The 135548-nt window shown below is 42.5% G+C and overlaps 1 protein-coding gene across 1 annotated transcript; it reads right to left on the bottom strand.

Annotated features, from left to right (window-relative positions):
* Nucleotides 1-51591: 51591 nt before the first annotated feature.
* On the bottom strand, nt 51592-113742 carry SLC9A4 (solute carrier family 9 member A4). Its single transcript, XM_062208888.1, is given in 14 exon segments — nt 51592-51950; nt 57452-57542; nt 59418-59549; nt 64263-64359; nt 71148-71309; nt 73129-73199; nt 76132-76218; nt 76801-77003; nt 80848-81065; nt 83254-83513; nt 109895-109978; nt 109980-110299; nt 110302-110358; nt 113487-113742. Coding segments are annotated over 14 exon segments (2397 nt in total).
* Nucleotides 113743-135548: the final 21806 nt, after the last annotated feature.

Raw genomic sequence — 135548 nt, 5'->3', positions numbered from 1 at the left:
TTCTTGTGATGTATACATCTGCCTCTGGCCCCAAATTTTCTACCCAACTTCACATTCATATTTACAGCTCTTTGTAATACTATACCTCTTGGATATATCACAGAATTTTAAATATAATATATTTATAGATTATATAAAATTTGAATATAAAAATTTGACTCATATCACAGCACATACACAAATCAACTCAAACTGAATTTAAGATACAAATGTTAAGACCTGAAACTTTAAAAACCCTGGAGAGAATTATAGGAAAACTCTCATAGTAATGAATAGACAGTATTCTGGGGCTGGTGCGCTGTGGTGTAATGAGTAAAGCTGCTGTCTGCAGTGCCGGCATCCCATATGGGCATTGGTTCTGGTCCTGGCTGCTCCACTTCCAGTCCTGCTCTCTGCTATGGCCTGGGAAAGCAGTAGAAGACGGCCCAAGTCCTCGGGCCCCTGCACCCAAGTCAGGGACCCCGAAGAAGATGCTGGCTGCTGGCTTCTAATCAGCGCAGCTCCGGCCATTGCAGCCAGCTGGGAGTGAACAAGTGGATGGAAGACCTCTCTCTCTCTCTGCCTCTCCTTGTCTCTCTGTGTAACTGACTTTCAAATAAATAAATAAACTTTTAAAAAATAGACATTTGTTTCAGCAATGATTTCATGGCTGTTACACCAAAAGAACAGGCAACCAAAAAAAAAAAAAAAAAAAAACCAAAAAAACCGGACAAGTAGGTTTACAGTGGACTAAAAGTCTTCTGTACAGTAACAGCCTCAATCAACAGAGTGCAAAGGCAAGCTTCAAAATGGGAGTAAGTGTTTGCAATCTCTATATCAGATAAGAAATTCTTTTTAATACTATGCAAGAAACCCAAACAACTCAATAGCAAATAAGCAATCTGAGCTAAAAGAGCTAAAACCCGGAAATTTCTCCTAGGAAGGTGCTGATGTTGTGGTGCAGTGAGTTAAGCTGCTGCCTGTGATGCCAGAATCCCATTGGGACACAAGTTCAACTCCAGGCTGCTCAGCTTCCTGCTAATGTGCCTGGAAGCAGTGGAAGATAGCCCAAGTCCTTGGCTCCCTGCCACTCCGCTGGAAGACCAGGATGGAGTTCCAGTCTCCCGGCTTTGGCTTGGCCCGGCTTCAGCCATTGTAGCTGTTTGAGGCGTGAACCAGCAGATGGAAGAATACCTCTCTCTCTCTAAGTCCGCCTTTCAAATAAATAAATAAAAATCTTAAAAATAGAGAAATTTCCCCAAAGCAGACATACACATAGTCAGCAGTTTATGAAAAGATGGTCAAGGACGCAAATCACAAGCAAATGCAAATCAAAATCTCACACCTGGCCGGCGCCGTGGCTCAACAGGCTAATCCTCCGCCTTGAGGCGCCGGCACACCGGGTTCTAGTCCCGGTTGGGGCACCGATCCTGTCCCGGTTGCCCCTCTTCCAGGCCAGCTCTCTGCTGTGGCCAGGGAGTGCAGTGGAGGATGGCCCAAGTCCTTGGGCCCTGCACCCCATGGGAGACCAGGATAAGCACCTGGCTCCTGCCATTGGAACAGCGCGGTGCGCCGGCCGTAGCGCGCTACCGCGGCGGCCATTAGAGGGTGAACCAACGGCAAAGGAAGACCTTTCTCTCTGTCTCTCTCTCTCTCACTGTCCACTCTGCCTGTCAAAAATAAAAAAAAAAAAAAAAAAAAATCTCACACCTGTTTCGATAGACATTATCAAAAAAGAACAAGTATTGGAGAGAATGTAGAAAAATTAAAACCTTTGTACACTGTTGGTGGGAATGAAAAATGGTGTAGTCAGCCGATGCCTGTGGCTCAATAGGCTAATCCTCCGCCTGTGGCGCCGGCACGTAGGGTTCTAGTCCCGGTCGCGGTGCTGGATTCTGTCCCAGTTGCCCCTCTTCCAGGCCAGCTCTCTGCTGTGGCCAGGGAGTGCAGTGGAGGATGGCCCAAGTGCTTGGGCCCTGCACCCCATGGGAGACCAGGAGAACCACCTGGCTCCTGGCTTCAGATCAGCGTGGTGTGCTGGCTGCAGCGCGCCGGCCACAGCAGCCATTGGAAGGTGAACCAACGATAAAGGAAGACCTTTCTCTCTGTCTCTCTCTCTCTCACTGTCCACTCTGCCTGTCAAAAAAAAAATGGTGTAGTCATGTGAAGAATATTATGGAAAATCCTCAGAAAGCTAAAAGTATACCTACCATAAAGTCCAGCAATACCTCTTGTGGGAATTTGTCCAAAAAGAATTGAAATTAGATACCAAAGAGATATTAGCACTCCCATGCTCATTACAGTGCTATTCACAATAGCCAAGACTGTGGAAACAACCTAAATACCCAACTTCATATGAACAGATAGAGAGAATGCATCATCTACCTACAATGGGATGATTTTCTGCCTTAAAAAGGAGGGAACTCTGTTCTATGCAGCAACATAAGTGAACTCCGAGAACATTTTCTGTGTAAGATAAGACAATCCCAGAAGATGAAAACTGCATGATTCCACTTGTAGGAGGCATCTAAAATACTTAATCTCTTAGACTCAGGGAGAAGAATCATTTTTGCGATGAACCAATTGTAGCAGGAGTGGAGAATTGCTGATCAGTGGGGCATAATGTCTCAATTATGCAAGATGGCTTGGTTCTCATGCAACATTGTGCCTATAGTCAACAGGTCTGTACTGTATACTCATGAAACTGTTAAGAGGTAAGATCTCATGTTACTTTCTTGTGACAATAAAATCAAATTTTAAAAAAGAAAGAAATATTATCTACTCCTTCCATAAGTCCAATATGAACCTTTCCTTTAATCCTTACTTCATGAAATGCAAGGCTATCTGTCTGACTGTTCAAGAATCCTTGGCATCACTCCCTTTCACATACAACATGAAGTCAAACTCCAGCTCTTCTCACTGTACTCCCCTACACCACTGAAATCCATTCACCTCTCTCTGTCCGTACACTATCTATCCCTGTCTGCTCCATTAGCACTCTCTCCTAGAATGCTGCAATAGTCTTCATGCCTCCAGCTTCTCCATTTCCATGTTCCCTCTCCCTTCTGTCGTCACAGGAATCTTTCCACTCAAGTGGTGTTCTCCATCTTTACCTGTCATACATGCTAAAGCACTTCTTCCACCTCCGTGCTATAAACTCCCATCTTAGATGTCCTTTTCCTTGTGAAACTTTCCTTTGCATCGTGAGTCTTCCTACTTAGTTGTCTGTGTTCAATTCCAAATCACAGGAATGCTGCCATCCCTGATCATTGCTGGGCAGAGCCTCTCACATATGGGAAATAGTCTAACTGATTAATTAATTAGTGATGTCTTAAGTTGAAGACAACATAGAAATAAGAGATTGGATTGAGGGAGGTAAATCAAACACTCAATAAGGTAGTGAATAAGGGAAAACATATAAATATTCAAATGTCTATTTTCTATGATAAATTCTTAGAATGTATTTATATATATGACTTGTACGTGTCCATGTTAGATTTTGTTAATAATCTTCCCTTTCCCCATTCTTCATTCCTCCAGGTATCTGTAATTTTCAAGTAATTTTGCAAATATTTCTCACTGCAGGCATGGCATGTTCTTCTATCTCTTATTTCTAGTGTCAGCCACCAGGCATCATTTGGTGAAGAAATGGATATGAAAGCGACACTGTATGACTGTAAGTCTAAGACTCAACAGACTATGCAAGTTTCTCTGCTTCTCTTGTGACTCCAGCTGACCTGTACCCTTGGTTGATAAACTGTTTTTTTTTTTTTTTTTTTTTTTTTTTTTTTTTTTTTTAGTGGGAGGTAAAATAGCAAGGTTTATTAGGGTAGGGACATCCGTAAAAACGGATGGGCACCTCTCCAGACAGGACCTGGGGGAGAGCGGGGCTGCATGGGTGAGTGGAGAGTACACCTGGCCAGGCCAGGCGGGCGGCTCAGCAAAGATGCAGAGAGCTGAGCGCACAGTCCAGTTGAGGCTGGGGGTTTTTAAGGAGATGGGTCTTGCTTCCCCACCTCTGCTCCTCTTGGAACAAAGGGCTTTTTGTATGTAAATAGAAAAACTTCTCTTGAAGGTCTGAAACAAAGGACTTTAAGGATGCAAATGTTATCAGACCTGAGGAAGGGAGCAGGGTATTTGAGATGCAGATACTGGACTGCACCTGGGAGATTGTGGAAGATTGTCAGGCAGAAGGGGGCAGGGCAGGGCAGGATGCGAGGGCCAGGCTGCCCCAGAAACATTATCGGGATGACTTTGAGATGCAGATGCAGATGCTGGACGTAGATGTCTTCTCTTTAGGCCTGTTACACACACATAAGCTCATAACTGACTTCCTACCTAACATTCCCCCCTCAAGAGGTAATACCCAAAATTCTTTTTGGGATTATGGATGGAGTTCCGTCTTCTGTAACTTCTTCAAAGCTGGCATGTGGGCGTCGAGGGAGATTTGGGTATTTCCTCTTGCTAACTGTCTTATGGTGTGTGACAGTGGTCTTGGAAAGACTGTGCTGCTCGGTCCAGGGGGCTGCTCAGGTCGTCCAATGGAATGGGCTGGAAGCCTTGTCTGACGACCATTTGGAGTTTGACAGCCTTTAGTCTCCGATGTCTTCTCAAAATCCCTTCGTGGTTGCCAAAAATGTTACTGGAGAAATTGCAGGGTTCTTGTCTTCATGCAAGAAAGAATTCAGGCGTGAGACAGAGAGTAGTGGGAGGTAAAATAGCAAGGTTTATTAGGAAGGGACATCCGTAAAAACGGATGGGCACCTCTCCAGACAGAGCCTGAGAGACTGGGGAGGAGGAAGGAGTGGAGAGATTACACCTGACCAGGCCAGGCAGGCGGCTCAGCAAAGATGCAGAGAGCTGAGTGCCGATAAACTGTTTTAAGTCACTTGATTTTGGGGGTAGTTTGTCACAAAGAAAATTTGTGGCAATAACTGTCTAATACATGAAGGTATTTCAAAAAGTTCGTGGAAATGGAATTCAAAGATAATTCCATACATACGAGGAGTTATTCAAGGAAGTCATGGAAAATGTATGGGTTTCAAAAATTTATTGCATGAAAATAAACATATTTTTCCATGAATATTTTGAAGCATCCTCATATATATCTGAATATTGATTTTCTAGAAAACAGTTATGATGTTTTACTTGCCATTGTTCATTAAGAAATAATGATGTTGGGGTCAGTGTTATGGCATAGCAGGTAAAGCTACCACCTGCAATGTTGGCATCCCCATCGGTACTAGTTTGCATCCCAACTGCTCCACTTCTGATCCAGCTTCCTGCTAATGGCCTGAGAAAAGCAGCGGAAGATGACCCAAGTGTTTGGGCCCTTGCCACCCAGGTGGAAGACCCAGATGAAGCCCCTGGCTGCTGATTTTGGCCTGGTCCAGCCATAATCACTTTGGCCATCTAGCAAGTGAACCAACAAGTGGAAGATCTCTCTCTCTCTCTTTTTAAAAAGATTTTTTTTTTTATTTATTTGTAAGATATAGTTACAGAAAGTGAGAGGGAAAGACAGATTGGGCTAACTTCCGTTGGTTTACTCCCCAGGTGGCCGCAACAGCCGGAGCTATGCCAATCTGAAACCAAGAGCCAGATGCTTCTTTCAGGTCTCCTATGTGGGCACAAGGGTCCAAGCACATGGGCCATCTTCCACTGCTTTCCCAGGCCATAGCAGAGAGATGGATAGGAAGAGGGGCAGCCAGGACTAGAACTGGCACCCATATGGGGTGCCGGCACCGCAGACGGAGGATTAACCTACTGCACCACGGAGCAGGTCCCAATAAATCTTTTTTTTTTTAAAGAAATAATTATGTTTTGAAAAAATATTTGCAATACATATATTTGACAAAAGATTTGAGTCCAGAAACTTAAAATCTCAGAGAGCAATAAAAAGATAAACAACCCAATTATAATCCAATTACAAATAACAAAAACCACACTCACTATACCTGAATAAGCACTTCATAAAAGAAGGTATGCAAATCAGAAGATGGGCAACATCATTAGTCATCATGAAAATAGCAGTTAAAATCACAATGAAGCCTCACCCCCAGCCCCACTGCTGTGTCTTAGTGGGTAAAGCTGCTGCCTGTGGTGCTGGCATCCCATATGTGTGCCAGTTCAAGTCCCAGCTTCTCCACTTCCAATCCAGTCCCCTGCTAATGTGTCTGGGAAAGCAGCAGAAAATGGTCCAAGTGCTTGGACCCCTGCACCATATTGGAGACCCAGATGAAGCTCCTGGCTGCTGGCTCCTGGCTTCAATTTGGTCCAGCTCTAGCAGTTGTGACCATTTAGGAAGTGAACCAGCAGATAGAAAATCTCATTCTCTTTCTCTGTAACTCTGCCTTTCAAATAAATAAACGTTAAAAAAAATTTAGATCATAGAAACTAAAGTAGTGCTTTTCTTTTGGGGGAAGGGGTTCAGAACTAACTAGAAAGTGGTAGAAGAGACAGAGAGATGAGAAAGAGAGAGAGAAACAGAGAGGGATAGAGACAGAGAGTAGAGATGGGGAAAGAAAAGGGGAGACAGAGAAACAGGGAGAAATGATCACAATTCAAAACTGCACTTCACAGAGCAGTCACTGTGTTATGCAACCTCAGGATAAGGGGAGATGCTCTTCCCGTGAACAATTTAATAAGAAATAGAAATATTACCTCTTACAGAGTACACTGAGTACTCACAAAAGGAAGGAAGGAGGGAATGAGTACTACAGAGGGTCCTGTGGTAGTCACAGCAAAATCTGCCAACAGCCCAGTGCTCTGTTAAGAAACACTAAAGTGGATGAAGAGCAGCTGAGCCCACGATGCAGGCACAATAAAATTGCTGTATGTGCTGGAGGGAGTAGGGAGACCCTTGGAGCTAACAGGCTGCTTCCAGGCGAACAGTGCAAACCTGAGACTCTCAGGACTCAGGCTTCCTGGAATTGTGCGGCTTCCTGCCTGGACTCTCACCTAGCACAACACCCAACCCCAGGGGAGCGGCATCTGCTCACTCAGCGCAGGTATTTTTATTTAGTGAAAACGCAAAAAGTTATACAAATAAAAAGATGTTCAACATCCTTAGTCATCAGGAAAATGCCAATTAAATCACAGCAAGATACCTTGTCAAGTACAGCGGCATGGCTATTAGCAAAAAGCCTGACAATACCAGTCAGCATGGGAAGCAATTGTTTTTGCTTTCTTTGCTTGCTAGCTAGTTACTAAATTGAAACGGATTTATTTTGTTAAGGCCGAATTCTTTGTACTAATACTGGAAGTCTGATATCAACAAACTTTAATTATCATTGCTCTAAACCTTGGACATCATTTGTGAGTGTGTGTGTGTGTGTGTCCTTACCAGTTCTTATCATAGAGTAACATTTTTGTTAAAAAAAAAGTCTTCATGGGAATTGATCTTACTGTACTCTAAATGCATTCGCTATAACAATTCTTTAAAAATTGATATTTACTTTGCTTAATTCTATACATGAATTTCTGGAAATGGTGCATAAGCCAATTTTCATGCACTAGAAGGAATCGCTATTTAAAGTCTTCATTTTTAAAAGAATATTGTACTGCACCTTTAAATGATTGTGGTGGCATTCTTGATTACAAGCAGAATGAATATACTGATTTTCTTGAAGAGTAACTGAATGCATCAGAAAGATTTATGGGGCTCAGAGAATCAACAGGTCATGTTCTAAACCAGTGCATGGTTCAGAGCACTAGAGCACCACAGCCATGGGGCAAGTGTTTGACCTGGCAATTAAGACCTTGGTTAGGTTACGTCCCCTGTCAGATTGCCTGGGTTCAATTCCCAGCTCTGGCTCCTGTAGCCAGCTTTCTGCTAACACAGACCCTAAGAAGAAGCAGTGATGGCTTAAGTAATGGGGTTCCTGCCACCCAAGTGGGAAGTGTGGACTCATTTCCCAACTCCCTTCTTGGGCTGTTGCAAGTATCTGGGGACTGTCCCATTCGATGGAAGCCCTCTCTCTTTCTCTTTTTCCTTTTTGTCTCTCTAACAAATAAACAAGTTGTAGCCTAAGCTACATTGCAACCACCACATACCCATGCAGCAGCTGCCACTGCCATGACCGTGCCCCAACCTGTACCCCCATCCCTGGGTCACTCTTTCTGTTCTCAAGAAGGTCTGATGGTCCACAGGTCAGCTCCACTGGATCCCTTGCTTTGCTGAAGTGACACTCGTGGGATACAGACCCTGTAGATTCTGTACAGACTTGGATTCTACCTGCCACCCCAATGGCCCACACTGGAGTAGTTCTTAAAAGGGCAAGCCTGGAGTGATTGGGCAGTGTGAGAAGGAACTGAGCCCAAGGGATGGATGTTGGGCAGCTGAGAATGTACAAATGTCAGTCCCGATTTCACGCCATCCTAACTAGTGAATTTTAAATGATGCAACCATGTAGTTGCATTTACCCATCAGACTGGCAAAGACTAAAATGATCATAGCATGTATTACTGAGGGTGCAGAAAAGTAGGCTTCTATTCTATGGGTTGGCATGTTAGTGACTTAATGCATATAGAGAGAAATTTGGCAATGCCTACAAAACATAAAGCGGAGTCTCTGAACCCATGATTGACCATTTAGGACTCTTCCTATTGTTATACCAACATGTATGTACAGAATGGCTTTGCAAGGATGGTCTGTGCAGCACTGCTTATAAAACAGAAGATGAAGGAAAATATTTGTCAACAGAGACTTTGTCCAGATAAACGGTCAGAATTCATGTACTTCTGGGAATTTAACATTTAAATTTTGAGCTTGTGAATTCTGTAAGTTATTGAATGTCAAATCAGGCATTGGGTTTGAATTAGAATGTATGTAAATAAATGTTATAGTTACAGGTGCAAATTTCGTAAGTCATATTTTAAAGCTGTCTTTAAGAATATCTTTTAAAAGGATCCAACATGGGAAGCAGGATACACAGCAGACTCATAGAATGACAGATGTCCTAAATAGCACTCTGGCCTCAGAATCAGCCCTTAAGGCAATTGGATCTGGCTGAAGAGCCTATGAGAGTATTTTAGGCATGGAAAGCCAAGACACGCTGGGGGAAAAAAAAAAAGATGAAGAAGAAGAAGAAGAAGACCAAAATGAAGGATCTCAGCGAGTGTGATCCCAGTGGAAAGAACGGGGCCATCAAAGTAGGAGGTAACTTTCTCTGAAGGGAGGAGAGAACTTCCACTTTGACTATGGCCTTGTCGGAATAGGATCGAAGTCGGCGAACCCTAAAGGCTTCCATAGCCTCGGCAACTCATGGCTAGAGCCTAGGGAGATAACTGATGCCATAAACAAGAGTGTTAAATTGTTAAATCAACATCAGGAGTCACTGTGTACTTGCGTCCCATGTGGGACCTGTCCTTAATAGGTTGTCAAAGGTGAAGTAATGATATAGCTAGTACTGAAACAGTATTTTTACACTTTGTGTTTTTGTGTGGGTGCAAACTGATGAAATCTTTACTTAGTATATACTGAAGCGATCTTCTGTATATAAAGATAATTGAAAATGAAAAAAAATTCTTGGTTTTAAATTGGAAATTACATAGAAAAATAATCAATCTTTTTTTAAAAAAATATCTTGCAGAATCTCGGTCATTAATGTGATGTACACTGTTATTTAATGCTATAACTAGTACTCCAACAGTATTTTTTCACTTTGTGTTGCTATGGGAGGACAAACTGTTGAAATCTATATATATGCTAAACTGATTTTCTATGTATGGAGAGAGTTGAAAATGAATCTTGATGGGAATGGAAGGGGAGAGCGAGTGGGAGGGGGGAGGGTTGCGGGTGGGGGGGAAGTTGTGAGGGGGGAAGCCTTTGTAATCCATGAGCTGTACTTTGGAAATTTATATTCACTAAATAAAATAAATAAATAAATAAAGAATATCTTTTAAAATTGAAGATGAGGGAAAAGTAAAGTAAGTTCTTCATCTTGATTGTATGTTTAAGTAGCTGCCTTGAGAAAATGCAACATCTAATAATTCCTACTGAAATAATCAAGTGATTGAAGTAGGTATACTTGTTCTTTCTGATATCAGCAATTAACCATAATAGGAGCAATTCCTCTACAAAGAAAAGGGAAAACCAAATGGCCTTGATGATGCACTTGATTCCCAAGCATCTCAGTGTGAGTTGGCCCTCCTTATTTGATGGCTGTACATCAAAGGATTCAACCAATCATGGGTTAAAATATTTTTAAAAAATTACATCCAAGACTGAATCTGTACAGCCTTTTTATTGTTGTTATTATTCCCTACATAATACAGTACAACTATTTACTGCATTATATTAAGCATTATGGGTAATCCAGAGATGAGGTCAGGATATGGGAGGATGTGCATGAGTTCTAGGCAACTGTGATGCCACTTTATATAAGAACTTGAACATTGAGGATTTTGGTATCCATGGAGGGCACTGAAGCCAATCTTCCATGAATACCAAGGAATGATGAGTTTTAAATTGTGGCTTTAAATAGGCTAGTAGTGTTTTGAAATATTTGTGAGCTTTATTTTATGATACTGAGTGTTATGCAGTTAATCTAAGTTATTCAAAATGAAAACACACATGCATGCAATGTCATCTTTGTCAGATTTTGTATCAATAATGAATCTTGTCAAATGCATTTAGAATACCTTACTGGGTTCTGGCAATCCATTTTACTGGTTTCAAACTCTATTTTAAGATATTAAACTATATCAATGTCCAGTCATTTATGAAGCACCAAAAAGAAAAAAATAAATAAACAAAAAAGACCAGTGTTCCAAATATTGTTTTTGGGAGAGCCATAATGGCCTTCCAACATAGTTAATATCCACATATTTTTAAATGAAATTTCCTTCACTTCTCAAGTTTCCCCCAAAATGCTTTTCTATCAAATATTTTAATTTTTGTTCGAGAATGAATTTTTGGTTTACTCTAAGCACTTGATTAAAATCAACCCAATAGCACTGATCTGCTCTGGGCCGTGTATGGTGTCTGATATTTGACCAGTGGTTTAAGCATGTACAGATGCAGGCATTTGCATGGTGATACGGGGCTTTCATCTACAATTACCAGATTTAGCAAATAATGGTACAGGTGCCCAGTTAAATTTGAATCACAGAAAAACAATGAATAATCGTTGAGTGTAAGTATGTCTCAATTTGTTTATCTCAAATTCAGTTTTACATGGGCACTGCTTAGGGAGTAGTAGTTTAAGGAAAAGCCCTGGGAAAATTGCATTAAAATGTTGTTAAGGAGCATGTTTATTTTATCATATAGTATCTTTTTACACACACACACACCATAAAATTTGTTTCTGGTATTAATGCTGGCACGATTTGGCTGTTTTCTGTGAAATTCATTTTTATTTTTAGCCTAGGGCACCTGGGAAGGGTATGTCCAGATTACTCTTTGCATCTTGACTGCTAGAAAGCTAAAAATGTGGTCCCCACATGTCTAAGGGTACACATAGGCACTCAGGTTACACATAACCTTAACCCCTTTGCTGGCTTCATGTTATAGCTCATCTTTCTTTCTTTCTGTTGTTTCTCCTTTATTGCTGTTGTCTACTTGGGTTTTATATCATTTTTAGCGCTTTTCAAAAGTTTTGGGACAGGGTGTGTAAAGGAAAATAAACAGATTCGACCTGCAGTCTTATAAAAATACTTGGATAATTCAATATGGGATTCTTTGTTTTGAATTCCATCTACAATGGTTGTGCAGCTGAAAGTTTATTTCTTGCTATTTGGAAGTCTGCAGCGTCAGCTCACTGGGAATGTGGTCCCATGGCTGAAGCCCTAGTGACAGCAAGACAGAGAGATCAGGTGTTTTCCTTCTTCACTTAGAGTTAACACTTTTTCAAAAAACTTTTTTAAAAAGATTTATTTATTTATTTATTTGAAAGGCAGAGTTACAAAGAGAAAGAGAAAGAGAGGAGGAAGCCAGGAGCTAGGAGCTTCTTCGGGTCTCCTATGTAGTTTCAGGGCTCCCCAAGCAATTGGACATCTTCCACTGCTTTCCCAGACGCATTCTCAGGGAGCTGGGTCAGAAGGAGAGTAGCCAGGACTCGAACCAGAGCCCATATGGGATCCTGGAGCTACATCCCATCTTTTGTTACTACCTCTAAAACCATTGTCATTTTATTCAGATAATATTTGCATTAATATGATTTCTCTAGGTAAATAAATATCTAACATCCTGGTTTTTAAATTTCTTTAAACTCTGAGTTATCAGTCTTTAGATAATCAGTTTCGTATTTCTGTGTTTGGTTATGAAATAGGATCACAGTGCAAATGGGACGTGTTATACGTAGTCCCATCTGAAAGTCAGGTTGATGAGACAGAGGTGAAGTGATTCAGTCAGGGCAAAGTTTGAAGCTGGAACACTTAGTTTAGAGCTATAGTCTCCAAGTTAACTCTCAGCTGGCCTGTCGTCTATACCAGCCTTGCTTATGATTTTTGTAGCAGGGTTCCTACTTTTCCTTTTTTCCCCCAAAGGATAAAATGCTCTTGCACCTGATTTCTTAGCTAGTTATCATCTTAAACCTGTCAGCTAAGGCAGCTTCATTCATTTCCCCGCCCCTGTAAGTTCTGCACCAAGCAGTGGGAGTTATGTGAGACGTCAGGGGGAGTTGGTGAGACAATGGCTCCATGCACCCTTATACAACCTCTGAGAGCAAATCAAAATTAAGAACAGTTTTAAAACCCTACTCTAAAGCATCGTGATTTTTTCCTTCTACGAACATGTTGTGTGGTTTGCTAACCACCTCAGTTAGAACGCCTTAAGTGATACATGCAACTTCAGTATACAGTGTGAAATATTGGAGTCCTTAAATAATAACAAACTAGTAAAATCACTTAAAAAGTGTGTTTAAGCTCTGGCCTGAAATAGGAAAAATAACGCTGAGTCAGGCCGCTCACAAAGCCCAACAGCGCACTCTAAACTCACTCCCATCACAGAGCATTTCCGCTCCTCAGATGGAACATGGCTCATATTTCAACCTCAGCTTGACTTTGGTTAAAATAGCTCCTGTGGTTTTGAAGTTTCTCTCTGCACTTCCTGGTTTCATCGAGAGAGGTCACTGTGGCACTATTACTACTAATGGTCTATCCAGGCAGAAAAATAAAATGCAGCAATCAACAATAAACCATTTATTGGCTGGTATCAGGCATTCCTGCCGGGCAACTGGGGTAAGGAGGTGCATTAAGGAGGCAGCCTGGATGTCACTGCAAAGTGCAGGAGTAGCAAAAGTGAACGGAGTGAAACCTGCTACAACAGGGTGCTGATGACGACATCCATGTCCTTTTAATTCTGATATACAGAAATCGAATTTAACAGCATTTCTGTAAAGCAACAAATATGAGCTTTTTAAAAAATCTGATTAATTTATACTAATTGCATCCTTCCTATATTTTAGAATGCATTGTAGGTGCTTTTTAAACAAACAAACAACAACAAAAAAAAAACAGACAAAAATATCATCATGTATCTTTGCCTTTGAGTGATAAATGAATACGTGTTATTATCCATCTTTTATAAGCAGAAACTCTGAAAGCAGTCCATGGCCAAACCTTACCCAGTATCTTCTCTTTGAGCAGTGAGTGGTTCTCCATCTTGGTTAGAAGGTCTCCTAGAAATTCCCACATCAGGGGTGGGAGGCACACAGCTGTTAAGCTGCTGTTTGGGACATTGCCCACATCTCCTATCAGAGGTCTTGGGTTCGAGTCCTATCTCTGCTACCAACTCATCTTATTGCTAATGTCCACCCTGGGAGGCAGCCGGTGATGGCGCAAGTAGCTGCGTCCCTGCCACCCACCTGAAGGACCTGGATTGAGTTCCCAGCTCCTGGCTTTCACCTGGTTCACCCCCTGCTGTCCCCGGGGAGTGAATCAGCAGATGTAAGATCTCTGTGTCTCTGTCTTTCCAAATAAAATAAAATACTTTTTAGAAAGGGGCTCGAAATTATTTTTAAAATGCCCATTTGTGGTCCACATCCTACATCATTTATATCAGAACCTAAAAATTGGCGTCTGAGCTGCTACCAGCTTCCTCTAATGCTCCTAAGAGTCCACTATGCATGAAAGACTGAGAACGACTGCCTGTGGATGCCTTCAGCTGTGGCCATCAGCTTGGGTTCCAGTATGGAAAATAAGATTCAACGACTGATTATTTTTTTAAGATTTATTTATTTATTTGAAAGTCAGAGTTATACAGAGAGAGAAGCAGAGGCAAAGAGGGAGAGGTCTTCCCTCCGCTGGTTCACTCTCCAATTGGCTGCAATGGCTGGAGCTGCGCCAGGAGCCAGGAACTTCTTCCAGGTCTCCCACGCAGGTGCAGGGGCCCAAGGACTTGGGCCATCTTCTACTGTTCTCCCAGGTCATAGCAGAGAGCCGATCGGAAGTGGAGCAGCTGGGACTCTAACCGGCGTCTATACGGGGTGTTGGCACTGCAGGCAGTGGCTTTACCTGCTAGGCCACAACACCACCGGCCCCTGATTATTTATTTAAATGTGTATATTTTTCATAGAAACTACCTGACAAATAGAGGGTCATTTGGTTCTTTAAAAAAAAAAAAAAAAAAAAAAAAAAAGACTTGGGATGCTGCTGCTGCTGCAGTGGCTGCAGACTTAGAGGAAGTGGTGTGGTTCTGAAGCTGCACCCTCTTGAAGGCTGCCAGCACTGCCCCAGGGGTCATGTGAAATGGGCTTTGTGTCAATATCATTGAAGCTGTTTTCTTCTGAGTGGTTAGCTACTTTTGCCTGGTTAAATAAGCAAAGGTGGACCAGAGAACGGAGCAGAGTCTGATTAGCCTTGTGTTCCCCTGAGATAAGGCTTCCCTTTCTCTTAGTTTGATCTAGAACAGAAACTCACTCCGACCAGCCCGTTCCCGTTGCAATTAATTCATAACAGGTGCCAGTGGTTACTGGGAAGCCAGCGCCCTGCGTATCCACTGGTTCTCATCTCCTCAAGAATAGGTACAGCAAACGCTTTTTACAACTTCCCTCTCAAGTTCCATGGCTGCTCTTTGCATCCCTGTGAGCTGTGAACTGTGTGCATCATACCAGCAGGGTAAAAAACGGGATTATTAAAAACATTGTTTTAAAAGTTTCATTTATGGAACTGTGGTGATTATTTTTAACGTAAAAATAGCTAAAATATTTCCCACTATATTATGGACAAAGTATGAGAAAAGATAATTTAATCCCCACAACCCCCCAAAGGACTTCATTTAAAAGGAGAGATTGCAAACAAAATAATGAATTTCACTTCCTCTGTTAAATTATTTTAAAAATTATAATGTCTAGTGACAGCGAAGATATAAATAGAACTAGACTATCTTTCCTTTGCTGAGGATCATAAAAAATGGTAGCAAATATTTGAAAAATAAGTTGACATAGTAAAAAACCTTTCAAAAACTCAAACCCTAGGGACCAATATTGTGGTGTAGTGGGTAAAGCCACTGCCTGCAGCACTGGCATCCCATATGGGTACCAGTTCATGTCTGGCTGCTCCACTTCCGATCCAGCTCCCTGCTAATGTGCCTGGGAAAGCAGTAGAAGATGGCCCAAGTGCTTGGACCCTGCTTCCCATATGCGAGACCCAGATGAAGCTCCTGGCTATGGCCTGGCTTAGTCCTGGCCTTTGAGGCCATCTGGGGAGTGAACCAACAGATCGAAGATCTCTCTGTGTGCATCCCTCCCTGTCTCTGTAACTCTGACTTTCAAATAAACAAATCTTAAAAAAATTCAAACCCTAAGCATTTGCAACCTATAAATCTTAATATAATATAAATGCTTGTAATATTATAGCTGAATACTAGAAGAGAAGAATCAATTTTAAAAGTTATGGAACTACTTGTGAGTACAAGGATACTTCAAAATATGGATGAAAAATAGAATGACAAGATGATTTTACTCTGGTGCCAAAAAATTGAAATCCATGCATAGTTGTTTTATGCTATGTTTGTTCCTTGAAACTTTTGTGCACTCCTCATATTGAGGAAATCAACAAAAAGTAATATCTTTTCTTAAAATGAAAATTTAAAAATAGAACAAGTCCATATAATTAAATATCTACAAATAAAATTATTTGGAAAACAACTGAATCTAAGCATCTCACAGTATGCTATGTAACTATATCTAAATATGAGGTATTAGTGAGTTATGTTGAATATACTGGAACCCTTAGTTTAATTGTTTAAAAAATTCTCTGTGAAGCAACATAGAAAAAGTCCACGGTGTACTTGTGATTAAGAATGGTCAACTGACAGTTTGGGAATACAGCAATGAGTTACTTAAGATCTGGGTAAGAAGGAGAAAAATCAACCTTTGTCATAATTAGAGGTGATGTCTTTAAAAATTATTCATTCTTTCATGCATTTGCTCATTTGAGAAGCAGAGAGATAGAGCCCCCCCATCTGCTAGTTTATTCTCCAAATGCCTACAATGTACACAGCTGGGCCAGGCCAAAGCCAGGAACACAGAACTCACTCCAGTTCTCCCACATGGGTGACAGGAACGCAGTCACCTGAGCCATCACCTGCTGCTTCCCAGCATCTTCAATAACAGGAATCTGGGATCAGGGGTGAAGCCAGATCTTGAACATAGGCACCCCAACATGGGACTCTTAGCTGTTCATCTTGCCCACTGGGCTGAATGCCTGCCCCAAGGTGATAGCTATTGTAGCACTTTTTTTTTTTTTTTTGACAGGCAGAGTGGACAATGAGAGAGACAGAGAAAGGTCTTCCTTTGCCGTTGGTTCACCCTCCAATGGCTGCCGCGGCCGGCGCGCTGTGGCCGGCACACCACACTGATCCGATGGCAGGAGCCAGGTGGTTCTCCTGGTCTCCCATGGGGTGCAGGGCCCAAGCACTTGGGCCATCCTCCACTGCACTTCCGGGCCACAGCAGAGAGCTGGCCTGGAAGAGGGGCAACCGGGACAGAATCCGGCGCCCCGACCGGGACTAGAACCCGGTGTGCCGGCGCTGCAAGGCAGAGGATTAGCCTGTGAGCCGCGGCACTGGCCTATTGTAGCACTTAGGGTGGAAGAACAACACTGGGGGATTTAGCAAACCTTCAAAATGCAGCATTCTTATCAAAAGTTGAGAAGACAGACCATATCAACAGGCAGATATGTGTGTAAATGGGTTAACTGGCTGTTGAAGGCAGATTAATCAGAGAGAGAAAGAGAACTTCATATGTGCAGAACTTCATATGCGCAGAAGTTAAAACAAATAATTTTGTTAAGAAAATTCTTACCTTCTTACTTCCCTTTCTTTTCTTTCTTTCTTTCTTTCTTTCTTTCTTTCTTTCTTTCTTTCTTTCTTTCTTTCTTTCTTTTTCTTTTCTTTCTTTCTTTCTTTTTTTCCTTCTTTCCTTTCTTCCTTTCTTCCCTTTCTTTTCTTTCTTTCTTTCTTTCTTTCTTTCTTTTTTCCTTCTTTCCTTTCTTCCTTTCTTCCCTTTCTTTTCTTTCTTTCCTTCTTTCCTTTCTTCCTTCCTTTCCTTCTTTCTTTTCTTTCTTTCTGAGATAACATTTTCAGTTATCATTAAAGTCAAGAGCTTAATGTTCCACAAAAGTAAGAGTTCAGCAAGTACAAAGACCCTAGATAAGTGGGAATATAACCAAGAACTACAGAGTAAGACACAGTGTCTGTGTTCATGGGGCTCCTATTCCCAGCATGGGACAGAAAAGAAATGTTAAACTGACATGGACTGTGCAAAAAAGTAATATGGGGAAGCAATGCTCCTAAACATTTATTATTAGATTTAATGACAATATTTACCTTAAAAAGTAGAAAGTTTGTGTCCGACCCCTTTAAATTACTTTAGTGAAGCAGTGCCGATCATAACAGCAACACACAAACTAAAACTGCACTGCTGAAAGGAACATTCCGAGGATAAGGACGAGCAGAGGAGGGAATCACAACTTCACTAAGAACACATGGAAACCATTGTTTTTCTTTTTTTTTTTTTTTTTTTTTATTTTTGACAGGCAGAGTGGACAGTGAGAGAGAGAGAGACAGAGAGAAAGGTCTTCCTTTTGCCGTTGGTTCACCCTCTAATGGCCGCCGCGGTTGGCGCGCTGCGGCCGGCGCACCACGCTGATCTGATGGCAGGAGCCAGGTGCTTCTCCTGGTCTCCCATGGGGTGCAGGGCCCAAGCACTTGGGCCATCCTCCACTGCACTCCCTGGCCACAGCAGAGAGCTGGCCTGGAAGAGGGGCAACCGGGACAGAATCCGGCACCCCGACCGGGACTAGAACCCGGTGTGCCGGCACCGCAAGGCGGAGGATTAGCCTAGTGAGCCGCGGCGCCGGCTGAAACCATTGTTTTTCATTCGACCAACATTGCTCCCCTCTCACTGTTCTTTAGGATTCTATCTGGACCTTGAGCCTTATGGAAGCCCTGTTCTATGGAGTTTGCCACTTACAGGATAAGCCATTTCATTGAATGAAGCAACATTTCCCTGGTGCTTATGATGTGTTAGGAACACTACTTTAGGGCCTGGGGGACACAGGTGAACAATCCAGCTCTCTGTGGTCAAACAGCATGGCGTCCAGAGCGGGGAGACCAAGGACTGTGTAATTAATGCTGACATTAATGCAAGCCAAAACCTAATGTGGAACTCATAGCCGGCTTCCTGAGGGAGGTGTGATTTCAGCAGGGTTTTGAGGGATGAGGAAAAGTTCAAAAGTTAATTGAAAGAAGAGTGAGATGGTGAAAAACATCCAAAAGGAAGAATACAGTGAAAAGAATAACCTTATTTATTATGCTCTTATAGGGGTATCATATATTTTACATGTTCAATCAAATCTTAACATTATGACAGAGGTACTGACTTCTACCTTCATCTCTATCTTACAGGAGAAGAAACTGGGACACCAAATCATTTTAATCATGACTCTAGAGATTCGTCTTAAGTACTAAAGACTAACTGGACCACTGTGCCTTTCACAGTGCTGGGCTCCTCCTCCAAGCTGTAGTCTGTTCTAATGGCTCTGCTACATTTGGTTATTTTCTTTTCATGGATAGGTGTTACCTCCCAGCTACACCAGAAGCTCCACATTTGCTTGTTGGTTCCAGAGGAAATATCTGATTTTAGCAAACAGTAACAAAACAACAAAATAAAAAAAGAAACTTCTCTGAGAGAGATGATGCTGGACTCTCTCAACTGTCAGAGATTTGCTTTCATATACTTAATTTTCCTAAGTATTTCTTCCTGTACCCGACATGCATTGATGATTTATTAGTTAATGATATATTGCCTATACATAATTTGGGGCACGATGTTTCTTCTACTGTCTTGAAACTCTCTCTCGAGTTATGGAGGTCTTTTTGTTTCTTAAGCGGATAAGCTCAACGTAGTTTGTGTGTATCCACTTGTTTCCACGTCTCTGGAGTGGGAAATTAGCGTTTCATGATCCCCAAGGTACTACCTTGCTCTCCCAGTATAAGATCCAGGAATTTTGAACATAGCAGATGTACAGATTTGTATTCTGCTTCAAAGGGAACCTTTCGTACCACTTAAATCATGCAGTTTCATTTCCAGATATCCTTTGGTTTTTGTTAAGTATGATAGCCAAATTCCCATGACCTACTTCTAGATGGATCATTTCCCCAAGGGCATAAAGCTTATCCTGGGAGACATAAAGCCACCGTCCATCAGAATTTGTTTGACATGCCACCAGCACCTGCCCCAAGGATATCCGTCACAACCGGGGTTTAATTAGGCACCAAAGACACATGGTACAACAGTGCTTAGCTCCCGAGGGAAGAGGTAGGCCAAGGCAAGGGGAGGAGGAGGGGTAGGAGTGCCCAGCACAGGTGAGACCAAGAAACAGAGGGAGCCTTCAGGATTGTAAATGGTTCTGCAGATTAAAGGAAACTCTGACTTACTCAAGGTCAGATACTCTAATGCGTGTCTCTACATGCAGATTCCCGGTCCCTAGCACAGACGTGTTGGATCATTTGGGAGAGAGAAGAGGAAGAGAGTGCTGAAATTTGAACTTTATGTATCCCCCAAGTTATTCTTATGAATAATAAGTTTGAGGATCATTAAAATCAAATGTTAATGTAGCAAGCAAGAAGTTGGTATTTGATTAACTTTGTGACCAACTTTACTCCTAAGAAAACATTTAGTGCATTCAATATTCTGAAAAAAACCCATTAATCATTTCCTCTTGTCCAATCATCTCAGTTAAAGAGACTTCCAAAAACAACAAAAGGCAATTTAAAGCTATGTGGCAAAACCAAGATGGCACATTTTCCTCTTCCTTTCAACTAAGCTTAACGATAGGTTCTAGACTGGTAAGGCTTCACTGTTTTCTAGTTTTACTTCAATAGGTTGCACTTAAAGTGGTTGCTTCAAAGTCAGCTCAAGTTCAGCTAAAATACCAGTTCAGACCAAGGTTTGTTTTGGTTTGGATTTGTACACTGATTTGTGCACACATACCATTTCCTCTCAGGAAAGCTGCCCTTGAAATGAGAGGGGAGACTCTCTCTATCCCTCAAAAACGCTTTCCAACCACTTTGATGCCTGAAACTCATTTTTCTCAAATGCAGCTCAAATTCTAGTGCCCTGAAAGATCTAACGCACCCAGATGGAAGGTGCCTATTCTGAGCTCCCCTAAGAGCCTAGGAAGGAGGGTGATACAGGCAGGAGGAGGGTATGCAGAGGAGCAAGGGACCGGGTAGCCTCAGATGACCTTGGCCACTTCACTGCAAGTATTTTCCCAGGACCAACCCAGCTGTTTCCCAGCACTTTCTCCAGAAAGGAAGGGAATAGACATTTGAGGATGATGGCTGGGCACTCCTAGAAGCATAGCTGCTGGAACGAAAGTTTTCATTCACTCAAAACCTGGCCCTTTGTTTGAAAGAAACATAGAGAAGATCATCTCTATTTGCCCAGACAATAGCTCAAATCAGGCGAAAATGATTAATCCATAAAAGCCTTTCAGCTCAGACTGTATTGGCAATGGAGAAAAGAGTTCTATTTTAGTTCCTCTGTGCCTCCTCCTTCAGCTGAGTTAATTAAGGGTCACTCCAGGATTTCCAGTTTTCTTTGGTGGCTTCAGAGAGAAAAGATAGGAGGTGGCTTTGAACAAACAGGAACCTCACCCATAAAGCCAATCTCCTATTTCAACCTCAGTTCTTTTGCCAGCTAACACACTGCATAAGAGCTGGGAGTGGTCCATTGTGCCAGGGAATTCACCCTTAGGGAAAGACAAAACCCCAACAAGCAAAGACTCACAAAAGATAAACTCAGAAACAGCTTGTCACACTGGCTTCAGAGAGAAACATGCTCTAAGTCCCACTTCCTTATCTTTGACGATAATAAGACCAAACAGGGCGAGCTGGATGCCCAAGGTAGAAGGTACGAACTGTACTCCTTGGAATTAAAACTTATTGTTATTCAGGGATACTCAGAGGCCATGTGCAGCCTCTTGACAATTTTTTGATGACTACCAGTGGTCATCAGAACCTGGTTCTCTCCTAGGTTATAGTCAGAGAGTACTTATCCTCTGTTAACCCTTTTCATGGTCTGCAGGTGTCACGGTGAGGTGTCCTCAACTCATACGCTGCCACCCCCATGACTGAAGGCATTTTTCTGGCAGAATTTGAAGAACAGCTAGATGGAAAGTCAAATAGGAAAAGAGCTTAGCATGAGATTAATTTACATTAAATATGTGTGTTTGCAGGACTGAATGGTACACGGAAAAACTATGCAGAGGTTTACTTTGATTTTAAAAATTTAACAAGGGGCCAGTGCTGTGGGGCAGCAGGTTAAAGTCCAGGCCTGCAGCACCAGCATCCCATATGGATGCTGGTTCAAGTCCCAGCTGCTCCACTTCCAATCTAACTCTCTGCTATGGCCTGGGAAAACAGTAGAAGATGGCCCAAGTCCTTGGGCCCTTGCACCTGTGTGGGAGAACCGAAGAAGCTCCTGGCTCTTGGCTTCAGATCAGGTCAGCTGTGGTTGTTATATTCATTTGGAGAGTGAACCAGCAGATGGAAGACCTCTCTCTCTCTCTCTCTCTCTCTCTCTCTCTCTCTGGCTCTACCTCCCTCTGTAACTCTTTCAATCAAATCAAATCAAATATATATTTTTTAAAAATTAACAATAAATTTGCCAAAGTTACAAATTTCAAATTCACTCAGTTCTTTCCATGAACTTTAAAACCCAGTTGAAAAAAAGCATGTAGGCCCAATAAATTTTAAAAATAGCTTCTAAGAGGGCCTTTGGGTAATGTTCTATCTGTAGATGCTCCTCAACTTAAGATGGAGTCATGTCTTGATAAGCCCATTGTGCATTCAAAATATGTAAATTGCAATGCATTTAATCTACCTAATGCATGAAACATAGCTCAAATCAACTTGCATTTGGGCAAATCATCTAACAAAGTCTGTTTTAGTTAGCTTTTTTTTTTTTTTAAAAAAAAAGACTTATTTATTTATTTGAAAGGCAGAGGGACAATGAGAGAGAGAGAGGGGGGAAGAGATACCATCCACGGATACTCCCCAAATGACTGCAACAACCAACGCGAGGCCAGGCTGAAGCCAGAAGCCAGGAGCCAGGAACTCCATCCCAGCTGACTGGGAGCCGGGACGGCTGCTGCCTAGCATCACCAGAGACGATTGGACTGCCTATCACTAGCCAGGCAAAACATGAAATTCGACATCTGTAGTCTGTTCTTTACTGAATGCAAATTGCTTTTGCACCTTGTAAACCTGAAACATCATGAGGCAAAACATTGTAAATTGGGGACCCTGTGTACTTGAAAAATGGAAGCTTCTCAATGTCTTAAATGAATTTTTTGAATCTGATATGTAAATGCTTAAGTCACAACCTTTCCAATTCAAATCGACTTAATATAATGACTCAACTCATAATTACTAAGAAACAAGCTTTCATAACAATTTTAATAGCTAATCTATTGTCACTATCTGTTAAGAATTTCAAACAGTACAAATACATGAAATATCAGTCATACACAACTTGATCATTTCAAAGATTTAATTCTCTCAAATATTTTTTTAAAGATTTATTTATTTATTTGAAAGTCAGAGTTACACAGAGAGAGAAGGAGAGGCAGAGAGAGAGAGAAAGGTCTTCCATCTGCTGGTTCACTCTCCAATTGGCCGCAATGGCTGGAGCTGCACCAATCCAAAGCCAGGATCCAGGAGCTTCTTCCGGGTCTCCCACATGGGTGCAGGGTCCCAAAGAGCTGGACCATCTTCTATTGCTTTCCCAGGCTATACCAGAGAGCTGGATTGGAAGCGGAGCAACCAGGACTTGAATCGGTGCCCATATGGGATGCCGGCACTGCAGGTGGCGGCGTTACCTGCTAAGCCACAACAGCAGGCCTATAGTGGTATCTTAATAATGTGATGAGTTTCTTAATGACCAGAGAATTCAAGCAGGACACAAGGGACACTTGTCTCTGGTCCTGATACCTCTTATCGGCTTTATCTGTGCTAGCTGGACCAATGATTCCATCACTCAAAGGAGTAGTCCCAGACTGAAAGGACTCATCACCTAGGAAACACCCCTAAAAGTTTCACCATAACCCAGAATGTTAATTTTTGCACTCCTTTTTTGGTTAAGATATTTCCATTTTTAATTTAAGTCTATACAGCATTAGATTTGATGGAATCTTTTTTGTTCAAATATTTCCTCTCTTACTGCTAGTAAATTATATTTGCTTGAATGTTGACTTCCCTCTCAAGGCTTTTTCTGCGTACTTGATCATAATTTTCACAATCATTTTACCAGCATTAAGATTAAGCCAAGAATGGTGTTGAGAAACCAGAGAAATGTTTGGGCCTGGTTCATAGGAACAGATATAGAAAATAAACTACAGATGTCCTTTGCTAAAAGCTGAGAAAGCTCTCCGGGAAGGCTTGACTGGTAATTTCAGCCTTTGTCTCTTTCCCTCACATTCTTGCTATTATTGTCTTCCACAAGTCTCAGTCATGCCAGAAATGAATGAGGAGGACCATGTTAAAAAAAGAAGGGAAGATGGGGTGGATTCTCGGGACAGTGATAAAGGCGCCACCTGGCACGCTACGCCTCACATAGGCGTGCCTAGGTTCGAGTCCCAGCTTAGCTTCCAATTCCAACTTCCTGCTATGGCACATCCTGGGAGGCAGCAGGTGGTGGGCTAAATACTTGGGTCTCTACCACCCACATTAGAGACCTGGATTAAGTTCCAGGCTCCTGGCTTAGGCCTGATTCAGCCCTGGCTGCTGCTGGCATTTGGAGAGTGAACAGCAGATGGAAAATCTTTCTCTGTCTGTCTCCCTGCCTTTCAAATGAAATAAAGCAGAAAAGGCAATTACTTGATTTCAGAGGGAGGATTTACCATATTCTGAAATAACAGGTAGATAATTGGAAGCATCCATCGTGAGTGAAAGTTTGCTGCCCATACAACTGAAGAAGTAAAGTTTTGAAGAAGGCCTAAAATAGAGCAGAACTAACCGAACAATCAACACAAACTCCAGCAAAAGAATTAATGAAAATGAAACTGTGAGCTTAGTTTTATATGAACGAATTACCCAAGTTCCAATCCTTATTCTATCACTTACTAACTTTGTGATCTTGGGCAGATAGAGGGGTTCTCTAGTTCCTTCTTTGTTAAAATCTATCTCCCAGAGAGATACATAGCTTCCTAGGGAGACTTGTCACATACTTAGGGCACCAAGAGAGGTGCCCTATTTCAAATGATAAATTACCAAGGTGGTATTAAGATAAAAATTGTATTTTCTGCATTTCCTTACAAATAGTTTGCAAATTAGAATTTTTTAAAGATTTATTTATTTACTTGAGAGGTAGCATTACAGAGAGGTCTTCTATCTTCAGGTTCACTTCCCAAATGGTCTCAATGGCCAGAGCTGAGCCAATCCAAGGCCAGAAGCCAGGAGCGTCCTCCGGTTCTCCCACGCAGTGCAGGGACCCAAGCACTTGGGCCAGCTTCCACGGCTTCCCCAGGCCACAGCAGAGAGCTGGATCAGAAGTGGGGCAGCTGGGACTCAGACCAGTGCCCATATTGGTTTCTGGTGCTGCAGGCAGGTGCTTATCCTACTGCACCACAGCTCCTGTACCGTAGTGCACAAAATCCTGTAAAGAGAAAAAGAGCCTATAAGGGGGGCAAAAGTCAATGACTGCACAAAGATCAGGTCAGGCATATGAAACAGAGGTTGGGTTGTGCCGGTGCTGTGGCGTAGCCAGTAAAACTGCCACCTGCGGCGTCAGCATCAAATAAAGGCACCGGTTCAATTCCTGGCTGCTCCACTTCTGATTCAGCTCTCTGCTATGGGTTGGGAAAGCAGTAGAAGATGGCCCAAGTTCTTGGGCCCCTGCACCGTGTGGGAGACCAGGAAGAAGCTCCTGGTTCCTGGTTTCAGATAAGTGCAGCTCCAGCCATGGTAGCCAATTGGGGGAGTGAATCAGCAGATGGAAGACCTCTCTCTCTCTCTACATCTCCTTCTCTCTCTATGTAACCCTGACTTTCAAATAAATAAATCTTTTTTTTGACAGGCAGAGTTAGAGTGAGGGAGAGACAGAGAGAAAGGTCTTCCTTCCGTTGGTTCACCCCCAAATGGCCACCATGGCCGGCACTCTGCCGATCCAAAGCCAGGAGCCAGGTGCTTCCTCCTGGTCTCCCATGCAGGTGCAGGGCCCAAGCACTTGGGCCATCCTCCACTGCCTTCCCGGGCCACAGCAGAGAGCTGGACTGGAAAAGGAGCAACCAGGACAGAATCCGGCGCCCCAACTGGGACTAGAACCTGGGATGCCAGTGCCGCAGGCAGAAGATTAGCCTAGTGAGCCGCGGCTCCAGCCAGTAAATAACTCTTTAAAAAAAAAAAAAAAAAAGGTTAGGTCACTTCCAATCTAGCTTCCTGTTGATGTGCACTCTGGTAGTCTGCAGTTTACTGCTCTAGTACTTGGGTCCCTGCCATCCATGAGGGAGCATCGATTGAGTTATAGGTTCCTGGCTTCAGCCTCACCCAGCCCTAGCTGTTGTAGGCATTTGGAGAGTGAACCAGTGGGTGAAGGATCTCTTCCTACCTTTCCATCTCTCCCTGTCTCTTTACCATTCAATTAAAATAAAAATAAGTAAATGAAAAATTTTTAAAGTACAAAGATAAGTAAAATGAAATACCATGTCATTAGTAAGTTTAAGAAACTGTTTTAGCTATATTAACAGAGAAAGTAAGCTTCAAGACAAAGAATACTAATAGAGATAAGAGATATTTTACAAGTCTTCACTGATGTGAATGTATTTAATGATAAATCTGTGAAAGAAATGATCAAAATTATCAAAAATACCTAGAAAAGTATCTAGACATAATTCAAGACTTTAACAAACCTCTTCAGTAACAGATAAAACAAGAAGAAAAATAATGATAAATGATTTGAACATTTCTTAACTCAGCCTAATTGACATTTGTAGAATAAGTTACTCAACAAATATGGAATATGCACTATTTCCAGTGAAAATGGACATTTATGGGAGATGCTAGCCAGTACAATATAGCATGAAAACTGTAAATATCAAAAGGAAGCAGGTTTTTTTTTTTTTTTTTGACAAGCAGAGTGGACAGTGAGAGAGAAAGACAGAGAGAAAGGTCTTCCTTTGCTGTTGGTTCACCCTCCAATGGCTGCCGGCACACCGCGCTGATCCGAAGCCAAGGAGCCAGGTGCTTCTCCTGGTCTCCCATGGGGTGCAGGGCCCAAGCACTTGGGCCATCCTCTACTGCACTCCTGGGCCACAGCAGAGAGCTGGCCTGGAAGAGGGGCAACCGGGACAGAATCCAGCGCCCCGACCGGGACTAGAAACCGGTGTTCCGGCACCGCTAGACGGAGGATTAGCCTGTTGAGCCATGGCGCCGGCCTAGGAAGCAGGTTTATGATGATTTGAAGATGGCACAATTGTGCACATACAAAATGTTAATTGATCTAGACACACAAAAATACTGTACGTAATAAGTGAATTTAGTAAGGATACAAGGTTAATTAAATATTTAGTTGCATCTGTATGTACTAACAAGAAATAATCAGAAAACAATATTAAAATGCAGTAATTCAAAACCACATGCATGGCATCAAAACATTAAGTGATAAAGTTAAGAGAAGATATTAAAAACATGTACAGTAAAGCATATAAATCATCATTAAGTTATATTAGAGAATACTTCCATAGCAGGAAAATGCACCATGTTCATTATTTGAAGCATTCATTATTTTTAAGACAGAATCTTTCCCCAGAATAAACTATTTTTTTTTTTGACAGGCAGAGTGGACAGTGAGAGAGGGAGACAGAGAGAAAGGTCTTCCTTTTCCGTTAGTTCACCCCCTAATGGCCGCTGCGGCCAGCGCATCGCGCTGATCCGAAGCCGGGAGCCAGGTGCTTTTCCTGGTCATGGAGCCAAAACCAGGAGTCTGACCCTCCATTCATGTCTATTCATGGGTGTCAGGGACTCCAGTATTTATACCATCACCTTCAGGGTCTCCTTTAGCAGGCAGCTGGAGAAGGGGCCAGAACAGGAGAGGCAACCTATGTACTCCAATGTGGGACAACATGATAACCTGCATCTAAGCCAAACTTCCATACCACACTGCCCATTTTGAATGGACTCATCAAAAAAGGGCTCAGCTCCAGGCAGTGCTGCAATTAATCTTACTATTTAAGCTATAAGGAAGTAATCTGCTATGGCATTAGGTCATTTTATAGTAGGCAATGATGCTACAAGGAACTTATGTCAAGATTCTGTGGAATAACAAAATCAATGCCTAGAATTCTGAAGCCAAGCCAGACCATCTACAATAGAAGCTATTGGCTTGCTACTAGGATCCTATAGCATCTACTCATAGGACATCAAGTGACTGTGCTGACATACAGTTCACCATGAGCTGAGTTCTCTTAGACCTCAACCCTAACCATGAAACTATAAGATTAGCTGTGCCTGGGCTGGCGCTGTGGCTCACTTGGTTAATCCTCTGCCTGCAGTGCTGGCATCCCATATGGGCGCTGGGTTCTAGTCCCAGTTGCTCCTCTTCCAGTCCAGCTCTCTGCTGTGGCCCAGGAAGGCAGTGGAGGATGGCCCAGGTTCTTGGGCACCTGCACCCACATGGGAGACCAGGAGGAAGCACCTGGCTCCTGGCTTCGGATCAGCGCAGTGCGCCAGCCATAGCAGCCATTTGGGGATGAACCAATGGAAGGAAGACCTTTCTCTCTGTCTCTCTCTCTCTCACTGTCTAACTCTGCCTGTCAAAAAAAAAAAAAAAAAAAAAAAGATTAGCTGTGCCAAGCATTGGTTATTAATACTGAATTGGTTTATCTGGGATTGTCACTCCCTTTGGGTTAGGGGCAAGGGACCTTTGTGCATTTGGTGTTGTAGACTCAATAATGAAACCAAAGTTTAATATCAACAGTGCATGCTTCATTCAGTAGCCAAAGAATGGAAGAGCAGAAGCCTGGCTGGCAAATCAACCTCTCAGTCCGCTGGGTGCTGAGGAGTTTTAGATATACAGCAGCAGATATGAGAGAAAAACAAGTTTGCTAATAAGTGGAGGGAATATTCCCCTTTTCTTGGTAAGTGGCAATGTAATTCTCAGAATCAAGGAGTCACCTTCCTTTTGTCCTGTCATGATCTTTCTACTCATTGTCATACTGATTGTCAACTCTCAAGCCGCTGGTTAGAGCAATTTGCACAGAAATGAGGTTACAATGATGCTCGGGATTATGTTGGCAGCCATATTGGATCTTAGACTTAGACCAGTTGGTCTGAGGAAGACGCTTTGCCCTTAAGCCATCCTATTCTCAAAGAGAAATTATGTTAAGGTGGGGGTAGGAACTTGCCTAGGCTTGTGCAGGAATTTCCTTGGGTAGCACAATCAGGTGTGAAGAAGCGGAAATGCTCAAGCAAACCATAAGCAAATGGTCTGGACCCTGTGCCCCTAGATTCCTTCTACCTCTGAATCCAAAGGTGTTTTGTCATCCTTTGTTGATGTACCTCTGTCTTCACCTTTATGTATAAGCTATTCATTAAATCATCATTAGTTGTCAATATTGAGTATTTCATAGTCTCCTGACAGAAGCCTGAAAAGCATAGGAAAGAATAATTTGCTTCAAACTCTGGCCTCCAGAAACCTCATTGATCATGATGGCTCATATTTTCATTGACTGGATCGCCCATTCTCTTATATGTATCTTACCATGGCATCAATACTCTCTGATGTTTCCTGGTCACCTCTCAGTGACATACTACCCTCTCAGTATGACAGCAATGTCTTATGGGTTGGTAAAACAATCAAGGTCTTTGCAGTCTAATCTATGAAACACATCTGAAATTGATATTGCCTAAAATAAAACAATAAAAGTATACTAGTGCTGTCTTTTCAAATAAAATAACATTGTTGATGTTTCCTGCTTACTTGGGATGGAAGGGCAGTATTTTCAACTCAATAGCTGCATACTAAATAAAAGCGTTGTATTAATCTGTTCCATATTTACAAATTATACCTATTCATCAATTTACCAAATTTGAAAAATATCTCATTAAGTTCCCCAGGAAAAAAATTCTGATATAGAAATTTGTGTGCATTAAGTTCATTGGAGAAAAGTGTTAGGAGCAACTTTTGTGAGGCTCTGAGGAAAGCAACCTGGGGTATTAAGAAAAAAATAAACTTTAATGTAGTTGCAACAGAGACTCAGCCAATCCGCAGAATATTCTGAAGTGCTGAAATTCAGAAATGTCCTGAGTTGAGGCAGGGGGATTTTTTTTTTTTTTTGCCTTCTTATGGTTGAGAAACTGGATCCAATTTTCTCTAAGGAGGGGAGAAAACTTCGGCAATGCACTTCTCTTCACCTGAGGGAAATGTCAGGGGAAACACTCACCTCCCAATAGGCAGCACCTGAAGGTGGGAGAATATGGAGAATCTGGGTGGTCAGCACAGGATCCATCCTAGCCCACCCTTGGTACCATTTATATGCTTTCATGTTGTACAATAATTTCACCCTGTCAGGGACAGCATCTTTTCAGATGTCTGAGGGAAGCTGACAGGAGGAAGGTTAATGGGATGACTGTAACTCCCACCCCTGCTGCTGGTCTTGGGGCTGTCATCTCCCTTAATACTCATTCTAGATTTCTCTCAGCATTGTCTGTCACTCCTGTCCGCTTAGGTCACTTTTGTGGTGGGGGGACAGAGACCCATTTCTTTGAAAGCTTTGCTCTTCCAAGGCTGGTGCATATGTGCATTTACTACAAACATTGGTCAAGGAAATACCCAAAGAAGCCTGAGGAGATCAGCTGGAAATCAAACACATTCTTTCCCAATCCTGTTGTACTCCTAGGAGTGCAGTTCTAAGATATGGTATCTTGACCATGAGTCAGCACACCAGGAAGCTTATTCCTCTCTTTACATGCTGTTTTTCAGCAAACCACACTCCTCAGCTTTTTCTTTTTCTTTTTTCTTTCTTTTTTTTTTTTTTTTTGACAAGCAGAGTTAGAGAGAGAAGAGACAAAAGTCTTCCTTCCATTGGTTCACCCCCCAAGTGGCCGCTTCGGCCGGCGTGTTGCAGCCAGTGCGCTGCGCCAATCCAAAGCCAGGAGCCAGGTGCTTCCTCCTGGTCTCCCATGCCGGTGCAGGGCCCAAGCACTTGGGCCATCCTCCAATGCCTTCCCGGGCCACAGCAGAGAGCTGGACTGGAAGAGGAGCAACTGGGACAGAATCCGGTGCCCCAACCGGGACTAGAACCCAGGGTGCCGGCGCCGCAGGCAGAGGATTAGCTTAGTGAGCCGCGGCGCCGGCCAACTTTTTCTACCTTTCTCATTGCCTGAATAAATGACCACCACTGCCTGGATCAATGGGATCTTGCACCCTGGAGTTCTGATTATGTTCATTTAGCAGGAGGTAGAAAGGACAAAGAAGATGAGATTTTGGTATTAATTCCCCCAGCTGCTGGATGGTAGGTTGGGCTGGGTAGTAGAGAGGTACAGAAACTGAAATCGTTTTGAGTAATACTTGCCTATAGCTCCCAGAGTCCCAGGTTAATAGTCACAGTTTGATAGATCTAGCCATATTTATTCCAATAGAACACCATTAAGACCTACTCTTACGCACAGTCTCCACACTCCTAGAAAGCTCTGAAATGCTTTTCAGTCCCCTTGAGAAGCAACGATCACAAAGTTACTGAAATACTTTTATGCAGAGGAACGCTTGTGCTTTCTAATGAGAAGGTGACAAAGGCTGCTTCCACTGAACAAGGGGTGGCCATAGGAGATGTTGCAGTTTCAAAGTTCTCAGAGCTATCTCAGTCTACTCAGATAATGTCCTCCCAGATCTCAAATTTGTCCTGTTCTAGCATAAGTAAATGAGCAGAGTTAAGCATCTAATTGGTGCTGCACAACCCTTTGGTTCAGACCAGCACTTGACCGCTGCATCTGCCAAAGAAGTTGGAGTCAGTACATGCTGTATTAGGAGGTGCTTCTCTGATAGTTTCACCTGTTTCTCCATAAGACTGCCAAATTTGAGTGAAATGTAGAGAAACAGAAACCTTCCACAATTTAGGTCACAAGTCAAACTCTTCTTCTTGGCCTTTGTTACCATAGATTAAATGATGGTTAATGAATGAAGCTTGTTAAAAATCTGTGGCAAATCCCTATAGAAAAACCTCAGCAGCCGACCCTATGGATTTTGAAATTAGCCATGTGAGTAAGATATTCTTTGGAGTTTTCTTCTGAGAGTAACTAATTATGGGGGAGGGTGTTTGATGTAGCAGTTAAAATGCTACTTGGGAGGTTTGCATCCCATATCAGAGTGCCTGGATTCGAGTCCCAGTTGCTCTTCAGATTCCTGCTTCCTGCTGGAAGGCAGCAGGTTATGGCTCAAGTATTTGAGCCCCTGTCATCCACATGGGAGGTCCAGGTTCAGTTTCCAGGTCTTGGCTTGGTCCTGGCCCAGCCCTGGTTGTTGCAAGCATTTGAGGAGTGAACTAGTGAATGGAAGCTCTCTGTGTTTAAGTCTGTCTCTCTTTCTAACTTCAAATTAATTAATTAAAATCTAAAATAAAAAAGAGAGTATCTGTTTATAGAACACAAGATGCCCTCCATAAACTGGGTGATATCTGATCCATCAAGCCAAATAGCCCCCCACTGTCAAATACAAGTGGTATGGATAATGTACAGGTTTCTAGATGCCACCTAGCAAGCTACAACACAAATTTACTCTCTCACAGATGCTGAGATCAGAAGCCTGGCCTTGATAAGTGTGTCACATCGCCGACGTCAAGGTGTTAGCTGGGTTGGGTTCTTCTCAGCAGGCTCTCAGGGAAAAATCTGCTTCCAAGCACATTCTTTTCAGCAGAACTCATTTCCTTGTAGTTGGAGGATGCAGGTTCACATTTTCTAGCTGTCAGCCCGGGGTCACTCTCTGCTTTGAGATGCCGCCATGTTTCTCGCCAAATAGCTCTCTCCATCTTCAAGTCAAAGTGGAGACTTTCTCCCCAGTTGAACGGCTCCGATGTTTTGAATCTCTGTGGTTTCCCTGTTGTGACCAGCCTTAGAAAAATTCTCTGCTTAGGAAGGGATCATGTGATTAATTAAGCCTCACCCAGATAATCTCCTTTTCTTAAGGTCAACTGTGCCATACAGCACAGCCTAGTCACAAAGAAAATCTGTCCTAGTTGGGGACCATGGATCATGCAGGGCAAGCATACCAACAGGAACCTCAGAGGCTATGTTCCTTTCCAAAGCCACACTAACAAAGAGCCACACAGTTAGGAGTTTAAGTTAATACTAAGGTATTTTCAGTTCTTGAGGTGAGAAGTTTGAAGTAAGGGATGGGTATTGGGTTAAGATGCTACTTGGAACACCAGTATCACCTATCAAAGTGCTCGGGTTTGAGTACCAGCTCTGCTCTTGATTGATTTCAGCAGGTGATGGCTCACCTACTTGTGTCCCAGCCACTCACATGGAAGACCTAAACTGATTTCCCAGCTCCAGCTTCACCCTGACCTAGCCTGCTCGCTCGCTCTCTCTTTCTCTCCCTCTCTCTTTCCTGCCTTTCAAATAAATAAATCAAACTTTTTAAAAAGAAGTCTTAGATACGTCTTATGAAACTAAAATCAAGATCTCATTCTTCTAGAGGCTTCAGGAATTTGCTGTCTTGTTTCCTCCTTCGCCTAGAGGTCTCTGACATTGCTGAGTTCATGGCCTACCACTCCACTGCATCCTTCACCGGTCTCTTCTCCTCAACCTTCTGACCCTGCTGCCTCCCTCCTGTGATTTCCGTGGACCCACCTTAGTAATCCAGGATAGTCTCCACATCTCAAGATCCTTAAACTAACTCGAGTGGCAATGTCCCTTTAGCCATGCATGGTGGTGCATTCAGACTCCCTGGATTAGGATGTTGACATTTTAGGGGTCACAGTTCAGTTTTCCTACAAAGGAACTACCTTAGAATTCTACCCACCAAATGCACTTACCTCCTTATCTGCAAGTTTTGCTATCCAAAGTCAGACACCATTTGAAAATATTAAAAGGAAAATTCCAGGGGCCAGTGCTGTGGCATAGTAGGTTAAGTCTCTGCCTGCAGCATCAGCATCTCATATGGATGCTGGTTGGAGTTCCAGCTGCTCTACTTCTTTTTTTTTTTTAACTTTTATTTAATCAATATAAATTTCCAAAGTACAGCTTATGGATTACAATGGCTCCCCCCCCCCATAACTTCCCTCCCACCCGCAACCCTCCCCTTTCCCGCTCCCTCTCCCCTTCCATTCACATCAAGATTCATATTCAATTCTCTTTATATACAGAAGATCAGTTTAGTATACATTAAGTAAAGATTTCAACAGTTTGCCCTCACATAGCAACACAAAGTGAAAAATATTGTTGGAGTACTAGTTATAGCATTAAACCACAATGTACAGCACGTTAAGGACAGAGATCCTACATGATATTTTTTAAAAAATTGATTAATTTTCTGTGGAATTTCCAATTTAAAACCAAGTTTTTTTCATTTTCGATTATCTTTATATACAGAAGATCGATTCAGTATATACTAAGTAAAGATTTCATCAGTTTGCACCCACACAGAAACACAAAGTGTAAAAATGCTGTTTCAGTACTAGTTATAGCATTACTTCACATTGGACAACACATTAAGGACAGATCCCACATGAGACGTAAGTACACAGTGACTCCTGTTGTTGAATTAACAATTTGACACTCTTGTTTATGGTGTCAGTAATCTCCCTAGGCTCTAGTCATGAGTTGCCAAGGCTATGGAAGCCTTTAGGGTTCGCCGACTTCGATTTTATTCAGACAGGGTCATAGTCAAAGTGGAAGTTCTCTCCTCCCTTCAGAGAAAGGTAACTCCTTCTTTGATGGCCCTATTCTTTCCACTGGGATCTCACTCGCAGAGATCTTTTATTTAGATCTTTTTTTTTTTTTCCAGAGTATCTTGGCTTTCCATGCCTAAAATACTCTCATGGACTCTTGAGCCAGATCCGAATGCCTTAAGGGCTGATTCTGAGGCCAGAGTGCTATTTAGGACATCTGCCATTCTATGAGTCTACTGTGTCTCCCGCTTCCCATGTTGGATCATTCTCTCCCTTTTTGATTCTATCAGTTAGTATTAGCTGCTCTACTTCTGATCCAGCTCTCTGCTAATGGCCTCGGAAAGCAGTAGAAGATGGCCCAAGTGTGTGGGCTTCTGCACTCATGTGGGATACCTGGAAGAAGCTCCTGGCTCTTGGCTTCAAATCAGTCCAGCTCTGGCCATTGTGACCATTTGTGGAATGAACCAGCGGATGGATGACATCTCTTGCTGTCTCTCCCTCTCTCTGTCTGTAATTATGCCTCTCAAATGAATAAATAAATATTTCTTTAAGAAAGGAAAAATTCCAGAAATAAAACAATTCATAAATTTTGAGTGGTGTGATAAAATCTTGTGATCTTAGGATACATTCAAATATTTTCACTTATATTATCATTAATGACTTTGGTTAATCTTTGTTGAGATTTGATTTAGGGATGACACTTGGTTATATAATGTAATGTTATTTGATAGGAAAACTTTGTTGTGGCTGTTTATCGCACACAAGAAGGAAGAAGAATCAGGCAGTTATATGGTATCTGGGAGAGGGATAGTAGCAACCATTTTTTGCAGCTCACTATTCTTTAATATTTTCATGTTTGGTTCATATGGTGGTTATGGAGCTGCTGTGTTCAGATATTCTTTCAGAACAATGTGCTGTGGGAAACATAACACATTGACAACTTCTGGCTGCTGTTTCTTTGTGCCTGTCTTGATGTTTCACATCTGGCTATACTTTTCTTGGAATGCTATCAGCCAATCAATGAATACAGGAAGGGTATTCAAAACAGCCATACTTTCTCAGTGGTAGATTTCTTTAGGGTGAATTTTAGATTTAGGAATCCTAGAGGAACTTAAGATTGTATCATAACTGAATATCAGTGCCAAAGTATGAACATCTATTTTATCATAACTTAATATAAATGCTCAATATCAAACTGATTTATCAATACTGAAGTCTGAGACTTTTCCTACCTAAACCTTTCTTCCATCTCTCCTACCATAGGAGGAGGGCTTGGCTGAAGCCTCTCCCTGCCTACATCCATTATCTTCCCCTTAGAGATATGTCCCTCAATAAATCCCATGCATATCTAAGCTCATCTGAGAATCTGCTTTTGTAGGCTGCATATAATCATAGGCATAATCGCATGAGTACTATCTCCCAATATAATAACCAAAACCCATGACCCAGATTCCAACAAGCCAGCATACTTGAATGAGACTATTTCAGATAGGAGTAATTGGGCAGAGGCTCTTCAGAGTAAGAATAGTAGCAGAGTGTCTGATGTTACAACATCAATTATCTGATTCACTAGTGACTTAGTAAGTGGAATGGCGAAAGAGAATAGTAGTTGTAAAAACACCAATTTTCTGGCATTTTGTGCTTGGTCACATCAGTAACAGCATTTTTCTTTTTATCAGCATCAGTTATGTGCCTAGTTTTATGCATGTTTCCTGGAAGTTTAACAGACTTAGCAGACTAGCAGGAAGCTGGATTGGAAGTGGAACGGCAGGAACATGAACTGGTGCTCCAATATAAGATGCCAGCATTGCTGGCAACAGCTTACCTCACTGCACCACAACACCAACCCCAGGGAACTAGCAAAATAATTAATAGTTTTATGCAGAATGTACACACAATGGTATATTTTTACAATGAAGAATTATGCAGCAGAAAAAAACAAAGAAACTGTATGTTAGATGTGCTGATACAGAATCTTAGCGACACATGGCATATATTGAACAAATATCAGTTTCAAAAGTCTGTACAGTCAGCCCTCTGTAGCTGTGGGCTCCACATATGTGGACCCAACAAGACATTGAAAATAATCACAGAAAAAAATTGTCAGTGCTGAACTTACAAGATTGTTTTTTCTTGTCATGATTCCCTAAATTTATTTACATAGATTTATATTGTGTTAGGTATTATAAATCACCTAGAAATGAGTTAAAATATATGGAAAGCTGTATGTAGGTTATATACAGATACCACAAGGTTTTAAATAAGTGACTCGAACATCAGGGCTTTGATATGGGGGTGGAGTAGTTCTGGAACAATCCCCCAAAAGATCATTGCATGTGACATAATATCATTTTTGTAAAGTCTGAAATGCCCAGAAATGGAATGATACTTATAAGAATTCACACATTTGGGATAAAAGCATAAACACACAAGCATGAAACTAAAACTTGGTGCATCTCAGGAAAGAGTGGAGCGGTTCAGAGATGGGATAAGGAGGAAGCACACTCACTGAGGTCAGGATTGCTCCCTTCTTCAGACGGGTTGTAGATTCATGTATGCTTGTTTCATATACCAATAATTATATTATAAAAAACAACAAACACCAATTACAACTGTTTAACCTTCAAACTCCTTGCTAACTCTGATGAATCTTTATATGAAGTGCTAACAGATTTTTGCTTTAATTTGGTCTTTACAACACTATCGCTGCTATTTCTTAGTGAAAAATATCAAAATATTTGCAGTTAAAATTATGTGATGCCTGCGAATTTACATAAAAAATAATCTGGTAGATGTGTGGCAAGTGTAGGTACCTGAAATTAAGATTAGCCATAAGTTAATATTCATGCAAATGGTATTGGGTAGTTACAGTGTTCTTGCTACTTTAGTATATACGAGAATTTCCCATATTAACTAATCACAGCAATAAAAACATTGTAGTCATCATAGAAAAATATTCACTAAGTGAAGATAAGCAAAGCATAGCTTGGAGCTTGTATGACAATAAAAGAACAACTTTAGACATACAGATTGTCAGCTTCATATGCATCACACAGATCACCTGTTCCATGTGGACGCACACAGATCACTAGCAACACATGTACCCACACAGATACCAGTTCCACCTATACCCATACAGATACCAGCTCCACGTGCACCCACACAGATGCCAGCTCTGTGTACACCCATTCAGATACAAGCTCCATGTGTACCCACAGATACCAGCTCTGTGTACACCCATATAGATACCAGCTCCACGTACACTAAATAACTGTCATTAGTGTTGCTTTCCTTTCCACACCCAATTATGCAGGGCAAAGGAGCATACAGATTAATCTTACTCAAGGAAGGACTCAGAGTTCTGTGAACCATTTACACACAGGAAAGATTGTTAGTATCATAGTTTCTCTCCACTTATTTGTCTTTCTGTGGGTGTCCCTCTTTTTCTAACCACAAACACCAAACACACATACTTCCTGGAAAAATAAGGTAGCTTTTTTTTTTTTCATTAGGGCTCAATAAATGCCTTGCGCAGTGTTCCTACACTATTTTACTTAAACATTAGTGGTAATATTACTGTTCCGCTTTATAGATGCATAAATAAACATCAATAAAGTTTCTAGGCATTACAATGAACTTGTGATTTTATATTATGCCAATTAAATCCCAAATCAACCTTAGTTGCAATACACCAAATCAACATTGCAATAATAGAAAGTAAGATGATGTTTGACAGCTTTACAAAAAGTTGGGAGTAGCTTAAAAATATATATAAAGGCAACGCATAATGGAGACAACTGAAATGCCTACTATTTCCAGGTACTTGTGTTGACAGAATCAGCAGTAATTAAATGAAAGCTCCGTTGATCACAAGCTCATGAAATCAGCTGGACACCCATGCTGAATGAATTCTTTAAAAAAAAAAAAAAAGATTTATTCTATTTATCTGGAAGGCAAAGTTATACAGAGAAAGAGATCTTCCATGTGCTAGTCCACTCCCCAAATGGCTGCAACAGGTGCAGCTGGGGCAGGCCAAAGCCAAAGCTTCATCTGGGTCTTCCGAACGAGTACAGGGGCCCAAGCACTTGGGTCAAACTCCTCTGCTTTCCCATTATCAGGAGCTGGATGAGAAATGGAGCAACCAGGACTTGAACCAATGCCCACAAGGGCAATGATTTAACCCTTTATGCCACAATGCGAGCCCTGAGTGGGTTCTTTAAGTGTCATACTTATTAAAAGCACAAAGCAAAGGAGTCACATTTGAATGAGATGCAAATCTGAACACCAGGCAATAATCTGAGTGAGGTTCGTCCTCTGCCAGAGGAACTGGAGTTTTCTAAAGTGCAAAAATCCATTTTGCAAATGAGAAACTTAAGTTCACAAAGTAAAGGTGCAAAAAATGTCACTGCCTCTGATTTCTATACTAACTTTAATCTGTTCCAACCATTGTTATTTTAGGTTTTCATCGTCCATCAATCATTTGATTGTCTTCCAGCTAGTTGCAACTCTATAAAGTATAGAAAACAGATACCATTGAAATTATTTTTGTGCTTAGATGTGCAAATGGATTGTATCAGGTGGAAGGGTAAAGGATCTCCCTTCCCACTGAAAAAAAGCTTGTTTTGCTTCTCCTTGTAAGTTCAGTTTAGCATTCATGATTGCCTCGGAAGGTATGGTATTTTAAATTTTCCTCTAAATCGGTTGAAACATCCTCCTATTGGCTTCCTCATTAATTAATAGTTGAATATCATATTTGATAGATGTTCATTGTATGTTTGAGAGTCCTGATTTTATCTCTAAGAATACCTTTTCACAGTCAGTCTTACTCTCTAACCTACTCCTGACAAAGATTCTATGCTTCATCAAAAAATGAGTCAGGCCCCTAAACTTTCTCCTTAGGCCCATCGGTGCACTTGTAAAATCTGTTTTAGCCAAGAACCCTGCTAAGTCAGTCTTGCAAGAATCCGCCACTCTTGATATCTGATCACTTTCGATATTTGATTGGCTCCTTCACCCTCCACCAGCCCTTAGATGGTGTCTGATCACCCTGGTCTGTCTTCAGCAAGAATCCCGTTAGGTCAGTTCAGCCAGAGTCCCCTTCACTCCAGTATTTCCTCTTAGTAACTTTCCATCCACTGACCCTGTTCCTTAGACATAAATTTCTACTTGCCCCTGCTGAATTTGCATTTTTGGAGCCCAATGTCTCTCCCTCACTACAATATCCCACTGTCATTGTCATTGTTATGGTTTCTATCCCCATGATGATGTTCCTGCCAAGTCCTTGGGCACCTGCCTCCTGCCTTCGGATCAGCATGGTGCGCCAACCGCAGCAGCCACTGGGGGGTGAACCAACGGTAAAGGAAGACCTTTCTCTCTGTCTCTCTCTCTCACTGTCCACTCTGCCTGTAAAAAAAAATAAATAAATAAAAAACAAAATTAAAAGCCAGCGCCGTGGCTCAACAGGCTAATCCTCCGCCTTGCGGCGCCGGCACACCGGGTTCTAGTCCCTGTCGGGGCACCGGATTCTGTCCCGGCTGCCCCTCTTCCAGGCCAGCTCTCTGCTATGGCCCGGAAGTGCAGTGGAGGATGGCCCAAGTGCTTGGGCCCTGCACCCCATGGGAGACCAGCAGAAGCACCTGGCTCCGGCCTTCGGATCAGCGTGGTGCGCAGGCCGCGGCGACCATTGGAGGGTGAACCAACGGCAAAGGAAGACCTTTCTCTCTGTCTCTTTCGCTCTCTCTCTCACTGTCCACTCTGCCTGTCAAAAAAAAAAAAAAAAAAAAAGATGGTCCTGAATGAAATCTTTCTTGGCATGCTTTAAGGATCAGTCAATAATTTTTTTTCTTTATTAGATCTTTAACTACAAGACCATCTAATACCACCAATATGATAATAAATAAAGTTTGCTGTGCACTACAGCTTGGAAGGGTTAAACAAATTGCTTAAGCCAGATTTTACAAAGCCACGGTACAGGATGCAAATTAATGTGTGATTCTCTCTTTCACCCTTGCTCCCAGTTCCTTGTAGTTTTCCCTCGAGTTCTTCCAAAGACCCAGCTAGGACTCTACATTAAAGAGTTTGTTAAACTCTTGAACTCCTTCAAATCTCACAAATATTTTTGTGAGGTAGGTGGAATAATTGTCATAGATCCCAAATTTGCTGATATGTAATTGTCAAGAGATGAATGGATTTGTATCACACAACTATGAAGTGATGGAACTGGTATTTGAAGCAACACCTATCGCACAATATCACACAACCACTAGGTGATGGAGCTTGTATTCAAGGTTATGCCTACTAATTCTCAATTCTCACAAGTTACTCTGTTGGAGGAAGAGGCTGTAGGGTTATCCCTAGACAGGTGACTAATGGACAGGCATCCATTGTAAGGTCAGCTACATTCATTTTACTCTGCAAGAACTGACCCTGCAGTGCTAACCTGAGATTGAAGCACTGCTCTTGGATCCTTAAATTATTAGGACATATTCATGCAGCAACATTTCCCTAGGGTTTCCTTTCTGTCTAGCATTTAAAGAGTTCCTATCCTAGAAGAGAATAATAGAAAGTATACTAAGTTTGCAAGCACGACAGTACATCAAAAGTGAGAAGAGGGCCAGTGCCATGGCGCAGTAGGTTAATTCTCTGCCTACAGCTCTGGCATCCCATATGGGCACTGGTTCTAGTCCTGGCTGCCCTTCTTCCAATCCAGCTCTCTGCTGTGGCCTAGGAAAGCAGTAGAAGATGGCCCAAGTTCTTGGGCCCCTGCACCCACATGGGAGACCTGAAAAAAGCACCTAGCTCCCGGCTTCGGATCGGTGCAGCTCCATCCTTTGCAGCCATCTGGGGAGCGAACCAACGGAAGGAAGAACTCTCTCTCTCCCTCTCCTTCTCCCTCTCCCTCTCCCTGTCTGTAACTCTACCTCTCAAATAAATAAATAAAATCTTTATTTAAAAAAGTGAGAGGAAAATGGGATTAAAGTCAGTCTATTTTTGTGTAGAAACATTTTTAAAGCCATACATTTTTTTCATAATCTGCTTTTCCATGAACTTTTTCGAAGGTCCCTGGTAGTTTATCAAATATAAACTTTTCTTCCTGTGTATGAAATCTTCCTGATCCAACTCTAAGGCCAGGAAGGATTCAGTGCTGTGATTTTATCACAATTGTACCTTTTTGTCTCCAGCGAAGTCTTCCTACCTTCCCAGGTCATCATTATTCATTATTAAAAAGAACCCCCTTTGTGAGGCATACCCAAACATCCTATCTTCTGCTCATTCTGCCTGGAAGAATTTAATTATCCAAATTCACTACGGGCGTAATTTACCTTTCACATCTCCTTTTTTTGTTCTGGTGATATTTGTCCAAATATTTTTTTGCCAGAGAGCTGCCTGAAACTCCTCCTGCACTGGGGAATGAAACTGCAGAAATTCCAGCTGTATTGTCTAGATTCAAAACTCGAAACTCAGCTCCAGGGCTGTGGGTGAAGCAGAGCAAGCTCTGTTTGCTAAACCTCATGCTCTTAAGACTGCTTTTCTGCACTGGCCGCTCTGTGTGACTTTCCCATGGGTGTATCCTTGGGTGAGGACCTATTCTTTTGTCTTTCCCTTGTTTAAGAATATTCTCTTTGGGGAAGACATGCATTTACCCTTTTTCTTCTCTCCAACTGGTTGGTGTTTTTGTTTTTGTTTTTGTTTTTTACTTCTACATGTAGAAGCATTGGGGCAACTCCCTCCTCTCTCAGTACACACAACACCTTTTAAAGATGGCACAGTTAGATAATAAAGCTGCTGCTGAACCAAGGCCAGGACGAGCACAGACTCAAAACAAGGGGAGCCTTGACAGGTGAAACAGTACACCAGCGAAACCTGGAGTCCCGAGTTTCACTGGCCCTTAGTTACCAGAAAAATTCCTCCAAGGAAACAAAATAAGTGAAACGCCGTGGGACCTTCTGTCCTTTTAAACTGGTGCAGTGCCATGGAGTTGTGTGACCCCTTAAGTTTCTAACTGGTGCTATTTCTAAGATTCCACTAGCTCAAAGATAAAATTCAACGAGAATAAAAATATTGGAATAAAAAAGTAACCAAAGGATAACGCATGCTCTCACTTCTCTATACTCAACCAAAAACACACATCTAACTAGGTGATTTGGGCACAACTATTGCTAGCTACAGTAAACACTTCAATATCAACCAAAGCCATAAGAAATGTTGGGGCAGTGGCTACAGTGGAAAAACACAACCCCAAGTATTACCCAACTTGGTGAAATGCTCTTTAGACTTGAAATGATGAACAAAAGGCATAGCTTTTTTTATTATTATTATTTTTAAGGGTATACATCAGGGCTAGCACTGTGGCACAGCAGCTTAAGCTACTGTCTGAGTGCAGGCATCCCACTTGGGTGCCGGTTTGAGTCCCAGGTGCTCTGCTTCCAATCCAGCTCCCTACTAATGCACCTGGGAAAGCAACAGAAGGTGGCCCAAGTCCTTGGGCCTCTGAACATAGTGGGGGACCCAGAAGAAGCTCCTGGCTCCTGGCTTTGGCCTGGCACAATCCTAGCCATTGTGGCCATTTGGGGAATGAACCAGCAGATGGAAGATCTCTCTCTCTCTCTCTCTCTCTCTCTCTCTCTCTGTAACTCTGACTTTCAAAGAAATAAATAAATCTTTTTAAAAAGGTTACGCATTGTGTATTTTACAACAGCTATGAGAATTTTACTACCGCTTAGTGAATAGACTTGGTAGCTTTGGAGTCAGATGGTTATAAGTGATACCGCCACCTGCTGGCAGTGTGTCCTTGGTGAAAACCTCCCTGAGACTCCGTTTTCTCGTATGCAAAAGAGGATAATAATCATAGCAAAGGGAGATAATAATCCTAAGATTTTTAGGAGATTTAAATTTTAAAAATGTGTACAGTTGTTGATAAAATGCTGAGCACACAGTATTGTTAAATAAATTTTTTTTAAAATGTTAAATGTATCTACCTGAGATGCTGGCATCGTGGTGTAGCTGATTAAGCTGCTGCCTGCAATGCCAGCATCCCATATAGTCACTGGTTCAAGTCCTGGCTGCTCCACTTCCAATCCAGGTCCCTGACAATGTGTCTGGGAAAGCAGCAGAAGATGGCCCAAGTAAATGAATTCCTGTAGCTACATAGGAGAGCTATGTAGATGAAACTTCTGGCTCCTGTTTTTGAACAGGCCCAGTCCTGGCCTTTGCAGCCATTTGGGGGGTGAACCAGCAGATGGAAGATCTCTCTCTCTCTCCCTCTTCCTCCCTCCCTCTCTCTCTCTCTCTCTCTCTCTCTCCCCTCTAACTCTGCCTTGTAAATACATAAGTAAATCTTAAAATTGAAATACCTACTTGAGAAGCAAACACACACACACACACACAGAGAGAGAGAGAGAGAATAGAGGAGAGAGAGACAGAGAGAGCTCCCATATACTGGTTCATTCCTCAAATGCCTACAAAGTCCCAGGCTGTATCAGGGCTGAAGCCAGGAGTAGGGAACTCAATCTAGATCTTCCACATGGGTGGCAGAGAACCAATTACTTCAGCCATCACTGCTATCTCCCAGGTTCTGCTTTGGCAGGAAGCTGGGGTCAGGAGTCAGACCTGGGTATTGAACTGAGGTACTCCATGATATGGGACACAGATATTTTAACTGCTACGTTACAGTTTAAATAAAAATGTATGGGAAGCCATTGTTTTGGACTGAATTCAACACTAGGCCCAACAGATGACATTAAAATGGACTCGCTCCTACTGAACTTCCACATTGTCATCCCAAAACTTAGTTGTTCATATGACCTTCCAAGGAATCAGGAGAAGAGAGAATTTGGCCCAAATCCCCAAACAGGCCAGTTTCAGCTGGCAGGTCAAAGGAGTTCCTTTTGCTTTAACCTGTCTTTCCAATAAAAGTAAGTTTGAAATGATCAGTCTACTTTTTTGTTCTGTTTCTACTTTCCCCAGCCCTTTTCTGTCTATAAAATAACCTCCTCTGCTTGGCTTATTGGAATGTTCATTCTATTTTGTAGAATGAGGCATTGCCTGTTTCTAGAATTGTGAATAAAAACCAATCAAGATCTTCAAATTTGTTTTATGTTAGTTTTTTGACAGTATGTTTTCAATTAATACTATAGGACTTACCAAGAATATGCTCCTCTATAAGTATTATGTGAATATTTCTGTAATCTAAGTCATTCTGTCCCCTTTCATGCGTTCAATGGAGTTGTTGGCTTATATTTCTGCTGTAAGTAAATGACAGAGTTCAACATTGCAGGCCTGTGGAGACTGATTAATTGGAATTTATTTGGGACCCAGGAAAAAAGTCTTTGTAAGCAACACATAATTGAAACACAGCAACAATCTCAATTTAAAATCAGACACAAAACATCTAATGTGTCTTCAAAAAGAACTTCAGTGTGCCTAAATTGCCAGTGTTTTTCATCTTCTAATGTGTAGATGACTCATTAGCTGTAAAAACAGGTTTCTGGGTGCCAGTTCTGAGGCATCGTGGGTTAGGCTGCTGCCTGCAAGGCCTGCATCCCATATGTGCGCTGGTTTGTGCCCTAGCTACTCCACTACTGATCCAGCTCCTTGTTAATGGCCTGGGAAAAGCAGCGGAAGATGGACCAGGAGCTTGGGCCCCTGTCACCCACATGGGAGAAACATGGATGAAACTTTTGGCTCCTGGTTTTGGCCTGGCCCAGTGTTGGCTGTTGTGGCTGTCTAGGGAGTGAACCAGTAGCAGATGGAAGATCTCTCTCTCTCTCTCTCTCTCTCAATCTCTCTCTCCCTCTCTCTTTCTTCTTCTCTCTCCTTAACTGGACTTTCAAATAAATAAATCTTATTTTTTAAAAAAGGCTGTCTTGTTAAAACAAAAACAAAAAACAATTTTCCAAAGCAACGATAGCTTCCACTATATTTATTCTTCCATTTTAAATCAAAGTTCTCTTTGGACAGAGTGGAAAGGTTTTGTTTCTTCCCATTGGATCTACCCCAGGTGAGAAAGAGGACTGGGTGTAGATCAGAGTCACTTATAAATTCCCTATTCTACCCTGGTCAGAGGGTCAGATTGGTGGTTGTGACTTGAGACAGATCTGGCAGCTAAGGTCTTCCTTAGAAGCCAGGAGACCTTACACCTGTTACTCAATCCCTCTGAGCTTATTTCTTTTCCTTTAAAATGGAGTGCTGATAGCACCCATCTTTATAAATCATTTTTATAATGCCTTTTTTTGTCTAAAAAAAAGCTGTGTTGATGACACAAACTTTTTTTAAAAATTGATTTATTTATTTATTGGAAAGGCAGAGTTACAGTGAGGCAGAGGCAGAGAGAGAGATGTCCATCTGCTGGTTCACTCCCCAAATGGCCGCAATGGCCAGAGCTGAGCTGATCCGAAGCCAGGAGACTGGAGCTTCTTCTGTGTCTCCTACGTGGATGCAGGGGCCCAAGCACTTGGACATCTTCTGCTTTCTCAGGCCATAGCAGAGAAATGATCAGAAGTAGAGCATCCAGGACTCAGGCCCATATAGGATGCCGGCACTGCAGGTGGCGGCTTTACCCACTACACCACAGCGCAGGCCTCTTTGTATAATGCCTTGCATATAGTAAGCGCTCTTTAATGCTGGCCATTACTAGTCTGTGCAATTCTAATTTCTTAGAAAACCGAGTGCACACCTTGATTTGGAGACCACCAATTTTGATTGACATCTGTATCACGATGTCTAGGAATTGTAGAGATCGTCTTCCTTCAGTCCACATCAAGATTTCTGCTTGTTGAATACATTGCAGAGTGAAGAAGTCCGGGCAAAGGAAATGTTGATTTTTTACTTGCTCACACCCCTGGCTTAGGGGCTCATTAGTGGGTCAGGAGGAAAAAGAATGCATTAAATCAATTACTGTGCACAGATGAAAGGGCACATCCCTGCTAATGGCAGGCATCTCTTTCATTCCCCTTGGCTGATGGCCCCATTAACAATGAACAGTCCCTGATGTCCTAAAAGGAAGCTTTCTGTCTGCACTGCTGGGTTTTCTCAGCAGGAGTTAGAAACAAGGTACCTGACAGTATAGTCAGACAGAAAATTAAAAACTCCAATAAAACTAAGATGATAAGAAACTGCCTGCCCCATTTGTAGATAAACTATACTTGCAAATGCCACAGACAAAACCAACACATTCACTGAATTTATTTATCGAAAAATCACTTTGGGTAATTTTTGCACATTACCAAACATCCCAGAAACTATTTTTTTCCATATTTAAAATGGTCAGACACTTTGTGGAGGGAAGGTCTTTTATAGATAAGACATTTCAAGCCTAGGAGTGAGACCCCAGTGGGTTTCTTCCCCAAGGAGACCAGTCTCCCCTTTCTCCACTGGCTTCCCATCATGAAGTGCTGAAGCAGGGCCTATGATCCTTTCTCTTTGGGGATAAATCTAGACTAGAAGTATATTGCAGGCTAACTGTCCCCAAAGCAGGAATTTTAGGGTAATGATACAGAAACCAGCAAAGTGAGGCTGTGCTTTGACTTAAAAATAAATGTAAATCCATATCCAGACCTTGTCTCTGGCTTTGCTCTTGATGGATGGACTGTGGTTAGAGACAGGACAAGCTGTGGTGGTGGTTTTTACCGTTCTCTATTCCTATCTGACCCTTGCCCTAGTACCCTCAACTAGGGTATCCTCTACTGTTGCCAATAAAACAACCTCTCCGAGAAGTCTCATATATCACTTATGTTGTCATTAAATCGATCCCAGTAATTACTAAGACTTTTACATATATCATCTCATTTAATCCTCGTGCTCATCCTATGAAGTATATAGAATTACTGTCAATCAGTAAATATCAGCTTAGGGGTTATAATTAACTGACTCAAGATCTCCTGGCTGAATTGAACTCTGGTGCCAGAGTGTGAGCTCTGAACCAACTCTATTGATTGGCAATACAGATGACCAGAGTGGCTGGCATCTGCCTGGGTGAGGAAGCATTCAGGGGGCTTTTCTGTAGGCTGAAACCAGCTCTCCCGGCTGAAAAACTGAGTCTCATCACCTCTTCCATGGGAGTAGCAATTCTATCTCCAAATCAGGGGTCCTTCCAGCCCTACCTCCTGTGACCCTTGATGTTTCTCCAAGTAGAGAAGCCAGAAGTGTGCAGCCTTCATGAGAGAAAGAAAAGAATGCAGGAAATGTGATAAAGTACCCACAATGCCATGCTGCTCTTTGTCATAGTGTATTCCTTTCCATGGCCAATGCTTCTCTTTCAACGTGTTGACTAAGCACAAGACTGATATCCATGGGCTTGAGTCTGATCTGAAGAAGATGAAGAGCATTTGCTGCAATCTGAATACCAGAAAATGAAAGGAAAATCATTGTCAGAGGCTGCTGTAGAGGAAAAATGTAAAATTCATTGGAATCCAAGAACCTTCAGGTGGACAATGTTAATAAGCTTCCGGAAGTTAAAAACAAACAAAACAAAATAAAACTCTTGGAAGGAAATGAGGATGTTGTGTGTCGTGCATCTGACTTTTTAGGCTGAAGATAAAAGCTCAAATTCTTTGGAGCCATTAGCAGAGAATATTGACAGCTCAGTGGATGTGAAGCCAGGGCCAAGACAGGGACCCTTATTCAAGTTTATCCCTCCCTGTGTTGAGCAGACAACAAAAACCGGGTCTTCCTTGATACCCAAGAAGAGACTTCTCTTTGCTGCACTGTCTGGTGCCTATTGGAAAAAACTCATGTGTAACTGATATCCAAAAGCATTCGTAGCATTGCCTGTTATACTCCAGAGTTGGCTGCTACTTACGAGGGTGTGGAAAGGAGACCAGACCACACATAATTTTGAAACAACGCTGGATGAGCAGACAGAAAGTCCATTTCAGCCAACAACTCTCCAGGTTAACCAGAGCCACCAGCATCCTGGGGGCCCTCAACCTGCCACATAGTTCAGACAGGATCTTCACACCACTTCCTAGAGGCAGCATGATCAACGAATGTTTAGATAAACAAATAACCTCAGCAAAACAACTCCATCAGTTTCTGTTGTGAAAATATATTCTGGGCACACGGCCACTAATAGGTTGTAAAACACAGCAACCAGAGGACAAAGATAACTGTTGCTGCCCAGAACATCTTTCCACCTGCTCCCTAGAAGGGTTGGCCAGATTGTTAGGAACCCAATCAACTGATCTCAGCAGAAAGTAAACAGAGTAGTCCTCCCTTATCCCAGATTTCACTTCTGTGGGTTTCAGTTAGAGTCAACTACAGTCTACAAATATGAAATGGAAAATTCCAGAAATAAGCAATCATATGCTTTTACTTGCACACCATTTTTGCTTATTATATTCAAATCTCATGCCATCCTGCTTGCCCTGCCTTGGGTGTGAATCATTGCTTTGTCCAGCATCTTCACCATGTATATGCCTCCTGCCCATTAGTTACTCAGGAGCCATCTCAGATCCTTTTCACAATGTGCTGGAGCTCAAGTTTATTTTGTATTACTTGATAATGATCCCAAAGCACAAGAGTGGTGATGCTGACAATGTTATTACAGTATATTATTATGATTGTTCTATTTTATGTAAGTCATGGTTGTTAAACTCTTACTCTGCCTAATTTGTCAATAAAACCTTATTATAGATATGTATATATAGAAGCAAACATAGTATACTATATATATCAGGTTCAGTATTATCCACAGTTTCAGGCATCCACTGTGGGTCTTGGAAGGTATCTCTAATGGATAAGGGAGTCCTACTATAGATTAAAAAGGCAATCAAGTAGCCTAACATTCCCTCAATGACTTAATTTTCTTTTCTCATCTTCTTTCCATAGCATACAAGAGTGCACTGCAGGCATAGAGATCTGTCTTGTCTTGCTGCCACCCAGGACTACCTTGTAGAAGTTTCCTTTGGAAACAGATCTTTGACTGCCTGCTAGCCTGTGGTCATCCTCTTCTTTGGCCTGAGCTTGCCCTCTTCTTGCAGAAAGTGGTTTTCCGATCTTGCCAGGAATTTTCCCAACAGATTTTTTCCAATTAAATCTACTCCCTAAATTACCCCAATCCTCTCCTTAATGGCACCGTCAGCTGAGAGAAAACCAGGGGAGTTAGGTAATTTTTCAGACCCTTAGACTTTTTAGAGGCCTTCACATTTGGATCTCTGTTACGTGGATGGAGTCCAGTCAGGGGTGTGGGGACTCTTCAGCTCTCAAGAATCAGTTTTACTGTGTCAGATATTTGGTCTAGCAGTTAACCTGCTGCTTGAGACACAAATTCCAGATAGAAGTGCCTGGGTTTTGACTCCCAACTCCACTCTGGATTACAGCTTCTTGCTAATGCACACGTTGGGAGGCAGCAGGTGATGGCTCAAGTACTTGGGTCCCAACCACCCATGCACATACACACACACACACAAGGAAAAAAAAAGTTTTATTTCCAAAACTCTGCCTCTGCACCTCCATCTACAAAAGAATTCACTGCCTCCTTCTCAAGAGGCATAAAACTTTTTCCATTGCTTTGATTTCTTGTTGATTTCTTTGTTGAACAGAAATAAAAACCCTGTAATCCCTGAGTTTTATATACACACATGCTTCTATCCCTTTGGAATGATTACTATTATTTGGTAGTGTATTATTTATATTAAAATCAAAATATTCAGACAACACATAGCATTATATTTCATGCTTAGAAAAAGAAAGAGAAGTGGGCTTTTTCAATTGCCATTTCTACCATTGCAGCAGGAACCTGAGTGAATGTCCTCCATAAAATGGAAAACCTGGGGAAAGTCATTTGTCCTTAGTCAGTGACTGCTATCCACAGGTTACTGGGACAGGACCACATCCTCCAAGGGAAGCAGACACTGCACTGACCTCAAGTAGCATCTCAAGACCTCATTTTTGTCACCTGGAAAATAAGAATGTCTGATAATATCTTCGGTAGTATTCTTTTCAGCTATAAAAAGCTCTTGTCAGTTCAACTGTTATAGATAATCTACTGTGTCCCTGGCACTATGATAACTGATACAGATATCATTGAAACAAATGAAAAAAGAAAAAAAAAGATTAAAAATACAACTGATAAATGGATAAAATTTTAAATGAACAAACCATCCTCCCTGTCCTTCAGGCCATGGACTTCATGCCTGTACTTGTGGAATTCACAGATAAGTTCCACAGCACATACAACTGGATGCAGGACACCAAGGTGTCAAGGAAGGCAAGACGGGTCTAAGGAACAAGTGCCTCTGATCATGGCCATGCAGAGAACTACATCAGCTGGGGACAGTAAAGACACCAAAACCAGGAACAATAGAAAGATGTGTGGTTAATTGATTATTATAGGGTAGGCATTTGGCACAATAATTAATACTCGGAAAGTATTTATTAACTTAAAGGTAGCCAGGCGAGAGAAGAAAGGAAGAAGAGGGGAAGGCAGAAGAAAGGGTAAAGTAGTCTAGTAAAATTGGTGATCTGGAGTGTGAGGTCAAGGTCAAGTTTGGGGATGATGCCGATGGAAGACTAAATTATAAAATAGGTTCAAATCTGGTGGCAAAATGTATACTTAATACATACCTGTTGGTTGTTTCATTACTATGAAGTCTATTTGTGGCTGCTGTGTTTCTAATTGTTTTAAAAATAAATATTCTGATATTCACAGATTAACTCTGAAGTGCATATCACATCTGATCTCATTGCTCCTGAATCAATACAGCAATGCTATAAAAGTTTCATCTTTCCTTTGAAATACAGCTATTGCCTATTGAATATCAAAATCAAAATTCAAGGCATTCACTTGGGAGGGAAGGCAGCCATTTTTGAGGACATGTAACCACTCACCACATGACCTTAAACAGGGGATCCCCATCTGTAAACCTACACGTTGAGTCAGGTCACTCCAAAGGCCCCTGCTAGTGCTAATTGGATCATGAGTTGCAAGTGCATATAGTCAGTATGAGTTGCTGATCAATCGCTCTGTGTATCAATATGTAACATGAACAACATGCCCTTGATTGAAAGCTTTTATGAATTCTCAGTGTCTAATTTCTGGAGTGATTAACTGCTCTTACCCATAAGGAATTCGTCTACCAAGATACACAGTTAAGTGTGTGACACAGTCTTGGGTTTGCTCCCAGCCCTCCAAAATATCTTCTTGCTTCCTCTAGGTACGTGACTAATTGTTCCCTTCCCCCTCCAAAAAAATCAAACTCAATAACTTCCTTCTGACCTCTGAAAATTCTCTCCTTTCAAATAGGAAGATGGGTTGTTGAAAACTTCTGAAACAATCTGTGGACATTAACATTTTTTTCTCTGGAGCAGAGGACTGTGGGACTTGTGGCGCTCCCTGCTGTGTTCTGGTTCAGCTGTCCATCTGGGCCCAATCGCAGAGGCCTCCTCCTCGCTCTGCTCTCCAGATGCATACTCCTCGTCCACTGTGTGAAACAGTGGCTTGGGCTTTAAAATCACCCTCTTGTCTCTACCGCCATGCTCTTTCTGGCCTGTTCTTTGGTCATCAAAGCTCAATGCCTCCCTTCCTCTGTGGAAGCTCTTCATGGGGATGGCTTCTTGCACCTGTCTTCTTTCCTGAAGTGACCGGGTCCGAGGCTGTACACTGAACGTGACAGGTGGGAATCCGGGATGGCGGCTGTCAGCGTCTGAGAACACATGGTGACAAGCAGGGAAACAAGACTTAAGATCAGCATGGAGGCTTGGAATCGGGATGGCAAGAACTCAGAGTGAAGCAAAGCCCTCCCTGAGGTTCTAGCTCTTACACCAAACCTTTTCATCAGACGATTTTCCCTTTACAAAGTCACTGCCCCAGTAGACAGAAGACACACGTGCAGTGTTATAAATAAAAATGCATGGAAACCTGTGTATCAAGCCAGTCCCCCTACTCCACCCAGGGAGGCAAGGCAGCATCCTTTTAAAATATTAAATCAATTGGCTATAGACATACATCATAAGGCATAAAAATGCTTTATCTTGTCAAAAGCCAATGCTAACTGGAAGGTTACCCGGAACTGTCATATTAAAGTAGCTGGTTTTAACCTGATTTGTTATTTAATCAGTGGTTACCACAAAGTGTTACATCCAAGTTTTCTCTCTTTGACCTTGAACATTCTAATCATGGAGAAACAGATAGCAAGAGGCCACAGCAGAGAGCAGGGGTGTGACCAGACGCCCTTTATTCCAAGGGGTAGGTGGGTGAACAGATCGTGGCTGGCATATGGTGGCAATGATGATGGCAACTTCTAAATGTGGAAAACTTACTATGTGCCTGCCACTATGCTAGTCATTTTACACATGCTATGCTGTTTAATTCTCAAAACAGCTCTTTGAAATGGGGAACGTACAGTCCTCATTTCTCAAGGCTAAGCAACTTTGATTATCAAACTGCTGCTGAAAATGGAGCTGGAGTTTGAACAGATCCTGTCCAGCTGCAAAACTGCTCTTCCACATCAGACCACGCTGTGTCCATTATATTTGTCCCTTAGTACCCACAAGGGACTATTCTAGAAACTCCAAGAGCAGAAAAATCAAAGGATGCTCAAGTCCTTTAAATAAAACGATGCATTTGCACATGACCTCTGCACATCTTCTCGCACACTTTAAATCACCCCTATGTGAGCAGTTGTTGGCCTATACTGTTAAGGGAATAATGACAAGACAAAAAGATCCTACGTGTCTAGTAAAAATGCATTCTTTTGTTCAAATATTTTTTTCTCGTGGTTAGTTGAATCTGCGGATACAGAACTGTGAACATGGAAGGTCCTCCAAACCAGCATGGAGCTCCTACACGTTCTGAGCAAGAGAGTTCCCAACCTTGGAGGGCAAGGAAAGAGCTGGGTAGGAAAGAGTGCTCCAAGGCCCAGCCTAGTCAGACAGGGGATGACCACTGGACAAGATGTCTTTTTTTTTCTTTTTGTCAGGCAGAGTTAGACAGTGAGAGAGAGAGAGAGACAGAGAGAAAGGTCTTCTTTCCGTTGGTTCACCCCCCAAATGGCCGCTATAGCCGGCGACACGCCGATCCGAAGCCAGGAGCCAGGTGCTTCCTCCTGGTCTCCCATGCGGGTGCAGGACCCAAGGACTTGGGCCATCCTCCACTGTCCTCCCGGGCCACAGCAGAGAGTTGGGCTGAAAGAGGAGCAACTGGGACAGAACCGGCACCCCAACCGGGACTAGAACACGGAGTGCCAGCGCCACAGGTGGAGGATTAGCCTAGTGAGCCGCCGTGCCAGCCAACAAGATGTCTTTCTCCACAGTCTCTCCTAGAGCCTTTCCGGCTGCTTCCTGACCTTGTCTAGGAGCAGAAAGTCTCTGGGTGTAGACAGAAGGTGGAGTCCTGTAAACAACTGTGCCCTGATCATTATTAATTCTTTGAAACTTACTACAGTTGACTAGTAATGAAAGTCCCACATCATTACTTTTCCTCCTCAGATTTCTAGTGTAACCATTGTCATCTAGATGAATTTAGAAACAATGGGCTACATTTGAAAGAAGAAAAATTATTTTCCTTGGGACTAAGCTTTCATTCCAAGTCTAGATGAGTCCAGGTAGCCCTGACATTTTGGAGTGTTGTCCTTTCTGTATTTACCCATGGGCTTTCTTAAGGGCCTCAAGGATAGTTAGCAGTGTCTACTGTTTCTTGGCACACCTACCTGGTTCCAGGCACTGTTCTGACAGCTTTATGTGATCTGCTCATGTGTGTATCCTGTATGTGTGTGACTGCTTTCATGCCTGGATAATATGGGTACTGTTGTATGGGGAAGTCAGCAACATTATCCTCTTTCCAAAGAGAAAAGAACAGCATTGAGAAGCAGAATTTTATTTTTTTTTTAACTCTAGTCCCTATATATTTTTCAGCATTTTTTGATTTTTATTGAAAGTAAGCATGAGATGCCCTTTAGTGAAGCATATATTTAAGAGATGGGGCGCTTTGACTTAGTTTGGTAAATAATGTAATTACATTTCCAAATGTTAAACGACTCCACCTTCTGGAACAATCTCCCTTTGGAAAGTGCACTATTTTATCTGTCATTCTTGTTTTTGATTTGTATGTTAGTGCTGACACGAGGCTGCTCCCTGGTGATCTGCTATCAGAGTCATGTGATACCGATATCCATTTCTTAAGAAAGAACTGTGGGGGCCGGCACTGTGGTGTAGCAGCTAAAGCCACTGCCTGCAGTGTCGGCATCCCATATGGGCGCCAGTTCGAGACCCAGCTGCCCCACTTCTGTTCCAGCTCTCTTCTGCTATGGCCTGGGGAAGCAGCAGAAGATGGCCCAAGTCCTTGGGCCCCTGCACCCATGTGGAAGACCCAGAGGAAGCTCCTGGCTCCTGGCTTTGGATCGGCACAGCTCTGGCCGTTGCAACCATTTCAGGAGGGAACCAGAAGATGGAAGACCACTCTCTCTCACTCTCTCTTTCTCTCTCTGTGTAACTGTGACTTTCAAGTAAAATCAATAAATCTTAAAAAAAAAAAAAGAACTGTGACATTTCCTTGTTCTCTGTTCACTCGAGCCACATCAATAGCACTAGGTTATTTGCACCCAGAAAACATTTTAAAATCAACTTATTGTGACCCTCCATTTGATGCTCTGGAGGAAAAATTGTTGAACACAAAAGGAAAGAAAATGGATGACATGCTTGTTAAGTACAGCTCCTCAAATTCATCTAAAGAAAATCAACAACTACAGTGGAAAGCATAGAGAAAAGTAGAAACAGAAAATTCTCTACAAGAAACAGCTGTCTCCAAAAATATGAAAGATATTCACTCTGACTAAAAATACTAGAGATTCATGTGAAAGAATAATGAGGTCTATAAATTTTATGCTATCATATTATTCATTTCTTAAAAGTTTGCAAACAGCCTAGTGGATGACAAAGGTGTCAGATAAGGACAATTTTCATAGCCTGTTGGTATGAGGGTAAATTGGTGATATAATCTTTTAGGCTTGCATTTTGGCAGTGCAAGTGAAGATTTAAATACATGCAATTATTGATCTGAAAATTTTTACTTACAGGAAAATATACTAAGTAAATACTTATTTATGAAAAAAATAAATCACAAGTGATTCAGAGTGCTTATTATTTAAAATTGCTTATAATTACCCCAAATTGGAAATACTTTAAGTATTTATTAATTAGAAATTGACTAAATAAGATATATAAGATATATATATAAGATATATATTATATATAATTATATATAATATAATTCATTTTTATTCCATTTTCTAAAATGAATACCAAATTCATATCTATTGACATGGAAATCTACCTACAACATATTTTTGAGAGACCTAGAAGATTTCTAAAAATTATTAAACAATGATTACACTTTGATTTTATGTACAAAACTGTGATACTGTGAAATATAGATTTGGTTCTATCCCTTTTCCTGGCATAAAGTCCCCAACTCCCTGGAATCTGCTGAGGGAGATTTTGTGTGCTAGTGAGTTGACTCCTGGCTGGCAGCTTAGTTTGCTGATGGATAAGGCTGGTCACAGGACAGACCAGGGCAGGATCAGAGAGTTGGGACTTTTAGTCCTACACCCCAACCTCCTTGTGGAAAATAAAGGAACATCGATGACCAAAGACTTAATCAATCACAGCTACATGATGAAACCTCTATGAATGTCCAATAGAATATGATCTAGAGAGCTTCCAAGTAGCTGAACCCATGGAGATCCCTGGAGGGTGATGTAACCCAAGAGGGAATGGAGGCTCCTGCCCCTTCTCCCGTATTTAACCTCTGCATCTCTTCCTCTCGGCTGTTCATCTGTTGGCTACGCAACATCCTTCACAATAAACCGGTGAACCTTTCCCTGAGTTCTGTGAACCATACTAACAAACTGAACTCGAGAAGGGGGTTGTGGGACCCCTGATTTAAAGTCAGCTGGCCAGGAGCATAGGTAAAGCATCCGAGGCCCACAACTGGCATCCGACATTTGTGTTGTATGTTGAGGGTAGGGCGGGGAGGCAGCCTTGGGGACTCAGTGTATGGGATCTGATGCTTTCTCCAGGTGGACAGGGTCAGGGCTGCACCGGACTGGCGGACATCCCGCTGGTGTCTGCTGCAGGGACACTGCTGGCTTGGTGGCTAAGGAAACGCCAACACACACCAGCGCTCAGAAATACGTCATTGAGTAAGAAGACCAGAGAAACTGATCAGCTTTCCTACACAAATCCTGTGCTGTGTTTCTGTGATTTGAGGAAAGGAGGCATCAGGAGCGGGTACTGTGGGTCAGGAGAGTGTAGAATTATGGGAGAATGCTAGATCAAATGTTTTATGGTGATTACATACGGGTATTGCCATTTTAGGTGATTTTAACTTCTTTTTCATTCTTTACTGATCTATTTAGGATTTACATGAAACATGTTTGTAAATAAGAAAACAAATCTTTTTGTTTTAAAGGATAATTATGTTTACTGCTTAAAGATTTAGTTCTAAAATTCTGTTTTGCGTTTATTTGAATTTTTAATGTGATTTGAAGGCTTCAAAAAGAGAAATATCAAAATAGAAAACACAGCATCTGATAAATGCTTCAGCCACTTTTTGCTAATAGAATATCATTTTATACACACATTTTTAATAAAAGTAACTTGGCTTTTAAAAATAATAAAAACATGTTCAATAATGCCAAGAGTTCTAATTAAGATTTAAGTATTTAGGAGGAAATATTTAATCAGTAAGCTTGAAGAGTTTGCTTTAGTAAGATTTAATCCACTTTGGAGAATTCTGCTCCAACTTCAACTCTGGGTGAGTCCCAGAAGGTTGGTGAAGCCTCCCTGTACCACTGGTTTCAGAGAGGAGATGGCCAGTTCTGACCCTTGGGCTTTATCTGTCCTGATGCGTCCTTTGGAAAGCTCAGAGAACTAGCAATCATCTGTTATTTTTTAAAATGTCTGAAAAAATGTAAAAGAAAACAATATTTCATTACAAGTAAAATTAACATGAAATTCAAATTTCAGTGTCCCAAAGTTCTGATTTCATTGTTAAAGCAGTGTTTATTTTTTTTTGTCATGCAATGTAATGTAAAGTTTTTGTAATGTAAAGTTTTTTTATTTTTGTCCCTTGGTCCCCAAACACCTAAATATTTAGCATCTGATCCTTTATTGGACAATATGTGGGGCAGCCAGGTAGAGAGGTTACCTGTGAATTCGGCAGCCCTTGTGTCCCTTCTCGCTGTCAGTGGTTGATTGCTGTAGGGAAAGGAGAGGTAGCGGATGTTTTTGGTGCCAGTCTGTAGAAAACAAGTAGAAATAAAAAGCAGATCAGCTCCTGCATATAGGAGTTTCCTGTGACAAAGTGAAAGACACAGACCTACAGTGGCATCATGTTTGGAGAACTGGCCTTCAGTTAACTTTTGTTTCACGAAAGCTGACACTTCCGTCTTCAGTATGAGAAAGGGAACTTCCAAAAAATGGAAAATGGAATTAAAAGATACATTTATTTGGGGGTAAAAAATTTGAAATCTTGCCACAGGTTTGGTTTTTTTGTTTTGTTTTGTTTTTTGTAATAATCATTTTCTGAGGCTGGCATTGTGATATAGCAGATAAAGCCAACACCTACAATGCCAGCATCCCATCTAGGTGCTGGTTCGTGTTCCAGATGCTCCACTTCCCATCCAGCTCCCTGCTAATGGCCTGGGAAAAGCAGGAGAGAATGGCTCAAGTGTTTGGGACCCTGCCACTCATGTGTGAGACCTGGAAGAAGCTGGCTCCTGGCTTCTGGTTTTGGCCTGCTTATTGTGGCCACTTGGGGAGTGAACCAGCAGATGGGAGCCCTCTCTCTCTGTCTCTCCCTCTCTCTGTAACTCTTTCAAATAAATAAATAAATCTTTAAAAAATCATTTTCCAGAACGTTTTTGAAGGCTCTTCTAACACATGGATTTCAAAAACATTTTGCACCAAAATCTCTCTCTTTTCATTCCATTTTTCACAAATTTTGTCTCTTGTGAAAAAATGGACCACTTTGAACCTCTCAAGGTTACTTCCACAGCCCCACTGAGATACGGATCAAGATTAGGATCTTCCTGAGACCCCATGTCCATCTAGGAATCCCAGCAAGTTTGCTGTGATACTGTCTCATAGAGGAAGAGTTCACCGGGCAGGTCTTTGGCCTAGTGGCTAAGTCACCTGCATCCCACCTGCAGTGCCAGAGTCTGGCTTCCTCTGGCTTCTGACTCCACAGCTTCCCGCTAATACAAACTCTGATACGCAGTAGTGCCAGTTTTGGTAATTGGTACCTGTTACCCTTCTGGGCTCTGCCTTTGGCACCACTTAAGGGCCATTGTTGGCATTTTGATGAACAAGTGATGGGAGCACTCTCTCTCTCTCTGTATGTCTGTCTCTCAAATAAATATCAGTCAATGAAATAGGAAGAGATCAGGTGCACAGTGATAAGGCTGAGAGCCTAGACAAGAACTAATCTCTCCATATCTCTTCCTGAGAGAGAAGTCGGCATCCCAGAGCCAGAAGGCTTAGATCTTGGAGGTCCCCATGGAGTGTTTGGCCCCACCCAGCTTTGTGGTGGAATGAGAAGGCCATGCCAAGATGGCGCTGGCGAGCAAGAGTCAGTTACTCAGGAATGGCTTCAGAACCCACCTGGCGACAGAGCCTGCCTGGCAACAGGCTATGATTGGTTAGGGCATAAACCTCCCCTTGGCCAGATTGGCTGCCTTGGCTATGTAAGCTGCTGTACCAACTGAAATAAATAAGTCTGTAGGCTGCTCGCCTCTGGCCTGCTTTCATCTGACTCCTGGGGTCTGTGTGGTGACTCCGTGCCTCTTGCCCCCACCACACTCCTCCTCTCAGAACAAATCCACAGCAACACAGGTTAGAATGCCACACAGTGGACATGCAGTCACTGCCCTGCCCTGGAGGGCAGTTTGCTACCAAATGCCCAGTGGGAAGAAGCCTCAGGTCCATAAGGTCCTGAATCCAGAGACGGGGGTTGCCATGGTGTGCACCTCCTATGTCTCTAGCACCAAGTGGAGGTTTTGTTCATTTAAATACTCATCGTTGTTCCCCTGAGAAGGCCCTGGCCAGGGCAGACCTGGTTGTCAGGTGCTAAACTTCCACAGGCGGAGGGTCCCAAGTCAGCAGCGCCCACCTACCGGCTTCCCCCACGGCAGGCTGTGGCCTTTCCTCAGACTCTCCCTCAAGGTGTTCTGGCGGCGGATCAGAATCTCTTTAGCCTGCTTCTCACTCGTTTGGGGTTTGAGGTTGTATTTGTTGTAGGACAGGGTCTGCAAAGAGAGTGGAATGTCAGATGGGTGAGAATTTCTCCTGGACATCGTTCAGCCTTAGGTGGCTGGGAAACATCAGGAAGCTAACACTGCAAGAGCAGGCGGGCTCCGTAGAGGTCAGCTGAGCACTGGCCTGCTCTACAGACAAGCAAGCCAGAGCCTCCACATGGGTCACAACCCGCGGTCACACCCTGACCTCCACATGGGTCACAACCCACGGTCACACCCTGACCTCCACATGGGTCACAACCCACGGTCACACCCTGACCTCCACATGGGTCACAACCCACGGTCACGCCTCTCAGAGCCGTGTGGATTCCATCTGGGCTGTTCCCATCTTATCCCTGCTACCAGCCACGCTCTGGTGCCCGCAGACTCACACGTACCTTCCTAAGCCACAGTTTCTGTGCTAGGTCAGTGGTTCCTGGGCATTAGGACTTAGTAGGTAAGTCAGATAGCAAAGCTATGTTGGGAATTTCCACAGAGTTGCTGTTTTTAATTTCATCAGTTAAGGATATGCATACAAAAAAAATCCATCAACTCCTACCACTGTTGTCATCAATTCACTACAGAAAAAGTTTTCTAGCCAAAGTGTCAGGCAGACATAATCTCAGGTACACAACAGTCCTTCAAGTTGAATTGATTTCTTCATTGAAAGCATATCATGGACCATGAGCCAACATTGGTCCTCAGACAGAAGTTTGCAACACACTTCTGTAGAATTTCTGTTCCCCTTTATTGCTCACTCAAAGTTCACCTTAGATGCTCGCTTAGCCTGGGCCAGTAGCTGATCCAATGTCTGCCCTGAGAAATCACAAAGTCCTATTGGATAATGAAATGGGGATAGCAACCGCAATCCCTCCTGGGTGAATGATGCTTAGTAGGTATAGTGAATTCATTTGCAAAGAACAAATGCTTTAGATGCCAAGGTCAGAGGCAGGCACAGTATTGGAAAACCAAATGTTAGAATTCTTGTCTTCCAAAGGTTACAGACTCCTGGGGGCCAGCACACAGAGAAACTTACAAGGTTGGGTGCTTAGGTAAGTTATACCATCCAAGGAACATCTGGGAGTGATGGGGTCCAGGCAAAGGGCATTTAAACTAGGCTTGAATGGGCAAAGCTTATTGAATTTACTATCTTAGAAGATGAATGATAATTACCCTGTGAATAAGTTTTAGGAAGAGGGAACACAGGGCTAAAACATGCTGTTGGGGCCAGCACCGTGGCGCAGTAGGTTGATCCTCCACCTGCACCACTGGCACCCCATATGGGTGCCAGTTCTAGTCCCGGCTGCTCCTATTCCAGTCCAGCCCTCTGCTATGGCCTGGAAAAGCAGTAGAGGATGGCCCAGGTCCTTGGGCCCCTGCACCCACGTGGGAGACAGGGAGGAAGCTCCTGGCTTCTGGCTTTGGATTGGCGCAGCTCCTGCTGTTGTGGCCATTTGGGGAGTGAACCAATGGAAGGAAGATCTTTCTTTCTGTCTCTCCCTCTCACTGTCTGTAACTCTACCTCTCAAAACACACACACACACACACACATACATGAGCTGTTAACAAAGGTAGTGGGCTGGAAGATGTGTATGGGTGTGTTGGGGAAGGGTGGATTGGAGAAGAGTTTGGAATGTGTTTGCTATCAGTGGAAAATAAGGTCTTTCAGTGAAAGGGTGGCGAGGAATGAGATGGAAAGGCAGGAAGGGGCCAGACCATGGCTATGGAGAGAGAGAGGAGGCTGTCACATAGGATGCCAAGAGATGATCCAGGGAGTGGCAAGAGAAAAATGTGAATACTTGTATTTCTGATGGTTTTTACCCCCTCAAATATAAAGGTTATTATGCCTTATTAGTACTTAATATTATTGGCCTATAATGTGCCCTCGCTTGGTCCATACCTGACATGGTCAAGTTTCCCGTGAGAGAAAAGTTGTCCGTGACCAGGAGGGGTTGACAATGGTACCCTCAGGGGTCTCCCTGGCTTTCAGGTTGCTTTTTTGTTTTAGAGTATATGCACCCAGTACAGTAGATTTGTCATTTTCACTATCTAATAACTAAACAAATCAAGTAATTCCATTACCAAGACATACGTTAGAAGCTAAAGGAACAATGAGGAAAGGACAAAGCTCAGTGATCTGACAAGAATAGGGCCCTAAAATTGTATTGTAAAGATAGAGATATATATACTCTTATCCATCACCATTAATCATGGGCCTTGGTCTAAGTGCATTTTATACACTTATATTTATTCTTATATACTTATTTATATTTATTTAAATATGTATTAAAATATATACACTTATTTATATGTATTTTTATACACTTATTTATATTTATTGAAATATTTATTAAAATATTTAATAATGATTAATCTAAAATGTGGAGACAGACTTTTGCAATTTATCAATGTGAAAGTCACACAAACAAATGTAGTATGAGAGTGTGTATGTGTGTGTGTGCATACATTGCTAGTAACAATTTCCTACATGCAGACTTGGAAGGAGGCTGTACTTTGGGGAGTATTTGGATATATCTTCTATTATGCCTCACATCCCATCACCCTTGTCCATCTTCCTGTCTTCAAGGAGCATAGAAAGTTCTATGCATATAATATATTAGAAGTTTCCTCCTTCTCTTCTCTCTACTTCTGCCCTCTGGTGAAGGAGTTGGTGATTGGTGAAAACCTGTATTTCTCCCTAAACCTTGATCTCTATAGGAGAAAAGCATGGCTTATTCCATGAAGTGTTCCCTCTGCGTGGCACCTGTGCATTCACTATTTGCTGAAGGGAATTAACACTAAACAAATTGCTTTTCCTCCTCTGTGGTATAGAGACTTTGAGTGACTTAACCATTTAAGTCACACCAGGGATTGCTCAGCAAGCTTTGAACTATCTCAATCTCTGTGCCACTTTGTTTTCTATAGTCCCACTGGGCAACTACAGAGGTCAGTCCCTTAACCTCCTTACTCATGAAGAGTCCATCCTGGCCACGCATGGGAAAGAAACTTCAAACAAGAACAACCAAAGTCCTCCAAAAGGAAACAGGTCCAACAAGTCTGGCTCATTCTCAGGTCAGCTGTGTAACACAATCTCCCAGACTCAAACCCCGCACCTGCTAGCCTTGCCCTGACATGACTCCTTACCCCCAGGTTGGCTTTTTCCAGAGCAAACCACCAAGTCTGTACCAATCATGCAGGCTATATAAGGCCTGCAGAATCATTTGGTCTGGCCGTGCCAAGACAATCACAGGCAAGACTTGAAATGCAACAAACCTATAACTGGCTAATTTTTAAGTTGATAATTTTGTATGGCCTGCAAATGATTTTATAAATCACCATATGGCCCTTGGCAGAAAAATATCATAAAGAGATGGCCCCACGTTTAAATTTGGGGACAACAAAGAAGGATGCTGCACAGCTTAGAAGAGAGAATCCTTGAAAGCAAACCAAATAGGACACTTATAAAAGGAAGGAGGGAGCTAGCTTGGAACGTGCATGCTGGAAGAGAAAAGAGGATGGGTGTTAAGCTTACTGTAGACTGAATTCGAGTTCCAGGATCTCCATCTCCTTTTACGGACCTTTCTCTAAATTCATCACCTTGGGGAAAAAGCTGAGTGCCGGGTATCATCTGAACCCTGACGTTCATTAAGCTGGCTGCATTCTTCAAAGCAGGAAGTTTCTATTTTTCCAAGGCAGGGTATGATAGTTTTACTGAAACAGTTTCACTTGGAATGATTTGAAAGCCTTGGCATTTACTCTAAGCATGCTAACATTGATAATTTATATTCCTTTAGCTGGTTTAGACCTTTCACTGACACAAGTTCATTAACCACGGACTTTCTCAATCAGGAAACCAGCAAGCATTCACCTTCACTGTATCCTAGAAGTCTGGAGTCACAGGAAGAGCAATAGGCAGGTGGTCAGAAGCCCGACATGCTTAATTCAGGTTTGTTTGATGGCTCTGAACAAATCAGATAACCAACTTCTCTTACTTCAGCTTCATCCCCTTGAAGATGAAGGGCTTAGATGATTTGTTCGGTCCCATCAAAACTGTGACCTATGACATATCGACAAAAACAAAAGCCCTCACAATGAATCTACCCATCCTGATGTGTTAGGATCAACAATCGAATCCTCTGACTTGAAAAACTCTTAACTGGATGTCACAGGTTCAAGTATCATTTGATTAAGTCGAAGTTTCAGGGCTCATCTTTTAAACCCAGGAATGCTATTGCTTTGCACTTTGGGCAAGCTCCCAAGGACTGACACAGATCCTGTAAGTATTTCTTCAGTTAAAAAGTGAGATTCATAGTGTCTTCTTTTACTCAGCTCTTTAGCAGTATCACTTCAATATTATAACCCAAACTGTCTCAATTTCCTAATCTTTATTATTACAGTCATCAGCCTCCTGGTACCATCTTTTCCCTGTGGTGTGCAGGACAGCCTGACTGCTTGTCTGTCTTTAGCAGGAGAAAAGAGAGACCTGCTAAATCTGGAAAGCACCAGGCTGCAGGGCGAGGGCAGCCTGACCTCTAGAGACGGCAACTGGATTCACAATGGTTTTTCTGCCTCAGGTGCCAAGTTTGCCACAGAAATCTAACAATTGACTTTCTGTTCTCCAGAGTAAGCCGAGAGCACTTGTTCTGCAGGAGATCACTTTAGAGAAGATGGGGTTGAGGGGAACAGATTCCAGGCACAGGGGATAGATAGACTGCTTATACCCACCCTTTTTCGAACTTGGTACATGTTGTGGGTCAGAATGTCCCTCATGGACTCCACGTCTTCAGGGGAAAGCCTTTTCACTCCTTGTATCCTCTGGGCCCTGGAAACATCAGTGGAAGAAAGATAATTATTCTTCCATCTTGGCAAGAAGTGCCACAAAAACATCTGTGAGCCTTGCCCTCTATGGTGGAAATGCAAACATCTGAACTGTTTTTACACCATTTTTCCTATAGCAGTAAATTGATTCAAAATGTCAAAATGTGTAACTTGACTTAAAGTTTCTAAAATATGATTCCTTTGCTTATTACTTCTATGTTGTAACTTCTAACCTTTAAGATTTATTTATTTTATTTGAAAGAGTTTTACACACAGAGAGAAGGAGAGGCAGAGAGAGGTCTTCCATCCACTGGCTCACTCCCCAATTGACCACAAGGGCTGTAGCTGCGCAGATCCGAAGCCAGGAGCCAGGAGCTTCCTCCAGTCTCCTGCATGGGTGCAGGGGCCCAAGGTGCATGGACCATCTTCTACTGCTTTCCCAGGCCATAGCAGAGAGCTGGATTGGAAGTGGACATGAACCGGCACCCATACGGGATATTGGCACTGCAGGCAGCGGCTTCACTCACTAATCCACAGAGCCGGCCCCCTAACCTATTTTTTAAAAAGGATTTAAGATTATAACAAGAGAATTGAAAATGAATCTTTATGTGAATGGAAGGGGAAAGGGAGCGGGAAAGGGGAGGGTTGCGGGCGGGAGGGAAGTTATGGGAGGGGAGAAGCCATTGTAACCCATAAGCTGTACTTTGGAAATTTATATTCATTAAATAAAAAAGTTTAATAAAAAAAAGGATTTAAGATTATAACAAGTTATTTTTTCCTCTAAATTTGTAATGAATGGACATGTTTGTAAAATATAATAAACATCAGCTTTTGGACAATAATATCACAAAAGACAATTCAGATATTTTACTGTTCAATTCAACAGGAATAAAATAGCTCAGGACAAAGTCTGACTCTTTGTTAATGCTGTGCTAATGTCACTGTGGCCAAGTGACAAACAGTTTGAGGATCAGCACCATCCACCAATGCATTAAGAGAATATTCAAGTTTCATGTGTACATTTATCTTAGGATTGTACTTTTACGGATTTTAATTTTTAGTGGAGGGACAATTTAAGAAACTGGAATCACTTTTCGAAAGCAGGAATTAGACAGCCTAGTTCTGAGAGATTGGGCACCATGGCCCATCCCCCTGCCAAGAGTTCAAAAAACAAGTCATGACCAGGTTAGCAGTCAATGCACAATTGTCTTCTGGGGATTTCAGAGCTGTGACTCTGCTATGGGAAGAATTCTCATGTGACAAATGTGTTTGATTACAATCTAGTGGCAGTAATTTTAAAGAAAACCCTATTTTTTGTTTCGTAAGTGATATAGATTCACTGTGGAACACAAGAACAAAAAGAGAATCAAAGGAAATTAAGCCTCCACTTACTACTTTCATCTTCCTTAACATCGAGATGTCAACCCTAACAGGGCTTCTGTTTGTTTGCTTGACTGTTCCCTGGCTCTGACTCTTTTGAATGCCCAAGGGCACTGATGGCTTTAATATCTGCTTGGAAATATTCCTAAGATAACTGATCACAGAGATGAGTAATGGTTTTTAGGCAGGCCACCTCTTAAGTACTTTTTTCTAAACCTTAGTAGCAAGACAGTCATAAATATCAAGGATGCCTTCCAAAGAATACACAGCTGTTAAAAGAGTCCAAATGCTTGGACACTGGATATCACGGTGTGCTGGGGTTTCATTTATCAATGCTATTTGCAGACTGACTAATGCCCTCTCTACAAAATTACTGAAATCAGAGTTTCCATATCCTGGCACTGCCTGTCTCCTCTACTACTGTTCAGTTACCACCCTTGATGATCCAAACATTATTATCAGGGCATTTCAGCCTCACTGTTTAAATGTCCTCTAAATCAAATTTATTCTAACTTAGATATGCTCACACACCTCCGTGATTGGAGCACATTCTTTATCAGGGTGAGTGTAATATATTGCTAAGCAGAAACACCAGCTAGTCAAATAGTTTCATGTTATGTGTTCATAAAAAAAAAAAACACAAATAGGAAAGACCATGGATAAAGGAAGTGGTAAGGTTAAACTTGACCTAACAGTAGCTCTAACTTAGTGCTCTCCCCAGTTTATGAGTGCCTACTTTGGGAAAGACCAGACCTAATTAAAGTCCATTCAGCCGTCTAGCTGGAATGAGTAATACAGATATTGCACTAACTCACACTGAGAAGCTGCAGTTCTAAAATTATATGGTGACATGACTCACCTGGGCAGGGTGATACCTGGAGTTTTCTTCAAGACACTTCATTAACAAAATCATCCCCAATCTAGTGATATTATAAGCATGAGAAGGCCATAATCCTTGGAAAAACTGAATTGGTAATAATCTGTGGGTCAAATTGCTAAATTATAAACTTGAAGATTCCTCTTACTAGAACATTTGTTAATTATCCATAAAGGAAATTTCAATCAACTTAAATGTTGTATGGTAATTTCATTGCTACTAAAATCAAACTAGAAAAGTCTGAATCTAAATGTAGTTGAGTAAAGGTTCCAAATGTCTTGTAACTTTTTTATCCTCAGATGCTAAAATAATATAAAAAGAGGCTTGTTTCCTGTTATAAAATCTAATAAATGTTATATCCATGTCATAATATGAACAACCAAAAAATCAACTACAAGGGTACTTCAATAGGTTATGGGAAAATGGAACTAAAATATAGTTACTCTAGTGCACAGATTTTGAAATCATATATTTTAGGGATCTTCAAAATTTCATGGAAAATGTACATTATCAAAAATGCTAAAGCATGTGTTTTAAAAGTTTTTGGAATTTAGTAGTATTCCCTGATCCATTCAGAGGAGTACGTTTCTCTCCAGTGGCTTAGGTGTGTCATCCATGGGAGGAGCAGGCTCGGAAGTGGTGTCCCCTGTGTGTAGCTAGCTTGTGCCTTTGTCCAAAGGTCACCAAGATGACTGACGAATTAGAATGAGAAGGTGTCCCCACTCCCCACAACACAATGTTCCACTGTGAAGGTGAAACACTGTACTAGAATCTACATCCCAGAGTAGCCTGCCCAAGAATGAAGAAATGTGGACTGATGCCTGTCAAAAGGCATTAAAACGTTCTTGAACTACAATAAAGTTGTTTTATTATTTTTTAAAAACACAAATGAAGGGATGGGTGTTATGGCCCAACAGGTTAAGCTACCTCTTGTGACTCCTGTATTACATGTTGGAGGGCTGATTCTGTTCTTAGGTACTCCACTTCCAATCCAGCTCTCTGCTAATGCACCTGGGAAGCAGTCAATGATGGCTCAAGTACTTGAGTTCCTGCAACCCCTGTGAGAGATCCAGATGGAATTCCTGGCTCCTGACTTCTGCCTGGGCAAGCCCCATCTGTTGTGGCCATTCAGAGGGTGAACCAGCAGATGAAAGATGTCTATCTATCTATCTATCTTCTATCTATGTCTCTTTCTGTGTCATTTTTCCTTCCAACTAAATAAATAAATCTTAAAAAATAAACAACATATACTTAACATTTGGGAGCTTAAAAACAATATTTTGTGGTTGTGTAGTTGCAGTTTGTTATGTCTATAAATTTGTATATATATTTAAATATCCCTTTAATGTTAAATGAAATATTTTTAAGGCTTCAACACTTTTGAACAGTTTGAGTCTGTATCCTCTGGCAATTTCTAACATCTTACCACTCTTGGCAAGACAAGTCGCCTTGTATTTGAAATAATATTTAAGCTATGTGTTCTACCTATTCCATAGGGTTGTTTTAAGGCTCAAATAAATGACTGAGCTCCAGGCAATTCTGGTGGCAGCATTTTCTTGAAGGTCACAGAATTTGGAAGTCTAAGCATCTTCTAGAACAATTACTTCAACTTCTGAAGAAAAAAATATATGTGCATCTTTTGTTATCATCTCAATAATAAAAAATGAACTGGGTACACTTTGTTTTCCTATTATTGTATGAAGGTTTGTTTTTTAAGAAATTAGCTCCTTTGATCTTAGGAGAGGAATTCCTTTTTGGTTGACGTCCTACAGAACTCTGATGAGATCAAATAAATAAGGCTTAAATATTAAAGCCGTATGAAACATCAACCTTTAAAAATCTCCTCTCCCATCCCAGTCAACTGGTTTTGGACCATAGGAGGGAAAAAAGGAATTTCTTACTTATAAGGTTCTCTTACTAATCTTCAGTCAGTGTCTGAAGAAATAATTGACTCAATCTAGAGATCACCTCTGACAAAACTGGTTTGAAAATTACCTTGAGGTCAGAAATCGGGTAATTACTTATGGTCTATGCAATTCAATATAAAAATTCAAATATTCCTTACCACATTCTACATTGATTCTCATTTGAGATAAGCACCCCTACATTCCTGGGCCAGCTGGTCACAGAACTAAGCAGCAAACCAAATGAGGAAGTGCCCCCACCCTCGTCTAAACTGCCCAAAGCTATTCAGCCCTCCTCCAATTCCAATTCATTCTTGAATGCACAAGGTAAAATATCAGGAGACCAGATGAAGCTCACCACCCATGTACTTGGTTTAGCTCTCTAGTCTTTCCGATTATGCATTGTGTGACCTTTTTATTATTGTAACGACCCTGCTAGCGTATGGTGTCCATGAACACAGGGACTGTGCTTGCTTTCACAGTGCTTGCTTGGCACATACAAGGGTCCCTCAAAAAACTTGTTGAAAAATGAAAGTAAAAGATAAGTTTACGTAGGTGCAAAATACTTTGGAATCCATGTCTATAAGGGATCTTCAAAAAGCTCACAGAAGATGTACTATCAAAAAACTATGCAAGGATTGCAAAAACATTTTGCACCAAATTAAACATATCTTATTTCAATTGTTTCACAAACTCTTTGAAGTACTGTAGTACTAGGTAGCCAATGAACAGGATGGGATCTGAGGAATAAAATGAGAGGGAAAGGCAAATTACCAATAATTATGACACACTTTAATGCAATGCTTTAGAAAATAAAAACGAAACAAAATCATTGAGGAAGCAATGATTTTTAAATAAATAAAAATAGGATTGGCCGGCGCTGCGGCTTAACAGGCTAATCCTCCGCCTTGCGGCGCCGGCACACAGGGTTCTAGACTCGGTTGGGGCGCCGGATTCTATCCCGGTTGCCCCTCTTCCAGGCCAGCTCTCTGCTACGGCCCGGGAGTGCAGTGGAGGATGGCCCAAGTGCTTGGGCCCTGCACCTGCATGGGAGACCAGGAGGAAGCACCTGGCTCCTGGCTTCAGATCAGCACGAAGCGCTGGCCGCGGCAGCCATTGGAGGGTGAACCAACGGCAAAAGGAAGACCTTTCTCTCTGTCTCTCTCTCTCACTATCCACTCTGCCTGTCAAAAAAAATAGGATGAGGGTGGGTGATTGGCACAGCGGCTTAGGACACCACACGTTATGCCCCTATTCCCTATCAGAGTGCCTGGCTCAAGTCCTGATTGCTCTAACTCCAAACCAGCTTCCTGCTCATGCAAATCCTTAGAGGCAGCAGGTGATGGCTCAAGTGATTGGATCCTGGCCTCCCCTGTGGGAGACCTGGATGGAGTTCTGGACTGTTGGCTTCAACCTGGTCCAGCCCTGGCTGTTGCAGGTATTAGGGGAGTAGACCAGTGGATGCATGATCTCATCTGTCTCTCTGTCTCTGCCTCTCTCCGCCTTAGAAATAAAACATGAAATAAGTACGTAAATGTTTAAAAAGTGGTAGCAAAGATTACAATCCTTTGGGAACTTTAAAAAAAAAAAAAACTAAAACAAAAACAGAACAGGTTGAGTATTCCTTATCTTCCCTGCTGCCCCAGGCTCCACTATGACTCAGGATACCGTTGCCAATAAACATTTGTTAGTGCTTTCCCATTTTGGTATCAGAAGCTTCCTTAAAGGCATGTAGTGGGTAGCACCAAAACAAACAAACAAGCCACAAAAACAATCTCACTGAAAAATGAGACAGAAAGCTTTCTATTTATACCGAGATACCCTCAGGGACACTGGTGTGGCTTTTTCCCAGGCCAAGTAAGAAAGGCAATGGTGTTTCTGACTCATTAGCAGGGATGAAGGTGTGAGCTGAGATATAACACTCAGGTATCAATGAGAATTTTATTGCTGCCTTTTCTTAGTTCTTCAGTCAACTTGCTTTTCCAACGTGAAGACATAACTGAAGCTCATAATCAAATGGATTCACTTGCTGAAAATGACGATGAGGGGGACAGGTGTTCCTTCCCATAAATATGGATTGTAATTAACTTTCCCAATGCATAAACCATTTCCTGGAAGCAATTCGGGCATCTTTAGGAGATGAATTAATTCTTATGGCGTTGTCTTTCATCTCTTGCTAAATGTAAGCCAGTTAAAATAGCTCATTTCCAGCTTTGGGGAGCAGTTGGTTAGCAGGTGCAACCAACTCATCACAGAGACTCATCTTGTTTTAGTGTGTTTCTAGATTGTTATGATTCCTCCTGATGCCTGCTCCTATCCGAGCTGGCCTCACATAGACACAAGACTTTTCTTACAATCTCACATAGATCTTTGCCTTAGACACAATTATCAGCACAGCTTTCTCCATCATCTGTCCATCAGCTACCACCCCTCTTGCTACTAGGACACATCCTCAAATGCAAGTTAGCAAATACAAAGTCATAAGATGCCAAGACCTTGTTCTTATTTTTTCATGATTTTCTCCCCATATTTCTGCCTCTTTAGCCCCAGTGCCTTCCTATGGAGCAATGAGTTGATGCCTCTTGGAATTCCAACAGTGGAATTCTAAACTGAAGAAGTGATGTGACTTACTGATGGGGAACAGAAAAAGCTGTGGAACTTAGTATCCCGGTCTCAGCCATTTCAATAGCTTGTTTCATCTCCAGCTTCTTGTACAAAGAAACAATGCTTGATTTGGGTACATTTGTTCGGATTAGGATTTTCCGTAAATATCTGTGATCAAACTTCTTAAACCTAAAAATGAAAAACCAACATTTTGGAAACCTTTTGATTTCTGCACATGTTAGGTAAATGTGCATTTTTCATAAAAACAAACCACTACTTAACTTTATTTTGAAAAAAAAAGTCAAGCCAGTGCCTGGAACTCATAGCATTTGAATGTATTTTTTAAACAATTCATAGTGTTTATACATTTCTTTAAACAAAGAAAGAGTAGCCTAGTGGCCTGAATACATTCAAAATCAACTACATAAAAGGCAAGGACAAGCCACAATCAGGGCAGAAATTGTGCATAAGGCAGAAACAGGGGAAACCCAGCCCAGCTCAGCCCCAGTTGTAAGAGAAGAAATAAGAGGGCTGAGGCTTTTGAACAAGTGTTCCATTCTAAAGCTGATAACAGCAGCAGCTGCACTTACAGTAATGCTGGCCTATTCAGCCAGAACCCAATAAGAGTAAATGGCCCGGTAGTTACAGTAGTTTTGCCCTATTATGCTGAAGATCATTTTGAATCCTGGCAATTAAAGGGGAGAAAAAAAAAACACATATGTCCCCCAGATCTGAATGATAGGGAGTGAATAGGCTAGACATTGATGGCCGCTGACTATTGTAGCAAAGCTCTGGTCGACCCACTAGGCTGAGCTGTGTGGATGCATGTGCCGCCTTTGGAGTTGGCCATTTGTTTGGAGTTGAAATTTTCAACATTTTCAATCATTCCACATTTAACAGATAGCTTGTGTGCCTGCTTTATTTTCTGAAGGGAGCATAACTTCCTGGGCTGCCGGGCTTATCATTTGCTGATTGACTTCCTGGTATGTGGTGGGGGCGGGCCCCATCAGTTAAGTACCCTCCAGGTGTAGCAGGTGCATTTCTTGAGCTTTGTGATCCCTTTACTCAGACCATGCCTACTCTTGCTCCAACTGGGTTATCCCCTCAGCCTTCTGATTTCCTGCTCTTCGTCATGACAGGCCTTAGTTCCTGTTAATTCCATAACGTACAGTAATCGGCTTTCCAGCCTCCACTACTTGTCTGACATTCTTCTCTCTGAGTTCGCTTTGACCTTGTCAACTCCAGCAGCTGTCATTGCACTTGCTCTGCTGGTTGTTTTGTGAACGCTGATGCATTGGGTAATTCTCCCCAAACCCTCCACATCCTGGATCACCCCTCTTTCCCTTCCAGTCTCCCTGACCACTTCTTCCCCTTCTCCTTCTCAGACTCTTGTCCTCAGCCAGCATCACCTCTTCACACCCTTGTATTGAGCTCACACACATGCCCATGGCTTTAGCTACCAACTGTTCACTAACGCAATCTTTTCTCCTGAACTTGAGACTAAGTTCCATAAGAGAACCAGTTCTGCAATATGAGAACTTTCAGATAGATAAAGGCCCTCAGTAAAAGGTCTTGCATTTTGGTGTCCCCCCACCACCACCAAATAGAGAGGACTCCCTTCCCTGGGGTCTGAAATGTGTCCCCAAACTCCCTTTGAGGCAACATGAGGCTGGCCATTCCATGGTTGCATTGCTTTTATTATTGGGAAGTTTGTCCTTGTTTTAAACTGAAATCTGACTTTTCTAATGTCCATGCAATCAGCTATGCTAGTTCTCTCTGAAGCTATTTAAGCCAAGTCTACAGACTCCTCTACCTGAAAGCTCTCATATTTCCCAGCTACCCATGCCCCAGAGTTCCAACTGTTTGCTGTTATGGTGTGGCTTCTGGGTTCTTTGTCTTCTTGAACCCCTTCCTCCAGATTCTGGGAAGTTTACATCCAATGCAGCTGTTGGAAGTTCTCTAGGCCAAAAATACCTTTGTTTAATAATGAAACCTCGAGTCTCCTTACTTGTCTCGTACTTGGTAGTGGCTCCATTGCCCACACACATCTTCAATTCCAGCCTTCAAGTGATCCATTAGCTGCCAAATTAACCACAAGAAAACAATCACTGGTGAAATGCTAACTCTAAAAGGCTCTCAAGGGAGCCCGAGGAGAATTTCATTTCCTGAGCATATCTGCTTTTCTATCACACTATTCATGTAACTAAAATATGCCATGCCTTTCATAGTAATTCAATTTAGTTTCATGATTGGAGGACTCTGTAGATAAGTTTCTTGATAATTCACATGATTTGCCATGAAAGAAGGGTGCCTGACATTTGCTTTGAGTAATCCTTTTCTAGAATGAGCTAGGAAATTTCCCATTAATGAAATTATATGGATGCAAAGTCTAAGAATTAACTGTCATTGTTTATTTAATTATAAAAAGTATATATCAATATCTAATTTAGATAGCTTGTTAAAATGCAATTCTATAGATACTTTGTTATAATAATAACATATAACAAGCTTTTTCTGTATTTCTTGTTATTTTATCTGATCATTTGTTCTAGGATTTAAAATTTACATACAAGCCCATTATACTAGATATATTTTATTCAAAATCATTTACAAGGATTGAGGGGGAAAACACAATCTTAAAATAATAACAGATTAGTCTCTAAATAAATTAAAATTGAAATAAACATATACTGGCTTTTGATTTTCTTGCAAAATACATTAAAACACTATCATATTTCTTAAATAATTCATTGTCACCAACAATACAGCTTTGGTGATAAAAAGAAAATAAGCTAAAATTAGTGAAATATTAAAGTTTTATAATCTTAGTTACATCATCTAATTTGTCCAAATAATAAATCAAAAAAGACAAAGGTACAGACAAATTTCTACAACCAGGTCAAAGCATTACATATTTTAAAACACTCATTCTTGATCCTAATTTCTCCAAATGGCCTTAGAATATGTTGGCTAAGATTTCCTGAAATTTAAATGATTTAATTCCTCAAGTGTTCTGGGGAGATTGGTGATAAATTTTAGGGTTAATTTATAAAGACTTCATTAGTTTCTCCCATATTGGAATTTTGGACTCTATGGGATAGAATAAAACTTAAATTACATCTGGTCCAATCTAGCTTGAATCTCCTCTCTCCTGCACAGCAATTAGGCCAGTGTTCCTGACCAGACGTAACCACATGGATTTCACCTGCGGATGTGCCAAGCATGAAATGATGACCAGAAGACTCTTTCCTAACTGATCTGAAGGTTCCCTATCTCTTCCATACATTATTTCTCATTTCTGTTCTTTGAGATAATACAGAACAGCATCCCCTCAATGCTGTTTTGGACTTACAGAAAGAGATAGAAACCATGCTCAATATCATATATTCATCTTTGCCAAAGTGGGATGTTTTCACAAAACTTAGGTCACATTTGCCAAAGTAATGACAGCCTTTCCCCTTTCCTGGTAAGACTTCAGAAAGAGCAGAGAGTATTTGTATTCCGTTGAAACAGTGTTGTTAGAAGCAAGTGGGATAATTTTGCATTTTAGTCACTGGGATAGTCTTTTGAGGTGGTTTGATTGACTAGATTGTTCAATAAAATACTAATCCAGATACTGTTGTGAATGTGTTTTGTACACAGTGACCCAGTCTGTCCTCAGTTGCATTTAAGTGAGAGAGCTGGGTCTAGATGTTCTGGGTTGTCTGATTTCACTGGATGAAAGCCCTTAACAGCAGAGCTGAGACTCCCCTGATGAAGAAGAAATTCTATTTTTGATGGTAGCTTTAGCTCATGCTAGGTTGATGGTAGATCCTATGGATTTTGAACTTGCCAGCCAGTCCCCTCAATAGTATAAGCCAATTCCTGACAACAAATTTCTCCATCTATATTTCCTACTGATTCTGCTTCTCTGTTGAACCCTGAGGGAAACTCTCCTGCCTGAAAACAAAAGTAAGGGGCAAAATAAAATAAGACCAATGGACCCCCCAAGATTCTAACAAGCAAGACAAAGTATGATAAATCTACTCAACTCCAAATGCATGACACCTTTCCTAATAAAGGAATCATGACTCAGAGGGTGGGATTGAGAACTCAGAGGGCAGAAGGCAGAATCACAGGGACTATCAACAGCTGTTATCTGCTGACTGTCCGGCCAGTGTAATTTGGGAGCAGACAACTTGCTTTTCAGGTTTCACAGGTTTGCAGATGCAGAGCCCCAGTGGCAGTACATCCAGAGTCTCACTCATCCCTGACTTAAAAGATTAGGATGCTGAGATTTAGGACTTTTGAACTTGTAAGATTTAGATGAGATTTTCAAATTGAGTGGATGCTGAATGGTTGGAGACTTTGAGATACTGGGATAGATGACATGTTTTGATGTGGCGCACTTCCCAAAGTTGTCACATCTTGATGCCTGCAACTATGAACATGTTAGTAAATGTGCAATGGAGAATTAAGATAGCAGATGGATCTACAGTTGCTAAATGGCTGATTTGAAGACAGCGAGAATATTCTGAATTATCCATGAGGGCACAATGTTATCATGAAGATCCTTCAGTGTGGAAGAAGGAGGTAGAAAAGCCTGTCACCTGATGCAGCGTAAGAGTGACCTGAGCAGTCATTGCTGGCTTCCAGGATGTAAGGAGCCACGGGCCAAAGAATGCTGGCAGCCTCTAAAAGCTAGAACAGCAAGAAACAAGTTCTCTCTTAAAGGCTCCAGAAAAAAAATACAGTCCTGAAACATCTTGAGTATATCCCAATGAGATCCATTTCAAACTCCAGAACTACAAGAAAACAAACCTGCATGGTTTTCCACTACTCAGTTTACAGTAGTTTTGTACAGTAGCAACAGGAAGCTGTTCCATTACTTTCTTTACTGGAGCTGAGAAGTTAGAGGCTGTAAGTCTAGGGATATGTAGACTGGTCTCACATCTAGGCTCCTTGTTACCCCCATGGGTGACCAGGGGGAAAAATTCATTGATTTGTTAATTGTGATAAAGAGATGACTTACACGGGTATGCAGCTCTTCATTGATGGACTCTTTTTTATTGGTCTTTCTAACATCCAGGTACCTGACCAGAGGGCCAATGGTGATTCCCTAGAATGTAAATTAAAAACAAAAATAAAGAGTTTAGTTGAGGTGTAGATTGTTAACTATAGAAAGTAAATCTATTATTAAAATGATTAGAACACTCAATTTGCAATCATTTTTTTTTCTACTAGCTTTTGCTGGATAATTGCACCAATGTTTTAGTTTTTAACTGACTCTCTTAAATGCTTTAACAAAAATAGACATCATTGTCTGTATCTTACTACAGGAGTTCAATTTCATCCCTTAAAATAAATAACTTTCATTTGTTCGTTAACAGTTAACTCCAGCTAAAACAAAAACCTGTGCTATCCAGTACTAACTGGGCTCTCATTTGCAGAGGTTCAAGTGCAGTAGCTATCCTGTTACCCAGGAATACTTTGATTTAATGTGTTGAATTAATTGATTAAAAGTCAACATATTTTAAGAGTTCAAGAACGACCATGAACATAATTTAGAGATATTTGAGAACCCAGTTTGGATTGTGCAAAGATCTGAAAATCAGATAAAAGGCCTTTGTTTATATTTTCCTAATTTAGCACATTATTCTGAAGAATCTACTTATTTTAAATATCAAAAAAGTCTACCAACCTGAATGAACACAGTGAAATATATAACTACTAGAGTAGCTGTGACAAACAGTTTCTTCCTAGGAAAAAGAGACAGAGGAAGCAAAAATGCAAGTGAAAAACTTCCAGCTCCTCGAACACCACTGTAGAAAATTATGCACTGGTCCTTGATGGAGAAGGGGAAAGTCCGAAACTTGTTACTGACATAGAAGAGAGCAAACACGCCTAGAAAGGGGGAAATATGTATTAGAGCAGGGGCTCATGCATGATAGAGATACAGTGCTGGTGACCTAAGGGTGCATGTGTGATTCCACCGTACAACCTGATCATCCCTTTCAACCAGAATTCTTTGAAAGCTTTTCCTTTGGGCTAGCTGTGAGACAGTCAATCGTCAAATTAAAAGCCTTCTCCAGTAGCTCAATAGAGCATGCCATGTGATTGCGTGTCTGTGTTTAAAGTAATAACATATTGATTTTTAAATATCAGGTATTTATTTTTTATTCTATTACCATAATTTTCTCTTTTTTAAATCAGTTACAGCAATGCTATTATTTGAGAGATAGAGACATTATTGTTGCATATTGTTATGGGCTACACAAAGGAGATTCATAGTTTAAGTAGGAAGGAAGCCCTCTTGGCGACTGGTCTCTAGAGGGTGAGAGATTTTTCATGGCTGGCTCAGTTCTTCTCAAGTTCTATGGAAACGAGAAAGGAATTTGGCTAGGTGTTCTGGGGGGCTTTTATTGCTAAGTGAGTTTCTCAAGCGCAGCATTGGAGAACTTGTTCAAAACATAGTTTTTCTCTATTCCTCTGAGTCCCCGCCTCAGGTGCCCCGCATGATTTAGCCACCACCAATGCGGTATTTCCTGGGTGGAACGGTCCTTGGACTAAAGATTTCATTTCAATAGAATATAGCTCTCCACCTGCAGCGTACTTCTAATCACACAGGCTACACAGCAACCATCCTTTGATGGACACTGATAGTGAAAAAGAAGACAGGCTGGCGCCACGACTCACTAGGCTAATCCTCTGCCTGCAGCGCCAGCACCCCAGGTTCTAGTCCCGGTCAGGGTGCCGGATTCTATCCCGGTGGCTGCTCCTCTTCCAGTCCAGCTCTCTGCTGTGGCCTGGAAAGGCAGTGGAGGATGGCCCAGGTCCTTGAGCCCTGCACCCGCATGGGAGACCAGGAGGAAGCACCTGGCTCCTGGCTTCAGATCGGCACAGCACGCCGGCCATAGTGGCCACTTGGGGGGTGAACCAATGGAAAAAGGAAGACTTTCCTCTCTGTCTCTCTCTCTCTCTCACTGTCTAACTCTGCCTATCAAAAAAAATTTTTAAAAAAATAAAGAAAAAGAAGACAGCTTACTTTTTTTGTTTTGCTTTATTTGTCCTGCATAAACCAACAATGTGATCCTGGGCAAGGCTCTTAATCATTCCATGTCCTCAGAGTCCTCATCTGCTTAATGGAGATCAGATCTGTGCAGTTGTCCCTTAGCACCTGCAGATTTCGTTCCAGGAGGCCACACAGATACTAAATTCTATGGATGCTCAAGTCCCTTATATAAAATGGTGTAGAATCTGCATATAGCCTATACATATCCTCCTTCCTACATAATTTATTCTTTAAAATAAGATGTGTTTATTTATTTTAAAGGCAGATCTACAGAGGGAGAGAGAGAGAGAGAGAGAGAGAGAGATTTTTCCACATGCTGGTTCATTCCCCAAATGGCTGCAACAACCAGGTCTGGGCCAGGCCGAAGTCAGGAGCCAGGAACTCTATCTGGGTCTCTCAAATCGGTGATAGGGGCCCAAGTACTCAGCTCACAATTTGTTGCCTTCCCAGGGACATTAGTAGTGAGTGGGATCAGAGTGGAGTAGCTAGAACGTGAATCCGGGCTCCTTTAAGGGATGCTGGTGTCAGGAGCAGCAGGTTAACCTCCTCACCAGCACATCAGCCCCTTCCCACACAATTTAAATCATCTTTAGAGGGCTTATAATACTACATACAATATAAACACCATGTAAATAGTTGTTGAAATCTATTATTTAGGGAATAATGAAAAGAAACTAAGTCTTATGAGTGAAATTATTTTTTCAAAGATTTTTCATACATGGTTGTTTGAGGGTGTAGAACTTGCAGATGTGGACAGCTAACTGTATTTACCTCAAAAGGTGGATGAAAGATTAAATAAATGTAATATATGTAAATAACACAAAGCAGGACCTTGTGTGTTATAAGCCATCGTGGGTGTGATTTATTATCAGTGACAGTGAGTCTGGTGGAAGAGAGCAGAGTTCAGGGAAAAACTGAGCCCCGATCCCAGAGTTCAGGGATTCTGAGCCCTGCTCTGGTAGTCACTGAGATGTGTGAGGGCAGTCACTCTCTTGGGGGTTGCTCTACCAATTCCTTCCACTATCGGAGTATGGAGCTGGCTGGATGCTCATTAAGCATCAGCGATGCTCAGGAATCTATTCCTGTCTCATATAAAACCTCTCCTGAATGGCTCATCTTCTTGTAGGCTGAGCTGAAGCTCCATTGTGTTGACATTGGTTCAACTCCTCTGTAGATCTGTCAAATGGTAGAACTTAAATACACCTAAGAAATGTGTCCAGACATATTATTTTGCTACAGGGGAAGATGATTTTGAGCAGTTAAATGTAAGTTCAAATTCAAATAGAAAGTTAGCAGTGATGCCAGGGTTTGATTTGAGATGTTAAACTTCAGTCAGTTTCCTTAATTCTCTTCCCACCATGAATCCAAGAGGCATAAATATGCCATTATTTTACAAGTATTTAAGTATTTCAACATTCTTCTTATTCTTTCTTAGATCCTATAATCCATCCCAAATTAATTTGGGATTGATATGTTTGAGATAAATTTTCAGCTGTTTCTTGAGTATTTCATTTTAAATCATTGGTCAAAGTCACTTTTGTAAAAACTTCAAATATCAGTGAAGGTCATTTTTAAGATATAACTGCTTCTGCTCAGAAAGCAACACATATATTGTAGTACAGTCGCTAACATCTTTATTCACTCCTGGAACATAAATGTGCAAGGTAAACCAGCAGCCACTGGATCTCATTTTTAAAAATTAAGCATATTGGGGCCAGTGTTGTGGTGTACTGGGTTAAGCCACTGCCTACAAAACCAGCATCCCATATAAGCTCCAGTTCAAGTCTCAGTTGCTCCACTTTGGATCCAGCTCCCTGCTAATGCACCTAGGAAAGCAGCAGAAGATGACCCAAGTACTTGGATCCCTGCCAGTCATGTGGGAGACCCAGATGGAGTTCCTAGCTGTTGGCTTTGGTCTAGCCCAGACCCAGCCATTGTAGCCATTTGGGGGAATGAACCAGCAGATGAAAGATCTCTCTGCCTTTTCCTGTCTCTCTGTAACTGTGACTTTCAAATAAATAAATCCTTCCAAAAATTAGCTATATTATGCAGGGGTATGGCTAGTTACACTGTAGTTGTCTTTAGTAACTAACATTATGCTCTTTTGAAAATACAGATTGACTTCCTGGCCCTTTGTTTTCTGGTCAGCACACACTCATGCACTCAACCCTCAAACAAAACCACCTGTGCTATTTAAGGGACTGTTTTCTAACATCCTTGTCTTACAGAAAATACAATTTGTGAGATCTCACTTATCCCTTAACAAAAGTGCCAATGCCCACAGCGTATAATCTATATCTGCTTTAAGGTGCAATAGGGTTCAAACTGGCAAAGAAGTGCCAAACAGGCTATACATAGACGGGGCTATATTTAACTGTGTAGATGTGAAAGTTCTCTCTTCAACTGAAAAACAAAAAAAACAAAATACAAAATATCCCTCGCTCCAGCCTTGCTTCAGTGCAGAACCTTATCAGCCACTAATTACTTGGGGCTGAGGACAGCAGCAAATAGGAGACTTGCCTGGTAATGCCTCATGCCCCACAACCAGTCAAACCAGTTAGCATCAACTCCCTACTTGGGTTTTTCCACTGCTGAAGGTAATAAGAAAACAAACAAAAAAAGAGAAGCCATGCAAGAGCCTTTTTGGGAGGGGGTGGGGGGGTCCTGCTGTCTTACTGATGGCCCGCCAGATCTGGCAGAAGACCAGCGTGAAGCAGATGAAGGCCCAGTTCCACTCGTGGTTCTTCCCAACGGTGGACACGCCCATGAAGATGAAGATGAGGGTCTCGCTGACGCTGCTCAGCATCTTCATGAAATACTTGATGGTCGTGTAGGAAGTCTGGGACACGTTCTCTTCCACGTACTTTTTCATTGTCACGGCGCAGGCTGTGATCCTACACAGGGAACAGAGTGTCAGAACCGACAAGTCACTGCCCCTCCACAAGTGCTCCTCCCCACTGGTGATGCCACAGGGGCAGGATGCCTGCCTTGCTCCAGGCAGCATTCTCCACTGCCCTTCTCTGCTTTCCGACTTCCCACAGATTGTCTTTCTTCCTCTTCTCTCCTCCCAAGAGGTCTCCACATGGGAAAGTTGAGGGTGGAGGGGACGGGGAGTGTGGCACGAGCTTCTCAAAGTAAAATAGTGTGCAACTCAAGCATCAGAAGTGGGGTGCTCCTGGCTCCTCTCCCCCAGGGAGGGCTTTGTGCCCCTCTGATTCATTCCACTGTAGGCTAAATAAACCTGCTTCAGTTGTCTGCACAGTAAGGCCCCATTTCTTCCAACAGAACAAGATTTTTTGCAACTAACTGAGAACAAATTTTTGCATCTCGAATATTTCTGATCTGGAGCTATTTAACAATATAGCCTTGTCTCAGTGCTCTTGATCATTTTTAATATGGGAAAAAGATGGGTGCCTAGAGTTTACACTGCTATATTTAATTGAAATGGGCAGCATATGGATGCTGGTTTGAGACCCGAATGCTCTCTTTCCAATACAGCTCTCTGCTATGGCCTGGGAAAACAGTAGAAGATGGCCCAAGTTCTTGGGCCCTTGCACCCACATGGGAGAACCTGAAGAAGCTCCTGGCTCCTGGCTTTGGATGAGCCCCAGCTCTGGCTACTGCAGCCATTTGGGGAATGAATCAGTGGATGGAGGACCTTTCTCTCTCTCCTCTCTCTCTCTAATTCTGCCTTGCAAATAAATAAATAAATCTTTTTTAAAAATGGGTATTTCTGTACAGTAAATTTGCACATTTCTGCCTGAATAGCTGGATATGAGGACAATGCCAATAGAGAATAAAACATGGCCGATATAAGCCAAACTGAGAAGGCTCATTCCAAGACAAACATTTGAAGAGTACATGGACACAAGGACAAATATCTCAAAGCTATTTTTACTGGGACAAAAAAAGCCTACCTTGGTGGTCATATCCCATGTACATTGTTGCACTCCATCCTAAAGATGCACTGGGACTGTGACATAGTTTAAATGGCACAGAGGACAGCAGAGCCCAGGAATGGCAGTCCTCACAGTGTGCCTCCTTTCAACTTCAGAATTAAATTTTCTAGGGCAAAAGGAACCCCCAAAAGAGCAAAACACAAGCTACTAAAATGAGACTTAACCCTTCAACTTCTTCCAGCTTTTCTCTGCACCAGCTTTTTTTTTTTTTTTTTTTTGACAGCCAGAATTAGACAGTGAGAGAAAGAGACAGAGAGAAAGGTCTTCCTTTTTCCGTTGGTTCACCCCCCAAGGGACTGCTAAGTGGGTGCTACCGCCGGGCTGCACTGATCCAAACCCAGCAGCCAGGTGCTTCTCCTGGTATCCAATGCGGGTGCAGGGCCCAAGCACTTGGGCCATCCTCCATTGCCTTCCCAGGCCACAACAGAGAGCTGAACTGGAAGAGGGGCAACCGGAACAGAATCCAGCACCCCAACCGGGACTAGAACCCGGTGTGCCGGCGCCGCAGGCAGAGAATTAGCCTAGTGAGCCTCGGTGCCGGCCCTCTGCACCAGCATTTCTAAATAGTCTAAATTGATGTTAAAATTGCTATGCTCTGGGCCAATGCCGCGGCTCACTAGGCTAATCCTCCGCCTAGCGGCACTGGCACACCAAGTTCTAGTCCCAGTCGGGGCACCGGATTCTGTCCCGGTTGCCCCTCTTCCAGGCCAGGGAGTACAGTGGAGGATGGCCCAAGTGCTTGGGCCCTGTACCCCATGGGAGACCAGGAGAAGCACCTGGCTCCTGCCAGCCGTGGCGGCCATTGGAGGGTGAACCATTGGCAAAAGGAAGACCTTTCTCTCTGTTTCTCTTTCTCACTGTCCACTCTGCCTGTCAAAAAAAAAAAAAAATTGCTATGCTCTCCTTAGGCAAATCATGAGAAGAAAGCAAAAACAAATGCTGAAGAGAACATTTGTTTAGCAAAGGACCTGAATCAGATTTTACAAAAGTGAAACAAACAATCCTGCACCACCTTTGAGGATGAGCATCAAACATCATGCCATTTCTGGATGCCTGGTTCACATGAGGTGGTCCCAAGTTTTCTTTATGTTACAGTGAGGTTTGATCCACAGTTGGTACTCACGCCAAGATGCCAGAGAGGTAGAGCGTCTCAGCGACCAAGTAAGACAAATAGCTGAACATGAAGACAATCAGTGGTTCAATGGCAGAGATATTCTGAGTGAAACGTGTGATAAATGCAGAAATAAATCCAAAAATGATGCCGAAAAAGACTCCCCCACACCCCACGACAATGAATCGGGCACATCCAGCCAAAATGTCAACAGGTTCTATGTCTTCAAATTTATGCATCTTTGTGAATGCAATTAATATATTGTATAAGACCTAGGCAAAAAGAAAAAAAGAAAAGAAACACTGATTACAAATGAGAAATACTGCACACACGAATTCTCAACTTTGTATCTGGCTAAATAATACAAAATATTCCACAACAAATATTAACACACCTGTCTAGTTTTCATATTGTATTATCAACAGTTTAAATGTGTTCAGTTTCACTGAGTAGATAAGAGGGATACTCAGAGCTTACAATAACTGAGCACATGATAAATGTTTAAAGAGGTGGAATTACTAATTATCTGATTCGATCATTATGCATTGTATATATGTGTGAATTACACCATTGAACAGATTGATATCAACAAATACTGTGTCAACTAAAATAGTAATAATAATTTTAAAACTTTGGGAAGGCATTTGTCCTAGTGGTTAGCATTTCTGTATCCCATAGCAGAGTCCCTGGGTTCAATATCTACCTCCAGTTTCTGTCTCCGGTTTCCTTCTAATGCAGACCCTAGGAGGCAGTGATGATGGCTCAAGTAATTGAGTTTCGGTTATTCTCATGTGAGATCTGCATTGAGTTCCTAGCTCTGCCCTGGCTCACCTCCAACCTTTATGGTCTTTTGGGAAGTGAACAACAGAATCCCTTTAAGCATTTCCTTTAAATATATTTTTTGTTTATTTGAAATGCAGAAAGTCAGAGAAAGATACACAGACAGACAGACAGACAGAGGTTGCCCTATCAAAGCTGGGAGCCAGGAACTCAATCCAAGTCTCCCGCATGAGTGGCAGAGACCCAGCTTCTTTTTTCTTTTTCTTTTTTACAGGCAGAGTGGATAGTGAAAGAGAGAGACAGAGAGAAAGGTCTTCCTTTTGCCGTTGGTTCACCTTCCAATGGCCGCTGCGGCCGGTGCATCTCACTGATCCGAAGGCAGGAGCCAGGTGCTTCTCCTGGTCTCCCATGCGGGTGCAGGGCCCAAGGACTTGGGCCATCCTCCACTGCACTCCCTGGCCACAGCAGAGAGCTGGCCTGGAAGAGGGGCAACCGGGACAGAATCCGGTGCCCCAACCGGGACTAGAACCCGGTGTGCCGGCGCCACTAGGCGGAGGATTAGCCTGTTAAGCCACGGCGCTGGCCTGAGACCCAGCTTCTTGAGCCACTACTTGATGCCTCCCGTGGCATACATTAGCAGGAAGCTGAAATGGAAAACAGAGATAGGTCTTGACTCAGGCGCTCTGATAGGGAATGTGGGCCTCCCAAGTGGCAGCTGAACGGCTGCACCAATGCCTGCCCCAGCATCTCTCTTTTAAAATGAACACCAGGTTAAATTCCCTCGATAGAGGGTGTGAAAGGGACGTTGCAGGAGAAAGAGGGTTCTGATAATCTCCCGGGACCTTTCGGGAATAGTCAGTCCGGGGAGTGTGAGGACTTGCACTGGAGTCTGTCAGAGCCACAGGTGTGCTGAAGTGATCCCTGTGCACCTGGAAACAACCTGTTAGCCTCTGAAGAAAGAGGACCCACCACTGCCCCCAGGCAGCATGTCTGAGGCCCAGGGGTCAAACTGAGCAACCCCCCTTCCATCTGCAAGCCACAACCCCCCAATCCCACACTGTCTGTTCATCTAAAGGCCTCTGCCCTCTCCCAAGCCCAGGCTCCCACTGCACCACAGTGGTCTGCTGTGTTGTGGATGGCTTGCACAGCAACTCCGGATCAGCTGCCATCTGGCTGCCCAGCCAACTACTCGTGGCTGAATCACACCTTTCTCAGTGAAATCTGAACCCCCTCCAAGTCTACCCTTCTTTGAGTGCCCTCCCTCCCTCTGCCCTAGGGACCATAAAGACTTCCCTTCTATCTACCCACTGTACTTTTTTCTAGTTAGTACATTTTACATGACAAATCTTCTGTGTGACCCATCCTATGATTTCCCTTTCTGGATGAAACCCAGCCTGCTGTACTCTCCCCATACAGTGGATCCCTGGCTTCTGATGGCCCCACCTATCGTTTTTCCTCTTTGCCATGGTTCTGACAGCAATACACATTCAGTAGAGACCACAATAGCAGGGCTGAATTTGGGTGCCCCCAGCCGAGTGCTAGGCAAGCCAATCCTCTCTCATGTTGGCAGACGGCGGTGGCTCCATGATCGCGAGGGGAAGCCACCAACACCTATGTCATTGATCCAAAATGTCCTGCAGGTTACAGGTATTCAATGCATTCCCCACTTTGGATGTTTTCAAATGATAATGAGTCTTTGGGGACTTAACCCCATGGTAAGTGCAGGAGCATCTGTATCTCACTGAATTCCCCCAAACAACTGTACTGTTCAATGTTTGTTTTAAAGTGCAGGGATCTGCTTCTCACCATTTCCTATCACTCCACAGCCTGTAACTTAGATCTGGGCTCTGCAAACTGGCTGCAGACACACGGGGAATAAGATATAAAACAGACGAAGCAAGATTGCTGCAGCAGGGGAAGACTTTGCAGAATGTAGGATCCTGTGAGCTTTGTTGACCTTTGCCGGGGAAAACGGAAAGACTAGAGCAGGGCACAGAGGCCACATGTCAGAAAAACAGAGTCAGGGGTCCTTTATCCCATGTGCTGTGGAGCCACAGAGGGTTCACTGTGCACTCTGCACAGCACACTGGATGTCCACTCCATTCATCCTCTGACCACCTTCATCTGCTTTCTGCAGCCATCACATATACCATGGGTAATTTGGGAACAACATGAGTTTATTTGGCTCAAGTTTTAAAGTGCAGGAGGCCCAAGAGCATGACACTGGAATCTGCTGAAGTCATTTGTTTAGGCTGAGTCATAATACGATGGAAGGGTAAGTGAGGTTTGCCCAAGACAGGGAGGGCAAAAGGTGCTGAACTTACAAAGAACCCAACTGCAAGGGAATGAACCCACTCCCACGACAATGTCATTCATCCTTTAGGCAGAGCCCTCATAACCTCACCACCTCTCAAAGGCCCCCACTGAACTGTCCCAATGACAGTCGAATGGCATGTGGCTTGTGGAGGGGTTGGTCAGACCACAGCACTCAACCTTCACACGCTCTCTTGCAGAATCTCCCACAGTGCACGCTGTCAGGCTTCCCAAGGCCTGAGCCTACTGCTCCACCAAGATCTCTCCATTCCCATCCTTCCTTTCTGAGACAGCCAGAGTCACCTTTGTTCTTCAGTGTGGCCTGACAGCTTGTGGATTCTGACTCTGCTTCGGGCATGCGCTAACCCCTTGGTCATGGTCTCAACCTGCAGACAGCTGTGGCCTTTGCTCCCCTAGTCCATGTCACACACCTCCACCTAAGGTTCCATCCTGAAGTTCCAGAGGCACATGGATTTTTTGGAGGACACTGTTCTACTCAGTACAGCTTTCAAACCAAAATGGCCATATAATAAAATTAATTTATTTATAAACTTTACTAATAACTATCTTAAAGCACAAGTAATTTCAGTTTAAATTTACAAGATCCTGAACTATGGTCATGCCCCAAACAGTTCCATTAAGTTTCTCGAACCGGTGCTTTGAGTATGGGTGAATGCCTACTTTTTACTATAACAAGCAGCAACTGAGCCCACAATGTTGCCTAGGTGAAGAAATGTGGACAGACTGCTATGAAGAGACTTGTTTCTTTTCCCTGAAGACAAGTTTTGGTGCACTTTCTGGGAGAAGAAGAAGAAACTAGGCAAGATGAAGAAAAAAACAGAAAGTTTGGTACAAATTGGCCAGAGGAATACATGCACACTTGCATGCAAACACACACACACACACACACACCATGAACATTGTGAATTTCTGAAAATAAAACAGCAATTACTTTAAAAAGGAAAGGTGTGCATAAATCTGAAATTCAATTTGCTTAACAAGAGTTAAGCACAGAGGCTCCTCAGTGAGCTTGATAAACTCTCTGAGAAATTAAAAAAGATGGTCCTACAAGGTATCTCCCTATCACCTGGACTCAGTCTGCACTGTGGCCCAAGGGCTCTCCCATCACTCCTGGCTCCCATTCCATTTTCTCACATAGATGATTCCCTTAATAAATCTCTTGTACACATGTTGTTTTCTGGGTATTTGATCCATGAATTACCTGGACAATATCTGTGTACTACGCACATTTCCACAAGGAAATCTCAGCTGAAGATTTGCATTTGTGAAATGTATTTGGGACTTTTGGTTCCAAAATGAATCCAAAAGAAGCTTAGCGGTCATATCCTGACTCAGTGAGTTTTATTCAGCCCAATTTCACTTTTGGCTTGACCTCAGAGGAAGCTCCATCTGGATTCTAGAAGCCTGGAGTACTGCACCTGTGGAGTGGAGCTGACATTTGAAGGCATGAAGCCAAGATGAGGAGCCAGAAAAGAAGGTCTGAGTGTGGTTCAGTGGGAACTGGGAGGTCATTTGACTCCCAAACCCAGAGCAAACTAAGGGAATACGATTGGGACTCAATTATTTGAATATTGTTACCATGAGCTAAAACCATTTTACATAGCTCACCAAATTATAAGTAACTACCCAGTCCATTCCAATGGCCCAGGAGAGTCAAACAGACAAACCTGGTCCCTGGACACCTGTGTGTCCTGCTAGGAGAGGGCCATGGCAGCTTCATGAGCTAACAAAACCCCTGTAATTAAGACTGCACTTACAGACACGATCTGTAGAGCTACACGACAAACAATTCTTAGCTTTCAAATTACCAGGCTCTGGGGTATCATTTCAGTTTCAAAATAGTTTTCTCTTGATTCATTTCAAATCTTAATAATCTGCGTCTATTTTTCATTTATTCAAAGAAAAAAAATTCAAGCAAAGCCAAATCTCACACATGGGGACGGCACTAAGGAGAACAAGGGTACATTTCTCTTCCATTGTGGTTTCAGTGTTGTGTCATTACGGTACCTCTAAGAAGCCGTCCAGGCTTCCAAGACTGTATTAATGGCAACTCCCCGTGAACATTTGGGAAGACTTCTAACACAGAAACTCACATGATGACTGCAAATACCATCCCACCAACCAGACTCAACAGAGCTGGAGAGCCCATTCCAATGTTATTATTTTTATCAAGAAATAATTGACACATGATAAATTCATCTAAAATGAATGCATTTGGGGACAGGAGTTTAGACTAACAGTTAAGACACCCTCATTCCATATTGAAGTAGTTGGGTTTGATTTCTTGCTCTGGCTCCTGAGTCCAGTTTTCTAGCAATGCAGACACCAGGAGGCAGCAGGGATGGCTTCAGTAGTGAGTTCCTGCCACCTCCATAGGAGGCCTGGATTGTATTCCTGGTTCCTGGGGTCAGCTCCAGGCCAGCCTTGGTTCTTGCAGGCATTTTGGGAGTGATGATTTCTCTCTCTCTCTCTCTCTCTCTCTCTCTCTCTCTCTCATTGTCTCTCTCTTTTTCTCTTTATTTCCTCTGCCTCTCAAATAAATAATAAATAAATAAAATCAAAAAATTTTGCTCATTGTTTACACTTATAAAAGCACCATTATAGTCAACATATAGAACAATTTCATGAGCCTACAAAGTGCTCTTATCCTCCCTTATAGACCAATCTTCCCTCTCACCAGGGCACCAGTAAACTTCTGATCTATTAATCTTACTCTAGATCAATTTGTATTTTATTTATTTATTTTATTTATAAAAAGGAAACAAATTTCATGTATTTCATATACAGAGTTTTAAAGGCCTAATGATACTTCTCATCCTGTCTCTCCCTCTCCTACCCTCCCTCCTTCTTTTCTTATTTTTCTTGTAACTTTTACAATGACATACTTTCAAGTTTCTTTATAATCACAAGCTTACTTTCTACATGTGTTGCAAGTTATAAAGTATCAATTCTTTTGCTCCTGGCTTCTTTAACTTAGTATAGTGTTCTCAGGGGTGGCCCATGTTGTTGTATGTATAGCTGTTCCTTCCTTTTTATTGGTGAGTAGCACTGCACTCTGGATATAACACATTTTGTTCATCCATTCACATGTTGATAGATATCTGTCTCCTCTCACCCCCAGTTTTTGGCTATTTGATTATGCTGCTATGGGCACTCATGCACAATTCCTTCGTTTAAACCTAGGTTCTCATTTCGTCTTCAGTATACATTACCCTTATAAGTGGAATAACTACGTAGTATGAGTCACCTATAAAAAATAATAATAATGAAATCCTGTCTTTTGCAATGAAATGGATGCAACTGGAATCCATTATACTTAGTGAAATAAGCCAGTCCCCAAAAGACAGATATCATATGTTCTCCATGATCAGGGTAACTAATAGAGTACCTAAAATGTAATGTATAGGAGTGAAATGAACATTTTGAGATCTGATGATCATTTACAGCTGTTGTCTCTTCTGTTTAGGAAGAGTATTTTTGCACTTCATACTATTTGTTGAACTCTTTTACTTACTATAGGGTTAACTTTACTATCATTAAGTAAACTGAAACTAGATCTCAGTAAAAATTAAGAGTGGGAATGGGAGAAGGAGGAGGAAGAAGTGTTGGAGCATAGGTGGTAGGGAGGGAAGTATGATTATGCTCCTAAATCTGTGTATATGAAATACATGAAACTTGTATAACTTAAATAAAATTAAAAAAAGAAACTGCCTATTTTCCAAAGTCATCATATCATTTAACATTCTCACCAGACATGTGTGAGATTTCTAGTTTCTCCATTACTTACCAACAGTTGATATTGCCAGCCCTTTAATTCTAGTCATTGTAATGGGAGTCTATGACATTTCATTCTGATGTTATTTGCATTTCCTGATTATTAATAACATTGAACATTTTCCCATGTGCTTACTGACCACTAGTATATCATCTTTATCATGTATCTGCTCAAATCACTTACTTTTTTTTTTTTTTTTTTACTTTTTGACAGGCAGAGTGGACAGTGATGAGAGAGACAGAGAGAAAGGTCTTCCTTTGCCGTTGGTTTACTCTCCAATGGCTGCCGCGGCCGGTGCACTGCGGCCGGCGCACCGCGCTGATCCGAAGACAGGAGCCAGGTACTTCTCCAGGTCTCCCATGGGGTGCAGGGCCCAAGGACTTGGGCCATCGTCCACTGCACTCCTGGGCCATAGTACAGAGCTGGCCTGGAAGAGGGGTAGCCAGAACAGAATCCGCGCCCTGACTGGGACTAGAAACCGGGGTGCCGGCGCCACTAGGCGGAGGATTAGCCTATTGAGCCACGGTGCCGGCTTTTTTTTATTTTTTAACTTTTATTTAATGAATATAAATTTCCAATGTACAGCTTATGGATTACAATGGCTTCCCCCTCCCATAACTTCCCTCCCACATGCAAAAATCCCCTCTCCCGCTCCCTCTCCCCTTCCATTCTCATCAAGATTCATTTTCAATTCTCTTTATATACAGAAGATCAATTTAGTATATATTAAGTAAAGCTTTCAACGGTTTGCACCCACATAGAAACACAAAGTGAAACATACTGTTTGAGTACTAGTTATAGCATTAAATCACAATGTATAGCACATTAAGGACAGAGATCCCACATGAGGAGCAAGTGCACAGTGGCTTCTGTTGTTGACCCAACAAATTGACACTCTAGTTTATGGCGCCAGTAACCATCCTAGGCTGTCGTCATGAGTTGCCAAGGCTATGAAAGCCTTCCAAGTTCGCCGACTCTGATCATATTTAGACAAGGTCATAAAAGACAGAGTGAGGATAGTAACCAATGATCCTAAGAGTGGCATTAACCAGGTCTGAACAATTATACAGCATTAAGTGGGGAAGAGGACCATCAGTACACACAGGTTGGGAGTAGAGCCATTGGTGGGAGTGGGTTATGATTACAAAGGAATGAGGCCCAAGTGCGCTAGACAGGGTCTAGAACAAAGGACAGAGTCATTATTAGAGGAGCTAAGAAAGGTGCTGTCTAAGCTACAATTAAGTTTTCTGATTGAGAGGCAGATAGAACCTGACAGAAGGGGCTTGATAATAATCTGTTGGGCTTTAGGCCTTGTAAGTGAAGAGGCCCAGACCTATCTATCTCTTCACATGGGGTACAACCTAAGGGAGGTGTGAACCTCCTGGGGGAAGGCACCCTATTGACTTTCATTACTTGGCTGGCCTGGGAGGTGAGCTGGCCAGGTAAAGGCAGGTGGCATCTCTAACGGAAATTTACAGTTCTGCCTTCAATGTTGCTGACCCTACTTGGCCGTCCCGTCAGCTGCAGTGGTCACTGTGGAAGTTGGGCTGAGTGAAGGGCTTTTCAGCTTAGAGCCAATAAGATATGTGGCTCTCTCTTGTTGGTTGATGAGTTTATAATTTTAAACATGGCGACTTAAAGTCTTTTGTCATCCATAGTTATATATGATGTGCTGCTCATAAAACTAAAGCGTTATTGGCTCTGTGTTTAGCTGTCCTCCTATAGGTTCCTATGGACTTTTTCCAGCCACTTCTATTGTATTCAGTACTTTGGGATGGCTCTGTAAACAGATGAAGCCAATAATGTATTAACAGTACCAACTGAGAGAAAGTATGGTTAACTGAGGTTACTAAAAACAAAAAGCAATTCAAATCAATTGGCAATCTACAAAAAGAGTTAAAGATTTTAAAAGCTATTATTAAAATTGCTATATTGGTCTATTATGCTATGTTATATGTGTGCACATATTGTATGTCCACATGGGAAAATTTTATTAAGAGTTTTATTTTAAATGGCTTATAGAAAAGATTGTCCATAAATTTAAGCTGCTAAAATCAATCAAAGATACATTTTAATTTGTGTGACCTGAATCTGTGTATCATATGTTTTAAACGTGTTGGTAGAAAGAAACTAAAAACATTTTAGATGGTTGTGCTTAAGTTTACTGGTTAAACAAACTACACCATGTTAGATATTTAAGAGGTGTTTCCAAATACATGATTCTTAAAATTTATAGAAGGCATTGGACCTTCTGGTAAATGTTTTCTTAAGTTGTTATCTAATGGTTGAAACGGTTTGCTAAGTATTCATGTGATATTGCTATTGTCAGCAAGCGATCTAGGACTTGCTCCCTCATTTCTCTACTCTAAGCCCAACTTGTTCTTTCATTTCTCTATTCTCTTCAAGGTAGGAAACTAATTCTATTATAAAGGAATCTGTAGGATGCACAATTTAATCTTTAGACCTTATAAAAGAGATGGCTAACATTTTTCTGTAATAGCATAGCCAAAATAAGAACTTAAATAATAATCTCATAGCTAGATTTACTTCGCCATCAGCGAAGTATACAGTAAGTAGAAAAAAACCTCCGTTTCAGACCAAAGGGAAAGAAAGTTTTAAAGTGAGAATAGAATATTCCTCATGGGCATTGTCTTCCTTAGAAAAACTACTACAGAACATGCCTGTGACTATAGACTTGTAGTTCAGGCCACCGAAGATTAGAGATGGGACTTGGGCACTCCCTTGACTTGCATCCTCTGGTCTGCTTTAACACAAACCAGGAGGAAAAGAAAGCTAGGCATCAGAAGCAATGGGTGGCAGGCCTATTAATGGCTGATCTGTACAGTGATCTGCCCTCAAGGAGACCCAACAGGCCAGTCCACTGCAGTGGCTTTCAATGTGGTAAGCCTGGGCTTCAGCAGAAGTCAGCTTGTGAAGAGCCCTGGCAGCTCGGGCAAGAGTTGGATCACTGGAAATGGACCTGCCCTGGAGTCGAAGGATGCCCAGGTCAGAGCCACAGATCTTATTGGCTCTAAGCTGAAAAGCCCTTCACTCAGCCCAACTTCCAAAGGGACCACTGCAGCTGAGGGGATGGCCAAGTAGGGTCAGCAACATTGAAGGCAGAACTGTAAATTTCCGTTAGAGATGCCCCCTGCCTTTACCTGGCCGGCTCTCCTCCCAGGCCAGCCAAGTAATGAAAGTCAACAGAGTGCCTTCCCCCAGGAGGTTCACACCTCCCTTAGGATATACCCCATGTGAAGAGATAGATAGGTCTGGGCCTCTTCACTTACAAGGCCTAAAGCCCAACAGATTATTATCAAGCCCCTTCTGTCAGGTTCTATCTGCCTCTCAATCAGAAAACTTAATTGTAGCTTAGACAGCACCTTTCTTAGCTCCTCTAATAATGACTCTGTCCTTTGTTCTAGACCCTGTCTAGCGCACTTGGGCCTCATTCCTTCGTAATCATAACCTCTACTCTACCACCAATGGCTCTACTCCCAACCTGTGTGTACTGATGGTTCTCTTCCCCACTTAATGCTGTATAATTGTTCAAACCTGGTAAGTGCCACTCTTAGGATCATTGGTTACTATCCTCACTCTGTCTTTTATGACCTTGTCTAAATATGATCAGAGTCGATAAACTTGGAAGGCTTCCATAGCCTTAGCAACTCATGACGACAGCCTAGGATGGTTACTGGCGCCATAAACTAGAGTGTCAATTTGTTGGGTCAACAACAGAAGCCACTGTGCACTTGCTCCTCATGTGGGATCTCTGTCCTTAATGTGCTGTACATTGTGATTTAATGCTATAACTAGTACTCAAACAGTATGTTTCACTTTGTGTTTCTATGTAGGTGCAAACTGTTGAAATCTTTATACTAAATTGATCTTCTGTATATAAAGAAAATTGAAAATGAATCTTGATGCAAATGGAAGGGGAGAGGGAGCGGGAGAGGGGAGGGTTGTGGGTGGGAGGGAAGTTATGGGAGGGGGAAGCCATTGTAATCCATAAGCTGTACACTGGAAATTTATATTCATTAAATAAAAGTTAAAAAAAAAAAAGATCTGTGGCTCTGACCTGGGCATCCTTCGACTCCAGGGCAGGTCCATTTCCAGTGATCCAACTCTTGCCCGAGCTGCCAGGGCTCTTTCACAAGCTGACTTCTGCTGAAGCCCAGGCTTACCACATTGAAAGCCACTGCAGTGGACTGGCCTGTTGGGTCTCCTTGAGGGCAGATCACTGTACAGATCAGCCATTAATAGGCCTGCCACCCATTGCTTCTGATGCCTAGCTTTCTTTTCCTCCTGGTTTGTGTTAAAGCAGACCAGAGGATGCAAGTCAAGGGAGTGCCCAAGTCCCATCTCTAATCTTCGGTGACCTAAACTATAAGTCTATAGTCACAGGCATGTTCTGTAGTAGTTTTTCTAAGGTAGACAATGCCCATGAGGAATATTCTATTCTCACTTTAAAACTTTCTTTCCCTTTGATCTGAAAGGGAGGTTTTTCTACTTACTGTTTACTTCACTGATGGCGAAGTAAATCTAGCTATGAAATTATAATTTAAGCTCTTATTTTGGCTATGCTATTACAGAAAAATGTTAGCCATCTCTTTTATAAGGTCTAAAGATTAAATTGTGCATCCTACAGATTCCTTTATAATAGAATTAGTTTCCTACCTTGAAGAGAATAGAGAAATGAAAGAACAAGTTGGGCTTAGAATAGAGAAATGAGGGAGCAAGTCCTAGATCGCTTGCTGACAATAGCAATATCACATGAATACTTAGCAAACCGTTTCAACCATTAGATAACAACTTAAGAAAACATTTACCAGAAGGTCCAATGCCTTCTATAAATTTTAAGAATCATGTATTTGGAAACACCTCTTAAATATCTAACATGGTGTAGTTTGTTTAACCAGTAAACTTAAGCACAACCATCTAAAATGTTTTTAGTTTCTTTCTACCAACACGTTTAAAACATATGATACACAGATTCAGGTCACACAAATTAAAATGTATCTTTGATTAATTTTAGCAGCTTAAATTTATGGACAATCTTATCTATAAGCCAATTAAAATAAAACTCTTAATAAAATTTTCCCATGTGGACATACAATATGTGCACACATATAACATAGCATAATAGACCAATATAGCAATTTTAATAATAGCTTTTAAAATCTTTAACTCTTTTTGTAGATTGCCAATTGATTTGAATTGCTTTTTGTTTTTAGTAACCTCAGTTAACCATACTTTCTCTCAGTTGGTACTGTTAATACATTATTGGCTTCATCTGTTTACAGAGCCATCCCAAAGTACTGAATACAATAGAAGTGGCTGGAAAAAGTCCATAGGAACCTATAGGAGGACAGCTAAACACAGAACCAACAACGCTTTAGTTTTATGAGCAGCAAATCATATATAACTGTGGATGACAAAAGCCTTTAAGTTGCCATGTTTAAAATTATAAACTCATCAACCAACAAGAGGCACTTTCTTACTTCACAGTATTTTTGAAAGCACCTGTAGGATTTTACAAGTATTTAACCCTTTAGGCCTCTGGGGTTTTCTCATTTAAGATAACTCTCATGTCTAGTAACACAAGATCATTAGACTTTTTAATTCTCAAACATTTGTATCAATAGCATTTTCTATTATAGAAACTTAAATTTTAGTACCACGTCACATTTTGACAGTACTTCTAATATAATCCAAATAGCCTGATTAGTTGGTGTCACTATAAGATGAGAGACATAGGTCCTTCAAATTTTTCTTTTGGGCCTAAATTGGAAAAACCAAAGTCCAAGATTTACTGGAAATTTTAGAGTCCAGATTGTTTGAAACTTTGATTTTTTGAATGCCTATCAAGAATGCCAAGAAGGCTCAAAGTCCAAAATATCTGGTTGAAATAAGATTCCTTAAAATCATGACATAATATAGACCAAATTTGATCATTGTTACAAGGTGATTATTCAAATCTTTGAAAATAAGCACATTTTTAAATAACCCATAGCTCTTAATAAAAATTCAGCTGTTTTTGAACAATTAAAATTTAACAGACATCAAGAGAACATAATAGATTACTTTAACACATTGCTTTAACAGAGCATCAGAGTTTAATTCTATGTCAAAGAGAAATTGAGCTTCCAGTGATCTTTTGCTGTGAGGTTTCCTTCCTTTACCTTCTTTCATATTGATGACCATGTTTCTGTCTTTCGTGTGTAACACATCTTTAAGCATCTTTTGCAGGGCAGGATGAGTGGCAACAAATTCTTTCAATTTCTGTTTGTTATGGAAAGTCTTTATTTCACCTTCATTCACAAATGAGAGCTTTGCAGGATATAATATTCTGGGCTGGCAGTTTTTCTCCCTTAGTACCTGGGCTATGTCTTGCCATTTCCTTCTAGCTTGTAGGGTTTCTGATGAGAAGTCTGCTGTGAGTCTAATTGGAGATCCTCTAAGAGTAATCTGGCGTTTCTCTCTTGCACATTTTAGAATCTTTTCTTTATGTTTCACTGTGGTGAGTTTGATACAACGTGTCCTGGTGAGGATCTCTTTTGGTCATGTTTACTAGGGGTTCTATGAGCTTCCTGTACTAGGATGTCTCTGTCCTTCTCCAAACCCGGGAACTTCTCTGCAAATATCTCACTAAAAAGGCCTTCTAATCCTTTTTTCCTCTCCATGCCTTCAGGAACTCCTAGAACCCGAATATTGGGTTTTTTAATAGTATCCTGTAGATTCCCGACAATATTTTTTAGATTTCTAATTTCCTCTTCTTTTCTTTGGTTTGACTCTATACTTTCCTGTGCTCTGTCTTCTAAGTCTGATATTCTCTCTTATGCTTCACCCATTCTGTTTTTAAGGCTCTGTAATGTGTTTGTCATTTGATCTATTGAATTCTTCAAAATTCATTATGATTTCTCGTCACTATCACAGTTTCTTGTTCTACTAGTTGTTTCATTTCATTTTGATTCCTCCTTAATATTTCATTTTCACGAGAGAGATTTTCTATCTTGTCTATTAAGGATTTCTGTAGTTCAAGATTTGTTTTTGAGAACTTCTTAATGTTCTTATCAATTTTTTGAGATCCGCTTCTTGCATTTCTTCTATCTCATCATCTTCATAATCTTGAATTGGGGTGTCTTTTTCAATTGGGGGCATCATAGTGCCTTCCTTGTTCTTGTTACCTCGGTTTTTGCGTTTGTTGTTTGGCATATTGGAGATATTCTTTGGTTTTTTCACTGTGGTGTTTTTTCTTGTTATACTATGAGTCTAGATTAAGTGGGCTGTCTGCTTTTGATGGAACCTTAGAGGCTTGAGATGGGTGTGGCCTGAGGGCTGTTTGGTTCCTCAGGGTTGAGGGTGTGCCAAAGGTGACACTCCCAGGTTAGGCGGGGTAAATCTCTGTTTCTTTCTTTTTTTTTTTTTTTTTGATTCAAAAGTGATGTAATTCCGCACAGCTGAATGGAATTGGAGGTAGTTAGCAGGCAAATGATATACCCACAGGAGCCAGAGATTGGAAGCTCTTTCCCAAGGACCACACAGGGAATCTGTGCTGCCCTTAGTGTGGGCTCCAATTCTCCTGCAGTCTCCCATTGGGTTGCCAAGTTAGATCCTAATCTCCTGTTATTTCACCCCTCCCCCCAGAGTCAGGTTTTTCTGCTAGGCTCAGGGCCGGTGCAGACCTGAGGTCACCCTGCTTATGACGTATGTCCAAAATGGCGCCTGCTGTTTGTCTTGCTTGCCTTTGAGAGGTGAGCAGAGAGAGAGAAACTCGTGTCCGTATCGGTCACTTTTCTCTCTCTCTCTCTCTCTCTCTCTCTCTCTCTTCTAGTTAGCCTGGTGAACTTTTCCCCACGGAGTTTCAAGCCTTGTTCCCTCTACTCTCCTCTTTCTGCTTTCCCACTGGTGTCTCGGGCTATGGAGGTTCGGCTCACCTCGCGTTCCAGCACTGGTGTGTTGAGTCTGCTGCTGGTGTCCTGAACTTGGGCTCCTACGCTCTCCACACAGGTTCACTGTGAATCACTAGTTCCGGAAGAGTTTCCTCTGCTGTTTCTTCCCCTACTCTTCCTTGAACCTGCAGTATCTCCACTTTTATTAAACTGTCTCTCCCCGGACTATCAATGTGCTCCCTTCCTATTCCACCATCTTGCTGCTCTCCCACTTACCTTTTTAAATTAAATTGCTTATACTGTTTTATTGAGTTGTGCAACTGTGTGTATATTCTCTATGTAAGGTTCCAATGAGATACATGCATAGCGAATTGTTGCTCTCATGTAGCTTTCCTTTTTCTTTACTTAACTGTGCAGTTTGAAGAGTAAAATTTTTTCTTTTGATAAAATCCAATTTATTTCTTTTTTTCCTTTGTGCTTCTGTCCTTTGATTACCCCTAAAATCTTGAAGATATTATTACTATGTTGTGTTCCAGGAGATTTATACTTTCAGTTTTTACATTTAGTCTATGATATGTTTTGTGTTGATTTTTAAATGTGGTTTGAGATTAGGGGTAATTTTCATTTTTTTCCTTGTGAATATACAGTCATTTCAGTACTAATCTTTGAAAGACCTTCCTCTTGCCTTGAGTTAACTCTTTCTTGGCCAAAATTCAATTGAACATATAAATCTATTTCTAGATTCTCTAGTCTATTCTTTAACCAATATTTTGTTTTTTTGTGGCATTGTTGTAACATTATAGTAAATCTTCAAATGAGTTTAGATTTGTTCTGTTTTTTTTTTTTTAAATTGCTTCATATATTTTAGGTCATTTGAATTTCCAAACAGATGTTAGAATCAGTTTTGTTAATTTCTGTTCAAAAAAGTTTACTGTGGGGGCCAGCACTGTGGCTTAGTGGGCTAAGCCACTGCTGGTGGTGCCAGTATCCCATGTGGTTGCCAGTTCATGTGCTGGCTGCTCCTCTTCCAATCCAGCTCTCTGCTATGGCCTGGGAAAGCAGTAGAAGATGGCCCAAGTGTTTGGGCCCCTGCACCCACGTGGGAGACCTGGAAGAATCTCCTGGCTCTTGACTTTGGATCAGCCCAGTTCTGGTTGTTGCAGCCATTTGGGGAGTGAACCAGCAGATGGAAGGCCTATCTCTCTCTCTCTCTCTCTCTTTTTCTTTCTCTCTCCCTCTCCCTCTCTCTGTCTATAACTCTGCCTCTCAAATAAATAAATCTTTTTATGAAGAGTTTACTGTGGAGTAGCTGCAGTTCAAGAAGCTGGCAGATCCTAACACTCCTCCATCAGTACAAATCTTATCCCTTCCTCACTCCTCAGGCCACCTAGGAGCAAGCAACCACAGTAGATTTAATTGAATTGAAGAAGAGCTGGTGATGTGTTTCTTGTGAGAAGCAGGTTGTTAGAGCTCAGTAGAAAGAGAAGTGTCTCACAGAAAGTGGGATTTCAGAAAAAAAATTTTTTTGATGGATGAATGGATAGGAGGAGAGAGACAGATGACTGGATGCCGCCGATGATTGAATCTTGCCTTTACATAGAGCGGGTGGAGTCCATGCCTCCCAGTTCTCTCCTATGGTGTTAGATTATCGTTCACTGCCAGGATCCTGCTGCTGTTTGGCCCCTGAAGGGGCATGTGCTGGAAGCCTCGTCCTCAGAGTGCCATTGCTGAGAGATGGTAGAACCATGACGACTGGGGCCTTGGGGAAGGTGCTAGGCCATGGGGGCAGTGCCTGTGGAAGGGACTGATGCGTTTCTCTCAGGAGCATTTTCTCCTCCTTCCTGGGAGGACTCAAGAGCAGGTTGCTACAAGAGAAGCCAGATCCTCCCTTGACTCTGTCTGGCTTCCTCACTCCTCCTTTCGGCCCCTGGCAGGCTACCACTCTGGTTCTCAGCTCTGTTGTGACGGGCCCAGGCTTTGCCAGACAGCATCAAACCTTTCATACATTCTGTCCCCAAACTGTGAGTCCAATAAATTTACTTTCTTCTAAGGTACCCAGATGCAGATATTGGGTTAAAACATAGAATGGACCAAGACACTCAAGGAGCAAAGCTAATCCGGGGTGGTAGGGAGTGAAATATGGATTACCACAGCCTGGAGGCAGAGGCAGAATCTTTCTCCCCAGGCATCGCTGGATATGGAGCTGCAGATCTGCCTGTGCAACAGGTTCTGCAGAGTGTCCTCTATTTATTGCTCATTTAGGGATCCTAAGGGCAGCTAGGGAGAAGTGCATGCTGTCCAAAGGGGCGTTGTTTTGTTTTATTTATTTATTTTTTCTTTTTTCTTTTTTTTTTTTTTTTGGACAGGCAAAGTTAGACAGTGAGAGAGAGAGAGAGAGACAGAGAGAAAGGTCTTCCTTCCATTGGTTCACCCCCCCAAAATGGCCACCATGGCCAGCGTGCTGCGCTGATCCGAAGCCAGGAGCCAGGTGCTTCCTCCTGGTCTCCCATGCAGGTGCAGGGCCCAAGCACTTGGGCCATCCTCCACTGCACTCCTGGGCCACAGCAGAGAGCTGGACTGGAAGAGGAGCAACTGGGACAGAATCTGGCGCCCCAACTGGGACTGGAACCCAGAGTGCTGGCACCACAGGTGGAGGATTAGCCTAGTGAGCCATGGCGCCGGCCTAAAGGGGCGTTTTTAACAACTGCTTCCCTGTGATTCTCTGCACTCCTTCTGAAAATTCCCTTAAAGAACTACACCCAGATTCCTGTGCTCCCAAGGTGTTCCTGCTCCAAATCCATTTCCGCAGCTGCCGGACCCTTCCTCCCAACAAAGAAAGGATTTCTTGCCAATGAGCGAGGCTCTCTTCTTTTCCTGTTACCCTTGTGAGCTGCAGTGAATTGCACCACCTCTAAGTGGATCACAGCAGAGACCGGTTCAAAAGCAATCGGTACAATTCACACCTCAATGCTTCTGCTTCTATAGCAAGGAGAAAATGAACCAAACAAGTATTCGGAAGTCAAATATGAAGAACTGCAAAGAAATAATTGGTTGGAGTGCCCATCTCTAAGCCTTCGTGATCTTAGCATGCCTCCAAGGGATTAACCCTCCCCTAAAGAACCCATTTTTCTGATTTCAGGCGAAAGGGACAGTCAGTAGCTGGGACCCCAGATGTGCAGGATGAAAAGGCATCAGTGAGTTGTGAAAGGTTCCTGTCACTGGCTAATCCCCTCAGCACTTCAGAAGCCTTAGTGTGACTCATTTCAATTTCAAGACCTCAAAAGCACCTGGTGGTCTCCCAAGTTGTCTTTCAAGTTCTTAGCCACATTCCTGGGAGATGCAGTCACCAGCCACTGGGGACTGGTCCAGACACTGTTGCAACAGCCAGTCCTGCGCACATGGATCAGAAATTATCCAAAGGTACCGTTACTTCATTTTAACACTAAGATCTCTGCCCTGGGAAGAAGCTTGAGCCTCATGACCATAACATGCAACCTATGTTGGGTTCATTTCTAAACTGGGCCTGCATGAACTTGTGCCAGTCCCTGGATGTGTTGAAAAGAACTTGCCCTCTTCCATATCCATATCCCCCCAAAAGAAAGGATGCTCACATTCCCTGCTTGTGAGGTCACGGCTTTGGAAACCATCCCCTGGGGTCTCCTCATTTATTGCAAATAAACTACTTTGTATGACAGCTCCATCTGGAGAGTTTCTTAGAATTCGCCAGGAAGCAGGTCCATGATTTTGGGTGGATAACATCAGGAATCAGATCTGCTTCTTCCATGTCAGTGAACTCTGCCCTCTCCTGTACACTCCTGCACTCCCTGGGACCTGCACAAGCTGCCTTCCCTTCTCCCAGCTCCTCCCACCTCCCCAACCTGGGGAGGGAGCAATGTTACTCACTGCAGCCCCCCCCCACCACACACACACACACACATCCCCACTGAGTCTCACTGCCAGCTACAGCTGTGGGCTGAGGTCAGCTGGTAGACTATTGTCTCAGAGCGCATGTCTGAAGGTGAATGTCAAGATCTTAGGTTAGGTGCTCACCAGGCACCTGACTGCCCCCACGGTGGGATGGAAGAAGCCTGGCAGATACCCAAAGCTGATCAAGCCACGGGCCTGCTTCTCCCCCATTTCTGTGCCTGACGTCACCAAGCACACTATCTGCTCCCTGTGGATCTTCTCTGGCTCATACGAGAAGGGCAAGGGGACATTTACTCGCTGTCTACCGTGTACCCGGTGTCTGGATTCTGATTGCAATCCGCCCTGGGAGACTGCATTACTTGTTGCCACACCAGGAAACCCAGCTTGTGGACTGTGTCCCTTGCCCAACATCACACAGTTTGTGGGGCCACGTCTCCCATATGCACTAGGTCCCTGGCCAGCAAAAACTGCCTACTGCCAGAAGGCCTCTTCTTGATCCCTTTCCTGGGTATCTGAAGAACATGAAAGGGAATGAGGGAAAGTAAAGGAAGAGAGGAACACCTGCCCAGGTGTGTGATGGGATTCTGTTCCAGTTTGCATACTACTCTTCCCTAGGAAAAGCAGAGACGGCAGAGTGCAGATGGACAGACAGAGAAGACACCAAGGCGTCACTTAGAATGTGGAGAGAGCCCCCTAAGGTTCAGAAGCACTTGTGTGGGTGGGCTTCTGTGACCACCAGGCACTGTGCAGCCCACCCTGTGCCGGACACTACTTCTAATGCTTCCTTGTGTGTTGACTCCCTGGGAGCATCCCACAGTCATAGCTGGAAACAGAGGCCCAGAGACACTGAGTGAGTTGCCTACAGTCACACAGCTTGCCAGGGTAGAGGCAGGCCCTAACCAAGGCCTGTCCCCACTGCTTGTGGCTACACATTACTGCCTCTTGATTGAGAGAGAACGGAGTTAAGACCCCCTCTGAGCCGGGAGAATACCAACTGCAAAGAAACTGCGAAGAATTATAATCAAATCAACCCTTTCTGTCTTTGCCAGGAACAGCCATACGTATGGTTCTCCTTCCTGAGCCTTGTGTGTCCAGGATAGTGCATGTGTGGGACAGGTGTGGGGGAGGTAGAAGGGGAAGCCAGGACCCTTCTCTCTGCACACACCTGCTCCTGCCACTGGTTTTCTCCTACCACAGATATTTGCTGAGATTGGTGGCTGTAAGGTGTCTGAAAGAAAACACTCCCAGTTCTCTCATAGTTTCCCAGTCAGACCCAGTTCCCAAAGAGCATCCATTTGGTGGTCAGAGGAAGAGAGTGAAGGTCACTGGGCACCTGCTGGGCCAGAGCAGCAGGCCGACCCCCGGGGCAAGCAGAGCCCTGCTGCACAGCCTCTGCTCATCCCCATTGCTGGCTCCCCGTTTCGCTTGTTCACCCTTTCTATGCTGTGCACTCCTGAAATGAAGTAATTTGCCCAGCAGCCCTGTGATGTCCAGTGCTAGACACACTAGATGCCTGGGCTGGGAGGCAACAGCTGGGGAGAATTAAGGGGACCCTCAGGAAGGTCGTTAACAAAGTAAGGCCCTGTAGCGAGAGGCATATGGGAAAAGAAGAGGGCAAAGGGAGGAATGAGGGACCAGAAAATGTAGGATCTAATACCAGCAGCAGGAACACAGCAAATACAGGAGTAGGGCCAGGGTCGCAGTGCAGTGGGTTAAGTCTCTGCCTACAATACCACCATCCCACATCATGCCCTTTCCGGCTGGGGCAGGAGGGATTCTGCCCTTCGCCATTGCACATTGTCCTTTTGCAAAATGGGGGCAGTAGCCCCTTCCTCATCATCTTGAGGCCCCAGTAGGGTCCATAAGGCACCATCCACATGACCGGCCCAGGCCAGGGCTCAGAAACATCAGTGCACCTGCCTCTGCCGCCATATTCTAAAAGGTGGGATGCAGAGGCAGCAAGAGGCCAATGGAAGATGACACCAGAAGAAGGAAAGCAAATATGAGGACAAGCAGAGTGGGTGGGCAGCCAGGGTGGTGGGTGTGAAGGGACCGTCAGAGTGGCAGTCGAGGGCAGAGCCGCCCTGGAGTCTGGCCGTCTGGATTCCAATTCAGCCCCAGTACAGCTGGCTGGCTCTTTGGGGCTTTCAGAAGAAGTGGATGAAGAGGAGAGACAAGAGATACCTCAGTGATCCAAGACAACCAGGGAGGGACATGAACGTAGGAATGAGCTGCCCCTACAGTCAATGCAACAGCACCATTTTCCTGCTTAGAGGGTATCAGGCACTAGGCAGTGTCTATGAGCTGGTGTGATAGAGGAGCAGCCAGGACCCATGGGTACTCCCTCCAAGCTGGGCACTCACCACATTCGGAGCCAAATGTGAGTCCTCCTGGCCCCTTGGAGCTAGGTAATATCATCACCCCACCTTAACAGCAAGAGGAGCACAGAGAAGATCAGAACCTGGCCTACAGCTACGTGTTGGAATTGCTTGGGCGGCCATCTCTGATTTGAAGCAAGCACACTCCGTGTACTAAGCGGATTTGGACCTTCCCCTCCTCGGTAATAGGCGGGCTCTCTCCCAGCTCTCCCAGCTCCACGAATTGCACATTCTAAAGGTAAGAAGAAAGAAGAAACGGCTGGTAGGAGGCAGCCCAGAGAACCTTGTCTGTTCCATCACTGGCCAGGCACCAAGCCATTGTTCAGTTTATTTTCACTTCTTCTGCCTTTTATTTTTTTCATCTAGAAATGAGGGTATTTATTCAGGCTCTATAATATAATCTAAAGATATAAAAACATAAAAAGTGGAAAAGTGACCCACTTGAGGTCTGGATATGCACTTGTCTTCCTGCTAGGGTTTTTGCCATGAGAGTATTGATCATTTTCTAAGCATATTTGGAAACACCCTTTTAAAAATGAAACAACAGTAGTATATATTCAAGGTATACAACATGATACTTTGGAGCAATTACTATCATCAAGGTCATAAATATATCCCTCACCTGACTTTGTGTGGTGGGAACACCTGACGTCCACTCTTACAGCAAATTTCCAGTAACCAACACAGTATTGTAATAAGTTTAAAGCTGGGTTTTATCGCTGCTTCTCTTGCCTCCTATTGAGGGTGTGTCCCAGCGAGTAGAGTCATAACCTAGAACACTCAGCAATGAGGAGGAAAGAGTCGGGCGAGCAAGAGGTTGAGATGCATGGATACTTCCACTGTTCTGGAGCACCTCCTTCTCATTGGAGACAGGGCAGCTCCTTAGCAGAGAAAGATCTGGAGACTGGTCACACGGAGCCCACAATCACAGCCTGCTCTCGGCATGAGTCAGAGATTTCCTGCTCACTCGTAACAGCTGCCCTCGGGCAGGCTCCTTTCCTCAATGAGAGGGTGAGCGCAGCCTCAAAATACAGCCGGATGGCAAAAAGGCAGAAAGTACCGGTTGCTTTCAAGCTACTGTCTAAATCTGGCCCTTGGGCTTCTCTGGTTTCACGGAGGGACCCAGCAGTGCCCCCCAAACACTTAATGCTGGGTGACTGCACAGTACCCGGGCGTGACATGTGGGCAAAGCTCACCGCAGCCAACACAACAGCAGCGTTGGCCAGCGGAGGTCACAGCGGTGCCCTCTGGCCCTCAACAATTGCCATTTTTAAAAAAAGGTCTCTGTGGAAGCGATTAAGCCTTGAGAAAGTTAAACAATGGTTGCTGGCAGAGAGACTGCAGCCAGAAACCCAGCTGTGGCTGGCTTGTCGATGTGATACCTCCAGAAGATTCAGAGGGAAGTCAGACTTCAAGTTCAGGGCAGCAGTACCCAAGAGGCAGGAGGTGGCCTAGGTCCACTGATCACTAACAAAGACTGTTTCTCAGCAAGAATCTATGCATTTGCACAGTGCCTTCAATTCTCTGTCTATAGAAGCATGTGCTGATAAATGCTTGAAACCCAAGTTCAAGGCCAAGTGCTGCCTTGACACTCATCCAAATCAGCCCAACTGCAAATTCTCCCCACACAGTGCCCTGGATAAAGTGCCCAGCCTAACAAGCCTCATTGTCAACGGGGCAGAGTTCCTGCTTTTCTCTGACTCATGGGTTCTGTCCCCTGCCAGCCTGCAGAATTATTCTGACAGGCCCATCCCACCCGCCCGCGGGAACTCTGGTTCACCTCATCCTCTTGTTACTACAAAGCCTGCCCTGCTCAGCTGGTGCTGCTTCAACTGTTCCCAGGTGGAGCCTCAGTGGGACCCTGCGGGGTGTGCAGTAGATGGATGTGAGTGATGGACTGGTGTCAATCTCCCCTGCCCAGGGTTTAGGTGTCTCCCTCCACAACCCTAGGGGGAGACTTTCTCATTCACCACCGGGGGTGAAGAGGAAGTGATTTAAACAGCCACATCTTTACTTTACATGTTTGTATGTACATACGGTTTAATCCAGAAATCTCATTCCGAAACTACATGAGCAGAAACAAGAATGTTTACCACAACCTTATTTATAAGAGTGACATCGTGAAAACTACCTAAATAGCCGGCGCCGTGGCTCAATAGGCTAACCCTCTGCCTTGTGGCGCCAGCACACCGGGTTCTAGTCCCAATTGGGGCACCAGATTCTGTCCCGGTTGCCCCTCTTCCAGCCAGCTCTCTGCTGTGGCCAGGGAGTGCAGTGGAGGATGGCCCAAGTGATTGGGCCCTGCACCCCATGGGAGACCAGGAGAAGCACCTGGCTCCTGGCTTCGGATCAGTGCAGTGTGCCGGCCACAGCGCGCCGGTCATGGCGGCCATTGGAGGGTGAACCAACGGCAAAGGAAGACCTTTCTCTCTGTCTCTCTCTCTCTCTCTCTCTGTCTACTCTGCCTGTCAAAAAAGAAAGAAAGAAAGAAAGAAAGAAAGAAAGAAAGAAAGAAAGAAAGAAAGCTACCTAAATAACTATCCACCAAGAAGTTAGAAAGTAAATTGCAGTAAATTAATCAATGAAAGACTATGTGGCAGATGAAAAACACAGAAAGAATTCCAAGACTTGTTCCATCTTAGCAGTGCATGCAGTCCACCCAATTTATGTAAATTTATGTAAAACATGCATCTATGTCTACACATGTATGTACATCCACATCATAAAGACTGAGAGGGAAAATGCTAGGATGACAAAGAATGAGGAGAAGACAAGTGAAGGCTTCTGTGTTTTATGACGTACAGTTTTATTTATGAAAAGGTTTATTTGAAAATCAGAGTCAGAAAGAGAGACAGAGACACAGAGAGAGGACCGAGAGAAATATTCCATCCACTGGTTTACACCCCAAATGGATCAACAGCTGGAGCTGGGTTGGTCCAAAGCCAGGAGCCAGGAGCTTCTTCTGGGTCTCCTTCATGGGTGCAGGGATCCAAATACTTGGACCATCTTCTGCTGCTTTCCCAGGCACATTAGTGGGAGGGAGGGGTGGCTAGATGGTAAGTGGAGCAGCCAGGGCTGGACCCAGTGCCCATAAGGGATGCCAGCATTGCAGGCAGTGGCTTTACTCTCTGTACCACAACATCAACCCCTGTTTTTTTAAATTTATGTTGCAGCACATAAATAAGACTAGAGTGTATTTTCATTATAAAAGATCAAAGGCTACTTTGTAAGGTTTTTTGTAAGGTTCTACAGCAGGGGCTGGTGCTGTGGTGTAGCAGGTACAGCTGCTGTCTGCAATGCTGGCATCCCATATGGATGCTAGTGCCAGCCCTGGCTGTTCTACTTACCAACTAGCTCCCTACTAGTGTGCATGGAAAAGCAGTGGAGGATTGTCCAAGCACTTGGGTCCCTGTCACCTGCTAGGGATACCTGGAAGAGGCTCCTGGATTCATCCTGACCCAGCCCAAGCTGTTGTGGTCATTTTGGGAGCGAACTAGTGGTTGGAAGGTCTGTCTCTCTCTCTGTCTCTCTTAGTCTCTGTATAACTCTGACTTTGAAATAAATAACATAGGTGCCAGCATTGTGGCATAGTGGTAAAGCAGCCTCCTGTGACACAGGTATCCCATATGGGTGCTTATTGAAACCCCTGGCTGTTCCATTTTCTTCCAGCTCCCTGCTACTGCACCTAAGAAAGCAGTGGGAGATGGCCCAAGTGCTTAGGTCCCTGCATCCACAAGGGAGACCCAGAATGAGTTTCTGGCTTCTGGCTTTGGCCTGGCCCAGCCTTAGGTAATGTGGACATGTAGGAAGTAAACCAACAGGTGAGACATCTGCATTTGTTTCTCTGTCTCTTTTCTTTACAAATAAATGAATAACTATAGTATTTTAAAATATATGGTATAGATACACAAATAAAACTAAGAAAATTACATAGAAGTATATGACAGAAGTTTGTGTTATTTAATGGAACTGGTTAGCTCTCCAACCTACAGATATCTGCTGGCCTGAATTCCATGTATAGAGTGAAATCCATGATCTAGCCTATCAGACTTTCCAGCTCAATTTCCACAAGAGTATTTCCAAGAAAAAAAATCCCTAATTCACTTTTTCCATGAGTCATGCAGTGGACTGACATAGAAGCTCACACATTTTTTGGAAATCGGTCATCTTTCTCCTGACACCCAACTTTTATTTAACTTCATGTTTTCTTTAAAACATTTTTGTATTTCTTTAAAATATTTATGCATTTGAAAGGCAGAGTTATAGAAAGAAGAGGAGGGGAGTAAAGAGAGAGAGAGAGAGAGAGATCTTCCATCCACTGATTCACTTCTCAAATGACCGCAATGGCCAGGACTAAAAACTCCATCCGGGTCTCCTACATGGGTAAAAGGGACCAAAGTACTTGGTTCTTTTCCTGCTGCTTTCCCAGGCATACATATCAGCAAAGAGCTGACTTGGAAGTGGAGCAGCCAGACTGGAAGCGGCACTCAGATGGCATGCTAGCATTGCTGGCAGCAGATTGAGCCACTGTGCCACAGCATTAGTAACTGTTTAGCTTCATCTAAGGCAGCATGTACAAGGACACTTTAAAAAGCTCATGGAAGGAGCCAGCGCCGTGGCGTAGCAGCTAAAGCCACCACCTGCAGTGCCAACATCCTATACGGGCACTGAATTGAGTCTCAGCTGCTCCACTTCCCATCCAGCTCTCTGCTATGGCCTGGGAAAGCAGTGGAAGATGGCCCAAATCCTTGGGCCCCTGCACCCATGAGGGAGACATGCAAGAAGCTCCTGGCTTCTGGCTTCAAATCGGCCCAGCTCTAGCCCTTGCTGCCATTTTTGAAGTAAACCAGCAGGTGGAAGACCTCTCTCTCTCTCTCTCCCTCCACCTCTCCGTAATTCTTTCAAATAAATAAATAAATCTTTTTAAAAAAAAAAAAAGCTCATGGAAAAATAGAATTAAAAGAGAAGGTGATATTGGTGCAAAAAAGTGTTGAAATTTAGGCATATTTTCATGAAATGCATTTCAATGATCTTTGTGAAGACTTGATACGCATCGTTTTCAAAATTTCTTACAGCAAAATAAAGTGATCTTTTAGTTCTATTTTCCATGTACTTTTTGAAAAACCCTCATGTTAAAACACAACCAAGTATAAAAGGGGATGAGAGTGAGGTCTGGTGGCTAAGAAGAAATGAAAATGTCTGCTACTGCTTTTAGCATGGAAACCAGGAAAAACCCTTAGCACTGGTTCCTGCTACTGCTTTTAGCATGGAAACCAGGAAGAACCATTAACACTGGTTCCTGCTTGCTCACTGCAAATCTACAGATAGGAAAGAATTTGAGGTTCTCAGGTTGGCTCATGATTGACAAGCAGCTCTTGTCAGCTGTACAATACACAACGCAGGTGTCAGGGAAAGTCACCGGAACAGGGAACCTGGGCCCCACGGCACGGACTGCTGTCTGTGTGTGCTCCACTGCAGCTGGTCATACTCAGGACTCCTCCACGACCCTGAGGACAGCCTCCTGTCCCCCACCCCCCTCCCCTGGGGAGCCGCCATGGACCTCTCACCACACTAATGCCATCGTTGAGAAGGGTCTCCCCAAAGATCATCATGTAGAGTTGCTCATTCACACGCGCCTCCTCGAACACGGCCCAGCACGGCCACGGGGTCCACGGAGGAGATGAGGCTGCCAAACAGTAGGTTGTGCAGGAGGTTGACGTCGCTGAGGCCAAAGGCCTTAATCTGACAGACGAGGTAGAGGGAGAGGCCAATGCCGAAGGCGTTGATCAGGGCCCCTGGGCCTGCCCACCACAAGATGGAGCCGATGTTCTCAAAGAAAGGCCTGGTGGGCATGAAGTAGCCGCTCTCCAGTACCATGGGTGGAAGGAGATACAGGAAATAGATGCTGGAATCCATGACTGGAGGGGATTTGTGGTCTGTGCCAAAGATGATGCCGCCCACCAGCGCCCCACGAGGATGAGCAGGCAGCTTTCCGGCATGAGGCCAGGCAGTCTGCGGTAGAGATGGAAGCCTGGGGAAGAACAGAGAACTCTATGAAGATGCTTTGCTCATGAACTGCACCCGGGGCGCTGGTGGGCTTTCAGAGGCCTGCGGATGGCACGGTGGGCACGGGGGCTGGCACCTGGAGCAAGAGCCGGAAGTGCTGCAGGGGCTGTCAATCACGTGGAGCAGCTCAGGGCAGCTTGCGGGGCCATTCACAGCTCGCTTTTCCTCCTCCTCCTCCTTCCTCCTGCTCGCCTACCTCCCATGGACCCAAGAGGGCAGGCGCAGGAAAGCTGAGGAAAGAGCGAAGCTCCTACACTCACAGGGCTCCCAGTTTCCACCTCTTGTAGAGTCTGTCGTGGTCCCCTACAACTCAGCCTGTTACCCACTTCCCCAATTCCCCTCCTTACCAACAACACACACACCACCTAAAAGCCCTTATTTTGTTTCCCAGGGGTCCCGCCTCCTGGTCGGTGACCGAAAGAGGGGATCCTGTTGCATTTTCATCAGGCACATTCCGTCACCATGGCCCCTTCACGTCATCAACACGGAATTTCTTCAGTAACAACTCTCATTAGTTGTTCCTTTCTAGTCCATGTCCGTTGCTTCGATTTAGGGTCTCCCATTTTTGAACCTAGTTGTTGCATTTTCCTCTTGCCCTCTGATCTCATCCTCATGTCTTCAGGCCACTCCACACTTTACTACCAAGTGATTCTGCTCCAACACATATGTATCTGATTGTCTCATGCCCCACACAGGACTCTGAAAGCACACAAACTATCTGCCAGATTTTAAACCCAGAATATCGGTTGAACGTCTCTGTTGAAAGATCAAACCACTAGTGAGCGCTGGGTGGTGGAAAACCAGAGTTGTAAACATTACTGCCTTTCCTGCCATTGACGTTTCATAAAACGGCATGAACAAACATGCTAAAAAACATTATAACAGACAAGTGCATGAGGGTAATCCAAAACATCTGTGGGAAGTGGAATTAAGAGATAAGTTTATTTTGGGCACAAAAAAGCATTTGATGTCCATGCATAGTTTTCTTTTTCATAATATTCACTTTCCACAAATTTTTGAGGACCCTTGTACACTGAAGTGTATACTGAATGCACCAACAATATGGCAAGAGGCCAGTGCTCAGTGGGTCATCACAGGGCTCCTCCAGTTCTAGCCCCTTTCTAGCCAGCTTTCTTCTGGAGTCCTGGATTCTCCATTTCTGAGTGACAGTTTCCTTTTCCTTCTCTTTCTCCCTTGACACCCCTACTTCTTACCCCGTCCTTCTCTTCTTCATCCTCTTCCTCCTCCTTTTCCTCTTTTTTCAGTACTTACATTAGCACAATCTGACTTTCCTTAATAGATAAACTTGGTGGAAGAGCACATGGTATGATTCTCTTGGGCCTTGTGTGTCTCAGTTTGGCCTTGCTTCTAGGAATATAAGCTTCCTGAATGGAACAACTTGCACCCTACAAATGTATCAGGAGAAGCTATGTGTCCACAAGTGAGGGCACGCCAAAGGGAAGGTCTACATCCACTTCACATGGTAAAATGACTCTCCCCTTTCACCATGGGTAATACAGTCACTTCGTGATTTTACAGTTCTACACCTTGAAACTTAAACAGATGCAAACAATATAGTCCTGCCTGAATCAAAGATGACTTCCTACATCCATTCAGGACAATTCTTCTGTGATGTTCCAAGAAATGAAATGGAAGTAAAAGATAAACCAGAACATCTGAGGTAATTTTTCATTATCTTTGTTCCATAATATCTTTACTTTATAAATCAATAGTTGGATTTTTAAAAAGGGCTGGAGCAAGTTTGAATGTTTTTCTATCACAGTGCCTACTTGTCATTATTAGGTTCATCTGTTTCTCCATTCACTAAGTCTTTTGAGGTCAAGGACATGGTCATTGCTATCTATTGTATGGGTGCGATATGTTATTTCCTTGGAAAGCCATTTCTACTTAATACACCTTAAAAAAGATGTGAGATCCTTGGTGTAAATTAAGCATTTAACAAGTCACAGAGATTTTCAAACTAGCAATTCTCATTCAATCATGACACTTTACTAGCCCAAAATAAACAGCAATTAGAAAGGATCACTTAATGAGTACACAGGTGCCCCTCAACAGCTTTGGAGAAGGTGTTAGAAGGTCAGAACCCACAGAATATACCTGCTGGATTATAGCACTCAACCCATATTGTACATGCATTCTAGATAAAACTATATATATATAATTTTATATGTAATTTTATATATAACAATATGTGTATATATATATGTATGAGCATCAGAAAGTTTTAGAGATTCTATCTCACTATGATAATCTAGGAATTTAAATAACAGCCTATGGCTGAGATAAAGGAAACATTATGCTTACTGAGATAATTGTATCAGTTTGACACTTGGGAATACACGGGTTTTAAGGAGACAAGGAGGTGAAATTAGTTAAACAGTCACAAAGAGTAAGCCACTAATTTGGTTGTTGGCTCAAGGAACTCTTGACTGGAATTTAGTCCATTCACTTGGCTTCATTTTATTTTACAATGGAAACCAGAGGTGCCCCACTGGCTCCATTTGCATAGGTGTAAGTCAATATTTTGCTGACAGATATCATCTTATCTGCCCGGGCATCCCATTTCTGACTGACATGAGAGTTGCCTGTGGTTCTCTTGCTCCTTGTTTTCTGTCAACTTGCAAGGAGCACATGCCACTTATAAAGAATAAACAATGGGCACCATTGATGAACCCACTAGTCCTTTGCAAACACTATAGGAAGAATATTTCATGGAAAAATCATTATGTCAGTCCTAAAATCTCCAAAGTGCAGACACTGAGGACTATGTGCTTTGCAAAACGCAGAACTAAAGACTTGTACATGACCAATAATGTCACGTGGCTGTCACCTTGAACTAAGAAGGAATCCAAACAACCCAGGGCCCAGAAGGACATTTTTAGATTTTAAAACACAGTTCATTAGAGATCTTTGTAAAAGCTGTGGTGACTTTCTCTACAGTCAGGGAAAGAGAAATTGGAGTGTAAATAGCAGTAACCATCAAACCCACTTAGCTGGCTGCCTCTAAGGCATTTTCACATACATTATCTCACATGGAAAACAACTCCCCAAATGAGGTGTTGGAGGACTTACCTATTTTTGCCAGAGATGCTAGCAGTATCCAGAGGGTGACCTCATAAGGAATTTGCACATAATCATAGTCCAGCTCAAAAACAGATATCCTCTCATCAGGCTCTGAGCTGGCAGCAGCAAACCAAGCATTAGGTCCAAGCTGTGTGGTGGAATTTGTGGATTTACTCAAATCAGAAGATGCTTTGGAGCATGCAAGGGCCACTAGCAACAGCAACAGCATCCAAGGACCAAAAGAATCAAACGGCCAAAAACCCATGCTCATGGGCTTCTCCTACCTACACTTCTGAAGAAGCAAGGACTTCCAGAGCGCAGTTGCTTCCACCTGTATCAGAGGCAATGCACACACAGTCCGTGGGTCATTCCAAGAGGAGTCTGAATGTGCTATTGAGTTCTGCATGTAGGCACTTTCTAATCTTCTTTAAATAATTTGGGTTCAGGCAACTCAGCTTCCTGAGTTCAAGTGCAGTCATTCAATGGACGGGTAACAGTCCAGAGAGCTATCTGTAGGACCTCTATGTGGTCATCCCTTGAAGAGAAATCTGATGGGGAAATCACCTCTTCTTTCAAAGCTGTTTCTTCACTTCATTGCAGTCTGGTTTTGCCGTGTGAGTGAAAATTAAAAAGAGCTTGCAAGTGCTCATTCCATCTATCACTGGAGCCCAGCCACTGAGGAGCGGGATCCTTCCTCTCTGTCAGAACCCCAGAAGGAGCTACCTGTCCTACACCTGTTCCTCCTCTCCTCCCCTGCTCTTTCACTTGTTTTGAGTGACCAAGGCAGCAGGTAGCTCAGGAGCCACACTTAATTATTTGCTCTGATTTGACTTTTGTAATGAAATGCTGAGTCTTCTCCGGAGGTTACGCTGCTGACACCTAGTGGACACCCTCTGTATGATGCCTCTGACATCGTCAGTAGTAAAAGATTAGTGACCTTGTAAATAACAATCAAGCCAGGGCATTTTTGAGAAAGAAGAGTTTTTCGTAATTAGGTCAGACAATAGAATTAAATCTGCACTGTTCTGTCAAACTGTTACACAGTCTCCATGAATGAATAGGGAGGGGAAGGAGCAAGATGGACAGCAAAGCTTGACATAACATATTTCCAGATTCTGTGAGCAGTTATCCACAGAAGGATTGACTTGCCAACTCCCAAGAAACTTTTTTCTGTGTTTTGAGAAATCAAGAAGCCAATGAACAAATTCAATACACACATCTTAGGCCTCCAAATTTTAAATTTTTAAGTGGAGAATTCAAAATTTTGTTATTATCCAAAAGAAACAGTGTCACAAAGTATTTATAGAACAACTTTGAGATGAACTTTATGAATCTACTTCTTTTCTTCTATATGTGGCCAAGTGACATTGGTCAAGTCACTCACCTTTCAAAGAATCTTCATTTGAAACAGGGAACAATAAATAAGATAGAGCAAGTCAAGTGTTTGGGATGTAGTTGGTACATTAGAAATGTTAGTTTTCATTAACTATAACCACTCTTCTTATAGAATAGGATGAAATACAGCACTTTTGCAATAATGAATAATACTTGGTAGAAAATGAGAATTATTATCAATAATTCATATATGACCTCAACACCTCTTCCACATCAGACTGTGTGTTAGTGTCTTTCTCTTAGCATCCACACATACACACTCAACTAAGAACATTGGAAAATTGAAGAGGAATTGTTGAGAAACACTAATCGCATATGGAAATTCATAGGACAATGGAATTAAAAACTTACATATGGATTTTCCCCCTCCTTCTGTTACTGTTGGACCCTGAAATAGATTAGATCCATTACTTTTCTCAGAAAAGAATGCAGGATGGCCCAGCATTGTGGCATATCAGGTAAAGCTGCCACCTGGGAAGCCGGCCTCCCATATGGTCCCGACTGCTCCACTTCTGATTGAGCTCCCCAGTAATGGCCTGAGAGAAGCTGTGGAAGATGGCCCCAGTGTTGCAGCCATCTGGGGAGTGAATGAACAGGTGGAAGATCTCTCTTCTGTCTGTCTCTTCTATCTCTATAACTCTGACTTTCAGATAAATAAAATGAATCTCTAAAGAAAGAAAAGAATACCTAAGTAGCCTTGTTATAGAAAATTTCTTGAGGCCAGCGCTGTGACATAGAAAGTTAAGCCTCTGCATTCAGTACTGGCATTCCATATGGGTGACAGTTTTGAGTCCTGACTGCTCCATTCCAATCCAGCTCCCTGCTCATATGCCTGGGAAAGCAGTGAAGGATAGCCCAAGTGGTTGGGCCCTTGCATCCATGAGGGAGACCCAGAAGAAGCTCCTGGTTCCTGGCTTTAGCCTGGCCTAGCTCTGGCCAGTGTGGCCATTTGGTGAGTAAACCAGAGGATAGAAGACCTCTCTCTCTCTCTCTCTTACCTTTTCTCTCTCTCTGTACCTCTGCCTTTCAAATAAATAAAAAAATCTTAAAAAATAATATTTCTTTATAATATCTTTTATAAACAAATATATAATTACATATTTGTTTTTATTTTTATCTTTCACTTTGCTTCCAAAATAAAATGGGAAAACTTTTTTCCCAAAGTGATCTGTGGAAAGACTGACCAAAAAAAGAAGAAGAAGAAAGAATGAAAGAAAGAAATGGACACCTTCTATTTTGAGTGATCCCTGTCTGAGTCTCAGTTTTCTGTAGAACAAAAATGCTACCCACCTGGTTCCCTTTTCCCGCTCTGTGATTCCAAGTCATGGTGAATATATGACAACATATTACCTGACAATAAATCAGTGTTAGAGAAGTGACACCAACATAGGGCAGGTAGTGGAACAGCTTGATTTCAGCAGCAACCCACTAACTCAGGGTAAAGGCTAAGGTTCAGCTGATCACCTCATCAATCCTTGCCTTCATTTCCACCAGTAGCATGTCTCACACAGATGTCTGAAAACTTTCGTTTTTTTCTTTCCTTTTTATAAATTTGTATTAATATAAAGAGAACAGATTTCGTGTATTGCATAGGTACAGTTCTAAGAAGACAACCATACTTCCCTCCCCCTCCCTCACACAAACACCCTCATTCCCTCCTTTCTTTCCTTTTCATTAATGTTTGCAAAGACATAATTTTAATCCACTCTACAATTACAGGTTGAATTCACCACTAGCCATAACATTCAACAAGTAAAAAGTAGGAAGATCACAGTTCCACAGGAGTATAAACAAGGGCTAAAACCTAAAATCATCCCACGAGCACATTCCTTCTAAAATACTTTCTTTTTTTTTAATTTATTTATTTTTATTTTTGACAGGCAGAGTGGACAGAGAGAGAGAGAGAGTCAGAGAGAAAGGTCTTCCTTTGCCGTTGGTTCATTTTCCAATGGCTGCCATGGCCGGCACGCTGTGGCCGGCGCACCGCGCTGACCCGAAGCCAGGAGCCAGGTGCTTCTCCTGGTCTCCCATGGGGTGCAGGGCCCAAGCACTTGGACCATCCTCCACTGCACTCCCAGGCCATAGCAGAGAGCTGGCCTGGAAGAGGGACAACCGGGACAGAATCCGGCGCCCTGACCGGGACTAGAACCCGGTGTGCCGGTGCCGCTAGGCGGAGGATTAGCCTGTTGAGCCATGGCGCCGGCCCCTTAAATACTTTCTTAATAGAAAGTAGAGCCCCCAGAGTGAGAGATGGAAGCTTCCATGGGTGGCATGCACTAAGGATGGCAGAAATGAGAGCCAAAAGGAAGCTAGGGATAAGGAAGTCCACAGCTACAGCAATGAGGGGCTCCACAGACTCTCTCTAGACAAACGAATCTACTTGCTGAAAACAGAAGCAACCATTCAGTCTCTGAAAACTGTACTAAGGGCACACCACAAATGAATCAAATGTCCTAAACAACTATAAGACCTGTAAGAGTCTGTGACATGATCTGTTTGCTCTCCCCACCCCTCAGCTCAAACTGAGGAAACCTGAACACTGGGTGGGTGGAGCCAAGAGGACAGGTTTCCTCTAATCCTAGTCTAGGGCTGCAGTTTCTACTCATTGAAGTCCAGCTTTCCATACGTATCTCAAAACCATATCCTATATCACACCCAGAATGCATTGCAAAAGCCCCATTACAGGCAAATGTGACTAAGGTCCCTTTTGCCATACTGCCCCAATCATAGGGTTGAGTTCGACCCAAGGCATGACAAGTCAGGAATAGTGGACTCCAATCACTCTCACTCTAGCTTGCTTAGCAGACTGAGCTTTGACACCAAGTGGAACAAACAGAAGATTCAGGGCCACTGCAAGTGCCCAGCACCCTGCTCATCAAGCAAGCACTCACACAGAAGAAGATTGCTGCCATGTCCACATCTCCAGAGTAGAGGAAGAGAGGTCTGTCAAAGCGGGGAAGCAGCCCATGGACTGGAGAACACTATAGCTGTCTTTAGGGACACTAACCTGATTTATAACAAAGGATAGAGAAGTTCAACCCAATGGGCACTGTCAAAACATAATGGATAATTAGCTTGTGAGCAATGGAAAAAGAACTAGTAGCTCCATGATAGCAACAAATAAAAGGGCAGACCAAATAGATGAACAGAAGAACCATGGAGAGAGACAGCTAACAAGATCCTCCTGAGGTCAGAGCAAGTCTCAAAGATTGGCCTCAAAATCTACCCTAGAAAGGAACCTGACTTTAATTGGACCAGTCTGTACTGTAACAATTTATGAGCCAATGCATTGTTGAAAACAATAGACCATTCAACCAGCAACTGCAGGAGGCTGATAGCTGAGTAGTATATCAATGCAGACAACAGACCCAGCTAGAACCTTAACAGAGGGTGAGTGAAGGAAAAGAGTCAAAGAGAAACCTGCTAAAGTTTCTGTCATCCTGGGGGAGAAAGAGGGACATAGTGGGATTCTGAACATTCCCAAAACCATAGGGGCTGCAAAACGGTAAATTTGAAAATAGACTTTACCAAAATAGTCTCTCCGAGTTGCTGAACAAATCAAGAAGCAAACAATCAACTCTTAGCAATTCTAGAGACTGGAAAAGAGCAGAAATGAGGAACAAGAATTTCTAAAAGGCAGTGTATAAAATATTCAGCATTAGCAAGTAAATTGAGCCTATATGTCTACAGGAGACACATTTTTAGGTTCAAAGGCACAAATAGATTGAAGGTAAAAGGATAGGTAAGAACAAGCAAATAGTCTGAAAAGAGAGCTGAAGTCATCTTATAAATAACTTACAAGATATCATTTAAGATAACAAATGTTCCTAGAGATAGAGAAACATTTTAGAAAACAGACCTCAATAAATGAAGATGAAACAATTACAAACTACTATGTATTAAGTGGGATTCATCCCAGGAAGGCAAGGTTGGTTTAATATCCCCAAATATACTTATTGTAACATACCATACCAATAGAATAAAAGATAAAACCACACATCCCTTTCAATAGATTGATAAAAAAATTGACAAAAATCAACACCTTTTTATTTTAAAAATAGGCAACAAACCATGCATAAAAAGAAACTTTCTCAAAATGATAAAATCCACAGCCAATATATTTGTTTTGAAAGGCTAAATGCATTTCTCCTAAAATCAGAAACAAGAAAAGGATGTCCGTCTTCACCACTTCTATTCAACATTCTACTAGAGGCTCCAGCTAGGGTAATTAGGCAATAAAAACAAATAAAAGGCATTCAGATAGAAATGGAAGGTGACATAATGATTTATACAAAAAAATTAAACTATTAACTAAATACAAATGCTAGCTGAATGGACAAGGTACATTCTAGTTGGGACTCAACTAGCCTTGTGATTTTTGATTTTCTGAACAGTGGTCATTGGTGATAATGTGAAAAGATAGAGCAAGAATGTGTATTTCTTTTTTTAAAAGATTTATTTTATTTATTTATTTGAAAGACAGAGAGAGGTAGAGACAGAGAGAGAGAGAGGTCTTCCATCTGCTGGTTCAATCCCTAGATGGTCGCAATGGCCAGAGCTAAGCCTATCCAAAGCCAGGATCCAGGAGCTTCCTCCGGGTCTCCCAAGTGGGTGCAGGGGCCTAAGTACTTGGGCCATCTTCCACTGCTATCCCAGGTCATAGCAGAGAGCTGGATTTGAAGCAGAGTAGCCAGGACTAGAACTGACATTTATATGGGATGCCGGTGCTTCAGGCCAGGGCTTCAACCCACTGCGTCACAGCGCTGGCCTGATGCATTTCATTTTTAACCACCGGCCACCTCACTTTAACTGTCCAACACATGTAGGGAACCTGATAGACAACTAACTTATTAGCAATATTGTAGACATTGAGATATATAAGACTTAATGGTATGGAATTTGTAATCTATTTGACATAAAATTGATCTAACACTCATAGTGTATCTCTTTTTTTAAACTTTTATTTAATAAATATAAATTTCCAAAGTACAACTTTTGGATTATAGTGGCTCAGCTTTTCCCCCCATAACCTCCCTCCCACCCTCAACCATCCCATCTCCCACTCCCTCTCCCATCCCATTCATATCAAGATTCATTTTCAATTGTCTTTATATACAGAAGATCAATTTAGTATATACTAAGTAAAGATTTCAACAGTTTGCACCCACACAGAAACACAAAGTAAAAAGTACAATTTGAGTACTAGTTATACTGTTAATTCACATAGTACAACATATTAAGGACAGCGATCCTACATGGGAAGTATGTGCACAGTGACTACTGTTGTTGATTTAACAATTGACAATCTTATTTATGACGTCAGTAATCACCCGAGGCTCTTGTCATGAGCTGCAAAACCTCTTGATCTTCGCCAACTCTGATCTTATTTGGACGAGGCCATAGTCAAAGTGGAAGTTCTCTCCTCCTTCAGAGAAAAGTACCTCCTTTGATTGCCCATTCTTTCTGCTGAGATCTCACTCACGGAGATCTTTCATTAAGGTCATTTTTTTTTTTTTTGCCAGAGTGTCTTGGCTTTCCATGCCTGAAATACTCTCATGGACTTTTTAGCCAGATTAAAATGCCTTAAGGACTGATTCTCAGGCCAGAGTGCTGTTTAGGACATTTGCCATTCTATGAGTCTGCTGTGTATCCCGCTTCCAATGTTGGATTGTTCTCTCCTTTTTTAATTCTATCAGTTAGTATTAGCAGACACTAGTATTGTTTATGTGATCCCTTTGACACTTAATGCTATCATTATAATCAATTATGAACTGAAAGTGATCACTTTGAATAAAGAGATGGCATTGGTACATGCCACCTTGATGGGATTGAATTGGAATCCCCTGGCATGTTTCTAACTCTACCATTAGGAGTAAGTCCGATTGAGCATGTCCCAAACTGTACATCTCCTCCCTCTCTTATGGGATTACTTTTTAGATAAATTTAAACACCTAAGAATAACTATGTATTACTTAGAGTTCAAACAATGGATTTAAGTAGAACAAAAAAAAATACTAAAAGGAATAAAGTAGTAAGTCATTCCATGACAGCCAGGACAAAGGCTGATCAAGACATTGTTTCTCATAGTGTCCATTGCACTTCAACAGGTTTCCTTTTAGGTGCTCAGTTAGTTGTCACAGATCAGGGAGAACATATATTTGTCCTTGGGACTGGCTTATTTCACTCAGCATGATGTTTTCCAGATTCCTCCATTTTGTTGCAAATGACCAGATTTCATTGTATTTTACTACTGTATAGTATTCTACAGAGTACGTATCCCATAATTTCTTTATCCAGTCTACTGTTGATGGGCATTTAGGTTGATTCCATGTCTTAGCTATTGTGAATTGAGCTGCAATAAATATTGAAGTGCAGTCAACTCTTTTATTTGCCAATATAATTTCCTCTGGGTAAATTCCAGGGAGTGGAATGGATGGGTTATATGGTAGGGTTACATTCAGGTTTCTGAGGAATCTCCAGACTGACTTCCATGGTGGCTTTACCAGTTTGCATTCCCACCAACAGTGGGTTAGTGTCCCTTTTCCCCCACATCCTTGCCAGCATCTGTTGATGCTATATTTCTGTAAATAAGCCATTCTAACCGTGGTGAGCTGACACTTCATTGTGGTTTTGATTTGCATTTCCCTGATTGCTAGTGATCCTGAACATTTTTTCATGTGTCTGTTGGCCATTTGGATTTCCTCTTTTGAAAAATGTCTGTTTAGGTCCTTGGCCCATCTCTTAAGTGGGTTGTTTGTTTTGATGTTGTGGAGTTTCTTGATCTCTTTGTAGATTCTGGTTATCAACCCTTTATCTGTTGCATAGTTTTCAAATATTTTTTCCCATTTTGTCGGTTACCTCTTCACTTTCCTGACTGTTTCTTTTGCAGTACAGAAACTTCTCAATTTGATGTAATCCCAATTTTTAATTTTGGCTTTGACTCCCTATGCCTCTGGGGTCTTTTCCAAGAAGTCTTTGCCGGTGCCAATATCTTGCAGGGTTTCTCCAATGTTCTCTGAAAATTTGATGGTGTTGGGTCATAGATTTAGATCTTTAATCCATGTTGAGTGGATTTTTGTGTAAGGTGTAAAGTAGGGGTCTTGCTTCATGCTTCTGCATGTGGAAATCCAATTTTCCCACCACCATTTGTTGAATAGACTGTCCTTGCTCCAGGGATGGGTTTTAGATCCTTGATCAAATATAAGTTGGCTGCAGATGTTTGGATTGATTTCTTGTGTTTCTATTCTGTTCCATTGGTCTATCCATCTGTTTCTGTACCAGTACCATGCTGTTTTGATAACTACTGCCCTGTAGTATGTCCTGAAATCTGGTATTGTGATGCTTCCAGCTTTGTTTTTTTGTGCAAGATTGCTTTAGCTATTCGAGGTCTCCTGTGCCTCCATATGAATTTCAGCATCATTTTTTTCCAGATCTAAGAAGAATGTCTTTGGTATTTTGACTGGTATCACATTGAATCTATGAATTGCTTTTGGGAGAATGGACATTTTGATGATATTGATTCTTCCAATCCATGAGCATGGAAGATTTTTCCATTTTTTGGTATCCTCTTCTATTTCTTTCTTTAAGATTTTGTGATTCTTGGCCGGCGCCGCGGCTCACTAGGCTAATCCTCCGCCTTGCGGTGCCGGCACACCGGGTTCTAGTCCCAGTCAGGGCGCTGGTTCTGTCCCGGCTGCCCCTCTTCCAGGCCAGCTCTCTGCTGTGGCCAGGGAGTGCAGTGGAGGATGGCTCAAGTGCTTGGGCCCTGCACCCCATGGGAGACCAGGATAGGCACCTGGCTCCTGCCATCAGATCAGCGCAGTGCGCTGGCCGCAGCGTGCCAGCCGCGGCAGCCATTGGAGGGTGAACCAACGGCAAAGGAAGACCTTTCTCTCTGTCTCTCTCTCACTGTCCACTCTGCCTGTCAAAAAATTAAAAAAAAAATTTGTGATTCTCATCATAGAGATCTTTAACATCCTTGGTTAAGTTTATTCCAAGATATTTTATTGTTTTTTAGCTATCATGAATTGGATTGATCTTAGAAGTTCTTTCTCAGCTGTGGCGTTGCATGTGTATACAAAGGCTGTTGATTTTTGTGCATTGATTTTATATCCTGCTACTTTGCCAAACTCTACTATGAGTTCCAATAGTCTCTTAGTAGAGTTCTTTGGATCCCCTAACTAAAGAATCATATCATCTGCAAAGAGGGATAGTTTGAGTTCTTCCTTCCCAATTTGTATCACTTTAATTTCTTTCTCTTGCCTAATGGCTCTGGCTAAAACTTCCAGAACTATATTGAATAGCAATGGTGAGAGTGGGCATCCCTGTCTGATACCAGATCTCAGCGGAAATGCTTCCAACTTTTCCCCATTCAATAGGATGCTGGCCGTGGGTTGTTCATAAATTGCTTTGATTGTGTTGAGGAATGTTCCTTCCAAACCCAATTTACTTAGAGTTTTCATCATGAAAGGGTGTTATATTTTATCAAATGCTTTTTCTGCATATATTGAGATAATCATATGGTATTTTTCCTGCAGTTTGTTAATGTGGTATATCACATTGATTGATTTGTGAACATTGAACCATCCCTGCACAACAGGGATAAATCCCACTTGGTCTGGGTGGATGATCTTTCTGATGTGTTGTTGCATTCTATTAGCCAGAATTTTATTGAGGATTTTTGTGTCTATGTTCTTCAGGGAAATTGGTCTGTAATTCTCTTTCTGTGCTGCATCTTTTTCAGGTTTAGGAATTAAGGTGATGCTGGCTTCATAAAAAGAATTTGGGAGGATTCCCTCTTTTTTGTTTGTATAGTTTGAGAAGAATTGGAGTTAGTTCTTCTTTAAACGTCTGGTAGAATTCAGCACTGAATCCATCCAATCTTGTGCTTCTCTTTGTTGGGAGGGCCTTTATTACTGATTCAATTTCTTTCTCAGTTATGGGTCTGTTTAGGCTTTCTATGTCTTCATGGTTCAATTTGGGTAGGTTGTATGTGTCCAGAAATCTATCCATTTCTGATAGATTTCCCTGTTTGCTGGCATACAATTCTTTGTAGTAATTTCTGATGACTCTTTTTATTTCTGTGGTGTCTGCTGTTACATTCCCTTTTTTCATCTCTGATTTTATTGATTTGGGTCTTTTCTTTTAGTTAGTTGTGCCAATGGGGTGTCAATTTTGTTTATTTAAAAAAGAACAGCTCTTCATTTGGCTGATCTATTATAATGTTTTTTTTTGGATTCAATTCTGTTGATTTCTTCTCTGATTTTCATTATTTCTCTTCTACTACTAGATTTGGGTCTGGTTTGCTGCAGTTTTTCTAGATCCTTGAGATGCATTGATAGCTCATTTATTCAGTGTCTTTCCAATTTCTTGATGTAGGCACCTATTGCTATAAACCTTCCTCTTAACACTGCTTTTGCTGTATCCCATAAGTTTTGGTATGTTGTGCTGTTATCCTCATTTACTTCCAGAAAGTTTTTGATTTCTCTTTTGATTTCTTCTATGACCCATTGTTCATTTAGGAGCATTTTGTTCAGTCTCCATGTGTTTGCATATGCTCTAGGGATTCCTGAGTTGCTAATTTCCAGCTTCATTCCACTGTGGTCTGAGAAGATGCATGGTATGATTTCAATTCTTTTGAATTTGCTGAGACTTGCTTTATGGCCTAGTATGTGGTCAATCCTAGAGTAGATTCCATGTACTGCTGAGAAGAATGAGTATTCTTTAAGTCTAGGATGAAAAGTTCTGTAGATAACCGTTAGATTCATTTGGGCTACAGTGTCAACTAAATCTGCTGTTTCCTTGTTAATCTTCTGCCTGGTTGATCCATCTATTGCTGAAAGTGGAGTATTGAAGTCCCCCAGTACTATTGTATTGGAGTCTAAGTCTCTCTTTGAGTTCCTTAACATATCTTTTAAATAACCCGGTGCCCTGTAATTAGGTGCACATATGTTTATAATAGTTACATCTTCCTGTTGAATTGATCCCTTGATCATTATCTAGTGCCGCTCTTTTTCTCTCTTAACAGTTTTTGTGTTAAAGTTAATTTTGTCTGATATTAAGATGGCTATGCCAGCTCTTTTTTGGTTTATGTTGTCATGGAATATCTTTTTCCAACCTTTCACTTTCATTCTGCATGCATATTTTTAGAAAGATGTGCTTCTTGTAAGCAGCAAATAGATGGATTTTGTTTTTTAATCCATTCAGACAGTCTGTGTCTTTTAACTGGACAGCTGAGGCTGTTTACATTCAATGTGACTATTGATAAGTAGTGACTTTGCCCTGCCATTTTTCCAATGATATTTCTAATATATGCTTTGAATTTCCTGTGATCTTTTACTGATTTTCTTCCTTTACCTGCTTTCATATTGATGGTCATGTTTCTGTGTGTAACAAATCTTCAAGCACCTTTAGCAGAGCTGGATGAGTGGTGACAAATTCTTTCGATTTCTGTTTTCTATGAAAGGTCTTTATTTCACATTCATTCACAAATGAGAGCTTTGCAGGATATAATATTCTGGGATGTCAGTTTTTTTCTCTTAGTACTTGGGCTATATCTTTCCATTCCCTCCTAGACTATAGGGTTTCTGATGAGAAGTCTGCTGTGTGTCTAATTGGAGATCCTCTGAGAGTAATCTGGCATTTCTCTCTTGTACATTTTAGAATCTTTTCTTTATGTGTCACTGTGGTGAGTTTGATTACAATGTGTCGTGGTAAGGATCTCTTTTGGTCATGTTTATTGGAGGTTCTATGTGCTTCTATGGCTGTCTCTTTCCTTCTCCAAACCTGGGAAGTGTTCTGCTAGTACCTCACTAAAAATGCCTCCTATACCTTTCTCACTCTCCATGCCTTCAGGAACTCCTAGAACCCGAAGGTTGGTTTTTTTTAAGTATCCTGTAGATTCCCAACAATATTTTTCAGATTTCTAATTTCCTCTTCTTTTCTTTGGTTTGACTGTATACTTTCCTGTGCTCTGTCTTCTAAGTCTGATGTTCTCTCTTCTGCCTCACTGATTCTGTTTTTAAGGCTCTCAAATGTGTTTTTTATTTGTTCTATAGAATTCTTTATTTCATTTTGATTTCTCTTCAATATCTCAATTTCATGTTCTACTAAATTCCTTATTTCATTTTGATTCCTCCTTAAGATTTCATTTTCACAAGAGAGATTTTTCTATCCTGTCCAGTAAGGATTTCTGTAGTTCATGCATTTGCTTTTGATAATTTCTAAATGTTCTTATCATAAATTTTTTGAAATCCATATTTTGCATTTCTTCTATCTCATCATCTTCATAATCTTGTATTAGAGTGTCATGTTCATTTGGGAGCATCATGTCTTCCTTGTTGTTTCCTCAGTTTCTGTGTTTGTTGTTTGGCATTGTGGAGATATTCTTTGGTTTCTTCTTTTTTCTTTTCTTGCTGTGGTGGCTTTTCTTGTTATACTATGACTCTAGGCTGGCGCCGCGGCTCACTAGGCTAATCCTCCGCCTTGCGGCACCGGCACACCGGGTTCTAGTCCCGGTCGGGGCACCGATCCTGTCCTGGTTGCCCCTCTTCCAGGCCAGCTCTCTGCTGTGGCCAGGGAGTGCAGTGGAGGATGGCCCAAGTCCTTGGGCCCTGCACCCCATGGGAGACCAGGAGAAGCACCTGGCTCCTGCCATTGGAACAGTGTGGTGCGCTGGCTGCAGCGCGCCTACCGCGGCGGCCATTGGAGGGTGAACCAACGGCAAAAGGAAGACCTTTCTCTCTGTCTCTCTCTCACTGTCCACTCTGCCTGTCAAAAAAAATAGAAAAAAAAATACTATGACTCTAAATTAAGTGAACTGTCTGCTTTTGGTGAATCTCTAGAGGCTTGTGGTGGGTGTGGCCAGAGAGCTCTGTTCAGTTCTTCAGGGTTAAGAGTGTTCCAAAAGTGACACACCCAGGTTTGGCATGGTAAATTCTCTCTCTCTCTCTCTCTCTCTCTCTCTCTGTCTCTTCAGAAGGGAAGCAATTCTGCTCAGCTGAGATCTTCTCCTTGATGGCAATCAGTGCCTGAGCGCTAGCCCCAGTGGGTATAATATTTGTCTGCTCTGTCCCAAGAACCACACAAAGGATCTGTGCAGTCCTCAGTGTAAGTTCAGATTCCCCTGCAATGTCTCTCACCGGGTAGCCCAAGCTGCCCGAGTTTGTGGCATCTCCCACTGAGACTACTCATGTCTCAGCCACACTATGAGTTCTCCCACACACCCTCAAGGCTTTTTTTTTTTTTTTCACACTCCTGGTTCATAAGCTCCACACATTCACTAGGTCTTAGTCTCCTGTTGTTTCTCCCCACCAGAGTCAGGTTTTTCTGCTTGGCTGAGGGCAGGTGCAGCCCCAAGCTGGCACAGCTGTTACGTATGTCCAAAAAGGCTCCTGCTCTATTGTCTTGCTCGCCTTTAAGGTGAGTGGAGAGAAAGAATAGCGTCCGTACTGGTCCCTTTTATTTTTTTTCTCTCCTCTAGTTAGGCTGGTGTACTTTCCTCCACAGGGCTTCAAGCCTCGTTCCCTCTAGGCTCTTCCTGCTGCTTTTCTGCTAGTGTCTCGGGCTACTGCAGTTTTGCCTCACCTCCCTTTCCAGCACTGGTGCATAGACTCAGCAGCTGGGGTCCTGAACCGTGGGCACCCATGCCCTCCACGTAGGTCCATCATGTCCCTCTAATTCTGGAAAAGTTTCCTCTGCATTTTTTCCCTAACTCTCCCCTGAGACTACAGTATCTCCACTTTTATTAAACTATAGTGAGCTCCCTCCCTATTCCGCCATTTTGGAGCCCTCTGCTTTACTTATAGTGTATCTCTTACAAAGTGAGAATTTCCCCCTTTGATATAACATGTCTCTTAATCTTCAAACTCTAAGTATCTTTAATGTAGACATCATTGGAGCTAGTGTTGTGGCACAGCAGATTAAGCCACAGCTTGCTATGCCTGTATCCCATGTCAGAATGCTGATTGGCATCCCAGCTGCTCCACTTCTAATCTGCTAATGTGCCTGGGAAAGCAGAGGAAGGTGGTACAGATACTGAGGCTCCTGTCACCTATACAGGACACCTGCACAGGTAGTTCATGGCTCCTGGATTATAACTATTTAGAAAGTGAACCAGCAGATAGAAGATCTCCCCTCTCTGGGTCTCCCTCCCTCTCCCTCTCCCTCTCCCTCTCCTTCTCCCTCTCCCTCTCCCTCTCCCTCTCCCTATCTCTCTCTCTGTTGCCCTGCCTTTCAAATAAATAAATAAACCTTTAACAAAAGATAGATGACATCATTATCACAAATAAAGCCACAGAGACTTGAAGGAATCAAAGACATGCCTTAAATCACATAGCTTCTGACGAAACTCCTATTCTCTTAGCAAAGCTAGAAAATGACATTAAATCTGCTGTGAAAATCTTCCTCATTCCAAAACTCACCCATCCCCACTGCACTGTGGCATCTATCCTCTCCTTCCTGCATTGGCGGATCTTCTATAGTTGATTGTACCCTTCACCAGTCCCACTGGTTATTCTGTGAACAGTGCAAGTTTGACATTGGGGAGGAGAAACAGAGCTCAGATTTGTTGTCCTGAAAGCAAGGTCAAAACTCTTGACTTCTCTCCAACTCAGGATGCAGGCTTTCAATTTAGGGGGCTGATGGCCCAGAACTTGATCTATGGCCATTCAGCTTAATTGCTAGCTAAAGGCTTGGAAAGCAAGTCGTCTTTCTGGACAGCACTGACCAATTCTCTATCACTGTTTTCTTTTTTCTTCCTAAAAAAGAATAGAAATTTGAGCCCTGACAAAGGAACAAGAGCTCAGGAAGAAGCAACGGACTTCAGTTCCAACAGTGTTGTGCAAATGCTGCCTGGCAAAGTCAAGTACAACTACACCAGGGGAAGGAAGACAGGTACACTGATTATTGTGTTGGAAGTTGTTCTTGGGGAGCGATGACCTTCTAACTCATCCTGACAGAATATGGCATCAGGCTTGTTTCTGCTTCTTTTGAAGTTTCTTTGAAGCTATAAAGTGAGGGTAACAGGAGAAGGAATCCCCCAAACCCTGTTTCCAGCTGGGCACAGCTAAGGCCTTGCAGATGGGAGAGTCTCCTGCAGGGTGTACCATCCTCAATTAGTTGCCTGAGTACAGAAGGACATGGCAACCTAAATTATAAAGGATACACTGAGGAAAGGAAGTCAGGCCATTCTTTACCCACCACTGGCCTTGGGAGATGGATAGGTTTCCAGAGGCAGATGGCAAGGACCACCAGGGTTCTTGGGATTGGCACCAAAAAGGAGATAAAGTAGGACAGGACTCTAATGTCAATTCTGGATAATTAGAACAAAAACTTCAGGTGATTCAAGAGCTTGCTTTTGACCTAAAATTTCAGAATAATTCTTTAATTCTCTGCTTTACAAGTGAAAATAAATGTTTCCCTTCACTGATAAAATTCTCTTTAAATGTAAAAATATAGACAGGTATGCATAAAACTCTCTTTAAATGCATAAATATAGACAGGTATGTTCTCAGCACCCTGGGATGCCCTGGTACCTCTGTGAATAGTTTTTCTCCATGGCGGTAGCTGACCCAGAGCAGAAAGGTTGGGCAAGCCAGTGGTTGATACTGAACTGAACAAAGATTCTGATCAGAGACTTACCCTTATGTGATTGGTTTATATATATATATATATATATATATATATATATTTTAAAAGATTTATTTATGTATTTGAGAGACAGAGAGAGAGAGGTATTCCATCTTCTACTTCACTCCCCTAATGGCTGCAACAACCAGAGCTGGGCCAGGCCAAATCCAGGAGCCAGGAGCTTCTTTCAGGTCTCCCAGGCAGGTACGGAGGCCCAAGCACTAGGGCCATCTTCTGCTGCTTTCCCAAGTGCATTGGCAGGGGGCTGAATTGGAAGTGGAGCAGCCAGGACTGAAACTGGAGCCCATAATGGATGCTGGAGTAGCAGGCTGGGGCTTTAACCTGCTGTGCCACAGTGCCGTCCCCTTCAAAGATTCTTAAACCAAGCTTTACCCAGGATATACTCCATTTGGTTATTGTATATTATTTTATCTATATATTGTTGAATTTAATTTGATAATATTCTCTTGATATTTTGTGTTAATATTCATGAAGAATGTTGGTCTATGGGTTTTTTTTCTTATACTTTTTTGTTTTGATTTGATATTAGGAAAATAATGACCTCATAATACAATTTGGTAAATGTTCTGCCCTCTTCTTTTTTCTGGAAGAAACTGTGAAATTGGTATTTTGTTTTTGTTTTAATGTTTGATAGAATTAGTGAAAATATCTGGGTCTGTAATTTTTTTTTGAATTTTTAAAATATATTTATTTTATAAGTATGACCAATTCAGGCTATATGTTTAATCTTGGGTGAGCTTTTTAACTTGTGTTTTTTTAGATTTATTTATTTATTTGAAAGGCAGAGTTACATACAGAAAAGTGAGACACAGAGAGAGAGAGAGAGACAGAGACAAAGGTTTCCTATCTGCTGGTCCACTCCCTAAATGGCTACAACAGCCAGGTATGGTCCAGGCTGAAGCCAGAGGTCCAGAATTCTGAGTTTCCCAGGTGGTGGGTAGCAATCTGAGAATTTTGGCCACAATCCACTGCTTTCCCAGGCTCATGAGCAGAGAGTTGGATTGAAAGCAGAGCAGCTCGGACTAGAACAAATGCACATGTGGGATACTGGCATTGCAAGTGGCAGCTTAACCTGATGAGCCACAACACTGGGCCCAAGTTTGTGTTTGTGGTTTTTAAGAATCTATTTTGTTTAGGTTGTCAAATATGTATCCATACAACATATTCCATATCCCTTTATTAGCCTCTGAAGACCTGCAGCATCTATAATGAGATCCGTTCACTTCTGATATTGGTAATTGTGTCTTCTCTCCTTTATTCTTGTTTCATCTTGCTAAGGTTCTTTCAGTTTTATTGATCTTTTCAAAAAAGTAAACTTTTGATATATTGATTTTCCTTATTGTTTTCTGACATTCAATGGCATCAGTTTCTGTTTTTATATGTATTATTTTCTTTTTTCTTCCTAAAGTGAAAACTTAGATTGTTATCTTGAGATGTTTTCCTTTTCCAACATAAACACTTAACAACATAGGCTTCCCCCTAAACACAGCTTTTGTTTCACTTTATAGATTTTTAGCACACTGCATTTTCATTTGCACTCACTTGAAAACATCATCAATTTCCCTCAAGACTCCCTCTTTTACCCATGGATTTATCCATGTGTTGTTTAATTTCCAAATGTTCTGAGATTTTCCTGGCATCTTTCTGCTAATAATTATTAGTATAAACCCACTATAAATACAGAAACTACTTCTCATTATTTCAGTTTTTTAAATATTCATTTATTTATTTATTTGAAAGGCAGAGTTAAAGAGAGAGAGAAACCTTCCATTTGCTGATTTGCTCCCCCAAATGGCTGCCAACAGCCAGAACAAGGACAGGCTGAAAGCCAGAGCCTGGGACTCCATCTGGGTCTCCTATGTTGGAGCAGGGGCCCGAGTACTTAGGCCATCATCCCCTGATTTTTCAGGCTCATTAGCAAGGAACTGGATCAGAAGTAGAGTAGTCAGGACTCAAACCGGGGCTCATGTGGGATGCTGGCATCCCAGGCAGAAATTTAACCTATTGCACCACAACACAGACCCTTATTCCAGTTTTTAAATTCTTGTTAATATTTTTATGATCTAGGATATGGTATACCTTGGCAAAAGTTCTATGAGCATATCCAAAGAACTTGTGTTCTGCTGTTGCTAGATGGAGTGTAGTATAATTGCCAGGCAGATCCTCAGATCCACCAACCAAGTGGTGCTGCTCAATTCTTCCATATCTTGCTTGCATTTCTCTTTTCCAATGTAATACTAAGAGAAAAAAAATCCAACTGTAATTGTGGATTTGACTATTTCTCCTTTTCATCTGTTAGTTTCTCCTTCAAACATTTGGAAGCATTGTTATTTGGTGCACGCACATTTAAGACTGTTGTGTCCTTTTGGCAAATCTATTCCTTTTTCATCATGCAAAGCTCAATATTTGTTTTCTTAGTAGTTGTCCAATGTATTAAAATATACTATTATTTTCATATCCTACATAGAATCAAAACACTGGAGTGCTCTGTACAAATCTTACCACCATACAATTCTTCCTACTCTCCTTCATTCGTGTTGATATCACTTTATATGTTACATGTACCTACAGTGAAAATCCTACCAGAAAATAACTTCTTTTTGTTTGATTGATTTTGTTTTGTTTTTCATTCAACAGATTACTCTTGGATATTTTCAGTATTACTGTTATACAACTCAGGTCTTACTGAAATCCCAGGTAGAGTGTGTTAGTTTTTGTTGTGGCAGGCAATTGACCCAGTGGGATGAAGTTCACAAACATCAGTCAGCATTGTGGTTTCAGTCTTCATGATGTTTCACAACCTTTCGGCTCTATTTGGGGCCAGCTCACGTATTCACCTTCCGGTGGCCAGTCTGAGCCTCACAGGAAGTGGTCCATCCCATAATGCAATTCTCAAAGTTTATGATATCCCATTCAGGGTCAAAGCAGACATGGGCAGCCTGGGGTAGAGCCCAGGAATTCATCAACAGCTTGACAGATTTGTTTTCCTGAGCTCCTCTCTGCCTTCAATTCCCACACTGCTTTCTGCTTCCCTGAGTCTCCTCACCTCCTCTTTACCATCTGGAAACGGCACTGGGGTTTGGGGCCCCACTCTGCTTCCACCCATGTAGCCAAATGATAAGAGGGCAGAGAGAGAAAATACTGGGGGAAATTTGCCACACCCTCTTGTGACCCCTGCTTCTTATATCCAAGTGCTGGACTTTTAGGAAATATGGGCTCTTGAAGGTTCTTTTTTTTTTTAAGAAAAGATTTATTTATTTGAAAGGCAGAGTTAGAGAGAGGCAGAAGTGGGGGGGGGGGAAGAGTGAGAGAGAGAGAGAGATTCCATCCACTAGTTCACTCCCCATATGGCTGCAATGTCCAGAGCTGAGCCGATCCGAAGCCAGGAGCCCAGAGTTTCTTCTGGGTCTCCCATATGGGTGCAGGGGCCCAAGGACTTGGGCGATCTTCCACTGCTTTCCCAGGCTGTAGCAGAGAGCTGCGTTGGAAGTGGAGCAGCCAGGTCTCAAACTGGCACCCATACGGGATACTGGCATTGCAGACAGTGGCTTTACATGCTATGCCACAGCATCAGCCTCTTCTTGAAGGTTCTTAATGCCATTGCTGTGGATGCTTCCAGCACAGGACAGCTTATGGGCTGGGCACTGGGAGATATAGAAGGAAAACAATGCCGAAGTGGGAGGAAACCTGTTTCCTGGTCTTCAGACCAGAACTAGTGTCTCCTCTGGACCTGTTTTGTTATCACTGATGTAGACTTGTGGAGTTGAACTCTTGGCTCTTCTAGCAGGCCTACTTCTGTTTACTTTTCAGATCAGACTGATCATCTACACACCTTATCCAGGTTTTAAGACTGCAACGAGAGGGAGAAACAGGGCAGTGTATGTTTATTTCATCTTACCTGGAATTACAACCTGGAAATAATCTAGATGACAAAGGAGGCCAGTATGATGACACAGCACGTCAAGCCACCACTTGCCATGACAGCATGCTGTATTGCAGTGCAGTTTTGAGTATTAGCTATTCTGCTTCCAATCCTGCTTCCCTGCTAACATGCCCGGGAAGGCTGCAGAAGACTGCCCAAGTCCTTGGGTCTTTTCCACCCATATAGAAGACCAGATTGGAGTTACTGGCTCCTGGCTTTGGCCTGGCCCAGATGAGGTTGTTATAACCTTTGGGGGAACCAGCAGATGGAACATCTCCTTCTCTATCTCCCCTTCTCTGTCAGCCTGCCTTTTGAATAAATTAGTCTTTTAAAAATTCCAGAGACTGGCAAGCTGAGAGAGCTGATATGATGCAGAGTCAGTAGCGAGTATTCTACGGTGTGTGTGAGAGGCAGGGTGGCCATCACACAAAGTAGGATATTTTTTCAGAGTGAAAGAGACTGTTGAAAAATTATACACAACCAACAGGTGTAAGCCAGGAGCCAGATTTAGCAGGCACTGTGATAAAATCATACTCTATTTCTAATTGTATTCCACTAAGTCCAGTTGTTCAATCACATGTGCCACTCGTGGAATATTTGTTTTGGTTGACCATTTTGCCTTGGTTTATTCACATGTAATAAGTATATATAACCCTTCATCCGGAATGCTAATTTGTCATCTTCACTGCACCCTCCACCTGAGAAAGAGTGCATACCATTAGTGTCAGTGCTAAATAGTTCTCATTCTGTGTAGGTCCAAACCTGAGATTTCTTCACAAAGCTAAGGACAAAACTCTAGCCTTGTCAATGGCTGTGCTGTGGCAGTATCTATCCTAGAAAAAGGCAAACCTGGATGGACTGGCCTCTGATGAACCCAGAGGTTTCTGAGCAGTGGATCTGACAGAGTGGCTGGCAGGAGGGCCTGGGCTCCTGGCCATCACCAAAGCATAAGGGCACAATGACAGTGTGGGTTCCTCCCTGCTGAGACCCTGCAATGATCCTCCCCACAGGAAACTTCCTCCAGGCATAATCTATACCCTGTAACTCCTCGTTAACTTTATCACTGACATTTCCAACAAGGATGCCACTTGGTGCCAAAGCCACCGTGGTTTTTATGATGTGGGTGCCTCTGTGGAGAAAGATCAGAAGAGCATTTCACCCAGGACCCAAGGGGCCGCATGACAATGGCTTCTAAGAGCCACTCTGCATGTGGATCGCCTTCAGAATGGAGGCCATGACACACTGCACACGAATGAGACCAGACATTGCTTTGCTTTATTGCTCAGTTGATGAATCACTCCACCCCACCAAGGATGACAGAGAGTGAAGGTTTTATGTGGTCTATGCAGAACTACATACAACCCTGTTTCAGCTGCACAATGAGAAAACAAACGGAGAGGAAGGAAATTGGCCTTGGCTACCAGGAACAACAACTTGGCCCTCAAGCACACCAGCCTGCCACTCAGTGGACTGAAGTTGCCATCACAAGGTCCAGAAACACACAGGAGTGCCAAAGGCTCGGACAACAGCTCTATTCCAATTCCAGTCTTGGTGCCTTTCACCTGCATACACACTTATTCCCCAGATACCTACATAAGTGCTGACCCTTGCCACCACCTTTCTAGTTTGTTGATGGTCAATGCCTTGTCTCTTCGGGGACCTTGATGATTTGGGCTCAGCTGGTCTCAGCCGCCAGCGGCACAGAGCAAGGCCATGTACTTAAGCTCTTCCCAAAGGCCTCTGGCCAGTGGAACAAGAAATAATTGAAATTATCCCTCCCTTGTCCCCCATACCCATAGACTGGATAGACCACACCTGCCCAATGGCAGGTGCCCCTTTTTCTATAAACAGTCCCTTATTTATAATGGTCTGACTTAAGTTTTTTTGACTTACAATGGTACAAAAGCAACATGTGCTCAGTAGAAATCACACTTGGAATTTGGAATCTGGGTCTTCTCCTGGTCTGGCTCTGTGTGTCCTCTTGGGTGATGCTAAGCAGCAGTAGCAGCAGCTTCCCCTCAGCCCTGAGGTCAGGAGGGAAATGTTCCCGCTCTACAGTGTGCTGTGATGTTCAGCCAGGATGCTCAGTCAGTTAGGCAGATTCA

The sequence above is a fragment of the Lepus europaeus genome, chromosome 13 (genome assembly GCF_033115175.1).
Source record: "Lepus europaeus isolate LE1 chromosome 13, mLepTim1.pri, whole genome shotgun sequence".
In the NCBI taxonomy this organism is placed as follows: domain Eukaryota; kingdom Metazoa; phylum Chordata; class Mammalia; order Lagomorpha; family Leporidae; genus Lepus; species Lepus europaeus.
This window is presented reverse-complemented; position numbering and strand designations above follow the sequence as displayed.